The 140,353-nt window shown below is 57.2% G+C and overlaps 2 protein-coding genes across 2 annotated transcripts; both read right to left on the bottom strand.

Annotated features, from left to right (window-relative positions):
• Positions 1–14,377: 14,377 nt before the first annotated feature.
• ZBP1 (Z-DNA binding protein 1) lies at positions 14,378–22,938 on the bottom strand. Its single transcript, XM_028145069.2, has 7 exons — positions 22,905–22,938; positions 20,994–21,215; positions 19,727–19,909; positions 18,451–18,615; positions 17,214–17,405; positions 15,597–15,836; positions 14,378–14,523 (listed from the first exon to the last, which is right to left on the bottom strand). Exons 1-7 carry the CDS (start codon positions 22,936–22,938, stop codon positions 14,378–14,380), a joined length of 1,182 nt encoding a protein of 393 aa, XP_028000870.2.
• Positions 22,939–37,750: 14,812 nt separating this feature from the next.
• Positions 37,751–89,967, bottom strand: PMEPA1 (prostate transmembrane protein, androgen induced 1). The gene is made up of 4 exons (XM_054724356.1): positions 89,415–89,967; positions 44,296–44,450; positions 40,378–40,431; positions 37,751–39,951 (listed from the first exon to the last, which is right to left on the bottom strand). The coding sequence occupies exons 1-4, from the start codon at positions 89,524–89,526 to the stop codon at positions 39,406–39,408; spliced, it is 867 nt and encodes a 288-aa protein (XP_054580331.1). The 5' UTR covers positions 89,527–89,967; the 3' UTR covers positions 37,751–39,405.
• Positions 89,968–140,353: the final 50,386 nt, after the last annotated feature.

Below are 140,353 nucleotides of genomic sequence, written 5' to 3'. Positions count from 1 at the left end.
CGTGTGTGCTGCCCCATTCTTGTCTGTCTCCCCCCGCCCCTCACTGAGCGTGGACCCTGTCGGTTGTCCGGGGGGCCTCCTCCATCTTGTCCCTGTGGTGTCGCCAGCGCGTGGCGCCCAGCAGAGGAGCTAAGCAGTGACAGAGTTTCCAGCTGACCGCACCGTCCGTTCTGTCCTTACTCTCTAGCAACGAGGCCCCAATTCTTAGCTGCTGGGCACATGGATGTGGACCAAGCGCTGGCCACTGAGATGCAAGTGGGAGTCCTTTGTGTGGCATTACGGGGAGAGAGCAACCTCTTCCTTATCCCCAGTTCCTTTCTCACGCCTGGAATGGGGGCGTGATGGCTGGAGCACAGCAGCCACTTTGGACTGTGAAGTAGAAGCTCTGTGTTGAGGATGAGGGGCAACAAGGACTGGGCTCTGGTGACTCCTGGTCTCACCCTGTGTCTCTGTTCCAGGCACCACACTGACTTCTGACCACTGCTCCGGGCCTGGGGAGCCCCCAGCGTGGAGGAGGAAGCAGATGAGATGCATCCTGTGCAGGTGGTTCCCAGATTAACAGGTTTCAAGGGGTCCTTCAGCTAGACGGCGCTCGCCCCCCACTGCTGGGTTAACCGCTCCAGCTCCAGGCCAGGCGGTATCAGAGGCCCCAGGAGAGAGGTGAGGCTCGGAGTGTCAGAAGGAGAACACAGCCCTGGGCGGGCTTCAAGCTCAGGAACCCGGGCTCCTTAGATGGCATTGCTGCAGTCAAGTTCGTTTGTTCACTCATTCACTCATTCACTCATTCACTCATTCATTCATTCATTCATTCACTCAATGAGTGCCACTCTAGCTTGCTAGAGGCTGGGGACCAGATGATAGCACCACAGCTTCTGGAATCCTCCGGTGAAACAGACTAGTTGGGAGGACAGAGCATGAACCAGTAAACAGGGTTATGGAGCAGGCGGGCTTGGCTGGGAGTGAGAGGGGGCGAGGGTGGTTGAGTGTGGTGGCTGCAGAGGGGAGCCGGGACTGAGGCCGAGGTGGTGCGGGGGGGGGGGGGGGTGCGCTGCCTGGCTCTCTCACACCCTTGTCTCTGGCCTGCCCCTGGGAGAACCCAACCTGCAACGCAGCATTAGCTCCTCAGTCTTCTCAGCACCCGGAAGGGTACCCCATCCTCGCTCCCGGTTTACAGAGGAGAAAACCGAGCTGCAGCCCAGAGCAGTGAAGTCCTCAGATGAAGGACACACGGGAAGTGGCAGGCTGGTTCCGTCTGTGCTCGGGCCCTGCCCTGGCTCTGTCTGGTTCCGAGGCAGCACCGGGCTGGGTGTGGCCCAGAATCCCCCACCGGGGACCCTCCCAGCAGCTCCTGCACTTGGTACACAGGCTGGGTCTGGAACCCCACTGGACCTGCTGAAGCTGAAACTCAGGGTGGGGCCCAGGATCCCCCCGGGGACTCCAGTGAGAGCCGTGGTGGAGACCAGTGGTTCCCTCTGGCTGCCCGGCAGGGGCAGATGGCGGGGGGGGAGGAGGGGGCGTCGGCTCCAGGGAGAGAAGGGGGCTGTGGGGGTGGAAAGAAGGTATCAGATTCGGCCAAATGACAGCCCTGGATGGACAGGGTGCTGGCAGTGAGGCCAAGAACCAAAGATGACCCTGGGTTTGGACTTGAGCTTAAATCAGGGAGTGGGTACAGGTACTGAGTGGACAGTGGGGGGGAAGGAGGGGGTGGAATTGGGGTCCCCATGATGAGTGGCTGGGACACATCTAATGGGGCTGCCACCTTGCGACTGACGTGCAGCTCTCAAAAGCAAGACTCTCTGGGGACCTGCTGCCTCCGAGGAGGACAAAGCTAACTGGTGCCACCTCCTGGGGCCACAGGGGTCACGGCGGTGCTGACGGCACTCAGGCTCCCGCGCAGCCCGTGGCCTGTGAGGGGGCAGAGGCTCCGGCTGGCGGCTCTGCTCAGAGGAGCCGTTTCCACGCGATGGTCCGCCCAGCAGGGAGGGCCCGGCCCCCCGTGGGGGCATCTCGGTCCTGAGACGCTAACCACAAAGCACCCAGAGTTCAGGGGCAGCCGGCAGCTGAGGTCCAGGATCACATCTGTGGCTTTAAAGCAGTGGCTGTCCGCCGTTGTGCCCCGCCCCGGAGGCTGCTGGGAGGATGCAGGGCACCTGCCTGGCACACAGTAGGCCATGCCTGACCCTGCACCGCCCGCACCCAGGGCTGCGTGCTGATGTGGGCGTGGCTCTGGGGCCGGAGCTGCAGCTCAGAGCTCCGTCCAGGGCGGCCCAGCTGGGAGCTGCCTCCGACTCCCGGCCCACTCGGCTCCCGGCCCACTCGGCTCCCAGCCCGCGCACCAGCAGCGCCCGCCCCAGAAATGCCTCCAGCTTCCAAACCCGCCAAGAAGCACCGTCAGAGCGGCATGCACCCCGGTGCCTTTGAGAAAGACTGAGCCCACCTGGGGTGCACGCCCTTCCCACCTGGGGTGCCACCCAGCTTCGGGGGGTTGCTGTTCTGGCAGGTGTGAGGGGGGTCTGTCCAGGTCCCCTTCACGGCCCCTCCCTGCTCAGACTGGACTTTGCAGGCCTTGCTCTTGACCAAAATCCTGAGCAGCAGGGGCACAGCCAGAGGGGTGGGGCTGCCCCCAAACCATTGTCTCTGTGCTGGGAAGGTCCCAGCAGGGGCGCTGGCCTGAGCAGGTGGATTCATCACTGCCTGTGGGCAGACGCCACCTGGGTGGCTTTTCCCGGCCACTGGAGGGCGCCATCCAGCACGATGCGGGCCATGATCAGTCCAGCCCTGTGCTTTGTGACCTGCCCAGGCGGGAGGTTAGGGTCCCTGGGGCGGGCGTGAGCTCGCGGGGCTGGGCCACACCGCTTCCTCATGCTTCTTCTAGAGCCAAGATGGGGGGTGGGATGCGACAAGATTAGACAAGAAACAGGGACCAGTGTGGGAAGCTAAGGGACCCAGGGATCCCCGACCACCTAGAAAGAGGGGTCTCCTTGTGCCCTGGGTGCGGCTGCTGGTTCACGGAGCACCTGACCCTGGCAGTGTGAGCCTCTGTGCCGACGGGAGTGAGGAGGCAGAAGTGAGCTGGGCAGGCGGTTAACAAGTGCTCATGTTTATTGAGCATTTACTACACTCCAGGCACTGAGCGCTCATCTGCCTGTCTCCCGCCCCGTCTGGTCTGTCCCGGGACACCCGCAGCCTCTGTCACCCCAGGTTCACTTGGGCCCGGCACAGCTGTCTCCAACAGAAACCACTGGGCGGCTGAGGGCCAATACCAGGGCCGCACACAGGCCTGAGGCGGTGCCCGGGGTTGTGGGCCCTCGTGGGGAGAGCAGTGCGAGCCCCCTGCCTGAGCCGAGGCCTGCAGCCACATGAAGCGGGAAGGGCATCCACGAGAGGGAACAGCTTATGCAGGGGCTCAGAGGCCAGGGCAGGGCTGGGGGGTGCCCAGTCCCAAATGCAGCGGTCATGGCTGGTGCAGAGCTGGGACGGAGGCAGGGAGACAAGATGGGGGGATGGAGAGGCGGGGCCGGCAGGCCGAAAGCCAAGTTCAGGGGCAATGGGGAGCCACTGAGGTGGCAGCAGGGGAGTGTGGCAGGACTGGCATTGCATGTCCAAGTCGCCTGGATGCTGAATGGACAGAGTGGGCCGGAGGGGAGCTCCTGCAGCGTCTGGAGGAAGGTGGCGGTGGCCCGAGGGCTGGCTTGAAGGGGGCAGGGCGGGTGTGCGGGTACTAACAAGTGAGCATTGTCAGGAGACTCCTCCAGAGAGATCTTTCTGGTCCTGGGAGGACCCGCTGAGCAGGGGCGGGGAATACCCGAGCCCCCCAGCTGGGCCCTTCCGGTTCCTGGGACACTGGGAAGGGTCAGGACCCAGAAGGCCTGGCTCTAACTCAAGAGGGGGCGGGGCCACCTCAGAGCACCAGGCGGGGCAGGCTGGAGGGGGCCGGGGCAAGGGGACAGTGGGGTGCAGAGGCTGCGGGGCTGGGGTTGAAGTCCCAGCTGAAGGCAGAGCAGAGGTTTGGCCTGGGCCCTGAGTGTCAGCCCAGGAGAGGGCGAGGGGCCAGGAGGTGAGAGGGCGCCTCCCGCACCCCAGGCAGGAACCCCCTGGCTGTCCGTGACACGTCCAGTGCCTGGCAGGCCCCTTAGACGGCCCCTGCCCGAAGCCAGAGTCAGCAAGGAGAATCGGTGCTTTGCCGGTGCCTCCCGGGGAACACGCCGCCACCGCGTCAGCACCTGGACAGAGACCCGGGCCTTTGGCAGCGCCCAGTCTGAGTGAGGTCCCTGCCCAAAGTCCCCGCCGTCAGTGGGGTTCAAGTCCATGCGCTTGACTCCGTGTGGGGGCGCTTGGCAGCTGGGACCTAAGGGAAGTGGGTGAGGAGATGGAGGGGTTCGTAGGGTACCCCGAACTTCCTGGGACCCCAGGGCATCTGAGATGCAGCCCTGCTGTGATGGCTTCATGGGGGACCACAGTGGGGAGAGGAGACAGGGGCACAGGGACAGGAGGGAGGGACGATGAACTGGGCCCCGAAGGAGGGCGTGGAGGGGCGGGCACTGCGCTGCCCCAGGAGCCCTCGGGCCCTGAGCTCAGTGCCTCACTTCTGCCCAGAAACCAGGCACAGAGAGGGTGCGAACGTGCCCACGGTTGCACAGCCTGGGAGAGGGTTTGACCTGCGGAGGCAGCCCTGAGGCAGAGCCCCTGCGCGGGGCCAGGTGGACGAGGAGGCCGCGATGAACTGCGCAGCCTTGGTCGGCGAAGGGCCCAGGTGGGGCGCTGCTCCTTCCCGGTTCCGTGCCCCTGAAGGAGCAGAACTGTCACCAGCTCAGCCGGGGAGGCGGCTGCTGGATGCTGATTCCTGAGCCACACCCGCCCTGCAGGGCAGCACCCCTGGGCTGGGGGCCTTGGAGTCGGCATTCAATGGCGCTCACCTGGGGTGCTGCCCAGGGGAACACAGCAGGTGCCTCGGGCCGGACCCCGAGGGGCCGATAACGTGTGGGTGGAGCTAATAGGACAGGAAGACAGATGCTGACTCCGGGAGGGCCAGGAAGCCTTCGTGGTGGAGTGGGAGCACCCAGGTGGAGGGAGGGCACTGCCCAGCCGGGCCGAGGCTGGAAGGCGGTGCTGCTGGACGGACGGAGAATGGACGAGAGTAATCAGGTCTGGGGAGCCAGGGAGGCAGTGGAGACAGGTGGGTGGGGCCAAGTGTTAATAGCCCCTGAATGACAGGCTAACTGTCCAGGTTTCCAGCCCCAACTGGGCGTCAGTCACCTGCAGGAGCGAGTTCACTTGTCCATTCGTTCATTCATGAAATGCACATTTCTTCCTTACCTGTGGGCCACCCTTGCTCCTGCACTGAGGGGACAGTGCAGAAACCGCAGGCAGATCTCTGCCTGGCTTTGGAGAGTGTCATCAGAAGAGGCTGGAATTGCAAGAACAAGGAAGTAGAATGATGGCCGAGTCCCGGGGTGCTCAGGAGGAGATGGCGAGGAGGTGTGGCACAGAGCGCCTGGGTGAGGAGGGGACATGGGAAATGAGACCCTGCAGATGAGTCAGAGGAAGAAAGGAAGCCAGAGGAAGTGTGCATGCAAAGGTCCTGGGGCAGGAAGACTTGACTACATGCAAGGTTGGCGAGGCTGGGGCTAGTGAGGGAGACAGAAGGCCCAGGGGGCCGGCAGGGTAGGCCAGCCCTCCACACCAGGTCAGGATGACTTTGAGCTGTGAGCTACCCATGGAGGGTTTCAGCAGGGAAGAGTCTAATGAAATTCACACAAAATGCAGGTTCCTGGACCCCGCCCTATTAACCTGATGCTCTGAAGGGGTGGGGCCTGGGAATCTGCCTGAGCAGACACATTGGACAATAAGATGTGATCTTGTAGGAGGGGGTGGTGAAAGGGAGAGACAGACAGAGACATGGAGACAGAGAGAGAAAATCAGACACAGGCAGAGAGAGACAGGCGGCCAGGGCTCCAGGCGCTGACCAGGAGAGGGATGGGGGGGTGTAGCGGGCAGGAGCCCCTCGGGAATGAGGGTGTCAGAGACGGCTGGGAGGGGCCAGGACAGATGGACCCCAGAAGCCCCTGCAGGGACTGGATGAAAGGTCACTTGGAGAGCACACCTCTGAGTGGAGGGGGTGGATGTGCATGGAAATGAAGTAGAAGTGGAGTAGGGGAGGTCTTAGAATCCAAAGGTCCAGTTTTGGAAAGAACCCCAGCGAGTTGAGCTTGACGTGGAGGCAGAGAACTGACCCCCTGTCCCACTGCCCAGGTAACGCCAAGCGTGGGCTGTCTGCAAAAGAAGACCAGGGGCGCCACCTGGTGGTCGAAGCTATGGCTGCGGCCCAGGTCAGGGCCCACAGAGTCCAGGGCACAGGAGGCCTGTCCGTGCAGGCCACCCCTGCTCTGGTAGGTGTTTGTTGCCACCCAGTTAACACATGTGCCCTGCAGGTAAAGAAAAGGCCAGAGAGAGCTGAAGGAAACCGGCCCACCGGAATTTTCCTGAGCGAGCCTCCCTTCTGGATTTCTACCCCCACTCAGCCCCCCTATCTTTTAACCCTAAAAGAGAATCGGACCCCACAGAGTTCTGTGAGCTGCCAGGGCTCCCCCAGCACCTCTCAGTGTGGCCGTCTTGCTGTGTTGGTGGTTTTTTTACAACATAAGCTGAGCGGCTGTGCACACACCTGGTGTGGCCAGGGTTGACTCGGGGCGGGCTCAGCACCCAGATTGGGTTTTTAGGAGCCAAGTGCGTTCTCCAGTGTCTGTTCCTGCTTCCCCGGAGGGAGACAAACTTTAAAGCCCCCAGCGCCGTGATGGGAAGGGGTGCCGACAAGCCCGCGTTAGGAGACAAGCACCGTGGCGCTGGGTCCCCCAGGGTCTGCCTGGGAATGGCCCCTGACCCACCCAGACGTGGAGTTGGGGGTCCTGACTGCCCGTAAGGGACACACAGGGGTTGGTGCACGGCAAAGTGTTTGCATCTGGTGAGTGGCTGAGCCCTGATGGGGCCCAGGCCTGGCTGCCCTGGGGGCTGGGCTGGAAGAGGGCCTGGCAGCGTGGCCAAGGTGCCATGTGTGTGCGATGGTGGGAAGGGGTCACCCTGTCAGGAGGTCTGTTTACCTCTGCCCCAGGCACTGAGCCGTGTGTCCATTGGGAGGTTGGGGTGCTGAGGTCTGAGGTGGGGGGTCACTCAGGGCATGTCACAGCCCAAGGGGTGACTGTGTGTCACCCACTGGCCACCAGGCCTGGACCAGGGCGAGCTGGGGGTGCTGTGGCTTCTGATTCTGTCCTATCAAAGCCAATTTTCAGACTAAATGCTGGGACTATCCCACGAGTCAGGGGACGAAGAAGGGGCCCAAGAGGGCACAATGCAGAGGAGGGGTGCCTCTGAGGTGCGGGCAGCTCAGGCAGGTGTGCCAGGCGCACAGTCAGCCACGGTGCTGACACGGGACTCCTGGGAGCAGGCATGGACCTTGTTCATCCTGAAAGCCATCTTGAGGGGAGGAACAATGATCCCATTTTACACACGTGGAAACTGAGGCACAGGCAGACCAGGTGTCTGCCCAAGGTGGGCCAGTGTCAGGGCATGCGGGCTGACTGTGCTCAGATGGGGTTGTCCCCCTCAGGTCCTGCAGCGCTCACCAGGGGGACCCAGCCCCACCTCCTCACCTCCCGGCCCAGCGGCATTTCCCAAGCACGAGATGGGCCTGCCACACACGAAGGGTTCCTTTCACCCCCACTTTGCTTTTCCACCCACTTTGACCTCCGGGTTTTATCCTGGCTGTGTGACCTTGGGCAAGTAGCTTAACCTCTCTGTGCCTCCATATTCTCAGCCTGTAAAATAGGGTGAGAGTCCCTTTCCTCATAGACTGGAGGGAAGGTTTAAGTGCGTTAGTACAAGGAGCCCATGAGCATCAGCTCCTCGGGGGCTCAGGGCTGCGACACTGCAGTGGGGGCTGCAGTGAGGGCCCTGGGCTCCTGCAGGAGCTGGGCGGGGGTCCCAGCCCACAGAGGTGCTCCCCACCAGGGAAGAAAATCAGCCCTTGCCCAGCCAGCATTGCGTTTTCGACGTTGGGGTGCTAGTATCAGCGGGAAAGGCAGCCCCCTGGGAGGGCAGTGCAGGAACTTAACCTGAGGTCTGTGGACAGGCTTAGGGTGCTGTGCTCCACCCAAAACCACGGGAGAAAGGTCGTGAGTCTGGCTCTTTTTGGCGGGGACCCTGGAAGTTCACAAGCTCTGCCAGTGCCGCAGCCGATGGCCAGCAGAGGGCGCTCGGACCAAGGCTGTGAAAGGCTGGGCGCTCGTGCAGCTGGTGGCTGGGGGGGCTGGGCTCCTCTTCCCCCAGAGGCGCTCCTAGTACCGAGATCAGCCAGGTGGTGGTGCCAGGTCGGGGGCTGCTGGGGTCACGACTATGCGATGGTCCATTTAAAATGCCCCTGCCCAGGCCCCCCTCAGAGACTGTCCTCCGTCGGTCTGGGTGGGTCGGATCGATGTCCCAAGGGCAGAGAATCACTTGGCCCTCCGGTGGACTCCTGGCGAGCACTGTCCTAATTTGTACCCATTTTACAGAGGAGGAGCCGAGGCTCAGAGGTGATGGGACTTCCCCGGGGTCACACCAGGTCACACCCGGCTGCGACGTGGGGCCCTGGCATTCCTTTACCCCTGGTGTTGATAAGGACGGCATCGTCTCCTGTGGCCTCTCAACCTCGGCACTGCTGGGTGTGGGCGGGTGACTGTCTGTGACGGGGGCTGGATAATGCATGCCCCCTCCCCGCCCCAATCTCAGCAGCTGCATGTACGGCACCTTATTCGGAGAAATGGACTTTGCAGAGGTGATTCAGCGCCCTGAAATGGGCTATTACCGTGGATTGGGGGGGGGGGGGGGTAGTCAGGGTCCTTATAAGAGGCGGGAGCAGGGGGAGAGGAAGAGGGAGGGCGATGGGAAGGTGTGCGCTCCGGGTTGGAGGGAGGGGGAGGAAGGGCCAGCTGAGGGAGGCGGCAGCTCTGGGCGCTGCAGACCCTCCGAGCGCCCCCTTCCCCAGTGGCACCTCTGGCTCCAGTCTGGGCTTTTAGGCCTCGTCCCTGGTGGCAATTTGCTGCGGCAGCACGGGAAGGCACCCCTTCCTCTTCCGCACCCGCGGGTGACAGTCAGGCCGCCGCGGGTGACAGTCAGGCCGCCGCCGGCTCGTCACATGTCCCCTGGGTGAGCAGGATGTGGGGAATGCGGGCCCGGGAGGAGCCACTGAACAAAGTCACTCTTTACTGAGCTTTTCCCACGTGTGGCCTGGCCGGCGGCCGCCCGACCATCTCGTCTAACCCTCTTGGAAAGCTGCCCGGGGTGCTTGGTGGCCTCCTGGCCACCGCAGGAGAAGGCTCAGAGCCGCGTGGTGGGCGCTGGGGCTGGGGCTGGGGCACAGACAGGGAGGGCAGAACCGGGGTCACCTCCACAACCTCAGGCCCCCATTCCAGGCCCTCGTCGCCGCGCCCACGCCTCCCACCAGTGGCTGGGCTGCGTCTCCAGCATCGGGCGGAGACTGGGCTGGCAGTGGCCAAGGCCAAAGGTTCCTGGGTGTGGGTGGGGAAGGCCCTGAATGAGCAAGTCATAAAAGGTGGGGCCAGGTGGTGAGCCAGGCTGGCTTTGAGTCCATAACAGCTTCTCAGCATCCTGGTTAAGAGCACTGGCCTGGCCCTGGCTGGTTTGGCTCAGTGGATGGAGTGTTGGCCTGTGGACTGACGGGTCCCAGATTCGATTCCGGTCAGGGGCACATGCCTGGGTTGTGGGCTCAATCCCCAGTGCGGGGACAGGGGGCGTGCAGGAGGCAACCGATCAATAATTCTCTCTCATCATTGATGTTTCTATCTCTCTCTCCTCTCCCTTCCTCTCTGAAACCAATAAAAACATATTAAAGAAAAAAAAAAAAAAGACCCCTGGCCCAGAAGCCAGCAGCTGGGGTTCAAACCCTGTCTTTGTCCCTCGGGCAATTGCCTACCCTCCCTGAGCCTCAGTTTGCCTCTCTGGGCAATGGGCGGCTTGAGGACCACCCAGGGCTGATTTTTTGCCCAGGGAACCCTTAGTCCCTGGACCTCCTTTTCGCAGGAGGAGGGTTCTCACAGAATACAGAACGCTGGGCCTGCCGCCCCCTTCTCTGACGAGGTGGTGGCACTCCAGTTGCACCCGTCAGGTGGGAGGTGGGCGTGGCCTCTGGGTGGTGGTCTAAGATCAGGGCTGGGGAAATCTGGTTCAGAATCAGGAAGGCTCAGCCCCAGGCCTGGGCTTCCCTTATCGTCTTGGTCAAGTCATTCGCCCTCCCGGCCCTAATTCACTCATCTGCTTAAGTGGACAATGACGGGGCGCTCAGTGGGCCTTTCGGAGGCTAAGCTCCCCCAACATCAGGGATGGGCCTGGATTTGCTACAGAAAATGACTTATCACCGTGACCATCTGCAGACGGTGAATCCTGGGCCGGTTTAGAACAGCGGTCGCCCACCGCTGGTGGTCCGTGAGGTCCGAAAGGCTGGCGGCCGCTGGTTTAGAAGCTGCTTTTGTCCCCAGGGAGTCTGGGCCACAGCAGCCTCCTTGTCGCCATCAGAGCAGACCCCCTTGGGGCGGGAAGATCTCCGTTTGGTGTCTGAGTCTGTGGGAGGCCAAGCGGAGACACGGAGGGGCAGTCGGCCGCATTGGTTGGGGTGCTGGGAGAGGCCTTACCCGCAGTCTGTTTACAAAACCACCACCCAGAGGCACACGCCCACCTCCCACCTGACGGGTGCAACTAGAGTGCCCCCCCCCCACACACACACACACACAGTTTTCTTCAATGTAAAAGTTCCAACAGACAGATCTGCAATATGTCAATCAACACTTAACAAACTCATAAATACATGTGTTTTTTTTATCTCAATTTCATTTTTCCACTTGAGATTTCATCCCCACGTTCACCCAGCCTCTCCCTCCAGGCACGCCCGGCTGCTCTATCGATTTTCTGCCCGGCATCAGACTCCTCAGCCTCCCTGGTGCTGGGCTCCTCCCCGGGGCCTTCCTCGGCGCCCTGGCTTGAGGAGAGAGGTCGGAGTGGAAGGGAAGTCTCTGAGCCATTTCACCCACAGACCCTTTCTCCCAGAGGGAGTCCCACAGGGGACCGCACAGCCAGGGCGGAAGCATTCTCCCTGAGGGTCCCGGAGGCTCTCCTCCCCCTCCAGCCTGCCATGTGAAATGCAACATACTTTTTGGCACGCAATCCTATTTTGTTGAATCCCCAAAGGCTTTTAGCATCGTTTCTTTATCCCTCGTTTTCCAAAATGTCATTATAACAAGTCCCTCGGTTGAGGCCTGTGCCAAGTATCAGGAGGGTTTTCCCACCTAAAAATTCAGTCTGTCATTTGGGGACTCTTGGTTTTTGATCATTCGTGCCTCCTATTTTATCCATACTCTCCACTTAGGAGCAATAGGGCTTATTCAATTAAGCCTGTCAATTTCTCACCTTTGTTATTGTCCATTTTATAAACAAATATTTATTTACTATCTGGAGAAAATTTTCTTGCCGTCTTCTAATTCTTCTATGACTTTTTTTCTTCAAATTTCAGCTTTCATACTTATAATGTCGAGGAGTTTCTCCTCATTTCCTAAACTTCCTCTTTTTTTTTTCTTTTTTTTTTTTTTAGCAAACCATTCTTGTTTCCTGGTTGTGATATACTTTCCTCTTTGGAGGATGTTAATGACAGAGCTTTGGTGTTTTCTATTGTTCGCTGCATTTTTTCCCCCATTTTTAAAATTGATTTTAGAGAGAGAGGAAAGTAGGCGGGGAGAGAGAGAGGGAGGGAGGGAGAGAGAGAGAAACATTGATTTGTTGTTCCACTTGTTCATGCATTCATTGGCTGATTCCTGTATGTGCCTGGCCCAGGATGGAACTATAACCTTGGCGTCTCGGGACGATGCTCTAACCACTGAGTGCCCAGCCAGGGCCACATTTTCTCTAGTTCCTCATAATTCCTCTCTTACGTTTGTTTGCTTTTTGTCTGACCTTCAAGTTGGAAGCTTATCTCAAATGTCTTGTGAAATATCTTTTAAAATAAAATCTGAGTAGGGTTTTTTAAAAAATATTTTATTGATTTTTTACAGAGAGGAAGGGAGAGGGATAGAGAGTTAGAAACATCAATGAGAGAGACACATCGATCAGCTGCCTCCTGCACACGCCCTACTGGGGATGTGCCCGAAACCAAGGTACAGTTAGGGCCTGAGTAGGTGTTTTTTTTTCTGTAATTTACAGGCCACTTAAAGACCCCAGACCTGCCCACCATGCACACTCCCCAATTTAAAGCTGCATATGCTCACCGATTGCACCTTGTCCCCCCAAAATTCTGTGAAAGAGGCATTCTTGATGTTGTGCCAAGTAGGAACAGACACACAGTGAGGGTTAAATGACTGGGCATCCACACAAATCCATGGAGTGACTCCACTCCATGATTGCCCCTCAAATGAAGTGCTTCCTCTTTCCTTCAATAAAGAAAGCCTTGCCATGCTTAGGGGACCCTGGGAAGAAGCTCCCACACCCCCTTCCTGAAGTGGACACCTGATTTCTGCCAGCTCAGCACCCTTCCTTCCCCTTCCTGAGGACTAGGTCCACATGGATGACCTCACTTCCCCCATCACATCAGTCAATCAGATACTCCATTCTCCCTGATTGGTTCAAGAATCAGCATGTGACCCATGCTCAACCAATCAGAATCTTCCCTGGGACATTCTACCAGCAGTATTTGGCTTGAAGAATTCTCTTTCTAAGTTGGCAGGCCATAAGCCTTGGGTGACTGGTGGCCACATAGAAAGAGTCAGAGAGATGGAAAGAAAGGGGCCTAACAATAATGCTTGAGCCCCTGGATCCAGTCATTCCTGAATTGAGGTATCCCTTGATTTCCCAATTGCATGAGAGAATAGATTCCCTTTTTTAAAAAAACAATTATTTTAAAAAATATATTTTTATTGATTTCAGAGAAGGAAGGGAGAGGGAAAGAGAGAGATAGAAACATCAGTGATGAGAGAGAATCATTGATTGGCTGCCTCCTGCACACCCCCTACTGGGGATCCAGCCCACAACCCAGGCATGTACCCTTGACTGGAGTTGAACCTGGGACCCTTCAGTCTGCAGGCTGACACTCTATCCACTGAGCCAACCCGGCCAGGGCCAGATTCCCTTTTCAAAGCCCAGGTGAGCTAAGTTTCTGTCACTTGCAGCCCAGATGCTCTGGAATTACCGCCAGACTCTGTTTCTTGGCCTAAGCCTCTCCTGGGCCCGCCAGCGATGAGTAGGGAAGCTGGGGTGAGAAATTAGAATTGCCTTTGTGAGCAGGTCATGGTGCTTTTGGAAAAGCACTTCTAACTCATGGGGTAAATTCCCCCCCCCCTTCCCCTCCCGCCGTCCAACTTCGGGGGCTGCAAGCTCTGTGCACATGAAGGGTGAGGGAGGGCGGGAGAGCCAGGGACAGCGGGGGTGGGGACGGACAGGCTTAACCGTTCTCCGCTGCTAACGGTAGCCAGCTCATTTTCTTCCAGAAGAGACCGGAGCTGACCTTCACCTCCAGTCCCCACTAACTGCTGCATGCTTTGTCAGCATGTTTATGACAAATTAATTACAGAGAGAAGTCTCGCCGGAGCAGCTCTGGTGTGGGGGCCGAGGCTGAGCTCTGAGGTGCTTCCTGATCGCGCTGACAAGGACCTGGTTAACCACAGACCTCGGGCAAACGTGGCGGCAAGCTGTGGGTTTTCCGCTCGCCACGGAGGGCCGACAGAGCCAGGAGCAATGAGCCAAAGCCCATGTCAAGCCCCATGTACCTGGCGGCCTGTTTGCAAACCGGGTAGCCAATTCGAGAGTGATTTGGGGGCCCAGGCCACCGTGGTGGCCAAGATAACTTTGTCCCCAGAAGGCTGGGCAACTCCAGCCCATGGGAAAGACCCCCCAGCCCCTAGCGAATCCAGGACCTGCCCCGTCTGCCTGGAATCCGTGTGCAGGCGGGCTGGGCTCCTTCAGAGCGCAGTGTCCCGCCCAAGTCCCCGGCTCACGTGGTCCGGCTCATTTCCCTCCCCCCACCCCCGAACCCCCACCCCCGCCGAGAAGGTCAGGCCTTAGTGAGGAGAGAGTGGGGCCCGATGCGAAGTGGCCCCGCAGGCTGCCGGAGCTCCCTCCCATCAGCCCACTGCTCTCTGCACCCGAGGTCCTGGGGGCACCGCAGACCCAGCCTTGACCCAGCCCCCGTGCTCACTCATGCTGGCCACGGCCCGGAGGCAGGAAGTCAGCAGTGACAGGTTATGGGACACGACTGTGCAGGGCTGGCTCCCTCCCGGCCTTGTCCGCCTTCGGCTGTTGGTGCTGAACCCCAGTTTCTCCCGGACCCTGCGCCGGGGCCATCCACTCAGGGGCTGTCCTCTGGGGCCTCTGAATCCCGGTTTTCAAGAGTCATCGCTTCCAGGTGGGAGGTGAAGGTGGACATGTCGGGGTCAGCGGGACCAGCGCCCTCCGGGAACTTGCCTCTGGGCTCCGCAGCTCCGGGCCGGGGCGCTGGGAGAGAGGGCACCAGAGGCGTGTGAGCCGCTCGCCTCAGTGGCCAGGCGATGGGTTCCCTGGGGACCACGACAGTAGCTCCCTGCTTCCCACCCCCTTGCTCTGTCCCGCCCTGTATCCATGGAGACTAAAGTCGAGCAGCTGATCGAGGTGCCCCTCCAGGGACCAGCTCACTTCAGCTAAGTCCTGACCTTTCCTCGGGCTTCCCGGCTCATCAGGACCCTCCCTCTTGCTCCCTGGACAGGTCCCCCTTGTTCGCACCTCAGGGCCTTTGCACTGGCTGTTCCCTCCCCCTGCAAGACCGCCCTCAGGTCTGTGCGTGGCTGGCTCAGGGGCCCCTCCTCCCGGAGCCTCTCTGCCTGGCGCAGGCAGCCCTCCCATCACGCCGCCGCGCGCCCCCCCCCCCCTGCCCCCCAACCCGCCGTGTGCCCGGTCGGCCTGGCTGTCTGCACAGCGCCGTCTCTGTGAAAGCGGGTTGCTTTGGGAGTTGTCCGCTCCCCGGCCCTGAGCCCCGAGCGGAACCATTTATCTGTTTGGCCCGGTGCTGTGCCTCAGGAGATGGGGCTCCCCGTGAGCGCAGGAATGGCTGCTGCCCTCCCGTCTGAAAGGTGGACGAGGTGGCTGCACCCGTTTCTTGAGAAGAATCTGGGGACTGAGTGACTGAGGCTGGGCGGTGAGAACAGAGGGGCCATTCTCTGGGAGGGTCCCACCTCTCACGGCCTCGTCACCATGACGCCCTACCCCCAGCCTCCGGAAACGGGAGGCACGACTGCTGAAGAAATGAATGAGAGCGAGAGAGCGAGAGCGAGAGAGAGAGAGAGAGAGAGAGAGAGACGAGAGCGAGAGAGAGAGAGAGAGCACGAGAGAGAGAGAGAGAGAGCACGAGAGCGTGAGAGAGAGAGAAGGAGAGTGAGAGAACGAGAGAGCGAGAGAGAGAGAGAGAGAGAGAGAGAGAGAGAGCATGAGAGCGAGAGAGAGAGAGAGAGAGAGTGAGAGAACGAAAGAGAGAGAGAGAGAGAGAGAGAGAGAACGAGAGGGGACTTTCAGGGCCCACCAGGGCCCAGGCTCACCCGCGTCCTCGGCCGGCTCCCCTGGGTCCCCGCGGCCGGCCTCTGGCCCTGCCCCTGCTCCGAGGCCAGCTGCCCGCGGGCGGACACTCAGGCTGTTGTTGTTGCCGATGGCGGCGTCCTCCAAGAAGCAGGACTTGATGAGGACTCTCTGGGCCGCGTCGCCCTCCCCCTCGGGGTGGGGTCCTGGTGTGGGCATTCGAATTTCGAACACAGCTTCTGGGCCAGCAGTGGCAGCAGAGACTGTGGGTCAGCACGAGAGAGATGGGAGGGGGTGGTGAGCAGCTGGGCAGGCCAGAGCCTGACCCCCAACCTGGTTCTCAAGCCCTCCCCGCACTGGCGCCCTGGCCCCCACACCCGGGGCGCCTCTGCGGCCTGTCTGGGCTGTAGGCTCTGTCCTCTGCCCCCAGGTGGGCAGTGTGGGTCCCACCTCCTCCTGCTGCCTAGCTGACCTGATCCTCCATGCTGTGCCTGGGACTCAACCACCAGCTCCTCCTCCCCACTTTCTGCCACTCCTCCCTGCCTCCTGCCCTCCTCCCCGCCTCCTGCCCTCCTCCCTGCCTCCTGCCCCTCCTCTCTGCCTCCTGCCCCTCCTCCCTGCCTCCTGCCCCTCTTCCCTGCCTCCTGCCCCTCCTCCCTGCCTCCTGCCCCTCCTCCCTGCCTCCTGCCCCTCTTCCCTGCCTCCTGCCCCTCCTCCCTGCCTCCTGCCCCTCCTCTCTGCCTCCTGTCCCTCCTCCCTGCCTCCTGCCCCTCCTCTCTGCCTCCTGCCCCTCCTCCCTGCCTCCTGCCCCTCTCCCTGCCACCTGCCCCTCCTCCCCGCCACCTGCCCCTCCTCCCTGCCTCCTGCCCCTCCTCTCTGCCTCCTGCCCCTCCTCCCTGCCTCCTGCCCCTCTTCCCTGCCTCCTGCCCCTCCTCCCTGCCTCCTGTCCCTCCTCCCCTGCCCAGAAGCTCTAGAACAGTATCTCCAGCTTTGGTTAAAATGTTCTCGAGGCCCCAGCCCGGTCCAGCCCCTGCTGTCCTGCTCCTGCCGGTCCCACCCAAACTTCGGAAAAGACTGTCCACACTCAGCCGGCCTCCTCTCACTCCCCAAACTCCTCTGTCCCCTCAGGTCACCGCTGCCCCTGGTGGCTGGACCCCATGGAGCTCCTCAGGCCTCACTGGGCTCCCCCTTCTGGAAACCGCATCCCTGGCTTCCCCTCCCTCTCAGGCCTCTCTGCTGGCTTTCTCCCCAGCCTGCCTCTGATTCCCGTGACCGGGAGGACACAGCCTCAGCCCTCTGTCACCATCGACAGTGCTTAGTAGGCACCAGGTACTTCGGTGGCTCCTGTCCTCCACCTCCCTAGATGCCATCCCCGTCGGCCATCTCTTCTGTCCCCCCTCCAGCTGCCCAGCCTCTTGTGCTGCACGCCCATTGTACAGATGAAAACACTGAGGGTTCCTGAGGGGCGTAGTAGGGCTGGGAGCCTGAGTACTAGCTCTAAAAGCCCCACCTGCTCCACTCTGGTGGGTGGAAAGGAATTTCCCATCATGCCTCTCTCCCTGCAAAGACTGGCTTAGGTTCCATCCATTGAGGAGCCGAGTCGGGTGGGGTGGGCGGATGGCTGCATGACCCCCAGTTACCTGGGGGGCTGTGGCCAGGGCCCGTGGCCAGGGTGCCATGCAGGTTCATCTCGTTGCCGTGTCCCAGCTGCACCCGTCTGAGCACAGAATTGTCTATATGGATGTCCTGCGGCCCCCAGGGTCCAGCCGGGGGATCCTGAGCGCGGGGACCCGCTGCTGGTGGTGGAGGGAGGCAGAGGGGAGCCATGGAACCTGGCAGGAAACACAGCAACATGACCTCTGGCCCTCCCAACACCCCCACACACAGTGCTGGCTGGGCAGGGAGACAGGCCTCGGACTCTTCCTGGCACCGTCGGAAAGGCCGGCCCAGCAGAACAGTCAGCACGGGGTCCCCGGGTTTTGGAGAGTCACTGGGGCACTCGAAACCCAGACAGTGAGCCCACCCGCTGCCTCCTCGGAGCCCTCGGGAGAAAGTCCCTCTGGTGTGAGCGCATCTCTAACCGGCTCCGAGCCCCCACGCTTCTCTGTGCTTCTTTATGGTGACCTTCCTGGTTTCCCACATGGTTCACGCTGCACAAATTTACTTGTAAGTACATTTGAGCAGAATGAAAGGGAAACCGTTTCACATGGAGTCAACAATCAGACACGGGCACGGCTGGAATCGGGGGCGGAGGGCGGGGAGCTCGGAGGATTGACGCTGGGCAAACATTGATCTAGATTTTCAGACAAAGTTCTCCATCTCACAGTTGGGGAAACTGAGGCCCAGCAGGGGGAAGGGTTCTCTAGAAGTCACAGGGAGTGTTCCCACTTTGGGGCTGACGCTCTCACTGTTGTCCCGCGCTGGGCTGAGGGGTGGCCCTGCCCCCCTTCACCACAGGGCCTGCAGGGCCGTGTTTCATCGTAACGAGGGCACCACTGGTGAGACGCATCCCAGGGTTAGAGATGTTAAAACGCGGAGAACACCGTGTGTCTCGGAATAAACAAATGCTGCCGTGACCCCTGTGCCTCCTACTGAGGAGAGTGACCTGAACTGCTTCTCATGGGGAGCGCTGGGGTCCCCTGGGACATGAGGCTAACGGTACTGGAATGGACGGGAATCAGGAAGGGTTTGATCCAGGCACGAGAAAGACGACCCTGTTCTCAGGAGACCATGAAGGAGGACCGTGGTGATCTGAAAGCCGCCCTTTCTCCGCGGAGGGTGGATTGCCCCCGTTCCCCCCCCCTCCCCCCGTGCCCTGACCCACCCAGACAGAGCAGCTGCCCCCGGTCCTCCCACGGCGTCTCCCAGAGGACTCACCGCTCTCCGCAGGGGCCAGGTGTTTCATGATGCTGTTCCCGTGACCAATCTGGACGGCTTCGGAGTTCCTGATGGAGATTTGGCCGTGTGGTCCATTCTGACAGATCGTGATGGAGTTTTGCTGGTAAATGACAGGGGTGGACTGACTTCTTCCCCTGGGATTCCCTGTGGAATGACATGCCACTCAACCCCTCTACATCTCCCGACGAAGCAGGGGCCCCACCTGCCGCCTGGAGCACGGCTCCTGGCCAGCCTGGACAGAGAGTCCCAGTGTCCACCGGGCGCTGAGTCCGGAGCCCCTAGTCAGGAACTGGCATGTCTGACAAATGCCACCGGCATCTCGGATGACCCTCCCCTGGACATCGTCACGGCAGGTCACCCTACCAGAGTCCTCTGCTCCCTGAGAGGACGGGGGGAGCGTCCACAGGCTGGCGGGCTGGCCACAGGCTGTTTGTGGCCACCAGATAAGCTTTGCTTGCCTCCCAAGGCATTTTCAAGAATTTGCCTTTGTGACGAGTGTTTAAAATCTGGCTGCTGTCACAGGTCATCCCTCCTAGGATGTGAGAACCCTTGGAGTAGGGGTGTCCGCCCACGCGGGCCAGCTGGGCACCTGCCCGGGGCTTCGCCGCTGCACACACGGGCCACATCCCACCTCCGTGGGCCCCGGGCTCTTGTGCCTTTGTGGGCCCCTTTCTCCATTAAAAATATTTTTTTAAATTACATGTTATGTCTGCATTGGGACAAAGACATATAATCTAGGCGAGAGTCGTTATTATGATTATAACGTTCACTTTTTTCTTCTGGTTTTAAGAGAAATGAGGACGTTGCTGTGGGCCTGTAAAAGGACCGTGGGCTCTAGGCCCTGCGACTGCTGCACCTGGTGGATAAGGCACCCTGGGACTCCGCCCCCGGCTATCTGAGCCCAGCCTGGTCTCCCTCAGCAATGCCAACTCCAAGCTGGGCCAAGTGCCCACAGAAAACTGCCAGCAACCTCAGGCTGAGCCCTGCGCCCAGGCCAGTACAGTCAGGAGTGGGCCGCCCCTCCCAGCCCCTTGCCTTCTGCAGCTACAGCCTCAGGCCCCGCCTCCAGGAAGCCCTCCCTGGTTACTCCCCCGTCATGCCCCTCCCTCCTGGAACCGCTTCCAGTGACTGGTCAGCAAGACAAGTGCAAGCTTCTGGGAGGTTCTGAAGGTGGAGCAGGCAAGGAACACATGTTGGGCATCGGAGTGTCTCTTTCCCTGCCCTGCCCAGGTGTGGGAAGCATGTCAGGGCCTACCTGGTTGGTAAATTTCCCATGTATTTGACTTCTTGTCCAAGTACAGAAGGTGCTCTTTCTGCATGGCATACAGGTATGGGTTAACATCCCTTGACGTCTTCATCCCCAGGGACTGGGCGATGCTCAAGGCCCTCAGGGGCCCGCTGGCGGCCAGTAGCCTGAGGATCTGTTCCTGCACCGGCTCTGTGGGAGGCAGGGCGGTGGGTGGTTAAGGAGGACTCGGGAGTGTGAGTCTGCTCCACTGCTGACTAGCTGTGCGACCCTGGGCAGCCGCGGCCCCTCTGAGCCCGTCCCTCGTCCATCGGACGCGCATGATCACCGTGCCCAGCGAGGCTGTCCTGGGGCCGGGGATGGGCACCGAGCCTCCGGGCGCGCCTGGCACACGGGGCTGCACAGTGATGTCAGCTCTCCACCGGAGACATCGCTTCTCAGGCGGTTAGCTTCTTCCACCGCAGAGCCGGGCGCTGTGTGGGACCCTCTCAGTGGGGTGGGAGGGCCTCGGGCCCCGAACTCTCACAGCATCGCCTGTGGCTAAGGAGAGCTGGGGGTCAGAGGAAATGGGCCCCTGTCCCAGGAGCTGCAAGGAAGCCGGGTGCTTCCGCCGGTCACCCAGCAGAGAGCCAGGTTTCTGGGAATTGCACTGCGTCTTGCAGGGGCCCCTCTGCCGGGAGAAGGAAGACGTCCAGGGGCGGCAGAGCAGGAAGAGGACGGGACTCTACCAGGCGAAGGCGCTGGGTCGTGAGCTCTGATCCTGCCCTGCCTCTTTCCAGCTGTGCGGTGCCCTGCTACCTACCTTCTCTGGGAAAGGGGGGTGAGTACCGTCTCTTAGCACCGCGGGAACCCCGGGGGCGCCGGGGCCCATTGTAAGTACTTGACAAGTGTCAGCTCTTTCGGTCTGTGGGCTACAGAACTGGCCAAGAGGATCTCGTGTGATGTGAACTTGGTTCTATGATCATCACCATCGTCGTCATCATTACTTCCTGTTGTTATTGTACTTTGCTGAGCACCTACTATGTGCTGGCACTAGGCTGAACCCTTTGCATCTAATCCTCTGGAAACCCCACGAAGCAGCCCTGCTCCTGTCTCCATTGGCCAGAAGAGGAAGTGAGGCACGATGAGGGGACACTATGCACCCCCGAGGGGCAGAGCCTGTATTCTCACCCAGGCCCAAATCCAGGCTTGTCCGTTGCCAGGACTGCTGGTGCTGGGTCCCCCCCCCCCCCCGCCCCCGCCCGCCCCGCCCCAAGGTTGGCGGTTGGCAGGTTACCATGGCTGGGCTGGGCCGGCGCTGTGGGAACCATTTCTCCAGTCCCACCCTCTCTCAAGCACCATGTCGCAGAGCCAGCGTCATCCACTAGCAACTTATCCTTCATCCGGTAGAGAACCCGGTTGATGTTCTTCTTGGGCTCTTGGCATTCCTTTGCCAGCTGGGCAGCCTTCACAGGGGAGTCAGCTTTCTTCAACACCTGCAGGATCCTCTGCTCAAGGTCTGGGAGAGGAGAGAGGGGCGGGGAGAGAACTGAGTGCCAGGTTGGAGCCTGGGCTAGAGGCTCTGGGGGAGGGGAGGCCCACGGGGGAGGGCCCGGGGCAGAGCCCGAGCAGACATCCACCAACGACACCTCTGTTCAGTGAGGGGCTCGTGGGCTGATCAGAAATGGCCTTGGCTGGACAGCCTGGGGGGCGGGGGGGGCGGCGCCGGGCAGTGGCCCAGTTGCCCGAGGGAGGCGTGCCACTCTGTTCCCAGACCCCAGCCGCCTCCTCCCTTCAAAATCTGCCCTCCTGGGGCCCACCGTCACTGCCTGTGTGGTTGGCCCTGGAAACGCTGTTCCTGGCTCCCTTGAGGCCCCTCATCGCCTCTTCTCTGCTTCCCCCTCCTCGGGGCAGGACCCCCCAAACCAAGGGGATATGAGTTCAGGATGCAGAGGGCGCTGTGGGCGGCAGCCCCACCCATCAGCAGGAAACCTGGACCCCAGGAAGCCCGAGGGAAATGCAAAGCAGGGCCCTGCTTGGGAAGTCGGGTCCCCTTCCAGGGAGGTGGCCCTAGGCCTAGCGGGTCCTCTGCCAGCTGGTCTGTCCGGCTCTGCGGTGGCAGTTCTAGTGGGGGATGGACCATCCGGAGCCGGCTGCAGCTCGCCTTCGTCACGTTTTCACCTGCCGGCAGGTGAAGTGCAGCTAGAACACCTGGGGTGCCCACTCCCTCACCCCACTTCTACCCCAAGCGGTCATCAGCCGCCAGAAATCCTCGTCCAGCCAACCACACACGGGCTCTGCCTTGTCCTGAAAAGAGTTTTGATTCTTGAAAAGCCGGCCCCTGGTCAGCCTCCTCCGCCCCTTCCACCCTGACTGCAAAGGCCAGTGAGGGAGCGAGCCCCCAGCCACTGGGCGGCTGTGAAATGGACGGGGTACCAGCGGCGCGTGATGAGGAGGGGGACGCCGCCAGAGAAGCAGCAGCACGCGGTCACCGAGTGCCCTCGACTGGTACCTGCGTGTCCCCTTGGGGAGCTGACAGGAACTGGAGCTGAGCCAGTCCACCTGGGCCACACCCTGCCCTCCCCTCCCTGCACCCCCTTTGCCTCTTTTTTGTCCTCTGAGGCTGGTTCCCCAGGTGCGAGCCCCAGCTCTGCCACCTACTGGCTGTGTGACTCTGCCTCAGTTTCGCCACCTGTGAAGTGGGGTAATAGCAGCTACTTCCAAGATTGTGGTGAGGATGAAATGAGCTAATGAGAACAAAAACAGCAACTAAAAGCCAAAACCCCACCCGCAGCTCGCAGCCCCCAGGGGCACCCTAAGCCCGGCGATTGCTCAGGGCTGGCCCCTCCACTGGGCCTCGGGGTGAAGCTCTCAGAGGGAGGGGCAGCGGGGAAATGTGTCTCCTCACAGCGGCTTGTGCTGCTTCTCAAAATGAGTGCGGAGACGCGCTCAGCCCCCAGCACCAGCCGACACCCTGAGGTTTGGCCTCTGAGGGCCCTGGTGGTCTCATGTGTGAAATGGGAACGTGGCAGGGCTCACCCCTGCGGTTCCTGGTTCCGGTGAAACCAGCATGGGGCGTGGGCCAGGCGCCGCGGGCAGAGCCAGCCTCCCAGCCCAGCCCGCACTCTCTCCCTGGGCGCCGTGGCGCTGTCATTGCTATCATCAGCCCCCCAGGTCCCCACCGTCCCTCGGGAGGGCGTACTGGTACCTGTCCCATCGGTGTCTGCGGAAGCCTGGGCCATGCTGACAGCAGCGGCTAGGAGCCCGGGGAGGCTTGGGGGCCTGGAGGAGGTGGGCTGGCCGAGGCTGGTGTCCCTGCGTGGCCGAGGCCGGGGCTCCTGGCAGCTGTGGCGGGAGGCTGGCTTCACAGGCAGGCACCAGCTGTTTTATACCCGGAAACAGGCCTAGAGAGCCGGAACTGATCAGCATTGCGGAGAAAAAGAAAATGAAACTTCTGTGTGTGGCTTTCGAAAGAAACTATATGCAAAGCAGAATTGATGAGTAAGAGGAAGTGGACTAGGTGTTGGAGGGAAGAGCTGAGTAACTTCCAGGTGCCCACTGATGCCCACCCTGACCCTCCCCCACACAGAGGCTACGAAACTGGGTGCCCACGATCGTGTACACTTCAAAATGACAACTCCCTCTAGTGAGCACCTCCTGTGTGCTTTCAACTCTCACGGGCCCCTCTAACTCACCTACAGGGCAGGGACTAGTACTGGCCTCTTCTCTCAGAGGGAAACTGGGGCTCTGGTCAGTGCGGCCACTTGTTCAAGGCCACAGACATGCTTGGGTCCTAATGCAGCGCCTCCCCACACGTTTACCGGCTCTGTGACCGTGGGCAAGTTATTAACCTTTCTGTGCCTCCATTTACTTCCAGTTTCATTCACAGTCATGAGCACACTTGGGTATCCGCATGTTTCAGGCGAAACACCCCATCACTTTCATAAGTGATCCCCACGCAGTCCAGAGCCATTGTTCTCTTTCAGGTAATAGAGGGGAAACTGAGGCCTACAGAAATGAGGGGCGTTGTGTGAGGCAGCCAAGAGGACCAAGAACTCAGCCCAGGAAGTCCCTGGGCCCGAGGTTCCAGCGCAGAGGCCTGGGCGGACCAGCGGACATGCCCGCTCCCTCGGGCACCCCCCCCCCCCGGCAGCCTTTCTGCAAACGCAGGGGTGGAGAACAGCGGTAGAGCGAGGAGATGGGTCCGGGGGCTCGCCCAGAGGCTGCCTTCGCAGAGCAAGCACAAGTCCTGATGCCCAGTCCACAGCAGATCCACCAACTCCAACCTCTGCGGGCGGGGCCGGGCGTCCCAGGTGGTGTCGTTGGCAGGGTGCGGGGTGGAGAGTGAGACCACTCAATAAAAACAGGAACCACAAGGGTGCTTTTGTTCCTCTTTTATGTAAAACCGAAGAAACCTGTATCTCTATATGAACTGACGACATGCACTTTAAATGCAGGGTGGTTACGGGTGTTGAGGAAGATTGTGGAAAGGGCTATGGGTGAGCCCCGGTGGATGCTGGGAGGCTCCGTGCCGGGACCGGCCACCAGGTGGCGCCCGCTCACCAACCCGGGCGCTGGCCCACCTCCGCCTGGTCCCTCTGATTGAGGGGGGACCTCCCACCCATCATCTCCCCAGAGAAACCCTAGTCCATCTGGCCCGACCTCGGCTTCTCCCCGCCCTCTCCTCCTCAGGCTCCTTAACTCCTCCCAGGGTGGAAGCAGCAAGCCCAGGCCTTGACCCAGGTGCCTGGCCTCTTGGGCTTGCAGGCCAGGCTGAGGGCGGGCTTCATCCTGAGGGTCCAGTTGGCTTCTGGAAGGACCACTTGTGTTTCGGTGGTGACGGCTGGCCATCAGGCAGTGTTTGGAGGGCCCTTCCTGCCTCCACTGTCCCGTCCTGAAGCCACGCGTGGCCTCCGCCCTGCTCTCTGAGTGGTCCCCGGAACCTGCGGCAGGAGCCACCATGCGGGAAAGGCTAGGCGCCTGGGAGGTGCCGCCTGGGCGGGGATTCTGTCTTGCCTTCTTCTCCAGGGCAGGCCCTGCCTCTCGCGGTGGGTCAGGACCGCTCTGAGTCAGTTTCTTCAACTGTAAAACAGAGATAACAAAGAAGAGGAAGCATGTCTGTATGATACTCAGTAGCTTCTCACAAGTTAGAAAATGTGCTGGATGCCTCTCTCCCATGTAACCATGGGCACTAGGCAAAAGAAAAAAGAGTGAGAGAGAAAGAGAAAGAAAAACAATTGAACATGGGTGGGTTCCAACTTCCCTCGCGTGGCACAGCACGTCCAGAATTCAGGGGAGCCATGAGCCGCTGTGAGCGTCTCTCCACACTGAGGGGGATTCTCACTGTTAAATAATCCAAATGATTATCTTTTATTTCTCTTCTCAGTTTAAGGGGTTTTCAAGGTAATTTTGACTTTAAAGATTGTCTTTAACCCAAATATCAATGGCTTCTGCCATCCAGATGCTTCTTTCTTTTTTTCTCCTCAGTCTGGCAGGTGGTCCAGGTTTGGTGTGGCACATCATGAGGTTAGGACCCAGGCCCCTTCTATCTTGTTGCTCTGCCATTTGTGGCCTCCATTCCAAGATTGGCCTTGAGTTCTAGAATGGCTGCTTCAGCTCCAGCCATCACATCTGCATTCCTTCCAGAAGGAAGAAGGAAGGGGGAGAAGGGCATGTATCTCCCTTTTAAGAACACTTTCAAGTTGCAAACACATTCCACTGACATCCCACTCATCTCATGTCCCGGAAAGGGAGGCTGGGGGGCAACGGTCTTTATTCTGGGCCGCAGTGCACCCAGCTAAAATTGGGGCTTCTGGTACTTAACAATATGGGACAACAGGTATTGGAGGGTACCTAGCTGTCCCTGCCATTGAGAGGCTCAGGCGTTCCTCCGTGGAAGGAGCCAAGGCACCTCCTCTGTGCCTTTAGGTGTGGCCGTATTTATTGATAGGTCCGAGTGCCAGGGCAGTTTCCACGCTCGCAGAGCCTGCCGCCCAGGGTGGAAGGCAAAAGGGGAGAGGAAGGGAGACAGGGACACCGGTGTCCCCTGGCCCAGCTGGGAGGGGCCTCAAAGGCCACAGGCAATCCCAGATGGCACCACTGACTGCTGGATCCCAAACCTCCTTTTGCCCCGAAAAGCAGACTCATTTTCTATGGCTTGTTTTTTCTAGAAACTGTTAAGAACTCTCCGCCCAAACCAGATGATAATGACACGTTACTGATCTCGAGTCTTTAGATTTCTCCCTCGCGCTCTTTGTGAAGAGAGATATTTTTACCGCACATTGTGTTGTCGAAACCCAGTCTCCTTTCTCCCAGGCAGCCTGGTTGTTATCTTCGCATCTCCCCGTGCATTCATCTCCGGGATCAGAAGGCACCAATGTGGAAGTGACAAGTCTTTGGTCAAGGGCAAAGGTCAGAGAACCGGAGGTGGCCAGAGAGGATTGCACAAGGTCCCAGGAGGTAGAGGAGGAGGGAGAGAAACCTAGACCGAGCAAAGCGGCTGCGTCGAAGGCTCTGTTCGCGGCCCTTCAAGACAGAGCTTGGTCACCCATGTCCCCAGAGGCAGGCAAACCCGGGGCTCTGGTCCTGGCACCCCCACCTTTTAGCTCTGTGTCTGGAGCAAGCCACTGCTCATCTGAGCCTCAGTTGTGGGGTTGTTGTTCAATGTGGTCATGGCTGAAGGTGCTAGCAGAGCACTGAGCACGTAGCATGTGCTCATTAAACAGGAGCTGGTTACATCATCATCATAGGATCTCCAGCTGGCCCTCTCTCTGGTGACAGAGCAGTCCCATTTATTCAGCCGGTCATTCACCAAATGGCTTCTTGTGCCTTCTTAACCCCAGGCCACACGTTGGGGCCTGCCCAGGGAACGGGGAGCAGGGGAAAGGCCCCCTCACTGGTCCCCGGTTCCGCTTCCCACTCTGGCTGCAGAGGAGGCCACATTGCCCAGTCCAGGGACTGACAGGTGGTTCAGGTTGAGTCCCGGGTCCTCCCATCCCCAGCTCTCAGCAGCGATGGATAGGCAGGTGGACAGGCAGGTGGTACTGAGTTAGGGAGCTGGGCAGGGCCGGGAATTAGCTGTGGTAGTAACCTGAGATTTTTCCCAAGGGCCAAGGAAGGGGGACTGGAGGGTTTTCACCCAAGGGGAGACGGGGATTTGGAAAGGTGTCCTGGGGCTGGAGGTGGGTGAGGGAGAGGGGTGTGGCCAGCCCTGGGCGGCTCCGGCCCCTCCTCTCCCACCAACTCTTTTCAGAAAGCCCAACAAATACACTGGACTGATTCACATCTAACTTCTATTGTTATAATCAATGATTTCTAAAAATAATTTCACTTCCAGAATTATTTGCCTACAAGAAATTCATTTAATTACAATTGGCCACCAATTCTTCATCGAGTGTCCAGGAGTCTTGGGAATTTTCTCAAAGTGTGATGCAATTTTTAATGATGATTAAATGGAACAATTAGTGAACTTGACATGTTAGGTTTTCTAGGCTTTTAGTTAAATACGTATGAATTCCGAATTTGCGATGCTCCCCCGCCCCTGTATTTTGCAGCTCAAACATTTTCAAAGGCATCTGGAAGACAGAGGTGCTAAGACTGCCATGCCCAGAAGGGAAAACGAAGGAAATGGGGAGACACATCATAAGAGGAGGAGCCCCCGGGGCTGTGGCCGGGGTGAGTGCGGGAGGCGGTTTCAGAGGGGCAGGATTTGACTCTGGATCAGACAGCCACAGCGCCAGCCAAATGGCTCCCATGCTTGGTGGCTCCGCTGGCCACCCCTGTGAAGAGCAGGCAGGAGAAGCCGAGCACCATGGATCTAAAACAATCCGGTTTTGAACTTGTTCACTCAATCAAGTTAGATGCTTTTAAAGACAAATTTAATTATTCCGAGCTCAGTGAAAGCCTTTTAATAAGCTGAACACCATGATTTCAGCCTCAGCCCGCAGGGCTACCAGTCAAGGCAAGGAGGGAGCACAGAGAGGAGGGAGGGGAGCTGGTGGAGGGGTTGTGGGAGGAAATGTAGGGGAGGGGCACAGGGTCCCAGCAGGCACGTGTGCACACTCACACACGCACACAGACACGCTCACAGACACGCACACAGACACACATGTGCACACACAGATGGGCATTTGTTTTCGAAATGTATTTGCACATTTAAACCCATCATTTGTTCCAAAGCGTCTGATGGTGAAGCTTTTTATAATATTTTGTTTTATTTTTAGAAGCAGCGCTTTTTCTTTGGGACAACTGTACAGAGTGCGAGAGGAAACGCGAGCCGCTTGGCAGACGCCCTGTGTGTTCTGCCTCCCTTGCTGGCTCGCACATTCTCCTCGCTCCGAACGTGCCGTCGGTGCCCGCGACAGGAAGCCAGACACACATGCTGAAATAATTTCAACAAATATCAACTCAGAACCAACTCGCAGGGCTGGTGCAGGCGCTGCTGCCTCCCCCGCCCCTGGTGCAAAGGAGACAGCTCGGTCGCGCAGTGCGAGAGTTGCCGTGTTTATAAACAGCTTCTTTTTCAGCATTAACGCATTCACTTGTCCAGTGTAATGGCCTCTGCTGCTTTTATTTTTAAGATCTATTTTTATTGATTTCAGAGAGGAAGAGAGGAAGAGAGAGGTAGAAACATCAATGATGAGAATCATCGATCAGCTGCCTCCTGCATGCCCCCTATTAGGGATTGAGCCCACAACCCAGGCATGAGCCCTGACCAGGAATCGAACCGGAACCTGGGTCATAGGTCAACACTCAACCACTGACCATGCCAGCTGGGTGGCATCTGCTGTTTTTAGCTACCTAGCACCCGACCTCCTTCTTCTGGTAAAATCACCCCAATTTTCCTTTTTTATTAATTGATTTTAGAGGTCAGAGGAAGGGAGAGGGGGAGCGGCGGAGGGGTGAGGGAAACATTGGTTTGTTATTCCACTCATCCATGCATTCATTGGTTGATTTTGTATGTGCCCTGACCAGGGATTGAACCCACAACCTTGGCATATGAAGATGACACTCTAACCAACTGAGCTACCCCACAAGGATTCCCAATTTTCCTTTTGAGAATCACCTCTCTCCCTTCTCAATCCACGTGGATGGAAGGGAGATGACCCCACTTCCAGGACAGGGCATGTGACCCAAACCTGGCCAATCAGAGCACTGGCTTCTTGTGGCTCAGTTCAGGGATGGGCACGTGATCTAAGCCAAGCCAATGGGATTTAATTCTGGGACTTTTGGTGGAAGAACTGGAAACCAATTTCTTCTCGTTTGATTTAGAGCGATCAGAAACAAACCGGGGAGAAGACGCCACCAGGACAGGGGAATCTGCTTGAAAGGAGAACCAGTGGACACAAGAGAAGCTTGATGGTGGGGACAGACACCTTCCTAACGCTGCGTGTGCACATCTATCTGTACCTGGTGGTGTGTGATCTAGCCCAGCTCTGGCCTGTTGCTTTTCAGTTACAAAAGTCAACAATTCAGACCTAGTAAACATGTTCATCAGGGTTGCAGGATACAAATTCCTAATATATAAAAACCCTGGGTTCGCAACGACCGGGAGGCTGGACCAACTGGAAGTCAGTCCTGCAGTCAGGACCGGGTTGCCGTGGCATGGTGACTGCAGGCATGGTGACCCAGCACTGACTGCTGAGGGTACTGCGAATCAGGCCCAGAGAGAGGCCTGAAGAGAGAAGCAGGGTCTGATCTGTTGATCAGCACTTGCCTCTTTCTTTAGCTCCAGGCCTGGTCAGCATCGGTGCCTCCATTTCTCTCCAGGCCTCCACTGGGGCTGCTGATCAGCCCCGCCTTTCTGATCAGGCCCCGTTGATAGGCCCAGAGACGCTGACTGGCATAGAAACCAACCAATTAGAACCAAACCTGGGTCAACTGTTAGGAGTCAATGGCTCCCTAGGAGGTGAAGCTTTTGACGCTGACTGGCATAGAAACCGACCAATCAGAACCAAATTGGCCGGCAGAGGAGGGAAGTTGGGGGCAAGAACAGGCCTGCAGGGGAGGGCAGTTGGGAGTGAGATCAGGCCAGCAGGGGAGGGCAGTTAGGGGTGATCAGGCAGGCAGAGGCAGTTAGGAGTGATTAGGCTAACAGGGAAGGGCAGTTGGGGACAAGGTGAGGCTAGCAGAAGAGGGCAGTTGGGGGCAATCAGGCTGGCAGGGGAGGGCAGTTGGGGGGACCAGGCTTGCAAGGGAGGACAGTCGGGAGCCATCAGGCCAGCAGAGGAGGACAGTTGGGGGAGAGATAAGGCTGGCAGGGGAGGGCAGTTGGGGTGACCAGGCAAGCAGGGGAGGACAGTTGGGGGAGACCAGGCCTGCAGGGGAGGGCAATTGGGGGCCATCAGGCCAGCAGGGGAGGGCAGTTGGGAGCGATCGGGCTGGCAGGGGAGCAGTTAGGTGTTAATCAGGCTGGCAGGGGAGTGGTTAGGGGCAATCAGGCAGGCAGGCAGGCGAGTAGTTAGGAGCCAGCAGTCCCAGATTGTGAGAGGGATGTCCGACAAACGGGCAGTCAGACATCCCCGAGGGGTCCCAGATTGGAGAGGGTGCAGGCTGGGCTGAGGGACCCCCCCACCCCCCCACGAATTTCGTGCACTGGGCCTCTAGTCATTATATAAAAATCAACTGCATTCTTACAGACTAGTAGTGAAAGATTCAAAGTAAAAGTTGGAAAAAAAATTCCATTTACCAAATGTAGAGGGCCACCTGGGAAGGCACATGGGCATTTCTTTAAATTGTCAGCTGAGTCCGAGACGACTGGCAGAGCCGTGTCTCGGATACACATTTCCCCAAGATGGCGGACAGTGTTGTCAGCTTGGCCTTCATATCAGCCCAGGTGTCGGCAGGGGCGGGTCTAGATATGTAAATCCAGTCAAGCACTAGGAATGCTCGGGCCTACTTAAGAATGCAAATAAGCTCCTCTGATCCTAAGTTTTGGTGATACCTCCTGGTATAAAAATAAACGCGCTGCATGGGGTCGTCGTCGTTGCTGCCTCTCCATCAGAGAGGATGGCGTCCCACCTGGCTCCCAGCTTTATAAATCTATTTCTGCATCTTGCTCTCTTTCTTTCTATTATTTCTCAATCCCTGGCCGCCTCCACTTAGAACCGGTTTGTTCATCTCTCTTTCCGTGCTGGACGCGGAAAAGGGAGATCCCTGCCATATCTGGCCCCTGCCGCATCTGGCCCCCGCAACCAAAGAATCAAAAAGAACAAATTACTTAGAAATAAATTTAGCAAAAAAACCCACCACCAAGCGTTCAAGACCATCACCAAAAGGAAGTTGAATAAATTCTGCATAAGTGGAAAGGCCTCCTGCACTCATGAGTTGGAAGACTTAATCTCCTGAAGGCAGCCATAGTCCCCAAACTGACCTCTACAGATCCAAGGTCATCCTTATTGATACCCCGGCTGGCTGTTGTGCAAAACCTGAAAAGCCAATCCTCAAATTCATAAGAATCCTGAGATATGAAAAACGATCTTGAAATATGAGAACAGAATTGGAGGATTCGTGAAAGTTCCTGCAAAGTTACTATAACAAGGACTGGGTAGAGCTGACGTAAGGCGAGACACAGCTCAGTGAAATCGAATTGAGAGCCCAGAAATAAACCCATACCGTTGTGGTGGGTTGATTTTTGACAAGGATGCTGAGACAACTGAACAGAGCAAAGAAGAGTCTTCAACAGATGATGCAAGGAAAACTGGACACCCATGTGCAAAAGAAAGGATCTGCACTCCTACCTTATGCCAAGTGCAAGAATGAACTCAAAATAGATCGAAGACCTAAATAGAAGAGCTAACCCTAGAAACCTCTTAGAGGAAACAGGTGTAAATCTGCATAAAAATCAGGGTTTGGGCAATGGTTTCTTCGATATAACACCAAGAAACCAATAAATAAATAAGTAATTCATGAAAATTAAGAACTTTCGTGCAAAAGAAAACACAAAGAATGGGAGCGTTTTCTATATCTAGTAGGGATCTAGTATCCAGAATACAGACATATTACAATTCAACAATAAAAGACAAGTCACCCAAATAGAAAATGGGCAAAGGGCCCTGCTGTGGCTCAGTTGGTTGGAGCGTCATCCCTGTTGGGGCACATAGGGTACACGAGGCAACTGATCAATGTTTCTCTCTCATCTCTCTCTCTCTCTCTCTCTCTCTCTCTCTCTCTCTCTCTCTCTCTCTCCCTCTTCCTCTCTCTAGGATCAATTTAAAAAATGGGCAAAGAGTTTGAATGGACGTTTCCCCGAAGAAGAAATGCAAACATTCAATATGTAGGTGAAAACATGCCCGCCATCATTCATCCTCAGGGAAATGCAAGTGAAAACCACAATGAGATGCCACCTCACACCCACCAGGATGGCCTTAAACAGAATCCTATCTAATAATAGACAAATATGCAAATTGACCATACCTCCGACACACCCACAAGCCACGCCCACCATCCAATCAGAGTGAGTATGCAAATTAACCCAAACCAAGATGGCTAAAGCCACAGAGAGCAAGGTTTCCTAGGTAACAGAGGAAGCCAAGCTTTCTGCCTGCCCTTGCCAGGCCTAAGCCTCCACTCAAGCTACAAAGTTTCAATTATAGAAGGGAAACAAATTCAAACAAATGGCGGCAGAATGGAGCTTGAGAGAGCAGGCCAGGGTTGCCGCCGGCAACAGGGGAAGCAAAGCTTTCCGCACACCCTGGCCGGGCCCACCCGCTTAAGGCAACAAAGTTTCAATTATAACCCCAACAGAAATGGCTGCCGGCCTCGGAGGGAGCCCCAGGCTTGGCTCCGCTCCAGGCTACAAAGTTTCAATTGTAGAAGGAAAATAAATCCCAGGTACTAGGGCCTCCGCTTAGGTTGCCAGGGGGCATGGCCGGCCTGCAAACCACCACAGGCCCCTCGCTCAGGCCGCCCCACACCCCAAGGGAACCACCACCTGATCCGGGACGCCCTTCAGGGCAAACCAGCTGGCCCCCACCCCTGTACCAGGCCTCTATCCTATCTAATAAAAGAGTAATATGCAGATTGATCATCACTGCAACACACAATATAGCTGCCCCCATGTGGACACAAGATGGCCACCACAAGATGGCCAGCAGGAGAGGGCAGTTGGGAGGCACCCGGCCTGCAAGGGAGGGCAGTTGAGAGGGACCAAGACTGCAAGGGAGGGCAGTTGGAGGTGATCAACCCTGCAGGAGAGGGCAGTTAGGAGTGACCAGGCTGGCAGAGGAGGGAAGTTGGGGGCAAACAGGCTGGCAGCAGAGTGGTTAGGGGGTGATAGGCTGGCAGGCAGAAGCGGTTAGGGGCAATCAGGAAGGCAGGCAGGCAAGCAGTTGGGAGCCAGCAGTCCTGGATTGTGAGAGGGATGTCTGACTGCCCGTTTAGGCCCGATCCACTGGGATCGGGCCTAAACGGTCAGTCGGACATCCCTCAAGGGGTCCCAGATTGGAGAGGGTACAGGCTGGGCTGAGGGACAACCCCCCTCCGTGCATGAATTTCGTGCACCGGGCCTCTAGTAATTTTAAGAAAGGGAAAGAACAAGTGCTGGTGAGGATGTGGGGATTGGGGCCTCATACATGCTGGTAGGATGTGCATTGGTGCCGCTGATGAGGAAAAAGTTTGGCAGACCTTCGAAAAGTTAAATATAAAACTACCATGTGACCCAACCGGCTAGTTCCTCTCCGAGGATGAGAAGTGGAAACATATGTCTGCACAGAAACTTGTACATGAGTCTTCAGGGCAGCATTACTCAGTCAGCCCGCCGTGGAGACTACCCCGATGTTCATCAACTGAGCAACGGATAAACAACTGTGATAATCACCCCCACAGCGGAACGGCACCCAACCGGGAAGTGTACTGGTGCCCGCGACAACGTGAACGAGCCTTGGAAAACACGAGGCTGAGGGAAAGCAGCCAGACGCACAGTATAAGAAAAAGATCACACACTGCATGACTCTGCTGGTACACAATGTCTGACGTAGGCACACCCACGGGAACAGGAAGTAGACGGTGGCTGCCCGGTGCGGGGGAAGGACTGGAATGGAGCGGGGTTTCACTGGGGATGATGCGGACGTCCTGGAATTCGATCCTGGGGATGGAGGCACAACTTTGTGCCTATACTAAGCCCACTGGGTGTTAACGGTGAATTTCATAGGATGTAAATCCAGCTCACCTTCTAAAAAAAAGAGAACTTTTATTTTTACAGGGAACTGCTGTTTCCAGGGGGAGGTGCAAACAGCCTCGGTCATCACTCTTATTCTCACAAGAAGAAACAAGTGGACATACTAAAAACCAACAACTTTTCTTCACCACCAGAGAATGGAGGCCACGGGACAGCCTCCACCGGGAATCTGCCGACAATGGAATCCAGACGGTCACCGCTGAGCCGCGTCCCGGCGCTGGCGTGGGGACCAGCTCGTTGGACCGGCTCTGAGGGCAGGCTTCGGCCGTTTTCCCGGCCGCGTTCCGATGGCCTGTGGACGTTCCTAACCATGTTCTCGGTGCCCCCTCCATACAGGCCTCACCCACCGCCCTCCCTGGTCGCTGTGCAGTCAGCGCGGCCCTGCCGAGCCCCCGGCATCCTGTGCTCACGCAGCCGCCTGGCTCAGCCCCTCCCTCCTTTTCTTCCTCATGCCTCTGGGCGCAATAATGCCGCCTTCGGCAACCTCCCTCTCACTTCTGACAGCCCCCTCTTGCCCTCTCGGGGTTGTGCTGTGGTCCCAGGTGAGTTCTTTGAGGTCTGGGGTTGGGCCTGATGCACTGGTACTCCCAGGAGCCTCCTCAGCGCCCCAACGAGCAGCCACCTTCTGCCATGACTTAGCATCATGCTTGCAATCTAATAGAAACTCCCAAAACATCAGCTGTTCCGAGTTCAGCCATTATTCTGGACCAGTGGTCGGCAAACTCTTAGTCAACAGAGCCAAATATCAACAGTACAATGATTGAAATTTCTTTTGAGAGCCAACTTTTTTACACTTAAACTTCTTCTAACGCCACTTCTTCAAAATAGACTCGCCCAGGCCGTGGTATTTTGTGTTAGAGCCACACTCAAGGGGCCAAAGAGCCACACGTGGCTTGCAAGCCGCAGTTTGCCGACCACTGTTCTGGACGGACACGGCTATACTGCTTGGGCTGTTCTCAAAAGTGTGTGTGTGGGGTCTCCTTCCCATTGGAACCCAAGGCTCCCCTCCCGATGGGAAAGGCTCTTCTGTCCTGACTCCCCGGGGAGGTGCTGCCTGGGAGCTCAGCCCAGGACCTACACACCGGCCCAGAAGCTCCAGGGGCACTGGGTTCCCGGAAACCCATCCCGGGAGCCCGTTATTAATAAAAGCGGCTCACATTTGCATGCGGCAGGCACCCTTTCAGACACCAGAGCAACCAGCTCACAGGTACCGCCATCAGCCCATTCTACAGATGAGGTGGCTGAGGGTCAGCAAGGGAGGCACTGGGGCTCCAGGCCCCGCTGGGGCACAGCGCTGCGATGCCTGCCCTGCTCCTAGCACTGAAGCATAAATGAGCTCTTTAGGTCCCCCCCAAGTGTTTGCGATCTGAGGTTTTCATACACCAGAGGCAGCAGGTAGCACAGACGCGTGCTGAGTTCCGTCCCCACGCAGTGGGCAGCTTTGTAAGCCTGTGGCCCAGAAGCTTAGGAAGCCTTGGGGCTGAGACCAAACTGGTCATCGCTCGGGTTATGGACGCTGTTTAGGCTGATTGAAAAACAACACTTCGACATGAGAGAAATAAACAAGTTTCTGTCGTGGGCCCTGTGGGTGCCCCACTCAGACCCGAGATCCCTTTTGGGGTTCTGTGATCCACTTCCCGACTCCCTGGTCTCCCTGGGAGACAACCGTGACACATCCCTTCAGACAGGGGCACGCCTCAGAGTGTACTTCTAGAAGAACCCTACTCAGACAGTTTTTCTCGCAGACCTTATCAGAGCTTTTGTCATGCCTTGGTGATTTAAAAATTTTCCAAGGAGGAAAGGTAGGTAATGTTTTGGAAATTCCTTTAACCCAAACACCACCTCTCTGGTTAAAACCACCCACCCGAGCTCGAGTTTGCACGGGGCTCCCTGCCCTAACGCAGGGGAGGAAGGAATTGGCCAAGGTCTCCCGGCAGCTCCGTGGGGCCCGGGGGTGGTTGCCGAGGGCGGTGGGGGCAGGGGAGCGACCAAAGAAATAAACCAGCCTCATTCCAAAGATTGTAAAATTTATTGTGTAAGTATTGCAGCTCTTCAGAATGTCATCCTCGCCACTAACGATTATTGGTAACAACAAGCAATTTCATCGGGCCCGTGGACGGGCATCGAGTACACAGGCTACCACCGCAGCAGCGGCGCGAGCCCGGTCCAGTCCGAGCGACACGGACAGTTTGCAGTTTAACGAAGTCGGGACACAGGGCGGCAAAGGCGAGCAGTTCCGGGGCCCAGGACACCAGTGGGCGCCGCCATCCGCACACCACCGCGGCCTCAGGCGGCAAGGGGAGCGCGGCCTTCGCAGCCCCCCAGTTACAGCAACACCTGAAGCACAGGTTCCGGAGGATGACAATTCTTCCCTTGTCATTGGGATGCTCTACGGACCTGGAAGCTTTGCGTTACATGTAGAAAAGAGGAATCTCTGAAACGCAGAATTCACAGACAAGACAGACAAGGACAGGGACGGATTCGGAGCTCACTGCACGGGGAAGAGGTCACTCTCAGCTCTGTGCGCAGACACTGGGCTTTGAGGGAACATGGACGGCTCACGGTGGACTTTGCTAAGTCCGTGTGCCTGGACCGGGCTTTGTGGGAACGGGGTGCGGGGGATGTGATGACTGACCAGCAGGAAAACAATGAGCATTACAGACAGCTGAGCTCCACCGCCTTTTCTGAGCCCAACCTGGTCCCCCTCCAACCAGCCACTTCTAAAGACCCCCCACTCTCTACTGGCGACAGGGGGCCTCCTGAGGGGTGCGCAAAGGCTTTTCAAAGGTAACAGCCTGACAGCCGACACCTAGAGGAAATCGTGCCCCCCGCACCCCAGCTCTGGGGTCCAGAGAAACCCAGAGCTTAGCTACGGCGCCACTTTCTGGGAACACACACCACTGTTGTTGAGATGCACGCCCCAGTGTCACCGGCCCGGCAGGAGCCCAGGTCAGGCCGCACGGGGACCTGGCCTGCAGCACCGACTGGGGCTGATCAGAGGAGCCAGCTCTGCCCTCCAACCGGCTGAGGTCGGCCGCCCGGCTTCCTCCTAACTCCTCCGAACTCCGCAAGTACAGCAGATCGGACCGCGCCACCGGCACCGAGGTTCAGAGGACCTGGGGGCGCTGCGCACGGGCTTTTGTCAGGCCCACTTCCAGGTTTCCACCCAGGGGGGCGGTAAGCACAGTACTCGGCCAGGGAGGCTGGGGCAGGAGGGGTCGCCTGGCCCAGGGAGGAGTGCAGGGTGGAGGGCAGGGGGGCTGGGACGAGGGAGGGCAAAGGGGGGTTTGAGAAGCAGCAGCCCTTTGTGGGCCAGGAGCGGGAGGCGGGTCCGGGGGAGCCAGGCACCCCCGGAACGCCGCCGGGCGACCGGAGCCCAGTGTTTCCTCAGTAAGGCACTAGGGACACTCCCCGGAAACGGACCTTTAAAACCGTTCCCTACAAATCGTCCCTGTCCTGTCAGCACAGATGGCAGGGGCGTCTCTGCTCGGCCTTTGAAAAGAACCCTCTTTGAGGGCAGCAAGCTTCAGGCTGAAGACCCACGGAGGGGCAGGCGCTGTGAGGCGGACACCTCTGCCAGGCTGGCCGAGGACGCGGCGGCCGTGCCTGGTGCTCGCCTGTTTGTAAAATTTGTATATAAACAGAGTTCAAATGGTCAGAACTTCAAAACTGTTCCCAGGTTTTCATTTTTCAAGTAATAAAATAGTTGCTTAAAAACAATAGTTATTGCCTCATATCTTTCTCTTACGTCAGTCGGCTAGTTGGCATTCTGCCAAAAATGAGGACACCTCCGTGGGGTGGGGGACGGGGGGCTGCTCTTCGGTTGAGGGTTGGGGGGGGGGGGTCCACCCCTCATGGAGATTAGCGAGTCCTCACCGGGAGAAAGGGCTCCAGCTCCAGCCACCGTCCTCGGCATATGCCAAGGGACCCCACTCTACTTCCTGCCATTCATCTCTACTCGCACGCACGTGTGCCCACGCACACCCACGAGGGGTCTCCCCACACCCAAATCTGCTCGGTAAAACACCGGTAAACAGGAGTCGTGTCCGAGGAAGATGCTGATGGGAACACAGGGAAAGACACACACGGAACAGGACTGTTCCCAGGAGGAATGGGGATGGAGAGAAGGCAGAGGACCCGCTTCCAAGCAGGGGTGGGGAAGCTTTTTTCACTCGCGGGCCATCCAAAATTACCACCTTAGAACCAGCCTGCTGTGTGCGGTCAGACATGCAACTCCCTCACCCTAATGCCTTGGCAGGGCCAGACCCTACGATTTCCCGGGTCTTACAGGACGCCCCCAGCCCCGGCCTAAAGCCTCGAGCGCGGGGTGCAGAGGCTGACGGTCCTTCTGCACGTCTGGCAGTGTCGCTTCTTCATCTCTGGTCTTCCGTGCTTGGCCCAGTAAGGGGGAATCCTACGTAGAGAGCGAGACAGGGACGAGGCACAGCCCTAGACGCTGGGCCTTTCCTGTAGCCAGTGGACTGCACTGACCGTAACCGACCAGCTCTGGAGCCACCGTCGAATTCTGCACAACATGCCGTCTACACCCCTTGACGTGTCAATAGCAGCACCTTCGCCCCTGCCTTTGGGGACCTTCATGATTAAAAAAAAAAATAGGAGGGAAAACTTAAATTCCTTCAGTAACAGTTTATTTCATTTGGGGAAGCAAAGCCACCGCCTGGAACTCGGTGCCTCTATTTCATGCGATTCAAAGGCTGCTCTGACCCCGAGGAGAAAGCGTGTCCCCTTCGGGCGGGAATGTGTAAGGAGGGAAGAGCCTACCCCAGCACAGCGCCCGCTGCGGACGCGCCGTCCCAGCCTCTCCGCTCAGGCGGAGCCCGTCTGCCCGCCGCCGAGCTCGGCATCTCTCCCTTAAGAGTCTCGACAAACGTGATAAAAGTTTCCGTCAAACAAGCACTGACATATTTATATTAAAAAATAGTGCAAAAGCTCAACATTTATATAAATAACTCTAAACCCCTGCTTTGTCATTGCTTCTTTACAAGGTAAGACACACGTTCCGAGCTGGCACTCCGAGTGGCCCCTTCCCCTTCTCGCTCAGAGAACAGCCTGTGTGTGTTTTAATAGGACTCTTCTAATACAAAAATACTCCTGCCCTCATACATACAGTTTCTCTTACTTTATATATATTTTTATATATAATATTGCAGATCTTTAAACAAAGGTTTTGTGCAAATATGTTTTTAAAGTTAAGTGAAATCGTCATAAACAAACGAAAGGAAGGAAGGAAGCCTTCACGAAGCTCGACTAGCAACAGAAAAAACTAGGGTAGAATTGTTTCTTCTCTTTTGCCTTCAAGACAGGGCTCAACAAAGAAACATCGTTTCTGTGTGTGTGTTTGTTGTTTTGCAAGCTTTCTTAGCTTGTGCATCCGGACCAGACAGACATGTGACTATTTATACACAGGGAGGGGGAGGGGACGGCGGCGCGTGTCCGCCCGGCCTCCTCTCTCCTCTTCGAAGTGCGGAGTGTTTGCCTTTTCACCCACCACTGCCCTGGCCGCGGCCGCACCCTAGAGAGGGTGTCCCTTCTGTTTCTCCTCTTGGCTCCAGGCGGCAGCGCTCTCCAGGGCCGCGAGGTGCGCGGGGTGGAGCCGGGCCCCCTCCAGCAGGGAGGCCGGCCCGCTGCTCTGCTGATGCTGGAAGGCGGCGGACCCGGGGTAGTGCCCGATGACCTCGCTGTAGGTGGGGGGCGGCCCCTCCATGCGCCCGCCGCCCCCGTAGCACGTGGCGCTGATGCCCGAGTTGCTGCTGGGGGGACAGGGGCCGCCCAGCATGGCGCTGTCCATCAGGTCGCTGTCGAAGATGGTCCTGTTTGGGGGTGCGCGCACCGACTCGCGGTTGAGCTCCAGCTGCTGCTCGGGGTCCCGCAGCTGGAGGGTGCAGGGGCCCTGGTAGGGCGGCGGCTCCTCCCCGTCCGACAGCGAGATGGTGGGCGGCAGGTCGATCTCATGCTGCAGGTAGGGGTAGGTGGGCTGGAAGCGGTGGACGCGGTCCCGCTGGGCGAAGGGGGGCACGGCCAGGCGGTCCGTGGGCCTCGGTGGGGCGTAGACCTGAGGCTGGAGGGAGCAGAGCAGAGTGAGGGTCCCCAGAAGCAGGGCCCGAAGCAAGGATGGCTGCGTGCGACCCTGCTCTCTGGGGAAAGGGAGGGCGGGGCGAGGCGAGCCTGGGGCCTGGCCTCCACCTGAGTACCGCCCCCTCCTGCAGCACTGGCCTGGGGCCATCAGAGCTGAAGGGGGCCGCCCTGGCTGGCCTGGGGCAGACACGGGGCTGCTCCCTGGGGTGGGTGCATCCTGTCCGGGCAGGGAGGACCAGCCACCGCGCGTTTCTTCAGAGAAGGGCAGAGAGTGAGCCTGTAGCAGCCAGCTGTTCAGCCCGGGAAGGGCACCGCTGGGCTGGGGGCCTCTGGGTCCACTGAAGCACTTTGGAGGGCAGGTATGGAGGGCAGGAGGGGAAGGGGGGGAAGCAGGCACACTGGGGCTCACCTCTGGGATTCCACTGCCGGACACGGTGCTCTCTGAGGGCCAGAGGCATCCTTCCTGTGTGGGAGGAGAGGCAGGTCAGGGGATGAAGGACAGCTGAGAGCCAGGGGTCCACCCGGTTCTGACCTGGGACCTTCCATTTGGAACGAGACCTCGCACTATCCACCTCTCTCCATCCCCACCGGGCCCTGGACACCTCTCAGACACCCATTTCTGGGCTCCGCCCCCCGTCCCTGAAAATGCACGCTCCACACTTTCTAAAACATGCAGCTGAATCTCCTTTCTCTGAACCCTCCAGCACCTCCTGTGCCTTAGAATAAACCCAAAGTAGCCATGGACTAGCTGCTAAGAAAGCCTGGCCGGATCCAGCCCTCCTGGCCTTGCCCACCCCCACCTTCCTGGCTGTGCCACCTTGGCGAGTGGCTGAATTCCAGCACTGAAGGAGTGGAGCGTACAAACCGCTCGGAGTGCACGGCGCCCTCTGCGAGCATATGAAAACACTGGACGCCATCACCACGCTGTCTCCAGCCCTGCTGACTGCTATCTAGTGCATCGAGATGCTAAGTGTGCACCTCAGGGCCTTTGCACTGGCCACCCCACTGCACGGCCAACTCCTTGTTTTTTTCTTTTTATCCTCACACGAGGATATGTGTATTGCTTTTCGAGACAGGCAGGGAGGGAGAGATGGAGGGAGGAGAGAGAGGGAGATGTGTGAGAGAGAAACATCCATCTGTTGCTTCCAGGATGTGCCCTGACCGGGCATCAAATCTAAGACCCTTCTTGGACGGGACGATGCTCCGACCGAGCCGCCCAGCAGGGCTCTTGCTTTCTAATCGCAGTGTCCCCTGCAGACGCCTGTGACACACACCTGGAGGGCCCGCACCCATTGCAATCCTGTCCTCTAATGATTTCCTTCACAAGACAGCTTGTCTCCTTGTTTATTTAGCTCTTGACTGTCTCGGCCTCCCCACTGTGAGCCCAGGTTACAGGTGAAGAAATACAAGCGTTAATCAGGGAAGCCCCACCTCGCTGCTTTGCCACGACATGATTCAGTGAGTCAACAGATGTGGATGTGGCCCCACTTCTGTGCCAAGCTCCGGGCCAGGTGCCAGGCATGTCGCTGCCACCTCATGAGGCTTATGCCCTCTGCCCTGAAACTCTGGGTGGGGCCTGCAGCTCCCCTGGGGAATGGAGAGGGCTGGCTCTGGACTCCCGTCTGCGCACAGGCAGCCAGGCTGCCCCGGCTCTGTATGAGTTCCAGCCACACTGCTGGCTCCCTCGTACCTACTACCCGCTGCGGGCAGCGTCTGTCCTGCTCAGGCCACCCTGACCTTGGCCCGTCAGAGGTTAGACAGTGAGCCCACCACAGAGGGGCCCGGGGACAGGAAACAGCATGCTCTGCAGACATCGGGGCCTCAGCTCCCACCGAGCCGGAAACCCTGCCCGAGGTTCCCGGGACCTCTATCATCTGACGAAAGACCCCTCCCTCTGTACTGACATTCCTGTTTCATGCGGAGACCTGAGGGCCAGGAAAGTGGGACCCCCACACCAGGATCAGTTCATCTGAGGGGCAAAAAAAATTTTTAAATTAAAGCTAGCTTTATTGAGATATACCTGACATATAATAAACTGTACATATTCCAAGTATATAACTTGGTTAAGTTTTGGCGTATGTATATACCAGGAACCCATCACCACAATCAGAGTAACAAACACATCCATCATCCCATTAATTCATTGGGGGCACTTTTTCTGGAGGGGTTCCCAGTTGAGGATTCCCTGGAGGGCTGCAATTTCTGTTATGGCCACTAGGGGGCCCTGTGTCTCTCAAAACTGTCCCAACAGGAATGCACTGACTAAACCATGAAGACGCATTGGGGCCTAGTATGTTCCAGGTGTGGGGATGCAGAGCAGACATACACGGTTACTGTTAATATGGTCGTCAGTGGCCATTTTGGTACTAATATTAATTAATAATGCCATATCAATTGCTGCCTTGGTGTCAGGCACTGTGATAAACTCTTTTAAGCTTCATTTCAATTCTCCCACTAAACCAACCACCTGCTCCCAAGTGGAGTCGGGAGCCCTGGGGAGGGGTGCAAGCAGCCACGGGGCCTTGGATGAAATGTGACCCATACAAGCCCCTCTAAAAGCCTCCTGTGAGGCCCTCCAGCCAAGCCCCGGCAGGACATGGCTGCCAACACCTCTTCCCCCACTTCCACCCCGCACTAGCGGAGCCCTAGCCCAGAGGTTCTCCACCTGGTTGCAAAGTAGCACCGCCCAGGGAGGTTGCGAAAACACCCATCAGCGCCTGGGTGCCCCACGGCAGACCCAGAACCACCCACCATCCTTGCCACTGACTACCTCCACTCGTGCACCTGGAGGTCACCTCCTCCTTCAGAGTTCCGGGAACCACCCACCAAGCCAGACGCCTGGCTGGAGGCTCCCACAGCACCCCAGCTCCCCGCCAGCCTGGCCCTGCGTACAGAAACCCACCGCCAGGACGGCACTGCGCTCAAGTAGAACCCCTGCCACGCAGCCGGTCTTCCTCGCCTTGCTCCCCAATTCCCTGAATGGCCCCAACATCTTTCCAGATGCAAATGCCAGACCCCCAGGGAAGATTCCATGGGAATGGGCTTGACTGCATGCCAGTGAGGAAACAAATACCCAGAAAGTCACCCCGAAAAGGGGCCACGGCAGGGCAGCCAGGCCGGGCTGGGCCCAGCCCCACGCAGACTGTGGCAGGGTTTGGGTCTCTCTGGGAGGCTGCTGGACCCAGAGATTCCTCAGACACGCCCTGTCTGGCAGGGGGTCCCCAGGGTGCTGCCACCCTTTCTCAGGCCTAACAAGGCTGTGCTTACCCACCCAGGCGTCCCCGGGGACCTGTGCAGGTGGCTGGGTAGATGGCAGGGGGGAGGGGCGCCTTTCTTTTAGCCCCGGGCATCCTGAATCCTAACCTCCACCTGGGCAGGAAGGCCCAGGTGCTGCCACAGAGCTGCCTCCCTCCGTGGAAGCAGGCACGCCGCCCCTGGGAGCCTCTGCACCTCCAGTCGCCAACTTCATCCTCCAGGACTACAGGCTGGGCCACCCGGCGGGAGAAAGGCTGGCTCCACCTATTCCACAGGGGCTCGCTGGGGCTTGGAGGGAAGGGGACCCACCTGCAGCATGTCTACAGGGCTGGCCTGTAGGGCTGGCGTATTGTCCTTTGTGCAAAAGGCCCTCACGGGCTCCAGCCCCGAGGGAGAAGAAACGGGGAGGAGAACAAACGGGCTGTGGCTCTTCAAACCTCTCAAACCGCCACTTAAAAGCTGTGAGGCCTCAGAGCGGCCGCTCCTTGCCCTGGCAACCTGGTGGCACACTGAGGCTGCGGCCTGATGCAAGCAGAGATGCCAGAACCTGCCGGGACAGGCCTGCCTGCGGACTTGGCTCAGCCGGAGACCCGGGATCCGGGAGGCCACACCCAGCACCGCCTCCTGTCCTGTCGCTGTCCTCCAGGTGCCCAAAGAACACCGCTCAGCCCAGTCTCGGGGCTGCCTGGAGCCACCTTCCTCGGTTCCCAGCTGCCCTCGGACCCCAGCGTCTGCCCCAGGCTTTCACACGAGTGGGACTGAAGCCCGTTTCATGAAGGAGGGCCTGGTCCGAGGGCACACGGCCAGGACCGGGGGAGCTGGGATTACACTCGGCCCCGGGAAGGGCCCTTCCCCGGGTGACCTGCTGCCTCCAAGGCGCTGAGTCCCTGCCCGATGCCCGGAGGCGCTGGCTGAGAGGAAGGGCTCTCCCGTGTCTGGGTCACCAGCAGGGCTCGGCACCTGAGCCACCGCCCTGTCTGCCCGGCCTCTGCCTGAACCCGGAGCTCTGTCTCCTGCAGGTCCTGGGACCCCGGCGTGGGGCACCCTGGCGCGTCCCGAGGGCGGCACTCACTGAGGACAGGGCGTCTTCTCTCCTCCTGCCCTGGCTGTGCCGGCCGATGAAGGAGCGCGCGGACAGCTTGTAGTGGCTGAGCAGGCACGTGATCACCACCACCATCACCATCACCACCACCACGATGATGGTGATCTCCACGAACTCCAGCTCCGCTGCAAGAGCAAGGGGACTCGTGAGTCCTGGGAACCCCACACGGACCCCCACACACCCAGCCCATAAACGCCCACGGCTCCTGCAGACGCCCCCACTCACAGAGACACAATCAATCACACCACACACGCCACCCTCCACGGACAGGAGTGTGAGGACCCCCCTCTGGCCAAGAGGCTCAGAACAACCAGTCCCCGTGGCTGCAGATACTGCAATTCTTATTTCTGGTTTTGTTTCGTTTCTCCTCGAAGGCAGAAAACCTCTCAAGTGCTGGGGAAGGAAGGGTATTTTGATCTTGCTGGAGGTTTCTGCTGACTCAGCAGGTCCCTGTTGAGGGGCTTGGCAGGTGGCCATGGCTGGTGCCAGCAGAGCCCCCCCTCTCCCCCCCCAGGATGCGACACTGGTGCCAGTCCTGCTGGGACTGGGGCTGACATGCAGAGGGGCCACCAGCCAGCAGGTGTTAGCCTCCCTGGCCTGCTGGGCAGAACACCCTGTCCAACAAGCAGAGGATGGTGCCTCCTGACCCAGACGGACAAGGAGACTCCACAATGCCACCAGGCACTCCAGAGCCACTCGCTGAGGGGCCCCCAGGGCAGGTTCAAGCTCACAGCCACTTGGCTCAGCTTTTTCTCCTCCAAGACAGAAGAGTGGAGTGGGCGGGGTGGGACGGGCGGCAGGTGAGGCATGGCTGTGGCTACAGGTGAGGTGTAGCTACATGGTTGCGGCTACAGGTGAGGTGTGGCTGCGGTTGAAGTGAGGAGTGTCAGTGGTTGCAGGTGAGGTGTGGCTGCAGTGAGGCGTGGCTGTGGCTGCAGTGAGGCATGGCTGTGGCTGCAGGTGAGGTGTGGCTGCAGTGAGGCGTGGCTGTGGCTGCAGTGAGGCGTGGCTGTGGCTGCAGTGAGGCATGGCTGTGGCTGCAGGTGAGGTGTGGCTGCAGCGAGGCGTGGCTGTGGCTGCAGTGAGGCATGGCTGCGGCTGCAGGTGAGGTGTGGCTGCAGCGAGGCGTGGCTGTGGCTGCAGTGAGGCGTGGCTGTGGCTGCAGTGAGGCATGGCTGTGGCTGCAGGTGAGGTGTGGCTGCAGCGAGGCGTGGCTGTGGCTGCAGTGAGGCGTGGCTGTGGCTGCAGTGAGGCATGGCTGTGGCTGCAGGTGAGGTGTGGCTGCAGCGAGGCGTGGCTGTGGCTGCAGTGAGGCATGGCTGTGGCTGCAGGTGAGGTGTGGCTGCAGTGAGGCATGGCTGTGGCCGCAGTGAGGTGTGGCTGTGGCTGCAGGTGAGGTGTGGCTGCAGGTGAGGCGTGGCTGCGGCTGCAGTGAGGTGTGGCTGTGGCTGCAGGTGAGGTGTGGCTGCAGTGAGGCGTGGCTGTGGCTGCAGTGAGGCATGGCTGTGGCTGCAGGTGAGGTGTGGCTGCAGTGAGGCGTGGCTGTGGCTGCAGGTGAGGTGTGGCTGCAGTGAGGCATGGCTGTGGCCGCAGTGAGGTGTGGCTGTGGCTGCAGTGAGGCAATGGCTGTGGCTGCAGGTGAGGTGTGGCTGCAGTGAGGTATGGCTGCGGCTTCAGGTGAGGCGTGGCTGCGGCTGCAGTGAGGCGTGGCTGTGGCTGCAGTGAGGCATGGCTGTGTTAGCACTCTGCCTCCAACGGGGCCCACCCAAACTCCAAGCCCTGCAGGGCCTGCCCCTCTCGACTCTGGTCTGTTTTCTGGAGGGTTCCAGCGGTGAACGTTGCTGTCGGTCCAACCACGGAAGCCTCTCCACACAGAGCCACACCCTCCGGGAGCCTGGCCCCTCATCCCGCGGGTCTCCAGGATGCCCACCTCTCCTTACATATCTGCCCACTGGCACCATTAGTAAGTAAGTCAGGCAAGTCTGCCCCCAGGGCACATGTGGCAATATCTGGGGACAGGAGTGACGGTCACAACAAGGGGTGCTCCTGGCGCGTGGTGGGCAGGGGCCAGCAGTGCTGTGCAACCTCCTGCGTGCACAGAATGCCCAGCGACGGGAGGGTCCAGAACAGTGACACGGGCATCCCTGTGTGGGGCCGAGTGCAGCCCAGGCCACGTCCATCAGCCACCTCAGAGGTCAGGTGACAGACTCCTCACCCAAGGCTCCTCCCACGGTCATTGCACCCAGGAATTTAATCTGGAGTTTGGGCCTGGGCTCTGGCCCGTGGGTGGGACTGTGTCTCCTTTTCCCTCTGGAGGGGCCAGGTGGGAGGATGGCCAGGGGCTTTGGTGCGACACAGAGACCTGAGAAGGCTGGGGCCCTGCCAGGCAGAGACTCGGCAGCCGCCGCCACCCTCTGGACACCCTGAGTTCTTGCCAGAAGGGCGGGCCTGGGTTGGGCAAAGGCCAGGCGTCTGGCCTCAGATCAGTAACTATGGCCACACCTCCTGCCTCCCCAGACAGGCTGGTCCCGGGCCCGGCAGCCTGGCTTGGTTCCACAGGGCCAGGTCCTGGCGGTTAGGACCCAGGATAAAGCCACCCATTCAGGGACACACAGGCCGGCTGTGTGCAACACCATGGCCTCCCCCGAGGGGCCTGTGACTCCCCGCCCCCCGCCTGGCCCACTCTGCCCCCAGCCAGACAGCAGCAGTGGGCACCCGTCTCCCCTCCCCCGCTGTCTCAGGGGCCCTGACCATGCTGGGCCTGGAAGGGGTGTGGGCTGCCTCTGTCCCTGCCCAGGCGGCCCGCAGGGCCCAGGCCAGGCTCTGCCCTCCTGCTGGTGTCGCCAGGTCTGGATGGCGACAGCGGCTGTAGCACAGGGCCATGGATGGGCCCCCGCAGACCGAGTGCGTGTGAAGAACGCCCACAGCTCCACGGATGGCCAGCAGGGGCCCAGAGGACCTGGTTTCTGGAGTCCGGTGTCCAGAGAGGATCGCCCCCAGAAATGAGCAGAGGGGGCTCCTGACAGCACTGCTGTACCCACCCCGGTGCCGGCCACAACCCACGAAGGCACGGGCCACAAACCCCGTGGCGGGAGAGAGAGAAACTCTCAGAAAAAGAAAGTACGGCTGGTTTGGGGTCATATTCTGGAAGCCAAGGCATGGAGCCTGGGCCCAGAGCAGGGAGGAGACTGGCCAGGGTCCCCGAGCCTCTCTGTGGCCCAGGCCGGCACAGCCGCTGTGCCCTGACCTGGCTCGAGTCCATCCCTGCTGCCCAAGCTGAGGGGAGGACGGAGGGCAGCTGCCGGGAAGCCTGTGGATGGTGATGTGTCCGCACTCAGGGAGGTGCCCTTAAGGTGACCGTGATTACTGGGGGGGCTCACTAGTACCCCAGCGACAGCAAAACAAGGGCAGCCCAAACCTATTAGCCCGAGGAGAAAGGGGTCACCTGGATGCCGCAGACCACGCCCGGCACAAAGGCTCGGGGCGGGCACCGAGTGTGCAGGAGCCCCAGCAGCGGACTCCCCGGGACAGGAGAGAACGCCCAGGGCGGGGTTTGGCCTTGGCTGTGGGGTGAGGGGACTCTGGTCCCGCTGACAGCACCCCCGTGTACTTTTACAAGCAGAGGACATGAACCCCTTCTCTGGGATGTGCACCCCGAAAGCACCTGCTGGGAAAGGTGGCACACTGGAGGCCCGAGGACATCGGCACCCACAGTCCCCTAACCGGGGTGGCGGCCACCCTCTATACAGGCTGTGCCATCGCTGGCCCAAGCCCCTCCCGGGTCAGTCACCGGCCTGGCCCCTGGGGTAGCTTGGGCCTCAGCGTCGTGTGACCCTCACTCTGGCTCCCACAGGGGGTGGGGGTGCGGGGGGAGAGCACTCACAGCATGAGCCCCTCTCCCCAGTCCACACAGCCCTCTGGAAGGCGCTGCTGCTGGAACCCCATGGGCCAAAGGGGACAGTGCCCAGGCGGCTCCCCAGTGGGCCCACCTCCCCACCTCCCCAGAACCTAGGGACCCTCCGGGAGGCTGCCCCGCCTCTAGTGCCAGTGACTCGTCCAAGAGCTTTAAAGGCACTGCGAGGCCAAGCACAGGGTGGGCGGCTTCGGGACCTCCAGCCAAAGCGGAGTCCCAGGTCACTCAGCTGCCAATGGTTAGATGCAGGGCCCTGCCTCAGTTTCCCCAAACTGACAGACCTCCCTTTACCCGGACAGGAGGCCAAGTGGCCTGGATGGTACATGCAGAGGTGGGACCTAACACTGACCTCCAACTTGAGTCCCCAAATCTCCTGTGACCACAGGACCCAATGCCAGAGCCTGGTCACAAAGGGGACAGAGCGAGAGGGGGCGGGCGGGCTGGTCCACAGCCCCACTCGCGGTACTCATGGTAACTACTCGCTGTAACCATGGTGACGGTGCTAACAGCTGCAGCATGTGCAGGCCGGCGCTGAGCTCTGTTCCCCCGGGTGATGAGGTGGATGCCATCCCCATCCCCAATTTGCAGACCAGCAAACTGAGGCTCAGGGAGCAGTGGCCTCTGGCCATACCTAGAAAAAGCAGGGCCAGGGCCTGAACCCAGAGCCTCCCTGAGAGCTAAAGTGGGAAAGGGCCTCATTCTGCTCAATTCTCCTGGCTCTCCCACACCCCAAGCGCCTCTGAGGACACCTGCGTCTGCCAGCTGCGAGGTGTGACCACACCTTGGGCACACGCACCTCTGTGAGCCCCAGTTACAACCTGGAGAGAGCTCAGAGAGGACAGGACGCAGCAGGTGCTCCGTGGTCACTGTTACCATGATTCCCGACACCCCTGTGGGGACAATGGCACCCCTCCCCAAGACTGGTGCCCAGGAAATGCTGGCTCTGTCCCAGGGTTCAGGGTTTGGGGCAAGGTCATCCAAAAGGCCACCCAGGCTGGCAGCTGGGTCAGAGGCCACTAGGGACTATGGGCCCTTGTCCCTGCTCCGGGGACCCGGCTGTGAGACGGAGCCCTCGGGAAAGACAGCACTTTTCCTCACTGTGTTGGGGCATCAGGTCTGCGGGGTGGGCGGGCGAGAGTAGCTGTTCTTTCGCTCTGTATGCCCCCCTGGGGTGGGTGACGGGTGTGGCAGGCTCCGGGGTGACCGGGCCCTTCTTCCGCGTGCAGAGTGAGGCCGCTCTAGTTTAATTAGCATCCTCTTTCCTTGTGAACAATTTCAAACACACAGGTCCCTCTGCGGCCCCGGAGGGGTCAGGCCTCCCGGCTTTTGTCTTCTCTGCCACAGACAGACGCAGTGGCTGAGATAGTCACACACACCTCGGATCCCCTGGGTGTCCGGCACGGCCCGAATCCCACGGACATCGCTTTATCGAATCCTCACTGTCATTCTGTGACCTCCCCCCGTTACACGGAGGCTGAGAGAGGTGAGGGGCTGGCTGAAGGCCCTACAGCCCACGGGCCCCGATGAGGCCGCCTGCCCACACCCAGGCCTAAGTCCCATGGTTCCAGTGTCGCCAACAGCGGGGTTCAGGCAAAGGCCTCGTGTTAACGGGACTGGCCGCCTGGCCCTGGCTGGAGCGTCACCCACCACGTGGTCCTGGAAGCCAGTGGCTGTGGCCAGTGGTACCCATCTCTCTCCGCCAACATGGAGGAAAGCGAGGACAAAGAGGAAAGAACTGCTTGCCAGGCACAGGGAGCTGTGGGCACCACCCTGGGCATTTCATAAAGACACTAGCAGCTGCCCACTCCTCTGCACCGTCTGGGTGCCAAGCACCTCGCCAGGACAGGACTTCCCGCTTTAACTCCCATGACCACCTGGGTGCACGCCAGCCCCTCACAGCCAGGGGCCGAGGGGGGAGCATCCCGAAGCCACGGCTGCCAGGATGCTCTCTCAGAACCTGGTTTTAAGATTACATTAAAATCGTGGCTTAAAATCAATTATTTCAAAATAGTTATGAAACACTCGACCAGCTCTGTGACACAGGAAGAATACGCAGGGATACATTTTTGACACGACCGCATTAAATTGGGCCTGGCAGGTTTCAATGGGGATCGGACCCGTGCTTCCCACTGACCACTGCGCGGGTGCAGCTGGCGCCGCTGTGGTCTGGAGCACGTGTTCCTGAGGGGTGAGTGAAGGGAAAGATGGGATTCGCTTGAGTCCAAGTTTATGGCCCCCTGTTCTTGGTGACAGAGTTGTCACCTGAATTACGGGCAGGAACCTGGGCCACTTCCCAGCTGTAAATGGAGAGGGGCTGGTGTAGGATTTGCTAATTTGTGCCAAGAGCAGGCCTGGCTATGCAAGTATTATCCTACTTAATAAAAGCCTAATATGCAAATCGACCAAATGGCGGAACGACTGGTTGCTATGATGTGCACTGACCACCAAGGGGCAGACACTCAACACAGGAGCTGCCCCAGCCTGCAGGCCCCAGGCCAGCCAAGGCAGGTGCCAGCAGGGGGCTCCCCCGATTGCCCCACTGGTCACCCGCAGATAGGCCCTGATCGCTGGCCAGGCCTAGGGACCCTGCCCATGCACAAATTTTGTGCACCAGGTCTCTAGTCCTATCTAATAAAAGATTAATATGCATATTAACCATCACTCCGCTACACCCACAAGCCATGCCCACCAGCCAATCAGGAGCGAGTATGCAAATTAACCCAAGATGGCTGCAGTCACAGAGAGAGCAGGAGGGAGGCTTGGGTTTCTGCAGTGATGGAGGAAGCCAAGCTTTCTGCACACCTGGCCAGCCCAGGCCTCCGCTTAAGGCTACAAAGTTTCAATTATAGAAGGTAAATCAATCCCAACAGAAATGGCCGCCAAGCAGAAGGCTTGGCTCCGCTCCAGGCTACAAAGTTTCAATTGTAGAAGACAAATAAATCCCAGATACCAGGGCCTTTGCTTGGGTCGCCGGGGGGCATGGCCGGCCTGCAAACCACCACAGGACCCTCGCCCAGGCCACCTCACGCCCCAAGGGAACCCCCACCCTGATCTGGGACACCCTTCAGGGCAAACCAGCTGGCCCCCACCCGTGCAACAGGCCTCTATCCTATCTAATAAAAGAGTAATATGCAAATTGACCATCACTCCAACACACAAGATGGGTGCCCCCATGTGGTCAAAGATCCTGCCCCCATGTGGACACAAGATGGCCACCACAAGATGGCCAGCAGGGGAGGGCAGTTGGGAGGGACCAGGCCTGCAAGGGAGGGCAGTTGTGGGCGATCAGGCCAGCAGGGGAGGGCAGTTAGGAGGGACCAGGACTGCAAGGGAGGGCAATTGGGAGCGATCAAGCCTGCAGGGGAGAGCAGTTGGGGGGGACCAGGCCTGCAGGGGAGGGCAGTTAGGGATGACCAGGCCTGAAAGGGAGGGCAGTTAGGGGCAAACAGGCTGGCAGGGGAGCAGTTAGGCATCAATCAGGCTGGCAGGGGAGTGGTTAGGGGGTGATCAGGCTGGCAGGCGAGCAGTTGGGAGCCAGCAGTCCTGGATTGTGAGAAGGATGTCCGACTGAGATCGGGCCTAATTGGGCAGTTGGACATCCTTCGAGGGGGCCCAGATTGGAGAGGGTGCAGGCTGGGCTGAGGGACACCCCCACACACACACACACCCCGTGCACGAATTTCATGCACTGGGCCTCTATATATATATATAAATGGGTGTGATGGCCACTGAGATTTTTGGACAATCATTTGAGTGGAAGTGGGGTGCTGGGGCTCATTTCTCTCTCCTCAGCTGGGGAGCCGGGCCAGAGTTCACTGGCTCTTGCCAGCCCACGGGAGCTTCCAGACCAGACGACCCCCCACCACCCGTGTCTGCTCCGGGCGGAGGGGCAGCCCGTGCAGGCTGCCCGTGTCTGGCCTCCCGGCCGCACACCGAGGAATCAGGAACTGACGCTGTCTGAAACTTATGAAAATCTAATCTTGTTAGGCCTGCCCGGGTGAGACCCACCAGGGAAGGCCTCATTGTCATTCCACGGCACCCCAGCCTGCCTGGGCTCCAGCCACTTCATTTACTGTCCCTCCTCCCTCTCCACCCCCCTGCATTTGAATGAGAACCCAGCCCCCCCCCCCCCTGCAAATTTCAAATAAAATCGAACCAGACATCAAAGGAATAACTTTCTGATCACTCCCGGCACCTTCCCTTCTTCCCTTCCCTTCCCTCTCCCCCTTCCCCTTCCTTCCCTTTTCTTTCTTCCTTTCTTTTTCTTTATTGAATTTATTGGGGTGACATTCGTTAAGAGAATTATGTAAGTTTCAGGTGTACGATTCTCTAACACATCATCTGTATACTCCTGGTGCCATTCATTTCAGACACCTCCACGGCATGATAATTTCTTGGGTAAGGTCATTTATAGGTCACAAAAAATGGATAGCGTCCTCTTGAGGTTTGGGGGTGAACAACAAACCTGGACCAATTTTCTCTTTTTTTTAAAACAAAATGTACCGGCCCTGGCTGGTGTTTCTGTGATTAGAGTGGATTAGACTGGCCCACACACCGAAGGGTCTTGGTTCAATTCCCAGGCCTAGTTGGGGCGCGTTAGAGAGGCAACTAATCCATGTCTCTCTCTCATGCTGATGTTTCTCTCTCTCTCTCCTTCCTCCTCCCTTTCTCTCTTCTACTCTCTAAAAAAAAGCAATGGAAAAAATATCCTTGACTGAGGATTAAAAAAGAAATCCTATATAATAAAAGGATAATATGCAAATTGACCCTAATGGCGGAATGACCAGAATGACCGCTCGACCAGTCACTATGAGGCACACTGACCACCTCTTGGTCCCTTTTCCCGGCCGGCAGGCTCCCATCGCCTCATGGCGAATGGGGAACCGGGGGTGGGTGGCAGGGGACATGGGTGGCACCAGGCGAAGGCCCCCGTCCTACCAGTCACCCCACACACAGAGGGCAACCTGTGGCGGGGCGGGGCCGGCGAGCAGGCGGGAACAACTGATCTCTCGGTCCCTTCCTGCGGCCAGCAGGCTCCAATCACCCGATGGTGAAAAGCGAACCGGGGGTGGGTGGCAATGGGGGTTGGGGCCAGGGGCCGGCTGCGGGCAGCTGGGGAAGATGGCCCTGATCGCAGGCCAGGCCTAGGGACCGTACTGGCACATGAAATTCGTGCACCGGGCATCTAGTAATAATCATAAAAAACAGACTGTTCTGCGTATCAAGTGCTCACTGTGTGCCAAGCACGCAGCTGAGCGTCTGGCCCCATTTACCTGAACGCGCAGCCTGAGACGCTGCCTGGTGTGCCCGTGTCCAGGAGGGAACAAGTCACGTGCCTGCTGGACCGTGCCTGGCACCAGGCCCGAGGCTCCCTGCCCGGCTGCTCACGGCAGAATTGAGGGTGCAGGTTCAGAGCATGAGGTTTGCCCCCAAGGTCCATGAGTCTGAATCCCAGCCTTGCCACTTACTGTGACTTCAGGCAAATGGCGCCTGGGGGGGAACGGAGGGCTGACCGGTCCCCACTTCCCACCGCTGTGCAAGAAATACGCACGCGCCTTTGGAGTCAGGTATCTCCAGGAAGGAGCCCCGGATGCCCGAATCCACCCACCGAGGCTGGAGAGGCCCGCGGAGTGGTCCCTCTGCCAGGGCCGGGGCTAGTGGACAGCGTAAGCTGGGGCTCGTGCCCCTGCAGAGCAAAAACTCTCCTGGAACCTTTCAAGTGTGAGCCTTGACCAGGGAAAGCAACTTCTGGGCTTCACCCCCACATGGATTCCTCCTGGAATTCTCTCCCTTCGCTCCGCACTCTCTGTGACAGGACCTCGCCCAGGCAGACCTCGGGGCCTTGGCACGGGCCCTTCCTGCTCCCCGGAAGGATCTTTCCCCACATCCAAGTGCTCGCTGCCTCCTCCCCTCGGCCTCTGTCCCAATGTCACCTCCCCAGGATGTGTCCCTGAGCACCCTGTCTGACTGTCCCAACCCCAGGACCCACGTCCTGTGCCTGCCCCACTGTTGTCTGCGGCACTAATCTGAAATGCCATCTGTGACCCGTCTAACCACTTATTTCCTGCCACCCCTCCTAGGACAGTGGTCGGCAAACAGCAGCTTGCGAGCCACATGCGGCTCGCAAGCCGCGGTTTGCCACTCTGTTGACTAATGAGTTTGCCGACCACTGACCTATACTCTCGATTCCAATTATTACAGGCTGTTGTTGTTCCTTGTGATTAAGCCCCTATCCCAGTGGTCGGCAAACTCATTAGTCAACAGAGCGGCAAACCACGGCTCTCGAGCCAGAGCCGCCGTTTGCCGACCACTGTCCTAGGACATCCGTGTCACCTGGAGCGACTCTTAGTCTCTGCAGCCCCAGCACCGAGGACAGCGCCTTCCCCGGAGCAGGTACACAGCACAATCTGAGTCAATGATCCGTTGTTCCCTCGCACGCACCTGAGTGTCCAGAGGCCCACGCAGGTCTGCATGGAAGGACAAAATCACCGGGAGCCCCGTCAACATCCCCCCAGGGGGCGGCACAGCCAGGGAGACTGCGCGCACCAACTCGAAAACCACCCGGCTATGAGCAAGAAGCCACCAAATAGGACGAGCCCATTTTTGTTTAAGGAAGTATGAATATATATATGTTAACATACATGTGAATGTTGCACACCCATGTCTGTGGGTATGTAGGGACTGGGGGCCAGCGGGCACCACCCCTCCATGTGACACGCCTGCTGCATGCGCACGTAATTCCACTCGAAGTGAAAGAGACAAGATGTGAGCAGCACCTGTCAGTATCCGGAACAGACAGAGGCCTCCCACGTGACACTTCCCAGCACTTTGGGGGGGGGGGTGGGGGGTGAAGGCCCTGAGTCTGGCAGCACTTTGGGGGGATGGGGCGAAGCCCAGACATCAGGTGGCCTCTGGCTGGCCCGGAGGTGACTGACCACCCCATCAGGTGTCCCTGGCTGGGGAGCCCGAGGCGCCATCCAGGTGCCAGGAGGTCCCCCTGGGCCTGCCCCCTGGCTGGAGGGGAGACGCATGTGGCCAGACTCTCCTCAACCTGGACTGACGGGCGGCTACGCAGAAGGCAGTGTCCTCCCACCTGCGTGTCCCTGGAGAGCCAATGTGATAACTGGAGACAGTCCAGCGCACCCCATGGCCCCTCCTAGGCTCTCCTCGCCTGGCCGGCCGTCTCTGCCCTCCCGCCTCCCTGGTCAAACACACGTGTGCGCACGTGCACACAATGTACTTCCCTGCTGGGCTTGGCCCCCACCCCCCTCTGGGCTCCAAGCACCTGGGTACCACGCTGAATTCCAACTCGTCTCCCCTCTGGTCTGGGCGTCTCGGGATGGGCACCCAGGACTCAGCTCTGTACTCCCGGGGCCACTAAGAGAGAAGGTGCCACGCGAGGCTGCCCCAGCTCAGGTGGAAGCATGCGGAGCCAAGGGTCCAGACACAGTCAAGGTGAGTGATGAGCCGACAACATGGGCCCGGGTCTAAAGGACTCTGAAGGTAAACCATTCCCTCCACCTGTCCTGCCTGCCGCGCGTCCTCCCTCCACCAGGTGGGACACCTTCCTCGGCGGGGAGGGACCACCCAGAACTGACTGCCGACGCCCAAGTGGCAGCTGTGCAGAGCCTCCCTCGTCGGGGCTTCGCCCCGCTCGGCCCAGGTCATCTTTCGGGCGGTGGCCTCGGAGGGGGCGGAGGGGCGGGTGTGGGTCCGAAAGCACTTGTGGGAACCGGCTGGTGGGCTCGAGGGACCGCAAAGGGCTATGTAATCATTTTAGAACCTCATGATTAAAAGCTCCTTCAACAGGAAAGACAAAGCAGTGCTTTTATCTTTCTTGCTATTATCCAAATGGAAAGAACTAATGGGATTTTTTTTTCTATTGTCACCGACATCGAACATCTTTAAACACCCACTGTCAGCAGGATATCACTCACCACGCGGGAGCTATCGGCAGAATGGAGTGAACTTGCAGAGAGACACCTGGTTCTGTCAATGGACCCGCTGGGGGTGCAATGGAAAGTCACTTAAAATGCATCAAACAGCCCAGCCCGTGTGGCTCAGTGGTTGAGCGTCGACCTATGAACCGGGAGGTCACAGTTCGATTCCCGGTCAGGGCATATGCCCGGTTGCAGCTCCATCCTCAATGTGGGGTGTGCAGGAGGCAGCCAATCAATGATTCTCTCTCATCATTAATGTTTCTATCTCTCTCTCCCTTCCTCTTTGAAATCAATTAAAAAACATTTTTAAAAATAATAAAAATAAAAATAAAATATATCAAATGCATTTTAATTCAGGAGAGTAGGTAACAAATGGGAGGGGTGGGCATGGGTGGGGGAGTTATCTGCCGTTGGTAGTGTTGGCCATAATAATCTTCTTTGGCGGTACCTACCAAAATTGCCCTGGCCAGGTGGCTCAGTGGGTTGGAGCATCGTCTGGTGCACCAAAAGGCTGCGGGGTTGATTCCTGGTCAGGGCACATACCTAGATTGCAAGTTCAATCCCCAGCTGGGGCACATGTGGGATGTTTCTCTCTCCCTCTTCTCTCTCTAAAATCAATAAGAACCTATCTTTGGGTGGGGATTAACTTTTTTTTTAAATGCATGCTACCTTTCTAACCCAATGAATGTCACTTCCACGACTGTATCTAACAAAAAATTCACAGATGGGCCGGGAAGCATGGGTACATGAGGTGACCACTGCAGCATTCCTTAAGTGAACAACCAGCGGCACCTCCATCCCACTAAACACTCAGTAAGCCACATGACGGATATGACGGGGCCACTAAGAACATACAAACCTACAGCAGGGCTCCGCAGCCTGGGCGCTGCTGACATTGGGGCTGGGCCACGCTCCACGGGGGAGCCGCCCTGTGCATCACAGGGTGCTTAGCAACACCCTGCTCTCTGCCCCCCGGGGCCAGGAGCACATCACCCCAAGGTGTGACAACCCACAATGTCTCCAGACGTCGCCCAGTGTCCCTGGCTGAGAATCGGCCGGCTGAGGCCCACGGGTCCATAGGTTGGTGGTGGATGTGCTAGAGATCACTGTTGGGCAGAAGTGAAGAGACTGGAACAGTGTATGTCATACAGACCCATTTCTACAGCAAACATGACGATCTCAGCAAATGGTTAACAATGGCTACTTCTGGAAGAGGGGGACTATACTTGTTACTCTCTGTATTTCTATAGTTTGCATATGTTTGGTCACTTTGGTTTAAAAAAAAATCTTAATTAGCATACCAGAAAGACCCAGGGGTACGCGTGCCTGTGTGTGAGCTCGAGTGCGGCCAACAGTGCGAGGCACGCTCCCTGCACACCAGCAGATGTTCCTCTCTCTCAACGACCCCTTTCCAAGAGCTGGTGTTTCCCAACATGAGCCAGGAGGGGCGGTGGGCCGGCTCCGGCTCCAAGCCTCTTGACACAAAGCAAGCACCACTCTGAGTCGGGCGGCACAATGCGGTCCCTATTTAGTCACTTTTCAATAGCTCCTCAATCAACCGGCCACGTGCTGGGGCGCCGCCGGGGTCGGCCGGGCGGCCACCATCTGCAGGGGCCTCCCCACTGACCCGGGGCTGCCCTTCCCTTTCAGGACTGAGTTATTTGGGTCTGAGCCAGGGCAGAAGCCGGGAGGTGGACTGATGGCCAAGGTCAAAGGTCAGAAGGCAGGAGAAGGTGGGGAACAGGCTCCCTGGGCCCCAGGAACTGAATTTAATTCTGTACACGCAGGGCAGGGGAGTGGGGCCCCGGAGCTGGCCTGCCGGGACCCAACCCCAGCTCTGCCAGTGGCTGAACATGTGACCCGAGGAAGTGATTTCATTCTGTGCCTCAGTTTCCCCAACTGGAGAAGGGGCACCACTAGCACACACCTCTCTGGCTTGTCTCCCACCTTCAGACCCTTGGCCATGCTAGGGGTCCGTTGTGAGAATCGGTGGGAAAATGCGTCTCGGTGCCAAGCGCACAGTAAACCCACTAGGGACGGCGGCTCAGGAGGCTGCTGCTCAGAGCCACCTGCAGGGCTGGCTGCTCTCACCCACCTCCCAGGTCCTCCGCCTGGGTCTCAGGAAGGGGACCTGTGTTGCAGACTCCATGTCCGTGTCCCCCCAGATCCATTTGTTGAAGCCTGGACCCCGAGGGTGGCTGTGTCTGGAGATGGGGCCGCTGAGAAAGTAATGAGGCCGTTGGGGTGAGCGCTGGTCCTACAGGGTGAGTGTCCCTAGAAGAGACGCCGGCGCGCACACATCGAGGGAGAGCCTCTGACCGTCGACAAGCAGGAAGAGAGGTCTCACCAGAAACTCAACGTGCTGGACCTTGACCTTGGACTTCCGGCCTCCGGGACAGGGAGACGGTCAAGTTCTGCTGCTTAACCCCGGGTGTGGTGTTTGGCTAGGGCAGCCCCCAGCAGACTAGTATTCCTGGGAGAGACAAAGGAGCTTCAGGCAGGGAGACCGCCTGCAAGTCCTGGGGGAAGAACCCGTGCCCGAGACGCACAAGCACCCACTGGGGACAGAAAAGGCCGACCTTAGTCTAATCTATCCTGGGGACGCTGCAGTCCCGCCGTCATTCAAGCAGCACACGGGCTGTGCACCTACTGTGTGCCCGGTGCGGGGCTCACAGCCGCCCTGGAAGCTGAGGTTTCAATCTTCCCATGACTGGTCTCCTCTGCGGCACGGGATTCGAACCCGTGCCCCTGCCTGGGTTTACTTCTGGGTGGACGCTGGATGCCCTGAAACCTCCCAGCGCCGTTCTAACAAGGAAGGCCCGCCAGGCACCTGTGCCCTCGCCCTGTGTCCTGCCCGGGGTCAGAGGTCTCCGTCATTCACCACACCTTCCCGACGACTCTCCAGAGAGTCCTCATCCCACTGTCCCCCTGCTTTAGGGACGAGGAACCTGAGGCTGCCTGAGCTCACACAGGTTAGGGGGCCCGGCCTGGGACACTGAAGCCCGGTGTCCTGACCTCCACGCTTGTCACCGAGCGACACGAACTCAACACAGAGCCACACCAGCGCCTGCCCCTCTGGCAGCCCCGTGAGGACAGCAGTGCCAGCGCCTTCCTCTGTCCGGCCCCCTCAGCCTGAGAAAGAGCAGCGGACAGAAAGGCCCGCGTCCCCCAGAAGCCAGACGGGCGGGAAGGCCTGTGACACAGAGCCCCTCATGGTCCCTGGGCCGCGCTCAGCTCCTCCTTCACTGGGACCCCGATCCCGCGGCCCGGCCCCGGCCCGGCCCGGGGAATCCTTCCTGCCAGTGTGTTTTGTGGGGAAGGTTCTAGGGAACAACGGTGGACGCAGTGGCACCGGCCCCTGCATGGCCACCTGGCCGGGCAGGAACAGGGAGGCTTGGGGGAGGCGCCCAGCGCTGCGGGGGCCCCAGCCGGGGGAAGAGAATGTCCCTCTGCCTGTCTGAGTCCGGGTCTGTCCCAGGGCACCTGTGTGTGTCTCCCATCTGCCTGTGAACGTGTCTCCTTCTCTCGGGGTCCGTTTTCCTGGTGTCCCCATGTATGACCAGCTGGGGTCTTCTCCTTACACCCTGTTCGAGCCTCTTCCTCTCTCTTTTCCAGGTGACAGGCAACGCGAAATACCCAGAGGGCAGTTATGAGCCTCCCGCCCTGGCGCCTCTCCTGGTCCCCTCTCCCCCCCAGGCTGAGGCTTCTAGCCTCGGAATCACTTCCTTTGGACACAGCATCGTCCAGAGGCAGGAAAGCACCTTCCAGCATTTCCCAGGCCAAGCGCTGGAAAGCCCCCGGCTCCGCCCGCCTCTTCCCGAAGAGAAACAGCAGCTCGCGGGGCCTCTGCTCCAAGCTCCGAGATCGGAACGCGGCAAAGCTGTGGGCCAGAGTGGCCCGGCTCCGGATTCAAATCCTGATGTGAGACGGTGGCGCCCCTGCCTTGGTTTCCCCATCGTAAAGCATGGATCCACCACAGCATAACCCCCAGGACTGCCGAGCAGCCACTGAGCTGGTGGGTGAACCCGCGCTGCCGACACCATACAGCAAGGGCAGAGCAGGCGGCGGCCTCCGCGCGCTAAGGGCAGGCACGGGCCACAGGGCACCAGCACTCTCATTCACGATCGATCGGAGCGGCTGATGCCACCCAGTGAGTTCCATTCCTGTGCCAACAACCGGTGTGGGCAGAGGGAGAAGAGCGACGTGGTAAGAACAGTCGAGAAACCAGGAAAATCCATCAGGAGACAGACCTACTTGGGAATACAAGGAGCAGAGGCCGATGACCAAGGTGGCGGGGGCCGGGGGCTCTCTCCTGCCCTGGCAGGGCAGGGCCTCGGATGGCAACGCAGGGGCCCCATCCACGGAGAGACCTCGTCCTGGACTCTACTCCAAAGGGACCGGGGGTGTCCCCAGGCTGAGGCTGGGCAGACGCAGCAGTCATCCTCAAGAGCAAAGGTTTTATGGACACAGACAATATGGTGGTGAAGGCCTGGGGGAGGGGAGGCCGGGCGGAGGAGGGCAATCGGGGAGGTAAGGGAGGACATCTGTAATACTCTCAGCAACAAAGATTAAAAAAAAAAAAAAAAGAGCAAAAGGTTTGCCTCCGTGTCCTCCCTCATCTTCCTGTTTCCTCCCTGCACACTGGCTCCCCTCCCCCATCTATTCTGCGCCTAGAATAGGTGGAGAACTTTTTGTTAAACATCTATTGAATTACTGACTCATGCTCAGATTAAAACTCTACAAGGCCCACTCAACCTCATTTTTGTACCTTCCACCTCCTTCCCCTGCTCACCACTCTCTGGTGATGCTTGCCTTTTTCCTATTCCTACCCCAGGACCTTTGCACATGCAGTTTTGTCCTGGTCTCTCTGCATGGCCCACCTCAGGGATGCCTCCTGGTCATCCATCTCAAATGTACTCGCCTCTCACCTCACTGCGTCTCCTGCTGGCCTGACTTGGCCACAGGGACAACACCTCTGCTTTTTTGGCTGCACCACGGTGGATGTGTTAGCCCAACTCAATGGCCTGTTTGAGGACTTAAAGCACCTAGAAAGTGCCTGGAGTATAGGAAAGCACTGTGCACCTGTTGGCTACTCTGAGAAACTACCTTCTTTATTAATGTGTTTGCCTGTTTATTACCGACTTCCCCGGTCCAGTGAGAAAACGCCCTGGGAGGGCCCTGGCTTCTCCTGTTCTCGCTGCATCTCGGGTGGTTAGCACCACACCTGGCACAACATGCCGCCCTCGGTTAAGATGTGAAGGCAGAAGAAATCCAAGGCCCGGGTCCACTCACCAGGACTCACGTCTCTACCCAGAGGTCAGAGGACACAGCGGTGTTGACAAGTGAAGGGTCTTTCACAAAACCAAACACCCAGAGGCTGTCTAACCCGGCCATGCACACCTGGGCTTCATCCCAGAGAAATGAGACTGCCGTCCCCAGACACCTGTGCGTGTGCTCACAGCAGCTTTGTCAGTGACAGCCCCGGCCGGCAGCAGCCTGAGGCTCTTCAACAGGTGAATGGACAAACGGACTGGCACGCCATATCACAGAGTGCTGCCCGCCCCGGGAGGAATGATAACCTGGTGGGATCGTCCGTTATGCTGAGCGAAAAAGCCCATCTGAAAAGCCTGCACAGTCTATGATTCCATGTATACAATGTTTTTGAAATGACAAAGTTATAGAGATGCCGGTCGCCAGGGGTTAGGGAGGGAGTGGGAAGGAGATGGGTGTGGACAGAAAGGAGGTATCCTTGTACTGGGGCTGTTGTGTGTCTGGACTGTGGCGGGATCACATAAATCTACATGTGATGGAACTGCACAGAACTAAACGTGTGCACACACACACGCACTTCCGTGAAGGGGAAACTGAGAGAGGTGGTGGAGTGCAGCAAATGTCAATTTGCTGTCTGTGTCCGGGTAACAGGTTACCACCGGGGAGGCTGAGTGATGTGCACAAAAACTCTCTTACAACTGCATGCAATGCTACAATAATCCGAAAATAAAGGTGTGTTTTGTGTTTTTTTTTTAAACAAAAGTAAAGCGTCTGGAGGGCCCTGTCCCTTGGGGCCCTCGAATCACGCTGGCAGAGGGCACCGCCAGCAGCTTCAAGTGATCCGCGGGGTGCAGCCCAGGCCTGGCACCGGGAGGATGGCTTACAGCAGGGGGAGGGAAGAGCCGGGACAGGAGCCGCTCCCCCCCGCCAGCCTCCCCCAGCTCCCGCTCCAGCAGCTGCCACCTGGCCACCGCAGCCAGCCAAATGAAACCATCTCTCGGCTGTCATCTCTCCACTTGCTGGTCTGGCTCCCAGGTTTGAAAATTAAACATGCCATTTAAAATTTAGAAACGAAGAAAGAAGATTTCAAGTGACCTCTAAACATTGCCTCCTATTGGCTCCCCTTTAGCAAAGAACCTACAGCTTCTTTCCCAAGGGGAGGAAGAGCAGCTGGGGTTCCCTAACATAAAGTATCATTATATCCCGAAACAATCAAATATCCAACACAATGATCAAAGTGTCCTATCCCTGATACAAACATCCCAATGTATCCAAGCGTCCTTGTGTCCCCAACACAATCAAATGCCCCACTGCAATGGACCCAAGTGTCCTTCTATCATTGTCAAGTATCAGTGTGCCGCCAATGACCAAGTGACCACACCTCCTGCGGCCAGCGGCCACCACAGGCCCAGCAGTAGGAGCTGCACGGGCAGCTGAAGACACCTGAGCATCCTCCGCTTACACACGCACTGCTCACCTGTCTTCTCAGGAAACCTGGGCTGAGCTGGATCTGGTCTGCGGTGAGTACTAGTCCCTCTGCATCTGGGGGCCCATGCCAGGGCCTGTGCTAGCTCGGGGGGCACTAACCCTAGAAAATACACAAATACGCACTAAGTACCAGTAGCCCTCACGCTAGAAAGGTGATGCCAGAGGTGCTAAGCGGATGCTGCGTGGGAGGGCCCCTCAGATGGGCTGTCGGGCTTGGCATGTCTGAGGAGGTGGCCTGGACACCAAGACCTGAAAGCTGGGGGAGATGGGGGAGGTCCACTCCTGGCCAAACGAATGGCCAGTGCAAATGTCCTGAGGTCGCAATGCCGGTCACATTCAAGGGCAAGAAAGACGACGGATGCCCTGGGATGAGGAATGAGGGTATGGTGAGGAGTTAGCTGCTTCTGGGCAAGTGTACATCCGACTCCTGGGTGCCTGTGTGCGTGTATGCCAGCAGAGGCTGGGCAGAAAAGGTGAGTTTGAAAACGATCCAGGTATCACTTTCCAGTGTGATTTCCAGACAAGGCCACTAACAGAATCGCTGTGGGAGCTCCTTAAACACAGCACACTGAGCCCCATGGCCTCTGCAGCCAACAGACTGACGACATCTTTCAGGGGCCGGTCCAGGGACCTGCTGGATTTGGTATTTTTTGCAAGCGGCCCGCTGTGGATTAAATGATCTCTGGCAGGCTTTCACTCCTTTAGTGGAGAAACCACCAGCTCAAATAAACTCTTATGTGCCCTAGCCAGTTTGGCTCAGTAGACAGAGCATCAGCCTGTGGACTAAAGAGTCCTGGGTTCGATTCTGGTCAAGGGCATGTACCTCGGTTGCAGACTAGATCTCCAGCTCTGTCAGGCATATATGGGAGGCAACCAATGGATGTGTCTCTCCCACATCGATGTTTCTCTCTATCTGTCTCTCCCCCTCCCTTCCATTTTCTCTAAAAATCAATGGAAAAATATCCTCCAGTAAGGATTAACAACAACAAAAAGAGACAGATAAACTCTTATGCTGCAGCCCCAGACATGAAAGCAAGTGCTGGCGTCTAACATTTAAACTCATTCGGTGGGTGCCGGGCACCTCGAGTGGCTCAGAGATCCCTGCAGCGCCTGAGCTCCTGAATGAACCTGGGCAAACAGCAAACCGACTGGGTTTGGGTGTCTGGGGGAAACAGCAACTTGGAAATCCCCTGACATGGGTCAGATGCAGAAGGGATGGGACCAGAGAGGGAAAGACAGCTGCGCAGAGTCACAGAGCCACCCGGCAAAGCTGGAGAGCCAGGGCCAGCCTCCAGTTTCCTGGGTAGTGGCCACCCACACGGGAGTACCTAGTCAGGTCCGGGCGAGAGTCTCTGCGAGGTGGGTCTGGCCCGTGGCGTGGAGCCTGGCTCGTGCTCACCTAAAGCCCCAGGAACCCTGGGTGGACCAGTGAATGGACTTCTGCCCCTCGACCTCAGCGGGGAGCGTTCCGGCCGCCGCGGCTCAGCCTCAGCCGGGCTGTGCTAAGAGCTCTGAGCGCATTCTATCATTCAAGGCTCCCGACCAGCCACGGTGGGAGTCCTGTCATCACGCACATTTGACAGATGAAGGGGCTGCCAGCCTGCCCACACGCACAGCTAAGTCAAGGGCAGGCCCGTGGGTTAGAGCAGTGTCCTCACTGGGGCGATTCTGCCCACCAGGGGACAGCTGGCAGAGTCTGGAGACACCTGTGGTTGTCCCACCTGGGCGAGGGCTTGACATCAGCTGCCTGCCCCCCCCCCCCAACCCCCCAGAGTCTGAGCTCGGCCCGGGCCTCTCCTTTACCACCATCCGTCTCAGCTCCTTGTGGCACAGAGCAGGAGCCTAACCATTTGATGGACAAACAGGTGATGGCCGAGTCCCCGAACGCCCGGCCCACCTCTTTCCCTGCACAACTGCAAGTCCCTCTGCACACGGCTGCGTGCGGCTGAGAGGGCAGCCAGGGGTGCAGCTGGGACTGAAGGCTTGGGCAGAACCTGGCGGTCCGGGTCCTTTCTGGGTCCTGCTTTCAAGACAAAACCAGCCCTGCCATCAAATCGTCACATGACCTTGGGGCAAGGTGTTTCTCTTTGAGCCTCGGTTTCTCATCCATAAAATGGGGCAATGACCCCCAGTTCCCTAGCAAACCAAAGCACAAACACCCCACTGACAAGGGGTCCAGGTCCTAGGTCTTCCTAGAGAGTCAGGGGTGCTACCTGCCTGCCCAGAGGGGTTCCCCCAAGTTCTCTCTCCAACTGCCCCTCCTGGCAAAGAGGTGTTACCACAATGGGAAAACAGGGGTCTCTAGCCAGCACCCCACACACTCGGAAGATGAGAAGACCCTCTGAGAGGTGAAGCCAGGAACCCCATTTCTCCATTAAAGACTTTTCAGCCCACTGCCCATCCAAAGTTCACGTTCCCATCACCACAGCGAGCAGCTCCTCCTGGACGGAGGGAAGTGCAATTGACGAGCTATAAATACTTCTGCTCGCTGCTGCGGGCTGGGCTTTCCGCATGAGCAGGCCCCGCGGAAGGCAAGGCGGCTCACCAGACTGGTTCCGTGTTATGGAAAGAGATGTTGTCTCCTGGCCACATCTGTTTTGTCTGACAAACGAGCAGCAATTTGCCTCCTAAAAAAGGCAGCACACCACGGCCGTCTTGCAAGTCTGGCTTCTCCAACTCTTCAGAAGAGCAGAGCAAGGAGTCCGGGCCTCCCAGATGGGAGCTTTAGAAAGGAGATGTTTCCCGGCCCCACTGCGAGGCCGCGGGGCCGCTGTGCTGTGCCCATCCTTCGCGGCTTCAAAGTCACATCTTCCCCGGGAACCCGAAGCCGCTGGATGAGAGGGAACGGGGACCCCACTGCTCTTTCGAAAGAAAAAGAAGCCCAGGAGATACACAATCAATTATTTTAAAAAGAAAAGTCTCCCAAACTCAAGCTGAGAGCACGTTTTTTATGTGCTGAGAAAGGCCAGCTTTCGGAAGGAAAAATCAATCCTGGTGCCACTCCTTTCTCTGTGCCGACTGGCCTGGTGACGGGTTCATGTCACCATTTCCTTTAATTACTCCACGGCAGACCAATTACAGCGCAGACAGTCCCTGGCCCGAGGCTCCACTACTCTGGGCCCATCGCTCCTGCCTGGAACTTGCTGAAGGGGCTGGGCCAGCATGTGCCCCATTCAAACTTGGCAATGCTGTTTTGGGCTCTCTTTAAAAAAAAAAAAATAATAATATCTATCTGTATATCTATATATATACATATATAATATATATATGTTTTCTTATTGATTTTAGAGAGAAGGTGAGGGAGAGATAGAGATAGAAACATCAGTGAGAGAGAAACATCGATCACCTGCCTCCTGCACGTCCCTTACTGGGGATCGAGCCCGCAGCCAAGCATGTGCCCTCACCAGGAATCAGACTGTGACCTTCTGGTTCGTAGGCCACAGCAGCTGGGCTCCCTCTCCCTCTTTTTAAAAAAGATCCCTACCTCCAAATGGTACATTCGGGACTTTTCTCCTTAAACATGGGGATTGCAGAAATGGGGGAGAGGGAGAAACCTTAATGACTGTGTAACTCAAAATGGTACAGACTCAGTCGCCGACCTCTCCCTTCGCGGGCCAGGAATTGCAGGTTTTCAGGCTAAAACGATGAAAAGGCTCAGCTCCGAGCCCCACAGAACCCAGCTCTCGCCTCAGCTCCGTGCTGAGCGGCCCGCACGAAGCCGGTCCTAAGCCCGGGCCGGTGCCTGCACACGGGAGGCGCAGGGTTCGGACGCTCTGCCGCTGGGTTTGGACTGTTTTGGGGGAGAAACCGAAGGATCAGGCCAAGAGAGCCAGGTTTGGAGACGAGCTTCCCTGCACCTACTTGTGCCGGCCCCTCCCGAGCCGGGCTTGCTTGGTCGGGCAGAACTGAGACGCAGTGTGGGGATCCCAGGAGACATCTGGGCCGCCTGCCCCCCCCCCCGCCCCCCCCCGGTTTTGTGCCCACTGCCACGTACAACCCTGGGGGGCAGATGGATGACTTGGGCGGGGGAGGATGGAAGTGTTCTGGTGTTCAAGCGGGAGAGGCGGTCTGGCTGGGGGGCAGCAGGCCCGGGTCACCTCTCCGGCCTGCAGCTCCTGCTCCGGAAGGGCGCGCCGGTGGGCCTGACACACAGCTGGACAGGAACAGGTCCGTTCCCTGCTCCCCGGGGGAGGCGGGGAGACTCCCCCACACTCTGCAGAGCCGGGAGAAGCCCAAAGCAGTCCCTTTCCTGGTCACCAGCAGGACTACCTGAGGCTCAGCTCCTGCAGGGATGGCGATGGGCGGACTGGGCCCGGCGGGGGCCCTCCACTCCCCCTGCTGGCCCCTTTTCACTGGGCAACCATCACCTGGCCACTCAGGCAGCAAGGTTAATTGATGCATCTACAATAGATCCTCGGGTCACGTCCTCGGAGATCCGTTCCTACGGCGCGATTTTCGCCGTAAGTCGGAACCCACCTACATAAGCACCTACGTCACTCACGTGGGGCACACACACAGCAGTCATGAAGTGAGACAGTAAAAAAATTTAAAAGGTAACCATGCCTGACCTCTACTTGTGTTAAATAAATAATAAAAAGCATAAAGCACATATGTACATACACTGAAATGACGGAACTTTTTAAAATCTATAAATAAGTGGGAGATGGCGACGCAACCACGAAACGACGTAGGTCGAGTCCGCCGTAACCCGAGGACTGCCTGTATTTGGAATAACTCGAACCTCAGACCCATTCAGGTGGCCCCAGTACGTTTATCTGCAAAAAGCCAACCTCTGGCGCTTTAGTAGTCTATGTGGGCCACTGAAGAAAAAGACTGCAGCGTGACAGAAACGGGGAAAGTCTGCGGAGGGCGCGAGGGGTCTCTGCGTGTCCTTCAGGGAGGGCCTGGCACGGCACGTGCTCTCTTTCTTGGTGGCGGTATAAGCCTCGCACAGTCAGGGCGATGTGTTACCAACACAAGGCGGCTGCCAGGCGGTGAAGCCACTTGACTGCAGGGCGGGACAGTCTGGGGAGGGGGAGGGCGGTCCACAGGCTGGAGGGGCGGCGTCTGCGCCTCCGCGCCGTGTCCCGTCAGAGGAGAGCCCCTGGGAACGCACATCTGCAGGGTGTCTGGACCGGCATAAAGAGGACAATTAGAGAAGAAAGCTGCAAGCCCCAGTCACCCCTCGTCTGCCCCTCGCAGGGCGCCCGGCTGAGCCGCCGGACCAGACGAGAAAGGCCAGGGTGGGCTGGGGGAGGCCAGGGCCGTCTGGGCCGAACAGTTTAGGAGCGAGTGTTTTGAAATTCTGCTTTAAATACGCCGGTAAATGAATTCAACCTTGTCAGATCTTTCTCCCTCGCGCAGACCAAATATCCCGCTGGCGTGCTGTCTAGACACAGATAACAAAGGACTTTTTACAGCGCCCAGAGACCGCTGACAAAGTAGCCATTTAAAGACGCAGTATTGCTCTCTCCGTCTAGAACGATTTGTCAGATGGACTTAAATGAAAATGCTAAGTTATCGGTCTGGTTTGGGGGCTGCCGGTGGAAGGGGCGGGTGGGGGTGTCGAGGGGCTGGCTGCTGGGGAGAAATAGAAAGCAGATCATCTTTGATTGGGCTGCACTCCAAGTTGCTCTTAAAATAGGGCTGTGTGTGGCTGACCTGCAGATATTTCTCGCTCTTCTTGTTGTAAGAGGTCGACTGTTAAAACGTTTCTAACACCTAGTGTAGCTCTGGGGGTTAAATTAAAATCCTTGGGGATGAGAATTGTCCCCACCTGTGTGTGGGGGGGAGTATTGGGGGGCACCGAGAAAAATAAATGGGAGAGCAGGAATTTTGTCCCATTTCCAACTATGCATTTGCAGGAGGGGCCCCTGCTTTCACAAAGGCACGCTGCGAAATGGCCGTTCTCCCTTCGGGGGTGGGTGGGGGCTGGCTTCAGGGGTGCACCCTGGGACACACTCACTGTGACCCCAAACATGCCCTGAAGCAGGGGATGTGCCTCTACTCAGCCAGGTCAGGCCAAACGGAGGAGGAAACACCCGTGAGCTCGTGGGCCACCCCTTGGCCAGGTCACAACTTGGAGAGGCTGACAGGGACGGGTCCCTCAAAGGGGGTCTCTGTTCTCTCCATTTGGGGTTGCCAAGGCCTGATAAGCGCCCCCAGGGTCATTCTTTCCACCCTTCACTGCTGCTCTGCCAGGGGGCGGGCTACACCGCCACCCCCTCTCCACGCCCGCCCCTCCCCCTACGCTGTGCAGTCAGACACAGTTCACACTCCAGCTCCATCCCTTCCAGGCACCCAAGCCAAGTCACCGCTCTGAGCCTCAGTTTCCCCAACTGTGAAGGGGGTCCCGGTCACTCGCCCTGACGCGCTGTGCTGAGGATTCAATGCCTGGGTGGGTCCCCCGCAGGCACGGCGTCCTGCAGGCCCCCTCCGGCCGCCCTGCCCTCCCTGTGAGTGGGCAGTGGTGACAGCTCACAGGGGCAGAGCTGCGCTCAGGGCAAGCACTGGTGGGCAGGACACACGCTGTCCGCGTCTCCTCCTCCGGGAGGCCATGGTGAGGACACGACCTGTCAGACCTCGTTACAATGACCCCAAACCACTCAAACAGGGGAGGCTACAGGCCACCTGTCAGGACCAAGGACCCGAGTGCTCCCCGTATTCCTTTCCGGTTTCTTGCTCTCGTTTTTAGTAGCTGTGGGGAAGAGGCCGCTCTTCCCGCGGCCACGGATGCAGTCGGGGCAGAGCCGCGGCACCAGGATTTAGAAGTGTTCCCCCACCAAGGTTTCAGCCGGGCGATGGGAACAGTCCCGCATGGTGCCCTGTGCCCGGGGCAGGGCCGGGAGTGGACTGAGATGCTAGCGCCCCTGAGGCCAGTTGGGCCAGCGCTGCCTCCTACCAGCCGACCCCCGGCCAGAGGGTGCCACTTGCCCAGGTGACCCAGCAGGAGTGGGAAGCACCCACTGGTGATGGCCTACGCACACCGGGGCCGCTCTCCCTGGCGGCCGGGCGGGCCCCTCACCCATGAGCGCGCTCCCTCTCGGCCCAGCGCGGACGCCCCCACCAGCCAGGGGACGACTGCCCATCAAACGAACCAACTTTTTCTTGCCAGCTCTTCCCCAACAGAGTCGAGGGGGCTCTGGCCTGCGAGGAAGGGAGAGGAGCCTGAGGAGGTACAGAGTCCTGCGGACACGGTCTGGGGCCCGGGTCGCAACAGAAGAGGCTGGCTCCGGGCCGTCCCGACCATCCACAACCACATCCAGCGCCCACACCCTTGCCCACACGGGACCCCACCCTGCCTGCCTTTCTGGGTCCTGTTCTGCTTTCCCAAACTCACCCAAACCCACAGGGCCTTCCAGACAGCTCTCTCCGCGTGGGCTCTCTGCCACTCCCTCCTCGGACTCCGAAGGCCTCTGGCCCTGGCCTTTCCCGGTTCTGTGTCTGTCTGTCTTCCTTCTCAGCTGTGAGCGCGGTGGGGTCAGGTCTGTTGGTCCAGTCCTGCTGCAGCCTGTCTTTACCACCTTGAACCCACCTTCCCTTCCGCCTGATCTAGCTCCATCAGCAGTGCCCTGGACCCTGGCAGGGGCACCCCTTGCTGCTCTCCCCGCCTCCAGCCCCATCCCCAGTGTCAATCAGGCCCTGATCCCCCTCCCCTGCTCTACACCCTCACAGGGCTCCCCAGTACCCCAGCACCAACTCCAAACGCCCCCACACCCGGCGGGCGGCTGTGTCTGCCGGCCACGCCTCACCCGTCAGCGGCAGCCGCTGGGCGCTTCGATGGTCCCGGAGGCACTGCCCGCTCCCTCTGCCTCTCCTTCCGCCAGGCTGGTAAGTGCCATGCAGCACCCCATTCTGGGGGCTTTCCCCAGGACAGAACTGGGAGGGGCCTTCTGGTAGAAACTGGCCATTCATAGAGGGCAAGTGACTGGCCACATCCACAGCAAGTCCTGGGCAGGGTCCCCACCCGGCTGCCCCCTGCACTAGCTTCGGCCCGTGCTCTCCACCGAACTCAGCGGAGGGGCGTCTGCCGATTCCTTCCCTGTCCCAGACCAAACAATGCCAGTTTTCCACATCGGGAGGGGGACACTTAACTGTGCCAGGCAGGATGGTGGCTCAGCTCAGGAAATCACCCCGTCACCCCCATGAGGATTTCCTGTGGCCATTAATGTCCCCATTTCACAGATGTGGCGACCGAGGCTCTGAAAGGCAACAGACCTGGAAGCAGAGCGTCCCGGTGCACAGTCTGCATCTCTCCTTGGTCAGTGCCAGCTCCCAGGCGTGACACCCACAGCCCGGGGACCAGGTGATTCTGGGATCCCCCGTAGGGACGTTCGTCTGCCCTGCCCTTTACAAAAGCACCGGGACGTGGCAAGGACCCCTGGGCGCTGAGGTGGGCGACGTGGCACAGCTGCACCCCTTCGCACGGGGTTTCCTGGGCTCCGGCCTGGCTGGGCGCTGCCTCTGGCCCAGACCCACTGGCACGGGCAGCGGGTTTTATTTAGACGTGTCAGCTGAGCAGCTCTGGGCACAGGCCTGCGTGGGCGTCAGCTGGGTTGGGTTTCACCGGCATTTCTGTCCGGGGCTGCCCGGTCATTACCATCAGCACATGCTTTGCTGGTCGGGCTGGTCACTGGCCGCCTCCTTTGAGACTGGTGTCCTTTCGCCCACCCCCACCCCTTTCTTCTCTCGGGAGATTTCTTCCTGCCGGGGCTCCACTCCCACTCTCTGGGGCCACTCCCCAACCCCTGACCCTCCAGCACAAAAGGGAGCGTGAGCGTCTAGACCGCCCGTCTGAACGTGAGAGGGGGCATTGTGTGTGGACCGAGGCCTGGCCTCCCGGGCGGAGAGGTCGGGCACAGGGGCGGGAGCTGGAGGCCCTGGGCTGGCCCACCGCCCGGTGCCCTGCACTTCCTGTCTCTCTTGGGACAGACATGGCCAACCCAGCACCCGGAATCCAGCCTGGGCCACAAAGCTGGGCACACTGTCCCCACTGAAACTCGGGGACTCCTGAGCCGCCACTACAGGAACGGACGCCCAGGAAGCCCTCAGAAAGTCCGGGAACCCAGGGCCCCGGCACATCCGTGAACTCGGTTGTTTCCTTGTAACGATCGGTTTGGAAGCTTCGCGTGTTTCCGGTTGACGTGTGTGTGTGTGTGTGCGCGCGCGCGTGTACAACGGGGTCTCCTGTTTCTGGAAGGCCCTGCTCAAGTGCGTGGCACATTCCCGGACACGTGACTGGCTGCTGGCTGTGTGGCCCAGGCCCTGCTCACCCTCTCTGGTTTTTCAGACCTGTTTCACCAGCAGCTTTCAATATATCAAGTGGATGACAGAGCAGCCCTGCCAGTGCTGATGCGGCCAGAGGTCGCGGCACGTGTGTGGGATGGGGCCAGGGAGGGGGGCCTGCACCCGTCTCCCTAACCACTGTGCAGCCTCTATCAGCCTTCAGCTCAGACGCCTGCAGACAGGCCTGTGGGAGTGATCAGCCGAATAACCGACCTCCCGGAAGGACGGCAGGCATTCTGACTTTTGTCTTTGCCATTTATCAAATTCTTTGAATTTTGGTTAAATAAGGAGCATCCATCACTTCTTTCAATCAGAAGAGTCACACCGTTTTCATTGTGACACAAGAGGCAAAAATGCTAATGGTCTCTTTAGGGGTGGTGTCCGGGGCCCTGGGCGTGCTGCAGGGCACCTGTTAGTCCTGGGGTCTCCGGACGGGGAACCCACTCTCAGAAGCAGAGGCCAGGCTTCCAGGGCACCCCCAGGACCATCGCACCGTGGGGGTCCCAGGCGACAGGACCCAGGAGCTGGAGCTCTGGAATCCATTTCTCCTACAAGAAAACTGCAAAAATGCAGACCCTACCCACCAGGTCCAGGGGTGAGCACCGCGGAGGAAGCCGAAGGGCCGCCCTGCAGGTGCGCATCCAGCTCAGAGCCGCGGCACCTGGTGGACTCCATGCAGCCACAGCCGGGACCCGGCTCGCTTACAAGGGCGTCCTGCCACCTCTCCCCACTGTGCGTCTGTCTTTCTCACGGCTGCACATTTCCAGAACCCGAGGCCCAACAGAGTAGGTGCTTCATAAATGTCATGAGTTCACGAGTGAAACAGGGAGGAAAACTGTCCATCAGTGAGGTCCCCAAATTAGCACCAACGTACACGACCCGCCCAGCCTTCCAGCCCCACGTCGGTACGGGACGGGGACCCCCTTCCCTGGCTCGTCTTCCTCTGCAGCAGGTGCCCAAGGGGCTGGGCTGGGGGCCCTGGGCAGGCGGGAGGGGAAGGGTGCTCAGGGGAGGGCAGGGGAGACCCAAGGGGATGGCAGCAGCTCCCACCCGCAGAACTCCTCTTCTGGTCACTCAGGGCGGGGTGGGGCGAACTTCTCCCCAAAAGAAACCACTGCCCTGCTGTGGGAATTAAGCAGGTTGAGTAGAGAGGGGCAGGAGCCTCCACTCAGCCTCCCGGAGCAGGGGAGGGACGCCGGGTCGCCTGGGCTGGAGCCCTGCTCACCGTCTCCTGGCCTCGATTTGGTCCACAGCACCTGTACCCATCTCCGGTGCCCACAGCCTGTTACCTGCCCCACCATCTGGGAATGGAGAACAGACTCTGCAGGTGATGGGGAGGGGCTGGTACTTGTAACCTCACTCAGCAACCTCTCCCTCCGGGGCAGAACTCCTGCTCCAGCCTCAAGGCCCAGCTCGCATTCCCCTGGGAGCTAGGGGCCCCAGCCCCCCCTCCCCGCCGTCTCCCAGGAGGTCCCGGGGCTTCCGGAGCTGTGGCTCCCTCCGTCGGACCACGTCTTTGTAGCAGAACAGGTGGCATTTCCTGAGCATGTCCGAGGCACCTGGCAGGGAGCCAGGCTCTATTCTCTCATTTGATCCTCACTCTGAGCTACGAAGCAGCTGATTCTCAGGACGTCCAGCTGACAGACGAGGCAGCGGGCTCAGAGGGGAAGCAGCCCCAAGGACACTCTCCCGGGGTGGGGGGCGGTCCAGGCTGCTCAGCTCATGCCCGCCCGCCTGCTGCCACCCCCTCTGGGTCCAGGTCCTCAGCGCCTGCTCACTCCTGCACACGGGGCTGCCTCTGGGAGGGTCCCACAGGCTGGGCTGGGTCCCCATCAGGGCACCCATGAAACCATGGGGTGGGGCAGGAAACCACCGACAGCCAGGAGAGGGGAGGGGGCCCCGGGCTCACCATCCTGGTGCCCGGCTGTCCCTGGGCCTGGTCCTCTTCCCCACACCCTCTGCTCAGCCCTGTTCCTCCCCAGGAGCCGGGTCTCTGGCTGCAGCCGCAGGGGACACACATTGCTCTTGGCCCCAGGAGGAATTCCTTGGGGGCAAAGGCTGCCAGATGGAGAAGAGGCAGAGCGGCCGGCGGCCCGCTGGCCTGCAGAAGCAGGAGTCAGTCTGCGGCCCGGGGCCCTCTGTCCACCCCACCTCACCAGGACACGCAGGGTGGGCATCCCCTCTCCCACGGACGGACGGCTGACTGGTAAGGTGGATCAGATCCGTAAGGGACCGTAACTGCCCCCACCAAGCCCACAGCCCACACTCGTACATCGGAGCCGGGCAGCCCTCCTGCCGGGGTGGGAGTCCGGGCTCTGCCACAACAGCCATGAGACCAAGGCAAGTGCCTTCTAAACCTCAGTGTGCACATCTGTGCAATGGGACCGACCATAGTAAGTACCCCCAGGGGTACCGAGGACTCCACAGTGTGGGGAGGTTAGGGACACAATGGGGCTGCCTAGGAGCTCTTACCCTCAGGACCACTTTCCTGGCTTTCACACCTCATCATATCAACTGTTGATTCAGTCCCTGCTGGGGGCCAAGGTCTCCGGGAAGTGGTCAAACCCAAATCTAACCAGAACCAACCAGGCAGAATTAAACACAAAAGCCCAGACAGTCCCAAAGCAGCAGAACCGCGGCCACCTGCTGGGCCAGGATCCTTCACATTCCAGCGGGGCTGCAAGGCCTCTGTGGGCTGCAATAAAAATTCCCAGACAGGTAGTCAGGCAGGAGGCAGGCCAGGAGCTGTGCTCCCTCACCCCACAGGGAAGGCCAGTGGGTGGAGGGAGGCACCTCCTGCCCTTTCCTCTCAGTTCCTGGGACCAGCCCCAGGCCAGGATGTGAGGCCCAGGAAGGTCTATGAGTCAGGAAGGCGGCTCTCTCCTGGGCCAGGCCGGCCTCACAGGCTGGGTCCCCCGAGGGAGCGCTGCCCCCTCTCAGAGGTTCCATTCCAGTCTCACCATGGGGTCTTCGAGCAGCTCTCCCACCCCCACCCCCACCCCCACCCCCATCTCGCACAAACCATTTTGAAAATAGTAGAAGCACGGTTCTGCCAACCCCCTGCCAGACAGGTGGCACGCACTGCCCCGGGCCACGCCGCCGCCACCGGGACATCCCAGCAGGACCACTGACGGTGGGAGCCACCAGGAGGCCCAGAGCCGGGACACACCTTTGCTCACTCGCTTCCCACCGTATCTCCTCTCCCCAGAGCCGAAAGGTACATTAGGAAGCCGGCTAATAAATCACAGATCTATTCTGTGAAATATCAAACCATGTCAGGCACTGAGGCAATTAAATAAAGGAGATTTTTTTTCCATTACAAAAAAAGAACGCAGAGATCTTGGTTAAAACACAGAGTCCAGCCCTCGCCGATTGGCTCAGTGGATAGAGTGTTGGCCTGCAGACGGAAGGGTCCCAGGTTTGATTCTGGTCAAGGGCACGTACCTCAGCTGCAGGCCCGATCGATCCCCGGCCCTGGTTGGGGCGTGTGGGAGGCAACCAATCAATGTGTCTTTAACACATCGAAGTTTCTCTCTCTGTGTCCCTCCCCCTCCTTTCCACTCTCTCTAAAAATCAATGGGAAAAGATCCTGCGAACACAGAAACCACACACAGAATCCAGACGGCACACAGCCGTGACCGAGCAGGTCACAGACACGCCGAGCCTCAGCGGAGAGAGTCCAGTGGGGCAAAGGGCTGATGTCTCCACCCTCAGCGCCATCCTGAGGACGAAGCTGGACCCACCACCTGCGGGAAGCTGCTCTGGGCTGAGTGACTGGAGGAAGCACGGGAGAACCTGCTCCACCCGTAACCGCCGTCCATGGACTCGCCCCTTGGGTTTCAGAGGGCGACAGGATCCCATGACCTTGATGTCATTAGAATCGAGTTGACCCTGACCTTCAAACGGCTGGGTGACCTACGAAGGCCGAAGAGTGAAGCGCTTCCATGCTGTGATTGCTCTCTAAGGCCCCCGAGGGCGCCGTGGATGCGCACTAGCCGTTGCTGCCGACCAGCCTTCCCCATGGCTGCCACTTCCAAACACCCGTGAAAGGAATTACAATTCCTCAATATGCTCATTTTACATTTTCAATAAATACTCAACCAACTCACTTTGACTACTGAGCTCTGTCTTAAACAGTAACATTCAGGAAATCAATGAGGTGCCTGTTCTGTTTTTTCCTAACGCACATTTAACACTCGAGTGCGTGACTATTAAATGTGAAAGGCCCATGCACGGGCCCTCCAGAACTTTCTCACGGGCTACAGTCTGCTTTGGGTCACTTGATGCCTCCAAACCTACAAGGTAGGGTAGTTATGATGCAGGTGCCAGCTCAGCCAATTACCACTCACATGCCCTTGGGCAAGTGACTTCTGTCCTCCGAGCCTCAGTTTGCCCATCTGAAAAATGGGCTTGATACAGTAGCTCCCGCAGGGCTGGTGCACAGCAGGCATTCAGCAAGAGCAGCGAACCCTGTGTTGTCTCATAACCTCCCAAAGAAGTCAGAACACATCCTGATATCTGTTTTATAGATGCAGACGTGAGGACTGGGGACCACAGAGCTGGGAAGCAAAGGAGCCAGGATTCCAGACTGCCACCTGGCTCCGCAGCCATCTGGCTATTGTGTGTTCTCCAGAGAATTCTAGAGTTGAGGGGATGGGGATCACAGCCTCCAGCTCCTCGTGTCCCAGAGGCAGGCCCCAACCCCCAGGTCACACGCTCCCTTCCGAGGTCCAAGCCGACCACCAGCCACAGGAACTCGGCCCCGAGCTCACCGCCTGTGAGTAACCACCTCCCCCAGACATGATTCATACCTGTCTGGAGTCACCCACATCCTCATTCCCCGAAAAGGAATGCAGGCCAGGTGAGGCGACCAGGCGGTGGGCATGAGCAGCTGGCGGGGCCCTGGCTGTGGGCTCTGCCCCCACCCTGAGACTCCCCGCGGGGGCTGGACAGATGTCCGGGTCTCGAGTACCTGTGTTTGGGCCCAGAGTCAGGTTACAAAACCTTTCCCCGCGGAAGCGCCTGGATTCCCACCGTGGGACAGTCGTTCCTCGGGGCCCCGCCTGGCCCTGTCGCACACAGTCCCTCAGCCCCTGTGAACACTCAGAGATGAAGGCCCACCGCTGGCACACGGCACGGGGGGGGGGGCCTGAGTCGGAGACTGCACGGCAGCGGCCAGACAGCAGGAGGGAGCACAGGGCGACCCCCCTTACCCAACATCTCCCCCAGGAAAATGGGATCTCTGGAGGGCGGCTCAGGCGCAGGTGCGGACGGAGAAGGCGGGGCACATCTGGGCAGCTGCCCCCCACACAGGCTTGCCACACCCCGTTACAGTACTCACGCCTGCGCAATGCGACTGTAAATTACACCTCAACACACCATCACCGCGAGGAAACGCAGGCCCGAGAGGACGGCTAACGTCCGAAGGGAAGAGAAGGGACAGTGCGAGGCCTTCCTCCTTCTCCCGGGAGCCCTGGGTTCAATGATGCCCATTTCCCAGAGAGGAAAGTTAGGAGGGGGGCGAGGTGAGGGAGACAGAGACGAGCATGGGCTCGTCGGGGACAAGAAAGCCTCGTGTCCTGACCATTCCGCCTCCCGCCAGCGCTGCCCCTGCCTCGGGAGCCCCCTCCGCCCCTGTGCCAGAAACCCTGCAGGCGGCGGCGAGCCTCCCGGCGGAGCAGAGAGCCGGCCAAGGCTGCCGAGCACCCAGAGGGCCAGGGCGGCGGCAGCTCCAACAAAGGGCCCGTTTCAGGGCCGGGCCCGGCCAGCCACTGGGAGCAGAGCAGGAGGCCGGCATCCAAGTCCGGGCCGGTGCTGGCGGAACCGGGTGCCCACCCAGGCTGTCCCTGCCGGTAACAGAACTAGAGACTGAAACCTACAGCCCAGGCTGCCACCTGCCCACCAGCCCCAGGTTGCAGGGCCACCCCGTTACAGCACCTGGTCCGGAACGGGAGAGCGGCCCGCCCCGCGCTGGCAGCCAGGCCGGGACGGCACGTGGGTCCCTGTCAAGCAGAGGCAGGGGAGTGGGACGGCGGCTACGCGGAGGCCCGCCAGTGCGGGTGGCCTCGTGGTGGTGGCGCTACAGCAGTCCTCCTCTGGTGAGGGCCAGGGCGCGGGCTGTGAATGGCCTGGGTCCCTCCTTCCCCTCGAGCCCCCCTTTGTCCGTGAGCCTCCCTCCGCCAAACCTTGGGATCACCAGCAGAGCTGTAATTAGTGCGGCTGCCCTGCCTCACGCCCAGGACTGGCCCAGGTGCAGCCCCAGGGTTAGGGTTCCTGGTCAGCCAGACTGAGGAGGGGCTGAGAGGGCCCTCCTGTCCTGATGTTCTCAGGGCTCCCCTCACCCCTCTCAGGAGGCACCTCTCGGGGAACCTGGCCCTCACAGGTCACAGTGACCCCTTCCTCCCCTCAGCTGCAACCCGATGCCGGACACATCCTTGCTCCTTGCTCTCTGCAGCGTAAGCCTCAGGACCGCGGCCAGGTGACCCTCCCAAGAAGGGAGTGTGGAGGAGGGACTGGATGGACACGGGCCCAGCTGGAAAAGGCAGAGGGCAGAGGCGCAGAGGCCTGGCAGCGGCCACAGCCTCACCTGGGGGGTCGGTGCTTCTGAGGCCCAGGGGACAGTGGGCAAAGCACAGGCCTCGGGGCCCCGCGGCCCCAGTTCGAATCCTGCTCTGCTCCTGGCGGGGTGGTCTCCGCAGCCACGTGCGGTGCCTCAGCTCTGCTCCCCGTGTGCCCGAGGCTGCCACGAGACTGACAGGAGGATCCGCTGGGATTCGAAAAGCCTCGCTGCCACCAGCAAACACCCAGAAAGCGGCGAGTCAGCAAAAGTGCTGGGTGCTGGGTGCTCGTGCCTCTCAGGGCCTCCCTTTCTCCTTCTTCTTCCCGAACCCCACCCCCACTTGCCTGAGTCTATTCTGGGGAAAGTGTCCAGAGCTCAATCTCACTAGGGTGTAAAGGACTGCTACACTGGGCTTAGGTCGGGTTCAAGACATCCGGGAAAGCGACTGCAAGGTGGAATGGGGGCTTCTGTGGCATTCCAGTTGGTGGCCGTGAGTCTAAAGACCAATGAAGTACCTCGGGGGCTGACTGCAGTAGGTGGGGTCTCATTCCCCATCTCCCCACGCGCAAGCCCCGAGGTCCGAGAGGGGCCCAGGCCTGCCAGCTAACGGCAGGGGCTGGGTCCCTCCAAGGTGCTGGCACAGGTGCGGACCCAGGAGGAGCTGTCCCTGGCCTGTTAGGCCGCCGCCGTGTGACAGGAGGAGTGGCAGCCAGGGAGCGCTGGTGGCTGCAAGCAGGAGCCGCTTCTCTCCCCCCAGGAGTCCCGCAGCCCGCCCTCCCGGAGACTGTTCGGCAGACAATGCCCAGTGTTCCCGGTGAGGACCACCTACACGGTGATTTCACTGCTGGAGCCCACCCTGACCCGGGCTGGGAGTGGGCATGGGCGCACCACGGCGGAGGGAACGGGAGCCCAGCAGGGGTGGGCGCGGGATGGATTGGCAATGTCTGTCTCAGGCAGGAAGGGATGTGCTGGGCCGAACGCCAAGCATTCATTCCCGATCCACACCTTAGAGTCACAAAGCAGCTGGAGAAATCTTGGCTAGATGTCCCCCCGACTAACGGTTTACAGGAGCTGAGGCCGCACACGAACAGAGCCAGACCTCTGTTCAGTGAGGCCGAGGGCAGGACACCTCGGAGCACATGCTACAGACGGAGAACCACCCAGAGGGACGGCAGGGAGAAGTGGCCGCAGGAGGAAACGTTCTTCAACTAAACACAAGCAGCTCTGGCCCGTGATTTGCGAGTCGGGCCTCGATTCATATGGGGTTGGAAGTTGGACTCATAATTACACCTCGGCCATGCAGCAAGCACTACTAATTACCTCTAGATGGGAGGACGGTGACAATTTTATTTAGAGCCCAAAGTAACTAATAAAATTAGGTAAAACCAGCAGCTCCACGTGTAAGCAAATGAGAGGGGCGTGAGGAGTGGCCCCTGACCCCGAAGCAGAGACATTTAAACTGTTACAAGGTGGGCCCAGTTAGTAGACTTTTTAAAAGGCAACATCCCTGCATCAGTAGCTCCCAGCTGGAAACTCTGCTCCAGGTTAGACGGGGCATCCCTGTACGTAGCCTGCTCAGAGATCGGGATCCGTCAGCACGGCGAGATGCAGCCGATAGGGGCGTGTTCAGCTGTGGTCTATCTTAATGATCTACAGCAGTAAATGGAGTGGTGTTTAAAGGGCTGGTTGGTGTTATTTAATCGGTTATATTCACTAATGTAATTGACACCCTCTCCATCATCTCAATACACCCACCTCTTTCTCCCATACCATAAATAGATTAGAAAAAAACCGCTTCCTCCGATGGTCATGACCCCACGGGCTGCTAAGCCCAGCCCGGGATGAATCACGCCTGGCTCACCGCGACGGCATCCTGAAATGACTGAATGATGGCGGGGCGGCGCAGACACCAATAAATGAATCATGCCTTCTGCAAGCCCAAACCTTTGGCTTTTACAGACACCAATTACCAAGTAGGAAAAAAAAAAAAAAAAAGGAACAAAGAAATTACTCAGGGTGTTTGCGCAAAGTTGATTCATAGGTTTACAGAATTAGCACCGGCTACATTGTTTTTAGGAAGGCAGTTAGAGTTAGACCCGTGAGCGGCCACTGCGCATCAGCCGGACGGTTTGGGAATTTGCAAGCTGGGGCGGGGCAGCCACCAAATTCCTGCAGGGCTCCCGGCACTGAATGGGCCCTCCCACGACCTTCACTTTCTACTGTGCTCCAGACGGTTAAGACCTTCAGGAAGTCCTTCTAACGTGCAGCCACGTGAGCAGCGTAAAGGGAGTAAGCACGGATATACATAGTTCTGGTGACAGTCTTGGCATTAACTTCTTTTAAAAATTCCTTCAGTGGAGGGGCCACAATAGAACAGAGATTCTCCCTTCTGTGACGAGGCTGTTCAAACACATCTTCGACAAGAACCAAACTCTCACATCACCTTTCCCCGGACATCGACTGCACTTACCCCTCAGATCAAAGCTATTTCACCTGCTTTAACTTCGGCTGATGAAGGAGTGTGTGCAGCGGCCACAGGCAATTCTGAGCCTCCCTCGTGGCAGTGTGGCTGCTGGGATGAATCACCCCACGGGGCAGGGGTTGAGCCTTGCCGGACAGTACTAGCAAAGTCTGGGAGCGTCCCTGTCAGGGATGTCCAACCCGCGTGGGCATGCGCAATAGGCGAGCCTACACCTGGCTTACGCTCCTGGGCAGCGGGCCCATGGCCACTCACTGCCTGCACAGCCTCGGGCAACGCAAGGCAGGTGGGGTGCCCGGCAGTCAGGGTGTCGAGAGAGGGAGCAGTGGGCGACCAGACTACTGGGGGTAAACACTTCTTTGGGGAAAGGGCAGTGGGCTTGCCCCAAACTTTGTTGAAACTGACTCAGCTCCTCACTTATCTTGCCTCTGAGGACAGAGCCTGGGAACCCTGGGGTCACCTTCCTCCGGGAGCCCAGGGCAAAGCCCGGAGAATGGGGGTGGGGAGGTGGGGGCGTGGTTCCCGCTTAGTCCCATCACATCAGCAGGGATGCCAGCCTCGGGGAGTGGAATGCACACATTTAAAAATAGTCTACACACTGCACAATAAAACACATCTTTATGTTTTATAGACACAGAGGTATGTGGTTTTATATATAAAAGCACACGTTTCTATATTCATCATCACTGGCCATGATCAGACTTGCTGCTTTTCACCCTCACCTCCCAGGCCAGGATGGAAACCTCGCCCCTGGACAGCCTCAGGACCAACAGAGACGCTCCCACCCGTGATGCCCCGTGACCCACACACAGGAATCGGTGACGCCCCAGCAGAGAAGATAAAGGGTGGCAGCCCCCCCCCCCGCCCCCCCGCCAGACCCCATCACGTGCCAGCAGTTCGCAGAACATCACGGCAAGCTCCGCTTTTTACCCTCACCTCCCAAGCCACGGGGGAAACCAAGGCACATCATAAACCCGCTTTCACAACTGTGTCGATGTTTACTGAGCATCTACTCTGGGCCAAGATCACGCAAAAGCTCTCCGGACCCCAACGCTGCCCCTCCCCCATCACCACCAAAGCCCATATTAGGGACAATGGACGAGCAACAATGTCTCCAACTCAGATTCGGCTGAATCTGCCTAGCCTAGGGGGTGCGGGCAGCACTGAGCCCTGGAGCCCCCTGCGGCGTTTCTAGGATTGGCTGGTAGAGGCCAGAGGTAAACGTTCTCCAGCATTCAGATCCCAGAGCCACTTAGATACTTGTCACCAAATAATTAAAACTCTCTTTCCTGCCAGTACAGCCATTTCCCAGACCCACGGGTACATGTGTGAAGGGGAGGAACGTAAGGTTTCCCAATGACCTGGCCTCCCGGCAAGCTTGTTGCAGGCGAGGATTCTAAGCCAAGCCAACCACCCTTCTCCACCCCCTACCCCGATGGAAAACAGGCATCGAGATCCCATCGCCGCCCGATACCTCCAAAGGTGAGTCACGTGGCTGCCTAACCCCTTTCAGCGCGTGGCTTCTCACCATCACATCACATCAGAGCAAATGCAGCTCCACCCCGGGGTGCCAACGGGCAGGAGAGTGAGCGCACGACGCTCCAAGTCCGGGGCAAGCGTGTGCGGAACAGAATCACCAGGAACTCTCCCTGTGGGGCGAGGACGGCCTGGCGGTGCCTTTCCGTTACTCTGATGCCCTGACCAACACGGCACGACCCTGAGAAGCTGGACCTCTTCCCGCCGAGGGGGCTGTGGGCATCTCGGTGCCGCCCCTCAGAGCACCTCCCATGGGTGCAGAGGCTCGGGCACAGCTTCCTGCCGGAGTGGAGCGCCCACATTACTCCTCTGTGCCCGGTGCTCTCAGTGCTCAGGCTCCTGTCCCGCAACCTGTGAGGACCATTGCACAGAGGGGCAGTGGAGGCCTGCAGGGGATTCCGCCCGAGGGACCCTCGTCCAAACCCAAAACAGGACGGTTTTCAGAGTCTGTATCTTGACTACCTCCTCTCCTATCTGGAATCTTCTATGAGCCCATCAGCCTGCCCTGCCCACTTTCTCCCCTCCTCCTACACATACGAGTTATCTGCCAGGCTGGGGGCATCTCATGCTGGGTGACCAGAGGGAACGGGCATGGCACACTGATCACATGGTGCTCAATACTGTGCGCCAGGTCCCACAGAGACTCCCGGGGGCTTCGGGGCCCAAACAGGATGGCCAGTCTGGGAGCTGGGGGTCTCAGCCCCTCCCCCCTGAAACGAGCTCATGTCTTCTGTGTCCTCACCGAACGTCAGCCCTGGGACTGCAGGGCTTTGCTGCCGATGTCCCCGGATGTCCCGGATGTCCCGGAGCACCTGGAACAGCACCTGGAACAGCCAGTGTGGCATCAGAGGCAACCTCAAGCTCTGAGGTCTGTTAGCGTTCCTCCCTGAAGGCAGGTCCGACACGGGTTTTGGTCTTAGGCCAAAATCGAAAACACCACTGCAATGTCAGGTCTGACAAAGACAACGCTGGAGCTCGGGGAGGCAGTGTGGCCTCATGGGAAAGACGTCCTGGGAGTAGGGAGCTTAGGTGTGAATCACAACCGAGCATCAGTTCCTGGCTGTGTGACCTGCAGCCAGTGTCTTACCCTCTCGGATCCTGTTTTTGCATCTGCAAATCGGTGCTAGCAATAGCTCACTCACGGTGGTGTTTTGAAGACGGAGAGAAATGCATCACTAGTACCTGGCACATAATAAGCTCTCTGTATCCAACTAGGAAAGGGAGTGGAAGCAAAAACCCATCAGTCACCCTGGAAACAGAAGAGAGAAGCCGTTCTGTGGCTCTCCGAAAGCTTGGCAATGCCCCAAACAGTTTGAGGCACAAGCCAGGGTCTGAAGCCCCCGCTCCGGTGGGCAGGCCATTCCAGAACTTTCCCGGCTCGGTGACCGGCACTTCTTGCCAGAGGCTGACAAGGCCCTGGTGAGACCCCGGGATGTCAGGGTTTAGCAAGGTGAGGCTGACTGTCAACGCTCAGCTAGCAGGACTTCGCAGAGGGGGTGGCCCGCCCCGAGGGGGACGGGCAGCAGCGCAGACAGGGGCGCCCTGAGGCCTGCTTATTCACAGCACCCCAGCACCCGGGCTGCTGTTATCCCACTTTACAGACCGGACAAGCGACAGCGAAAAGAGACGCAGCCAGTGAGTTTTGGAACTGCGTTGGGCCTTGGTCCCTCTGGCCCCGGGTCCCACTCTTCATCGACTAGCACAGGGGCTTCACCGGGCGTGCGGACAGGTGTGGGCCCTCGTAGTGAGAAAAGTAGGCTATTGCCAGTACCTAAAACCCCAGTTTTACATCAAAATCTAGCGGTCCAGGTCCCTGGAACAGAGAGATCTGGCCACATGGGGTCCAGGTGGCAATGGCGAGCCCAGCAGCCGGGCCCCTGGGGGCAGACCCCGTCCTCTGCAGCCGCCCCAGAGAAAACGGCTCCCACGGGAACCATGCTCCTGGCTCGGGGAGCCCCCGGCGCACAGGCTGTGCCCCACTGCTCCACAGGCACACCCAGGGCAGTGGGCACACCAGCACGGCCCAACGTGTGTCCCTCAATATGTGTGCACACACACACACGTGCGTACACATGACGTCTTTTTAAAAGCACAAAATGGGCCCTCAGCTTTGCTCTCCTTCCATCCGCACGTGCACACAGCTCCCAAATCCAACGTGAAGCAGCGGCCTCTCTTTGGGCAGGCTCCCCGCTGCCAAGCTGCCTGCAAACTTGTCTCTGGGAGACGATACCTGAAACAAAAAGCCGCCCGGACCCTCTGGTTTGGGCCCCACCACCAGGACTCTCCTCTCAAACCCTTTCTTACGTCTGAACAAACCGTAACGTTTAAAACCCCGGGGCGGGGCAGCCACCCGGGTGCACCGAGCGGCAGCTCTCGGCACTGGGGCACGTGCATGCTCCTGCGCTGAAGGCCAGCAGCCACGCAGGACCCTCCCAGCAGCCTCCTCTCCGGACGGCTCCTCATGTCACTCCATCCCCCTTCTCTCGAAGGGAGAGTGCATACAATGGCACAGCTCTTAGGGGGAGATGTGTGTGCACTCTCTCCCCATTTCTTTTCCTACGTGCCCAGGAGAAGTAACCATCCACACCCAAAAAGAAGCTGGCAGGAAAGGCCGAGAGTGTGAGTGTGTGCATGTATGTGTGCGTGTGTATGGGTGCAGGCATATGGGAGTGTGCACACACGGGTATGCATGTATATGTGGGCAGGCACGTGGGGGCACTTGTGCAGCAGGAGCAATTAGATCTTCTGTCTTGATAAGACTAAGCCCTCCCTGACCCCGGGCCTCGGGGGCGGTGTAGCTGGCTTAACCTAGACCTCCTGCCCAACCTGAGGTCCCACCGAAACTCAACCCCTAATCGCACCTCAAGCTAAGATCAGCCGTAAAATGCTGTGGGTTGAAAAGCCCTGCTGAGAGGGCCCACAGAGGGCACAGCGGGCCCTCGGCACCAAGATTAACCCAAATCCTGAAATACCCACTTTCCACAGATGCCGGAGCCTCTCCTCCCAAGAAACGCAAACCCAGGATGGAAACTGGACCTTCATCCAGAGGGAGCCCCAGCCCTTCCCGCACAATAGGCGCCAAACTGGAGAGCGAGGCAGTCTTCACAGGGACTGACTATGAGGGGACAGGGGATCTGGCAACTCAGATCTGCCCTCCTGCCCTCCCCCGCCCCCCGCCCGGCAGAAACCAAGACCGATTAGAGCCTGGGTCTCAGCCAGGGGCCCTGTCGGGGGCCCTGGGCAAAGTCTGCAGGTAGTTTGGGTTGTTACACTCAGTGGGGGGAGTAGAAGCTACTCTTACTGGCATCAGTGAGGACCGGCCAGGGATGCTGCCGAACCTCAGCACACAGGACCACCTCCCCGCCTCCCAACGGGAATCATCTGGCCCAGGGCGTCCTAGTGCCGAGGCTGAGATACGGGGACTTCAGTGTTCAACGGTACACGCGTGTCAGGAGAACCGTCAGAACACTGGGCGCCCTGCGTTCTGAAAGCTGTGTCGGACTACTGGTTTGGAACCAGCTGGAGAAGAGGAATCAGAGGCTCAAAGACTCCGGTGGTGTTAAACACCCAAACTGCCAAGCAGATCTGCCCGCAGGGGTGCCGGGGGCGCCTCCCAGGGCCCTCAAGAAATGTTGTCACAAGAGCCGGCAGCTGTTCGGCAGACAATTCAGTCTGCCCAGAGAGCAGTCAGCTTCTACCTGCCCCTAAGAGCAGAAGCGGGTGGAGAAAGACGGGGTCATTTCTCAGAGACACAGAAAAGAGGTCAACAAGAACGCCAAGAAAAAATCGTACCAGGAGAAATCCTTCTCAAAGGAAGCGGAGCGAACCCCCTCCCTGGCTGCCATCTTGGTGGGTTGTCACTTGAGCCTGCGGCTTTTAATCTCAAGACCCCTGCCTTTTAAAGAGCGGCGCGTTTTTCTGTGGACTGTGTTTTGGGAACAGCGAACTGCCATCAGACGCTCGACTCTCAGAAAAGATGGAGCATCTTGTTAAAGTCAAGTCAAGCCCATTCCAGATGTCTGGCCTCAGAGACCCCCTCCCATCCCCCTCCTTCCATGCTGCAAAAGGGATGCCACAGATTCCTTCCAGCCCCCCAAGTTCAAGGTGGGCCTACTCTGGAGCCCAAGTTCCAAATTCCAGGGACAGTGTGTGCACTCCACGAGAAATAAGCCGGTCGGGGTCTAGCGTGGGTGGGGGACCTGGGGCGAAGCTTTCCATCGCCACCTCCCCTCATCTAGGATGATGGCATGGATCCTGAGCCCACGGAGGACCCAGGACCACTGGAGCAGACCACCTCTGACACGGAGGCCTCCAGCCAGAGCTCGGAGGGCAGAGCCCCCATCTTGAAAGATGGTAGAATTTCAACCTCATGGTCACTTTTATCAGGTGAGGAACCTGAGGCCCAGGTGGCTTAAAGGCCCCAACAAGGGCAATCCCCTCTCATAGAAGAGCCACCTGAATGCTGCCCGGCAGGCCCCCTCCAGACGCAGCTGTAATGTTCCCATCGCTGTTGTGTGAACTACCCTACCCAGTGGCCACTGCTCAGCTTCTTTCCTCTCTTCAATCTTTCCTTCCTTCCTCCCTCCCTTCCTTCCATCTCTTTGTATAAAGAGACTCCAGGCCCTCGGGCTTCCTCAGCAGACCCTTGACTGAAATCTGATTAGCACTTGCAACAAACTGTTACATTATACCTGGCTTTAAAGCTGCTTCCTCTGCCCTGGGCTTTCTTCCCGAAAGCAGGGGGCCCTGTGTAAAAAGTACAGGCGAGTAATGGGCCGCCCTGCGCCAGCTCAGCGCCACAGGCCAGGGTTCTGGATGCTACCCTCAAGGGTCCCTGCAGGCCATGGGTTTACTGACACCTTAGTGTCAATCAAAATATTAGCCAAAGAAGGGGCAGAAATAAGAACGAGTGCCCTTTAAGTCCTGTACCCAAAGGATGGACAAGAGCAGTGTTAGACAGAGCCCAGCCCTCAAGGTGACAAGTTCAACACAACGTGGATCCCTTGGGCGGGAGGTCCCCCAAGCAGCTTTACAGAAGGAGGGGGTAAAAACAAGGCACGGAGGGGACTTAAGCAGCAATCCATTTAGCACTGGGAGACTCCAAACATGTGCAAACATATTTTAATAATATCCTCGTGCATTTCATTAGCCTCCTGAGTTCACAAAGGGCCTTTGGGAAGCAATCTGGTTTAAATGCAACTCAATTCCGAAAACGCTGGCTCCGGGCAGGTCCTCCTGGCACCTAGCTGGCCTGGCGCAGGGCGGCTGGGGGAGGGGGAGCAAGGCTTTCAATTGACTGGAGGGAGTGGGGCGAGGTGAATGGAAGGACCCACCACCCAAGCCCGCCAGCCTGCCCCAGCAGGGCGGGTCATGGGTTATTTTTACCTCTTGAGCCTCACTGTACAGGCTCAGGGGCCGAAAGCTGTGGCAGCCGCCTTTGGAAACTGGCTTATGAGTCACCTAGTGACTGCCCTGGCTCGGTGGCAGCTGCCTCTTGGCTCCTGGTCCCAGCTGGAAGGCTGGCCATGCAGAGGGCTGTGTGCCCCCTCGCCTGAGGTGTCCAGGGGCGAAGATGGGGAAATGAAGTTCGGAGAGGCAAGAGGTCCTAAAAAGGGTGGCTGGGGGAGGGGTGTTGGCTAGAAAACAGGCCCCAGGGGGTGGCAGTCAATTCCCCATCCAACTATACCTCCACCTGGGTGGGCTATAGGAGGAAAGTACAGGGCAAATCAGGCTGAGCTTCAAACACCCCCCTCCCTACCCTCCTCTACCTCCCCCTGTCAGGGCAAGGCAGTCCCAAACACAAACAGCCCCAAACTTTGACTCATTTGTAACCATCGTCCCAGTCTGACTGAGCCAAGCTGTCCAGACAGGATATTTATAGGTACGTCGGGGACAGACACTCACACAATGACACACATACTCGGGATCCACCGCGGGGCCAGACCCACCAGCGCGAGCCCTGGATCCAGACACCTGGACACAAACGGCCCCCAGACCCCCAAGAGAGGCACCCAGCCCGACACAGACCTAAGAAGACTCGCAAACACGTACTCCTGGGACAGACCGCGACTCAGACACACAGACATACACAGAGACGCACACTCCATAAACGCACAGAAGCCCACTTACAGAGACCGAGACACACAGTGCCACGCACACTCCAGACAGCCGCTCGGAGCCCCAGACACCTCGCAGGCCAGACAGTGTCTCACATGCCCGCCACCCCCCTCCCAGCCAAAGTTGATATAGAGCCGGCCTAATTGCTCCAACGCGACTGCCCCTTAGGGAAATAAAATGGAAACTTCACGCATCCACCCCAGCTATCTCTCGCCGGGCCCCCCGCCGCCCTCTACCACTCGGTCCCGGGTCCGAGTCCCTGCGGGCAGGGCGCGGGCAGCGGGGGCCGTGCCAGGCTCGCAGCGCCGCGGGACAAAGCCGGGCCGGCCGCCAGCTGCCGCGAGCCGGGAGGGCGCGCCCGGGGCGCGGCGGGCGCAGCCGGGGCGCAGGGCTCACGGCCCGAGGGGGCGCGCACAGCCCGGGTCCCCGCCCGCAGCTGCGCCTTGACTCGGGGTCTGAGCCCGATGGGGCCTCCGGGGAGGGGGGCGCGGGGTCACTCACTGATCTCCATGCTCTGGAACAAAGAGCGTTTGCAGTTGCACGTGCAGGAGACATTGGGCTGCCCAGCGGCGGCGGCGGTGGCGGTGCTGTTGACCCCCATCAAGCGGTGCATGGACGGCGTGGCGGCGCGGCGCGGGGTGCGAGGTGCGCGGGGGCGGCCGGGGGGGGCTCCGGCCGACGCCCGGTGCTCGGGCCCCGCATGCAGGAGGCGTGCGGCGGGGAAGGCGCGCCCCGGCTCGCCGGGCTCGGGACGCCTCCAAGTTTCCGGGGCGCCGCGGGACTCAGTGCGCGGGGCCGCGGTCCCCTGCTACCCCCGGCCGCCCCTCCGCAGTCCCCGGAGCGTCGACAGTGCCCGCGGGTGGCGTCCGGGAAATGGGCTGGCAGCCGGGGCGCGCGCTGCCACCGGGGCTGAGCCTCCGCTGCTGGCTTCCCCCAGCCGAGCGCCTCCTTCGCCGCCGCCGCCTCCTCCTCATTCAAGTCCAAGGAGATCGGGTTTCGCTCCGAGACCGCGGTCGGAGGCAGGCAGACGGTCTGACGTCAGCGCTAGACGGGGCTGCCGGTTCCCACCGCGCGGGGGCCGGGGAGGGGGCGCGCGCTGCGCCAATCCCCGCCGAGGTTCCCCCGCATCCCCTCCCCGGGCCGCGGGGCGGGGTGACGGGGAAGGGGGCGGGTTCTTAAAGGGCCAGAGTGAGGCGGCCCGCAAAGAACCGGGACCCGCGCAGCTGAGTGGCGTTCGGTCCCCTTTCCAACGGGGTCAGTTTGGGACCCCTGCCCTGCACACCCCGGCCCGGGGAAAGGGAGACTCGGTTTAGCCGCACTGCCGGGTGCATTCCCCGCCCCCTCGGCCCGGCGGGTTCTTGACCTAGAGTTTGGGAGGAAGCCTGGGTCCCCCAAAGGAGCAGGAGGTTCCTGGGGCTCAGGGCAGGGGAATTAGAGAAGGGGGGGGGGGTACTCCAGATCACCCATTACCTGATTTCGCAGGAAACTCCCCACCTCCAGGTTGGCAGCCCCACGAGGCCCCCAGCCCACTTCGCCCCGGCGCACTTTAACCGGATCCCAAGGAGGTAGGCTGGGAAAACTGGAGGTCCCGTAGGCACGCCCCGGGCAGCTCCGATAAATGCCCGAGAGCCCTTGTCATGTAAATAGGAGTCCGGGACCGGTGTGAAGTCCCAGCCCGCAGGGCCCCGGGCGAATCCACACCCATTGTCTGCTGCCCCGGGGGCCGCCGGCTGTGGGAGGCGCGGCTCGCGAGTACGAAGAAGAGGTACTTTAGTTTCATTAAGTTTTAATTACTCAAATGCCAAGAACCCCTCCTGGTGTACAAAGATGTTGAAATATTATGTAAGAGCCCCCCCCCCCCCCCGCCCTTTGGCGATTTGGGGTGTCCCCTCCCAGACGTTTCCCTAAGTCTGTGTTTTACATGGAGCGCTACCCCGTGCCAGAAACTTATCCAATAGGAACTCAACCTGGCACTTTCTGGGGGGGCAGGGTTGTTATTATCCCATTTCACGGACCCGAAACTGGCCTGGAGTCGTTGACTTAATTTAAGCTCACCCAAAGGGCGCGACCCAGGCCCTGGGGCACCTGCCCCCTCACCTGCCTGGAGTTTCAGTGATGAGCAGGGATTATTTTTGTGTTGGGGGGGGGGGGGGCGGAAGGGGCAAGGGGTTCTAAAGTTATTATTTCCTTTCAATAGACTGGAACCTGCAGGGTGTCGCAGAACGCGGAGAGAGAGGCCTGGGAAGTGGGTGAGTTCTCCCCCTGCACTGCTCGCCAGGATGCCTCTTGCTCTCCTACCAGGGTGGGCAGGAAACTTTGTCTGGAGGGGTGATGGACTGGTGGGAGCTTTATGGGGCACTGACCATCATTTGTTTGGAGAAGTCCAAGCCCAAGGCCTGGGTGGGGAGAGTGCTGAGGGCAGACTCAGCCCCCACCTTGAGGAGGGGTCAACTTCACCTGCTGGTCCACAGAGCGGGAGGGGATAGGTTTTGCTGCAATTTGGCCTCTGCAGCTTGGAGAGAGGCTGAAGGAGTTCCTTGGGGGACCCTGACAATGTTGGCTGGGCCTGGGGCTGACCTTGGGCCCCGTTCCTATCTGAGGCCAAGGAGACCACCACCACTGCCCCTCTTTTCAGCCATTCTTCCATTCATTCAACCAACAGACTTTCACTGGGCTCAGCTCTGAGTGCTGGGAATTCAGCCATGCCCGGCAAAACCACTGCCCTCCTCCAAGTCCCTCGCAGACATCTGGTAAGCGGAAACACACACACATTGATTGTTTGGGAAATGAGGCAATCCAGGTTAAACCGCCAGCAGGCAAAAATAACCAGTTAATTCAGTAGATTAAAACACACACTCACACACACAAACCAAAAAAACCCCTACCCACATTGAGCTCTGGTCGATGGGTCTGGGGAAAGAGCGCTGGCCATATTTATTGAGTACCCACAATGTGACACCACTGTTCTGATGATGGTGGCACCTGGAACTGGTTAGTGGTCTCAGCCCTGGTTCCAAAGTTGGTTCTGCCCGGAGGCCTAACACAGGGTGTCAGGCACGGTGGTCACAACTGTATCTCCAAAGACCTGTGCCAGGCACCGCCCTGTGTGGTGCTAGGGATCAGCGATGCAGGGGCACACCCACCATCAGGCCAGGCTCACGAGGAGGAGGTGTTACTGGCCCCGATGGGAGAGCCTCACTCTAAGGGTGTTGGGGTGTTGGGGAGGTACGGGTGTTGGCCCACCTCTGCTGAGCCAGCCTGAGCCCATGGGAGGGAGGCCACAAATCAGGAAAAGAAATTTCCTGCATTCTGTCAGTAAGTATTATGCTCCCCATTCAGGGCCAGACTCTGTGCAGGGCACTGGGCACCCTGTCCTCGTGTGGGGGGCAGGAGAGACTATAAGCCCCCATGCAAACGGGTAGCTAGGTCACTTCACATATGGCGACCATGAGCTAGCGGCCTGGAGGGGGGTCAGGAAATACCTGAAGAGGTGTTTGATTCCACTCGTATTTACTGAGCATCTGCCTGGGGCAGTACAATTCCCTGCCCTCCTGGGACTCATTCTTGTGGGTCTGTACACACCTAAGTCCAAGTGATGGCTTCAGAGGGACAAGAGCTGGGAAGAATACAAAGAGCCCTGGCTGGACCCAGCTGGAGCCCAAGGGGTCAGGGAGGCCTCTCTGGGGAGGTGGGACAGCTGAGAGGGAGTCTCATGCCAGGGGGCACAGGTGCCAGGCCAAAGCCCTTGGTGGAAGAGGAACGAAGGGATCCTCATTGTCCCAGGAAGTCTGGGGTTGGGGACACATTGCCCAACCAGGTTGGTTACGGGTCATGGGATTGTGAAAAGCACATGTGTCCCCAGACGACTGCTGGGGACACGCCTTTCTGGGCCTCCAGACAGCACGTGCCCTGTCTGCCCTGAGTGTGGGTTGGATCTGCCACAGGGGGACCTTAGAGAGAGAAAGTCCAGTCTAAGCCAGTCAGGAGGCCTTGCTGGGCTCGGAGGCAAGGCCAGCCGGTGCAGGTACCGTGCCCCGTGCTCTGTTTAATGTTCTACTGTCACCATCTTGAAATTCTTAATAATTAATCATTTTTGAACAAGGGGACTTGCAGATCCTGTAGTCGGTCCTACTGGGATGCCGGTTCTCGTTGGCAGCCTGGCAGCAGGCCGGGAAGCTGGGAAAGCCAGCATGGGTTTTGGCCCCCACTGGGGGTGGCTGGCCATGTCCAGACTGCGCCTGCTGGGCATTGTGGAAAGTGCTGGACTGAGTCAACAAAGGGCGGCAGTGGTACAAAGCAGATCTCGGCCTCCTCAGAGCCAGCCATGTCCCCTCACCGCCCGCCGCCCCAGGCCTGAGGACAGAGCTGCCTTTTCAGAAGCAATGCCAGACGTAGGGTTTAGGGACCTCTCCTGCTGACTTCCCAGCGCTGGAAATCCAGCCAGCTGACTCATTTTTCCCCCAAGTCCTGCCTGTGGTTTAATCGGCCTGTCAACTTTCCCAGATTTGCATCTTTGGACTTCATGTTTTATTTTTTTGTCTTGTATTACTTTTAATCAGTAACAAGAGCTAATGTTCATTGGATACTGCCTGGGTGGCAGGCCCTGCATATTCGCATATTCATCAGCTTCATCATTGAACATATAAGCCTCGGGTCCTATAGCCAGCCCGCAGTGCTTCAGTGCATCCCCACCACAGCCCTGTGAGGTCCCAGCTACTACTATTCCCATGTGACAGATGGGAACACTGAGGCATGAGTGAGATGGAGTGGCATGTGACTGCTGGTACTTTTTCTGCCCTCCTCGCCTCTGCCGGGGTCTCCTGGCCTTCCTGCTGGCCTCGGGCAACACTGGCCCTGGGCTTCCTGGAGGCTCCCAGCTGACCTCTGCAGGGAGGGGTCAGGTGGAAGTGGGCTCAGGTGGAAAGAAGGTGGAGACCAACTCAGAGAGGCAACTCTGATATCAGAACCTTGTGTGGGAGTGACTTTAGCAGGTCATTTTGCCTGGATAATCCTGAATCTCCTCCATGCCAAATGGGGGTGGAAACAGAATTGCACAGTGTGTGTGTGTGTGTGTGTGTGTGTGTGTGTGTGTGTGTGCGCGCGCACACGCCCGTGTGGGCGCGCAGTAAGGCCTCAGCGCAGTGGCCAACAGCACTGACAATGTGTGTTTGAGTGTTCACTGTCTGTCTGCCCTTGGTTGGCAACCCCAAGGGCCAAGACAGTCTGGCTTGTCCCAGTGCATCCCAGTGGGTGGGATGATCGGGGGCTGCCGTACTATAGGTGCTTGGCAAACCTCAGGGGAGTGCATGAGCAGCACCCACTCACATGAGCATTTGGGGCTACCTTAATTGCTGATAATTCTGTCTTCCTTTCTTGCTTACTCCCTCCACCCCCATACATCTCCTTTTGTCCTGTCCCTTGAATACCCACCTAATGACAAGCTTCTAAGAAAGTATTGGCAAGCCAGGCACCTGGGCCAGCACCTACCAAGAACAGGTACTTACCTGGTACTGGAGCAGAGCCAGACAGTCTTAACCATGAAGTTGATTCGTGTGTGTGTGTGTGTGTGTGTGTGTGTGTGTGTGTGTGTGTGTGTGTACTCTGTGTGTTGTGGGTCCATGGGCGCCCATATGTGTGTTGCATATATATGTGGGGTGTATATGTACTCGTGCTGTGGGAGGTATATGTGCATTGTGTGTTTTGTTGGTTGTCTCTGCGTGTTTAGGTGTTGACACAGGAGCTTAGCGCTTGGACAAACGCCACATGGTTGAGCTCTCCAGCAGCGAGCCAAACAAGCTCTGCCACACGGTCACAGGTCCCTACCCCCACCCTCCCACGGGAGCCATCTCCTTCTCTCCCTCCAGCTTCTCATTCCAGCAGGGAACTGGTTTCCACAGAGAACACAGGGCTTTGGGACCAAGGCAGGGAGATGAGGGGTAGGCAGAGGGAGAGGACAGTGGAAACATTAGAGCCAAATCCTGTCTTCTGACAGATGGGTAGACTGAGGCTCAGTCAGGGACAAGGCTTAGCCAAGGTCAAGCTGCTGGTGAAGGCAGAGTTGAGTTAGAAGACTGTCCCTGACTCTCAGCCCAGGCCCCGCAGGGCACCACGATGCCCCATCAGTCCCTACAAGGGAGTGGCACACAGAAAACACCCTTGCCATCATGTTCAGTCCCCAGCCAGAGTTAGAGATATGGCCCCCTCCCCTCTGCACAGGGAGCCTGTGCCCTTAGGGAGCTTGGGAACACATGTCCAGGAGCCAACCTCAAAGGTGATGAAATGTCACTGCCCTGTTGAAAGGGCCCTGGGGACCCACAGCTGGGAGCATCAGCGGCTCAATGCACATCTGCTGAAGGAATGCAGGACCATTTTGCAGTGGGAATGAGGCCCTTAAAGTGTGAGCGTCCTCATGCTCTAGTTCCCTTTCTACAACACATTTTCAGGAAATAATGAGAACTGAGTATTAAGGACAAAATATTGATCCTATCTTCATTTTTGAAAGCAAAAAGGCAATAAAATTAATGAAGGGGGGGGGGCTGGTTAAACAAAGAAGGTCAAAGATAATCCAACTGTTAACAAGGATGTTTTCAAAGATTATTTGGTGGAAGAGAGAAAAATCCTTTATAAAGTAAAGTTTAAAATAGGCTGCAGAACTGATCCCAATTTTGTACCAATAAAATTATATTAAAAAAGACTGAAATGATATATGCCAAAATGTTAACAGCAGTTCGTTTTGTGGAATGTACATTTCTCTTATACTGTTTGCTGTATTTTCTGCAATGAACGTTAATTTAAAATTTTTTAAAGGTTACTTAAAAGCGCCTCTGAAGCGACACCGCCCACGTCTTCCCTGTGGTTCCTTTAACTCCAGTCAAGACACAGAAGAGGCGGGGGTGCCAGACACTTCTGACATCACGGGCAGCCCGAAATGACACAGCGGGCCGGCCAATCCCAAGTTCGGATTCCGGGAGCAGCTATTTGATTGGACACAAGTGCGGGCGGCTTCGCCCAATGACGGAAGAGGGGCAGGAGCCCGGGGGCAGCGTGGGTTTTAAATCCACGTGGTGGCGAGAGGGCGTGGCCGCGGCGGCTCCGCTGCTGGGGCTGGTGTCCGCTCCCCGCTTAGATGTGCGGGGTGCCGTCCTCCACGCCTCCTGCCGTCCGGGGCCTGTTTGTATCGGCAGGTATCTTACAGGATCTTCAGAGGTCCAGTGGCATCCGTCCATTCGCCGGACGTTTACTGAGCATCTACTCTGTGCCAGGCAGGGTCCGGTGGGATAACAATCCATGAGAGACGCTGTGAATCCCACCTTTCTATCTGAGTAACCAAGGGCAAATTTTACTCTCTCCTCCCCCTCCTCCTCCCCCCCCCCCCCAACACACCTCTGCTCTACCTTAGTTCCTACTCTGTCTCCCCTACCTGAGCTCCGCAGGGGAAGAGGTGATGAGGGCGGGGGGGGGGGGGGGTACCTTGTGCCTTGTGAAGCATCCGCCCCATGGTTCATGCTCCATATATACTTGTTGCATAATTATCTCAAAGACCAAGTCTTAGCACAGTACTAATACAGAATGACATCTTATAAAACTTAATACTCAAAAAATTACGCCCTTCTTCTCTAATTCGATATTCACACAAAGATATTCAGTTAGGTGCTGTCATTATCCCCGTTTTACAAACGTGGAAACGGAGGCAGAGGGAGGCCAGGTAACTTTTCTAAGGTCCTGTGGCTGGAAGGTGGTGGGGCTAGAGTCAAACCAGGTCTGTTTCCAGAGCCCTTGATCTGAACCACCACTGCACTTCTCCAGCACTCACCAGAAACGCTCTCCCACCAGGCCTGTGCTACTGGGAAGCAAGAGAGGAGGGAAGCGTAGGAATCATGTGGGTAGGGCACAGCCAGGTGAGCTGGGGTCCTGCCACCCCCCTCATTGCCCAGCCCTCTGGGCTGGCAGAGGTCAGAGTGGTGAATAGACTGGCTGCCACTGGGGCTTACCAGGCCCCTGCTAGGCTAGGATGGGGGTACTCTGGTGGGCACGACAGGCCCATTCTTGCCTCATGGAGCCGGCCGTCTAAACCAGCAACCACTAAGGTGGCTGCGGCATCTACACGGTGTTTCCAGTGTCACTGACAGGAAGTTGTGGGGGTTTTCGTTGGGTTTTTGTTTGTTTACATCAAGCTGCGGTCCACCTGCTTCATAGAGTCCATAGCTTCATGCTCCTGGCAGCATAACTGCTTCAGAAATTGAGGAGCAAGCTAAACATCACGCTTTCCATTCAAGACAAGCCACGTCATTTGTGGAGCCCGGTGCAAACTAAAAATGTAGTTTAAAACCATTGCGTGTCAAGGTGACAGCAGCAGGGGCAGAGTCCCATATGACTGCACACATCCCACCCCATGAAGCAGGCCCTGCTCCCCTCCAGGGGTCCCTGATCTTGCTACGTCCTCCGGAACCTCCCTGGCTGGAGGGGGTCTGCCGGGAGCCCACTGAGAGGGGAGTTTCCGGCTGGGCCAGGGAAAGGCACCTGCGGGGGCGTGGTCTGTGTCCCTGCAGCTCCCTCGGGGGTCCAGGTTCACAGGTCCACCCTGCCGCCTGCCACACAGCTGCCGGCTCTCCCCTGGACTTTCTGCTGCACTCACTGCTAAGCCGGAGGCTCATCCTCGCTGCGGGCATAGTGCTTTGTTCCTTTCGCTCTGCAGCACGGGTGACCACCTCGACGCACCGTTCACCTGATGATTACCTGATTGATCTGGGTTGTTTCCAGCTGTTGATTTTTTTCAGACAGGGCTGCCAGGGGGACTCGGGTGCTCACTGCCCTCAGATTCTGGTGTCCTGGGAGGCAGCTCCCACGTATTGGGCCTCACAGTGGGAGCGTCTTCCCTGGTGCTGGACGAGGAGGCGCTTCCCCGAGGCGTGGGGAGGAAGTTATAACGCACTTAAACCTGCCCGGTTACTATAGGGCCTGGATTTGAATTCAGACCCTTCTGGCCCTGGGGTCCACCTTGTCAGCCCCTGCACCGTCCTGTGACAGGAGGAAGAGAGAGCTAAGCCCTTGTCTGTCCCGGAGCCCGGAGTGTCTGATTTTTAAAAGCAGCAGCAATGTCCTATGACTTCTTTCTTGAAAATCTTTTATTTTTGGCCTGAGACAGCTAATGCGTGGCCAGGGTATCCAAGGAAACCAGGATGCTTTGAGCAAGCTGTACCAAATCTCCATGCTGAAACCATCAGACGGCTAATCTGGGCCTCTCTGGTTATTTATTTACTTTCCATCCCTCTGTATCATTTTACACTCACCTGACCAGTGAGACCATCAGATACACGCTTTCAGGGCGTGCGGGGATGGGCCTGCCCTTTCGGAACGGGAGTGGGGGTGTGCTCGCTGTCCCTACTTGTGAGCTCCCCAGGTGAGGCATGACACCCCAGGTCTGCCTGTCACCCCATAGGGGCAGATCCCGAGTTTCACCCCAAGTCTTGCTCTAGGTCAGGATCTCTCAATGGTGTCACTATTGACATTTGGGGCCAGATAACTCTGTCTTGGGGGCTGTCCTCATGCTCAGCAGCGTCCGTGGTCCCTAGTCTCTACTAGATGCAAGTGGTGATGTCCCCTGCCTGTGACAACCCAAACTGGCCCCACACATCACCACACACCTGCTCGGAGTAGGGTTGCCTGATAAGTACAGGACACCCAGTTCCATGTGGATGTCAGATGAACAACGAATCCTTTTAGTATAATTATGTCCCAAATGGATGCATAAGTATGTCTCATGCAATATTTGAGACATATTTATAGTAAAAAAATGTTTCATTGTTTATTGACATTCAAATTTAACCTTGTGTCTTGTACTTTTATCTGCTAACTCTGCCAACCCTAACTAGGGGGCAAAATCACTCCAGGGTGGAAACCATGGCTCTCAAGCTCAGGTTCTTAACCATCATGCCTCAGTTTCCTCACCTGTGAAATGGATGTAATATTAGTACTGACCTGGCTAAGGTGTTGCAGACACGGATGGAGCCGAGGCTGGCAGCGGTAGCACGTGGGGCAAACGCCCACTGCTCTTCTTCTCTAGGGGGTATGTGGGGCCTTTGTGATGCCAGCCGGGCCTCTCTCTTTCCCCCGCTCTCTGCCCCAGAACTGGGGTGGGGACTGCTACACAGCAAACACACAGGAGCAGCTCCCCCGACCCCGCGGGGATGGGTGGTGGGCCAGGCCCTGCAGCCTACATCATCTTTAGAAGAGAGCCTTCTCCTGGGGCCAGCCCTCAGCTCACAGCCAGGTCCTTCTTGGTGCCCGGCCCTGTGCTGAGTACCAGGGGGACAACGGTGCCCAAATACAGACCCCGGCACTGCCTTCCAGGAGCTGGGGTGGCGTGGGCAGTAAATGACAACTGTGATGCAGGTTCTATCGCCCCACCCCAGTTCCTTGTTCCGCGAGGCTGGGGTTGCTCTGACACCTCCTTGATGTCCCTCACCCCCACATCCCGGCCAGTGGCCAATCCTGGGGTTCTGCCCTTACATTTAAAGACTAGAGGCCCCGGGGCACAGATTCGTGCATGTGTGGGGTTCCTCGACCTGGCCAGCGATCAGGGCCAATCGGAGCTGTCTCACCCAGCCTCCATCGGGGCCATCAGGGCTGGCCAGCTGTGGGGGGGGGGGGGGGCGGGGAGAGAAGGTTGGCTGTGGGAGGGCACTGACCCAGGGGGCAGCTCCTGTGTTGAGCATCTGCCCCCTGGTGGTCAGTGAGCATCACAGCGATCAGTCGTTCGGTCATTCAGTTGCTTAGGCTTTTATATATAGAGGTAGTGTTACTGAGGCGCTGTTGACACACATCCTTAGCGTGGGCAATGTGGTCAGGTGTGACTTATGTGAACACGGGTGAAGCCATCCTCACAGTCAAGAGACTGAACATCTCCGTCGCCCCAGAAGGGCCCTGTGCCCCCTGGTCATCTCCCTCCGCCCCCCTCAGAGCAACCATCGAACTGCTCTGTCACTGTAGATTGCTTTGCATTTTCTAGAGTTTTATGTAAGCATGGATTCGCACAGTCCATGCTTTTTTTTGGTCTGGCTTTCTTCACTCGATATGATGGCTGTGAGGTTTGTGCATGTTGTGTGTGGCTTTTATTTCTGGGTGGCATTCCCTGGCATGGACCCGCCCCAGCTTGCTCACCCAGTCACCTGTCGATAAACCTACCTCTTTTTTACGATGCGACTATTGATTGAAATATGGCAGGCACACAGAGAAGTGCACCGATCACACCGACCACAAGGCGAGCACACACACCTGTGTTGCCAGCAGCCAGGCGGAGAAGCGGCATGACCAGCGGAAGCCCCTGTGCCCTGCTGGCCGCGGCCTCCCCCTCAGAGGCCGCCCCCACCCTGTCTTCTAAGAAGAGGAAGAGGTGCTGGTTCGGGAACTTTGTACACGTGGGTCATACAATGTGTTCTTTGTCTGCATCTGGCTTCTTCGCTCACAGTCGCCCTTGTTCTCCCGTGTGTCGCAGCTTGTTCCTTTTAGGGCTCAGTGGTGCTCTGCGGTGTGGCCGTCCCCGGCCTGTTTACCCAGCCTCCTGCGGAGGCCGGTTGGGCTGTTGCCAGTGTCTGGCCATCATGAATGTTGCTGCTATGAACATTTTTGTACAAATGCCTCTCTCTCTCTCTCTCTCTCTCTCTCTCTCTCTCTCTCTCTCTCTCTCCTTCCCTCTCTCCTGTCTCCTACTGGTCCTAATCCCCTTGAGGAATAAGACTGTCTCTTACTTACCTTTGTAACTTGGTGCCATGAACTGCAGTCACAGGCCCCTGGCAGAGCTAAGTGGATGGATGACTTTATTTCATTGACCAGAAGAGCACTAAGTGTGAGAGCTCCAGCCCTCACTTCCTTGCCGTGTCTGGGTGTGTTCTGGCCCAGGCAAGCCAAATGCAGGGCGCTTCAACTGAGGGATGGTGACTTGGTGCTAGAAACTTGGTTACAAAAGGGGAATTTAGGATTTGGCTCCTGTCTTTCCTAAGCTGGCCTTGTAGGGCAGTTTTCAGGGCGTCGCCGGGTCTGCCACGCAGGCCTCTCAGCAGAAGACAAGGATTTGCCCAAGGTCTCTGCTCAGCACCTTTTCCATGAGGTCTAGCAGTGGAGCCGCCAGATGAAATAAAGGACACCCACTTAAATTTGAATTTCAATCCAAGAATGAAGAAATGAAGTATGACCTGAATGCGACTGAAATCCAAACCTGACTGGGGTTGTGTGTATTTATTTGCTAAACCCGCAGCTGGTGTAGCAGAGCTGAATTGGATGAATGAATAGATGAGCTTGTTATAGTTAGCTATCGCTGCGTAACAAATTATCATAAACAAGCAGCTTAAACAATAGACATTTTTTATCTCACAGTTTCTATGGGCCAGGAGTCTGGCATCTGCTTCAAGATCTCACCTGGCTGAGATCCAGGTGCTGATGGGCTTTGTGGTCTCACCTGGATTCAAGGTGTGGGGCTGGGAAAGAATCAGCAACAAGGTCCCTCAGGCTATTGGTAGAGTAGATTTCCTCGTGGCTCCTGTGGGGCTCGTGGCTGCTTCCTTCTTCAAAACAGTAGAAAGAGCAAAGTCTAGAGGAGTCTACTGGGAAGATGGGGGTCCTTCAACATAATGTGGTCACAGGAGTGACACCCGTCCCCTTCACTGTCACCAGGGGACCGGTTAAATAAACAGCGGTACCTCCACACTCCGGAGCAGGTGCAGGAATTACAACGGGGCCGTGATTTCTCTGGACCTAGAGAAAGCAAACTGCACAATTTTCAAAATGAAAAATAGCCAAATCGTTTTTTTTACATCTCCACCCGCCCCCAATTATAAAAACGATCCATGCTCACGGCAAAATAGAAAAAAACAGAGAATGTAGAATATTACCGCCCATAAACACTACTTTTAAGATTTGGATGCATTTTCTTCCAGTTTCATTTCTGTGCATATTTGCACACATGGGGGGATGTACATATATATTTAAATAGATATTGAAGCCAAAATAGAATCCCCGCGGGTGCCGCTCAGCGCCTGGCTCTGCCCTCTCGCCTCTCCCCGCCCCGTGCTGATGAGTGCGGATTTATCGTCTTCGAGGCGACGGAACACGAGTGACTGGATGCAATCCCCGATGGGTGGACATGCAGGTTGTGTCTGGTTTTCAGAGGACACCCCTGTGTACCGCCCTTTGTGTAACTGGGGGTTCTAGAATCAAGGGCATGAAGGTGAGTTTGGGCTCTTCCCCTCACCCACCGCTTCACCTGGGACACGTCCCTCAGCCTCTTGCTGCCTCAGTCTCCTCATCTCTAAAATGGGAACAATAACTGGACGTACCTCCTGGAGCTGCTGAGGAGCCAGTGATTGGAAAGTCTGAGGATTGCTCTCGCCAGCCCCGGAGGCACTGGGGGTCCAGTTTGGATTTGCTGTAGGGAAGGTGCTTTGGGGACTTGAGGACCCGCTGGAAAGTGGAGAATGGGGATAGCATGGTGATGGCTAACACTGTTCACCCTGCCTGGGGCTCTGTTCTAACCCTTACCCACCATCCAGTGCTCAGGGAAGCCTAAAATAAATTTAAAAAATAAATACAAATAAAGCACGGCTTGGTAACATTCAAGGGGCACCTCTCCTGTCCCCTAGCAATCCCAGCGGGAGGACTGCATCCCCTGGCTCAAGTGCCCAGAGACCTGGTGTGAGACCTGGAAGCTCTGCTTGAAAAGTCACACTGGGAGCCAACCTAAATGCCCTGTGATCAGGACCTGGGTAGTTCATAGTACAATCGCACGGGGGGCACCAGGGAGCTGCGTGGGGCTAGAGCTGGGCTGGGAAGTGCGGCCCACTGCTTGCCTCTGTAGGTAAAGTTTTATGGGAACAAGCCGTTTTGTTTACATTTTGTCTCTGGCTGCAAGGGCAGAGTTGAGTAGTTGCGGCAGAGACCAGATGGCCCACGAAGCCTAAGATAGTTACTGTTTGACCCTTTTCAGAAAAATCTCGCTACATCAGTACACACCGTGGTGGGAGGCTCTGCTGTTCACTGCTGCCTGGGAAAAACACTGACAGCAGGGGCGATGCAACAGCAACAACTGCGTGATTTCTGCTTTGTGAGGAACAATGCGCGACAACAAAGCCACGGAAACATGCGTGCAGATGGGTCTTACAGGTGCACAAATGTCTGAAAGGATACACCCGATCTGCTGGGAGTGTTTCTGCTGAAGTTTGAGGGGCAATATACTTTGGGGAGCATTAACTAGTTGCTGAGCACTATGCTGCATACACACATTCTCTCACTTTAAAAAATATATATTTATTAATTAAACTAGAGGCCCGGTGCATGAAACTCATGCATGGGGGTGGGGGGTGTCCCTCAGCCCAGCCTGCACTGTCTCCAATCTGGGACCCCTCGAGGGATGCCAGACTGCCCAGTGGGATCGGGCATAAACGGGCAGTCGGACATCCCTCTCACAATCCAGGACTGCTGGCTCCCAACTGCTCACCTGCCTGCCTGCCTGCCTGATTGCCCCTAACTGCTTCTGCCTGCCAGCCTGATCAGCCCCTAACCACTCCCCTGCCAGCCTGAGCGATGCCTAACTGCTCCCCTGCCGGCCCAATTGCCCCTAACTGCCCTCCCCTGCTGGCCTGGTTGCCCCCAACTGCCCTCAACTGCCCTCCCTTGCAGGCCTGGTTTCCCCCAACTGCCCTCCCCTGCAGGCCTGGATGCCCCCAACTGCCCTCCCCTGCAGGCCTGGTCCCCCCAACTGACCTCCCCTGTAGGCCTGGCTGCTCCCAACTGCCCTGCAGGCCTGGTAGCCCCTAACTGCCCTCCCCTGCTGGCCTGGTTACCCCTAACTGCTCTCCCCTGCTGGCCTGGTCCCCCGCAACTGCCCTCCCCTGCTGGCCTGGTCCCCCACAACTGCCCTCCCTTGCAGGCCTGGTCCCCCTCAACTGCCCTCTCCTGCCAGCCTGGTCACTCCTAACTGCCCTCCCTTGCAGGCCTGGTTTCCCCAACTGCCCTCCCCTGCAGGCCTGGTCCCCCCAACTGACCTCCCCTGTAGGCCTGGCTGCTCCCAACTGCCCTGCAGGCCTGGTAGCCTCTAACTGCCCTCCCCTGCTGGCCTGGTCACCCCCAATTGCCCTCCCCTGCTGGCACGGTCACCCCCAACTGCCCTCCCCTGCTGGCACGGTCACCCCTAACTGCCCTCCCCTGCAGGCCTAATTGCCCCCAACTGCCCTCCCTTGCAGGCCTGGTCTCTCCCAGATGCCCTCCCCTGCTGGCCTGATCGCCCACAACTGCCCTCCCCTGCTGGCCATCTTGTGTCCACATGGGGCTGGCCATCTTGTGTGTTGGAGTGACGGTCAATTGGCATATTACCCTTTTATTAGATAGGATTGATTGGGGTGACATTGATCAACATGAACATATAGGTTTCAGAGATGTATATTACACGGTATGCCCACCACCCAAAGTCAAATCTTCTGCCACCTTATATTAGGACCCCCTTCTCTCCCCTCCCCCCCCCTCCGCCCCCGCCAGATTCTCTCACTTTTACAAGAAGACTATGAGGTTGGTGCTAGAATGATGTTCTCTTTTACAGACAAGACAATAAAGGCACAGAGAGGTGAAGTCACTTGCCCAAGGTCACACAGCTTTCAAGTAGCAGAGCTGGGATCTGAGTGTGGAGGAGAAGGGCAAACACTTCTTATTTTACAAATGTCTCTATTGTTTGACAAACATGAAAAAGAATAAAACATGACTCAGTTGACACAGTTCCTGTCACTACCTACTTGATCGCAGGCCCCTCTGAGGCCTGCCACCCCGGGTGTTCGTCCAAGTGGGGCTCACAGCGATTTCTCAGGAAGGTCTCGGCAGGACCCTAGATCTGCGCCGCAGGTAGGAGGGACCCCCTTTAATTCAGGGCCTCCAAAACTGAGGGTGCATTTGCAGGGAAGCTGAGAGCTCCCCGGCTCTGCCCAGATTTTCCAAGGCATTGCGTTTCATGAGTGTTATCAAACGGTGACATTTCGGAGTGCAAGTGGGGTGGTTGTTAATATGGATTTGATGGTGCTAAAATGATTAAGCATGGCAGGCTTTTAAACAATGGGTTCATAAAAGGTGTTAATAACTCCTAAGTGCCTCGGTGATATCATAAACTGCTCCCAATTAGGTCTCTTCACTTCTCTTTACTCAAGGAATGAGCAAGGACTTGCTGGAAGGCTGCCTGAGCCTCTGGAGCCTTGGGGAACAGCGAGGAGCTGGGCCCAGTTTGGGAAACAATTAGCGAGGCCGGGAGTGTGCTTGAGCTTTCTAAAGGAGGACCCACTTCAGGCTTTTCAGAAAGAAATGTCCAGGAAACCCCAAGAATGCGGCGAAGGAGTGAGGGTGTGGCTCTGGGTCCTCGAGGCCGTTCCAGGTTGTGTCCTGCAGGCTGCCCTCCCCCCACAACCCAGGCAGCAGTGATGCGGGGGGCTTAGGCGGGGGCTGCATTTGAATCTGGCTCCACTACAGTCTCTGGGTCAGTGTGGGCAGCTTGCCTTCCTCCGTCTGTGCAAAATACAAATGCCCGGCCCCTCGTTCAAGGGCTAGTAAGACTTTCAAGGTGGGACAGCACAGCGTCAAAATAAGCATGGAGCCTTTCTGAGCCTGGGCCCTGTGACTGTACGGTGCATGCCCATGAGGCTGGTCCTCCTGTGCCCTTGATCTCCCCATCTGTGAAATGGGCTTAGACACAAAAGTCACTCAACATTTTCTAATAGTCACATTAAAAAAGTAAAAAGAGCCCTAACCGGTTTGGCTCAGTGGATAGAGCGTCGGCCTGCGGACTGAAGGGTCCCAGGTTTGATTCCGGTCAAGGGCATGTACCTTGGTTGCGGGCACATCCCCAGTAGGGTGTGCGCAGGAGGCAGCTGATCGATGTTTCTCTCTCATCGATGTTTCTAACTCTCTATCCCTCTCCCTTCCTCTCTGTAAAAAAATCAATAAAATATATATTTTTTAAAAAAGTAAAAAGAAACAGACATTACTTTTAACACTATATTTAAAAGTTATGTTTAACCTAATGTATCCAAAATGTTACCATCAGACATGTAATCAAATGAAACATGATCAATGAGATACTTCCCATTCTTCGTTTGTTCATCTCAGGCAGTGGAAATCCAGCAAGTATTTTACACTTACGGTTCACCTCATTTCAGACCAGCACGTTTCCAGGGCCACACGTCGCTGCCACACGGCACAACACAGATCAAAGGGAGGGTCCCCCGCGTGTTTGAAACAGCACACACTCAGGTAGCAGACCCACCCCTCTCCTTGGCCTAGAATGCAGAAGGCATCTGCCAACTGTACCACCTCATGGTGGGGGACAGGAGAGGATACAGCACGGGATACAGTTGGTGCTCAATAGAGCTCAGCTGTGTGCCCTTCCCTTCCTGGGAACATGCTGGATCCCCATTGAAAATGGGGTGATGACAGTGTCCTCCTGACATGGCAGTGCTAAGACTCCTGGGAAGTGTCATTCTCTGTCTTGTGTTTTCAGCTTCCAGAACAACTCCCAGAATGCAGTTTGAGAGGCAATGAGATACTTGCCTCTCAAACTGCAGGTGCTCGATAAGTGTCAGTTAAGCAACTGAATGAATGAATCACGGAAAACTGAATGCCCATTAGATGGAGGCATTTTGTTGTTTGGAGTTTGAAACTATAGTGGGAGCCCTGCTTGGGAGTGACCCAAGGGGACAAAGGTGGAGATATGGGACCCTGGGTGGGGACTCTGAGGCCTCTCACACCTTCTTCTGATGGGCTCATGGTCTCTGCTCCCGAAGCCCTGAGCCTCTCAGGGTCTATCCCAGCTCCACTGTAGGAGCCCCCACCCTGAGTCTGGGCTCTGGGTAGACCAGGAGGCCGGCTACTCCAGCTCTGAGCCTGCGGTCCTCTGGGTGGGGCTTGCAGCCGGCCTGGGAGTGACCTGTGAGGAGCCCTCCCCTGAGCCAGGCCTGCTGATCCTGATGCATTTGATTTCCAGATGGGAATCTTCTCAGCAATACTGCACTTCTACACCACTGAAGGAGAAAGATGCAAAGGCAAGGCCCTCTTTCCTGCCCTCCCTCCCAGGGTGGACAAGGATGACACCAGACCACGGACCTCTCCTGCTCCCCCACCCCCACCCCCACCCCAGGCAGCCTGTGGGAACCCCAGGTGCCAGCGTCTGCGCACCTCACTTATTTGCACCTCACTTTCATTGTTTCTGCCACATCTGAGTACCTATCACTTTAGACTATGATTTAACCTTTTTCTTAAAACAGATTTCTTTAAAAAATGTTTATATAGAAATAAAAGAAACCCTTTTCCAATGGGAAATTTCAAACATATACAAAAATAGCCTGAATAACCGAATATAAGTACTCATCATATGTAATATAAAATATATTGCAATAGAATATATTATGTACTAGAGGCCCAGTGCATGAAATTCGTGCACAGGGGGTGGGGGTGGGGGGGTATTCCTCAGCCCGGCCTGCAATGATGCCAGTGTCCCGCACCCCAGCCTCTGGCCAGAGGCCCCTCCCTACCTCTGCACGGCTGGGGTGCAGGATGCTGGGCTCAAGTCACCACCAGAGGCCCCGCCCTCCCTCCCTCCCTCCACATGGCCGGGGTGTGGGACGCTGGGCTCACATTGCTGGGGCGCCACCGCCAGCATCCCACCCCAGCCGCTATGGGCGCCACCATCTTTGTGATGGAGTGATGGTTAATTTGCATATTACTCTTGTATTAGATAGGATAAGTATTTATTATAATATATTAAAACATATATTTACACAGTTATATATAATCTATATATATAAAAGCCAAGAGACTGGAACGGTGGAACTACTGGAACAACTGGTCATGCTATGATGCGTACTGCAGTGGCCAACTGGCCCGTTGGGGGCCCCAATCGCCCCCCACCCCGATAACCTCCTGCAGCCACTCCACCCCCGCTGGCCTGGCCCCGATCGGCCCCCATTGGGGCCAGCCAGCTGGACCCCACCCGTGCACGAATTCGTGCACAGGCCTCTAGTTTATAATATAATATATAAAATCTATTAAAATTGTATGTAAAATCATACAAATAATTATGTATATAATTATATATATATAATATAATATATAATATATATATTTATATATATATAAAACCCATCAGCTAGCTTCAAAAAATGTCAACTCACAGCCAATTCTGTTTTTTTCTACATTTCTACTCCCTGTCCCCCCACTCCAGATTATTTTGAAGCAAATCTTAGACATCATGTCATTTCAGCCATAAATATTTCAGTGTCTGTCTCAAAAGACTGACTTTTAAAACCAAGTTTACCTTAAAAGTGAACTCTGTATCACTGCCTTAAAAGGAACACCGGGTCACTTTCCGTAGAGATGGAAGAGTAAACAGAGGGGGCAAAGCAGCGCCCTTGGCTCAGGGGAGCCAGCAAGTGCGAGGGGTGTGAAGGGTGCGCTGCGCCAGCAACACTTGCTCCTTGGAGGTCTCCTTGCAAGGGCTGAGGAAGATGGAAAGGGAGGAACCTTCCCTGTGCAGTTTGCTGTGATTTGATGCTGGGTCCAAGGACCCCGAATAGCCTCAGCCCTGGCCGCACTCCTGCCCTGAGGGAGGCAGGCCATGCCTAGGCGGCTCTGCAGGGGCTGCGGCTGAGGGAGGCAGGGCCCGGGCCGCGCAGTGGCCCCCTGAGCTCCCATCCTGGGGTACCCCTTCCTGAGTGTGTGACCTTCGGCCTCAGTTTCCTCAGCCGTAGGACGGGGGCAAGAAGAACTTGTACCACCAGGTTGTCAGGAGGCTCAGTGAGATGTGCCAAGCAAAGGATGTAGAGCAGGGATGGGCAGTGTGAAGTCGCAGCGAATGGTAGCTGTTATTCTTTCTGTTGTTACTGATTTTGTTAGTATTAACTAGGTATGCCACCCCATCGATTTCTGTGTCGCCCTGGGGAGTGGGGTTCAGCTTTCCTCTTCTCTCTCACTTTCCCGGTGGAGGTAGGGGCATCCCTGATGGTAGAATCCCCCCAGCCCCGCAAGGCCTTTGGCGCCTGAATTCCTGAAACCTTGGGCCACATCTGGGCTCTCACGAGCCCCTGAGCCCAGCTTGAAAGCCCAGGAGTCCCGTCTGCTGCCTGGGGGAACCGACCAGCCCGGAAAAGGATCCAGACTCCCATGGGCGACCGCAGCTGCCAGCTCCTCGGGCAGCGCCACCCCACCCCCTTCCCTGCCAGACAGTCCGGCACGCTGCCAGGTCTGCGATTCACACCCTGGACGCAGCAGACAGCCCCGCGGCTGGCGGGCAGTGCGCGGCGTGTGGCTTTCCCCCTCTCCGAGGCTGGCTCGTTGTGCTCTGGGCTGCACATTCATTTTTAGATCCCAGCCTCCTCCCTCGCCATCTCCCGCTTCTGTTCTCAGAGAGCAAACTGGGATGTGCTCGGGCTTCGTGGGGAAGTCAGACAGAAGCGTGCCGCGTGCTCTGGCCGCCTGAGATATGGAGTTAATTAAAAAGGAGGCTCTGCGCGGCAGGCTCACTGGCCGGAAACACAGCTGGCTGGGACCGGCTGCAGGGGCGATGGCCACTCTGCTCACCCTGGCCCGCAAGGCCGGGCGGTGTGGTGCTCCTGGGATGGGGCTGCCCTCCCGATCGGCTGGGTTGGCCGTGTGTTGGTTAAATATGAACTCTTCCAGCATGTTGAGCTGCTGAGAGTTTTAATTAGGTAAATAAATTTTAAAGGGCTTGGAAGGAGGGCTCCTTCAGGAGCCTGAGCCGCTGAAATGTGCTTTGTCTGCGGAAGGACGGAAACTGACATCCCTCAGGGCCAGCCCCCGCGGTGCCGCAGTGCGAGGGCAGGAGGTGGGGAGAGAGGAGAGGAAAGAGGGAGAAATGTTGGGGAGGAGAGGGCCGTGGTGGGGGGACTGCTGGCGAGAGGGAACGCCTGTAAGGAAAGCAGTCCGTTGAGACAGTGAGGTCTGGATAGAGGAGCCAGCCTGCAGGGGCCCAAATCTGGGCTGTGCCCCTTTCCAGCTGTGTGACCTTGGGCAGTCACTTACCCACTCTGTGCCTCCAGATGTGTACTACGCACATGTTATCTGTAAAGTCAGAACGTCGCCCTTAATAATACTCCTCCCTAAGTGAAGACAAGTGCTCCAGCAACACCTGCACGGGGTGGTGATTGTTAACCCGAGTTTATTGTTGTTATAAAGGAGATGGATGCCCAAGACAGGAAAGGAGAAGCAGGGACTCCGGTGTTTGTGGGTAACGGCTCCCCATTCTGCCTTGGCCCAGCAAATCCTAATGGCACTGGAGGAGGGAGAGGCAGGTCCTACCAGGACTCCTCTTGCTACAGAAGCAGGTGAGACCAAGCAGAGGGGCCCTCTTTAGGGCCGCTCCTCAGTTGACTCAAGGAGAGGAACATTCTCTGAGAGCTCAGATGCCTCCTCCTCCAGGAAGCCTTCCCTGATGCCAGTTCTTTAGCTGCCTTCCTCTAGCTTCCTAATGGCCTGGGCTCCCCTGAGCTCACATCACACTGTCTGATGATTCCTCTTGTTTAAATGTATGTTTCCTTACCTAAAAATCTTCATAAATATTTTGCAAACATTCTTATTATAAACAAATTAAAAATTCCAGATGTATGGGGAGTAAAATGAGGTCTTATTACCCCCTAACCTTACACCCCTCCCTACAGCATGTCCCTCCTCACCTTTGGGAGAACGATTGTGAGTGTGTGTATGTGTATCACTTTGCTTGTGGTTGCATTATGCATATTAAGCAAAACAAGTAAGCATCAAAACAACATCTTGGCATCTTCCCGTGACAACGCTTATTGAACTTATTCTTTTACTAAGGGTCCAGTGCATGAATTCGTGCACCTTGAAAGGAACTGTGGACCACGAGGCTACAGTAGGCACAGGGGCTAGTCTCGGCCCATCCTCTGCACCCCCGCCCGGCCCCTCCTGCTGCGGTCCCCGGTCCCCTGGCTGCTGGCAGCCCCGCTCCCGCCATTGCCGCTCCCGTGTGCTGATGGTGCCAGCCCTGCTCACACCCATTGATGGTGCCAAGTGATCGGGACCGGTGCCGGGCACTGGCAGCGGGTGTGAGCAGTGGCTGCCAGCCCTGATCGCCCCTTAGGAGCAAGGGGAGGTGGAGAAGCCCTGAGGGGCGATCAGGCGCTGGTGGCTCTGGCGCTGGCAGCAGGTGCGAGCGGGGTCAGCGTCGGCAGCAGGTATAAGTGCTGGGTGGGACCACAGCACATGGGAGCAAAGAATTTTCAGTAACCACCAGAGGGTCACCCTGATGACAGCAACCGGTGCCCTGCCTTGGTCTGGAGCCCCCACTCACCTGCTCCACCATCCCGCTGTGGCCAATGCCCACTAGGTTCCATGCTCTGCTGCCTGCTGCCAATGCCCGCCATGTTCCACGCACCACCGCCCCCCCCACCCTCCAGTGGTCAGCATACGTCAAAGCGACCAGTTGTTCGGTTGCTCTGCCGTTCCGTCTATTTGCATATTAGGGTTTTATATGTCGAGATTTTTAATTTTAATAAATCTTTTCCTTGAACCTGAGATATAGACACATGCTAAAAACAATTGTGCAAAAGAGTAGAAAGTGACAATAAGGTATCTCTCCTTTTCCTGAACTAAGACGGCTGGGGAAGAAGGAAGGGACAATGGTTACATGAAGTCAGCCAGGAGTGTCCGCGGTATTATTTTTCATGCTAAGTTTCTCATTAACACGTGAGAATAAAACCAACACCCATTCATCCATTCAATTAATCAATTGACATATTAGTCCCCGGTCCCCTGGCTGCTATGTAACTGGTGCTATGTAACAAATTATCTCAAACTGATGGCTTAAAGCACTGGACATTTATTATCTCAGAGTTTCTGTGGCTTGCCTTTGGCTGGTGGCTCTGGCTCAGGGTCCCTCATGAGGCTGCATCAGCGTGTTAGCGGGAGCTGCACCATCTGAAGGCTGGACCGGGGCCGGAGGGTCCACTTTCTACATGGCTCACTTGATGGAGGTGGGCATGAGGCCTCAGTTTCTTGCCATGTGGGCCCCTCCATAGGACTATCCGAGTGTCCTTACGGCAGGGCAGCATCTTATCCTAGACCAAGGGAAGAACAGGAGGCGGCTGTGTGCCTCCTGTGCCCTAGTTACTTCTGCTCTATTCCGTCTGCTAGAAGCAAGTCACAAACCCCAGCTGTCACTCAAGGGAGAGGAATGCAGCCCCACCCTCGAAGGGAGCAGGATTTGCGAACAGATTTTAAAGCCACCACAAGGCTCGCCACCTCTCACCTCTTTCCCTGCGGAGGTCTACAGAGCAGACCTGCAGGCACAGGCTCTGTGCACTCGGGGCTGGAACCAGTCTTCACACAGCTTCATACTTTCTCCGGGCGGAGGGCTTCCTGCCACAGGCCACCCTGCTGAGCTGGAGAGGAAAGCCCAGAGCCTCATGGGGTCTCCCTGGAGCCTTCCTCATGCAAGTCTGCAGGAGCCCAGCTCCCCAGCAGACAACTCCTTAATCCAGCACCTCCCTCTGCCCGTGGTCTGCACATCCATCCTCACCCTCCCTGCGGGGCATTGTCACTGCCCCTGAAGAAACTGGGACACACAGGTGAGAGGGCCACCCAGGTCGCCTGGTCCGTGTAATAAACACCACCCTTGTCCTCTCTCCTGTGTGGTTTCTGTTAGGGAGCATCTTCTAGAGGTTTGATCTTTTTGTTGCTGTTGCTAATCCTCACCTGAGGCTATTGTTCCCATTGCTTTTCAGAGAGAGAGGAAGGGAGAGAAGGAGAGAGGGAGGGAAGGTGGGAGAGAGTGAAGGAGAGAGAGAGTGGCCCATTGATGTGAGAGACTGGCTGCCTCCCGCACATGCCTGGACAAGAGGCAGGGAGCGAACCTGAAACCCAGGTATGTGCCCTTGACTGGGAATCGAACCTGAGACCCTTAGGTGCGAGGCCAATGCTCTAACCACTGAGCCCGCCGGCCAGGGTTAGAGGGTTTGATCTATATTCCGGACTTCAGGAGTCCCCTCAGGCCACACGTGAACTACCCTCCTCGTTTAAACAATGCCCACACACTGTTTACAAGGACTTGCATTGCTCTGGGTGCTGTGTGGCAGTCTTCGCTGCATCTCATCTGGGCCCCACGGCAGTGGCCGCGAGGTGGGTTTAAAGACATTGAGCAAAATGCCCAGGGGTCCCTGCTGCTGAGAGCCGGGCTGGGTCTCTATCCGGGGCCTTGAGCTCAGTTCCCTTGTCCTAACTGCTGCCCAATAGACAGATCGGCAAAGGCAGGGGCTCCAGCGCAGCCGGTCCCTCATCCCCAGGCGGCCTCATCACCTCAGCTGGAGCCGCCCACAGCCCCAGGTGGGGGCGACCGGGAGCCTTGCTTGTCAGTTTGGGGGTCTGTCCTCAAGCAGCTCGCAGGCAGGAGGAAAGGCTGCCTTCCCGCGCCACATCTCTATTAACGATGTGACTGACAGGCCAAAGGGGGATGAGGCTTCCTGCCTCCCGGCTTTCCATTTGTCGCCCAGTGATCTATTCTGTCTTGGCAAAGGCAGCGGCTCCCAGCGCGGAGAGCAACAGGCGTGCTGGGGCTGGGCCGGGCGCTCGGACCTCTCCTGCTCTCTGAATGGCCAGAGACGACCAGAGCTGGGATGTGCACATCTGGGGGGCGGTCGTCTTCATTCTCCAGCTGCAGACCCTGACGACCACCCCTCCATGCGCCCAGCCTGCTCCAGAGCAACGCTGCCCAATAGAACCCTCTGGTAACCAGCACGTCCCTCTTCTCCATTGCTATAGCCACCAGCCACGTGAGGCTGTACAACTGAGTTTTCATTTCATATAATATTAAGTAATCTGTAACTAATAAAAGAGTAATATGCTAATTAGACCCGGTCGACCGACCATCTTCCGGACAAAGCCATGCTGGTGGGGGCTGAGGCAGAGGCAGTTAGGGGTGATCAGGCCAGCAGGGGAGAGCAGTTAGGGGTGAGATCAGGCTGGTAGGGGGTTAGTGGAGATCAGGCCAGCAGGGGAGGGCAGTTGGGGGTGACCAGGCTGGCAGGGGAGGGCAGTTGGGGGCATTAGGCAGGCAGGCATGTGAGTGGTTAGGAGCCAGCGAGAGGGATGTCTGACTGCTGGTTTAGGCCTGATCCCACAGCAGTTGGACATCACCCAAGGGGTCCCGGATTGGAGAGGGTGCAGGCTGGGCTGAGGGACACCCCACCCCATGCATGAATTTCGTGCACCGGGCCTCTAGTTTAAATATAAGTGTAAGCAGCTGCCTGTGGCTAATGGTGAGACCTTTTCACAGCAAAGCACCCCCCCTGCCCGCCCCCTCGCCCAGCCAGGTGAGTTGGTGCCCCTGGACCTTTGGGGACGGAGGGCCAGCCCTGAGCAGCACGCGTAACAGGAGCCAACACCGCTCTTTACTCTTTTTTCTATTTATTTACTCCAATCCATCCATGCCCCTAGTCCCAGCAGTCATTCAGTGTTTGCTGTGCCTCCTTTTGCTGGGTGTGTCCCTGCAAAATACATCGTACTATCTGGTGTGTGCATTTTATGCTTTGGAAATGATACATGCCTTAGAGATCTCACTGTTTCTTTTGTTTTTTATTCAACATCATGTTTTGAAGCTCATCCATGTACACATACATGTACATCTGGTCCATTGCTCTCAATGCTTCCTGTCTGTCCGTGGGATTCAGAGGACAGCCAGGTGGTCTCCAGGACCCACACGTGGTGGGTCTGTGATGAACATTCTCAAATGTGTCCCCTATGGACCTTGGTGAGCAACGTCCACAGGATTCAGAACTGCTGAAAGTTTACTGGATGGAACCCGCCCCCCCCCCCCCCGCAGGGGGGCAGGGCACGAGGGCCCCTGCACCCCATGTAGCCCTCAAACCCTCTGTACTAACTGCCTTTTAAATGAATGTCAGTCGATGTTTTCATTGGCATATCTCTAGTTACTAATGGATTTCAACATCTCTTCCTTTGTTCACCAGCTTCATGAGTTTCCTTGTCTGTAAATTGCATTTTCATATCTTTTGTCCGTGTTTCCATTGGGGTTTTTCTCTTTTTTTGTTGATTTGCCAGAGTTCCTTGTATTGTTCCTTGTTTGTTCCTCGTTTGTTCCCTGTTGGAGACTGAACGCTCACTAGGCGGACTCGGTTCTGCTCTGTTCACCGCTGTGTTCTGGGCACTGAGTGGGCAGCCCGGGTGCACAATCGGTGCTTAATGAATGCTTGGCAGGCAGGTGAGTGACTGGGGAGGTGAAGGAGTGAAGGGGAAATGGCAAGTCGCCATGCCGCACATGGAGACCTGTAAATGCTAACTGCTTCCATCTGAGCCCCAAGGCCCCGCACGTGTAGTTTGCAAGAAGCAAGCCTTCTCTCTCCTTCCCTGGGCTGTGGTGACATCCGCTGAGACAGTGGGGTGGGATTTGTGAAGTGAAATTACTGCGCACACTCACCACGCTGCTCTTGGGCTCGGGTCCTTTCCTGGAGGCCACTGGCTCTCACCTGCCGGCACCTAAGGGCTCCCCTGCAGATCCCTTCCTCAGAGGCTAACACCACGGAGAAGGGAGCATGTCCACCCCGCCTCCCCACTGCTTTGCAGCCCATGTGAGCTCGGAAAAAGTTGACAGGGCACATGAGATCAGCCGCGTAAAGTACTGAAGTCAAGGTTTCATTTGCTTTGTAATGGGAAGAGAAACAATGTCAATATTTGTGTGGAGATTGGGAACAAAACCTAGGAAAGCCATGAGCACTTGGGCACAACTCAGTTGACAAGAAGGCTTCCAGCATATGGTCCCATGGGAGACCCCCTGCAGACCCCAGGCACGGCACTGCTTCTGCCCACCCCAACGCTCCCCTCTCAGTTTTGGTTGCTTGCAGGACGGGAAAGCCATCTCCAGGCTTCTGTCTGACAGAAGTGAGAACAAATAATCTGGGTGATGCCCCGATTTGCCTAGAAGTGCCTGGTCCAGCCAGAGGAAGCTCCTGGGGAAGCAACCGTTCACTCAGCCAAGTCTCCTGCGGGAAATACTGACATCCAGTCACAGCAAGAAAACAATGAGGGACAAGTGTGTCCTGGCAGGAGAAGGCCACAGTGCAGCCGGGAGGGAAGAGTGTGCTGGGCTGAGGGCCCAGGAGTCCAGCCAGTGAGGGGGAGCCAAGGATTGTCCCTGGGCTGGGTGTGACCATTTCCATCCACGGAAACCAATCAGGGCACTTGTAGCTGGTCTGCACTCATTCGTTCATCCCTGTATCTATCCATCTACTTATCGATCCATCCTGCCATCCTTCCATCCATCCTGCCATTCTGCCATCATCCATCCATCCATCCATCCATCCTGCCATCCATCCATCCATCCATCCATCCATCCATCCATCCATCCATCCATCCTGCCATCCATCCTGCCATCCATCCATCCATCCATCCATCCATCCATCCATCCATCCATCCTGCCATCCATCCATCCATCCATCCATCCATCCATCCATCCATCCATCCATCCTGCCATCCATCCTGCCATCCATCCTGCCATCCATCCTGCCATCCATCCTGCCATCCATCCATCCATCCATCCATCCATCCATCCATCCATCCTGCCATCCTGCCATCTATCCATGTATCCACCATCCAGCTATCTGACCATACTCTGGGAAGGAGAGCGTGAGGATGTTTGCTGGGGAAGCAGATGAAGCTGGTACTCGGTCTAGTCACTGGCTCAAAGCAGGTGAGGCCAGGGGACACTGAGATCCAAAAGGGACCACATTCTTTCCTTGCTTCCTTTCTTCCTTTCCCAAATACTGAGCCCATTCACCCATTCAACCTCTGTTCATTCATTGGGCACCTGATACCTCCTCGCCACCCCCTCCAAAAAACACAACAACTGTGCCAGGCATAAGTGACATGGAGTAAAGCTGACATCCTGCCCTGACCTCGTGAACTTACATTATAACAGGTGAGACAAATAAACAGGCTAAACATGTACAATTGCAGGTTGAGGTAAGAGATTTGCACAAAACAAATAAGCAAGCATGTGTGATAATCCATCTTTAGAGAGCAGAGTCCAGGAAGCCGTCCCTGGGAAGACGAGGATGAGCTGCTCTGAGGTCATATGGGGACAGAGTGTTCTATCTGTGGGAATAGCACGTGCAAAGGCCCTGAGGTGGGAAGGTGCTTGCGCCCACAAGTTGCTGTGAGAGGGTCTGGCAGAGGATATATGCTCAGCCAGCATCAGGATGTGTAGACCGGTCATCTTGGGCTCCCACCAGGGAACCTCCAGCCATCATTCCCAGATAGCCCCTCTCCCATCTCCCCACCACAAGGAGTCACTTTGGATTTGGGAGTCCAGTTCAAAGGCTGCCCAAAACATCATTAACGTTCAACAAAAGGAAACCATCAGGCAGTCGAGTCGATGCAGGAAGATCACAGACAGCTTGCCAGTTATCAACTGGAGATAATTAAATCTTGAGTTTGCAATCGTCCCCTCAGGACCAGGCATGCTTCTTTTCTTCCCTCCTGCTTTGTTGCCTGCAGTGTGGACAGGGAAGTGGGCTTGCTCCCAGGAGACAGAGGGAAAGCAACACGTTCTACCTGGGAGGAAAGTGAAAATCCTGAAGATTCCACTCCTTGTCTGATTTCCTTATCAGCAGGATAGTGCTGTCAGTCACCAGGGGTGGGCGTGTCATTGCGGCGCGTCCTGCTCTGAGGAGCCTCGAACTTGTGTTTGTAAGTGAAGTCCACAGGCCATTGTGTGCGAGCAAAGGAGACAGTATGAGTGTCCCTTTTCCCTGCTGTCCCCTTCACAACACCCACCGGCACAGAATCCCGGGAGGCTCCTGGGAGCTCAGCGAGACTCAAGCAAGTACTAGGTCAGGGCATTCCATCTGCGACTAAAGCAGAGAGCCCACAGCCCCTGTGAGCCAGAGCTTGCTTCTAACACGGAAAGAAGGCAACCTTGTTCTAAGAAACAACAATGACCAAAGGAACCCTATCGTATGCTTTCTTATGTCACTTCCCTGTCCCAACCAGCCCTTCTGTTAAAAACAATGCCATAGAGGAAAGGGGAAGAGAGAGCAACCTTGAAGTCCTTCCTGAGTCACCAGTGAGCCCACGGGAGGGTGTGTGCAGAGTGTGTGCTATCGAGAGAGAACTCAAACAGCTGAGTCAGTTTTGTGTGGTGTTTCTACAATTCCAGAAAGAACAAAATACATATGCATGTATGAGCAATGAAATACAAATAGTGTAATTTCGGTGACTCCGCATATGAGTCAAATGCTCTCATATTTGCATTTAAAATTGACATTGCATAATAAAAAGATGAATGATCCAATTCATGCGAATAATTAAACCTGCATTCTTAGGACAACTTTGAATGGCAAATAAAAAATAGGCGACAAGTCAAGAGTCTGCAGAAGGAAGGGAAGAAGGCTGTAGTTGAGATGACAGCGGCACTTCCCCTTGCTTCTGAACAAGGGGCCCATGTCTTTGTTTTGCACTGGCTCCGCAACCTGCAGAGCGGCCTTGCTCCCAGGTGAAAAGGAGGGGCCTGGCTCTTTAGTGCTTGTGAGGGCCTCTGCCCTGTGGCTGGAAACTAAGCAACGTGCTTTGCAAGAATCACTTCCGTGTCATCCTCCCAACAACCCTAAACAGGTTACTGCTCGGATCTGCAACTTACAGATGAGGAAGCCAAGGCTCAAGAAGTGGACTGACACGTGCAAGCTGGCATGTGATCAAGCTGATCTTGGGATACGATCTTTCTGTCTCTTAACCCCAAGCTCGCCCGACCTCTGGCATTCCTTTCTGCAGATGTGCAAGCAGCATTCACTTGGGCTCTTTGCTTTGCCAGATGTGCTTCCTCCGTCAGTCCTTCAATCTACAAGTCCCTGGAACTCTGTCTCCTCTCACTCTTTCCAACCCCTCTCAGAGACGTTTCCACACAGAAGTTCAGAGAGAGACAGGATTGGGAGGAGAAACTGGAAAAAGGCAGCAGATTCTTCATGTTCTGTTTATCCCTCTATGTTTCCTTGGGTTCTGGCCTGGGTCCTGTTTGCTTGGCTATGCAGATCAGAGCCCAGACACCCATCTCCCAGGACGGAGCGGCATTGAAGTGTTAATTATATTTCTATCTGCCTCTAAACTCCTGTTTGGGAGAGCCTGGGCGTTCTTAAAATAAATGGCAGTATAAAATTGAAAACAGCTAGCGTTCCTGAATCAATTTTCACGTCTTATGGCTTTGAAGCATAATTCATTTCTCCCTCCTGCGCTTCGTGGGGACAGGGATGGCTTCCTGCTTGCCGTGAAATTCCATGAGGACAAATCAGTTCGTAATCTGCAGCGTCTCCGTGTCTCCCACCCCTCGGAGCCCTTAACTAAAAGCAAGAATTGCCCAGTCTCCCCCACTGTATTCAAACACGTGGGCGAAGAGGGTACAGGGAAGATGTAGAATTTATTTTGTGAACTGAAGAGACAACTGCAAAGAATTCAACCTGTAATTGTGTGGGTAATGGCTCCCATTGCCTGAGCGGCGGTTGTCGGCTGCGTGGGGTGGGATGCGGGCGCCGAGCTTGCACGTGTCACAAGTGTGGCACCAGGCAGTGCCGCGGTGCACACCTTAGCTGCCACGTTACTTAGAAGAGGGTTTTCTTTAAATATGCATATACTTAAATTGAAGTATAACCAACATCCAGGTGCATGCACAGGTCTTGTAACACGTCCACTCCATGTGGCTTTGCACGTTAAACACGCACATTTTGCATTTTGCACAAATGCACGCTTCTCTAACTCCTGTTGTGATCAAGATGCAGAGCATGTCAGCCCCTATCTGTACCTCCTGACAAGGTAAGGCTGTTCTGCCTTCTATCACTGCAGCTTCGTTTCTCTTGTTCTTGAATGTGGTGTGGGTGGAGCCATCCAGTATGCGTGTAACCTTTGGTGCCATCATTTTCACTCATCATTCCTCTGCATTTTGTCCGTGTTCTTGTGCATAGCAAGAGCTTGTCCTTTTTCATTGCTGCATACTATTCCATGGCATGACTATGTCACAGTTCATTCATTCCTTCTTTTATGGATGGGCATTTGAGTGATTTCCATTTTGGGGGCTATTCTGAACCAAACGTGCTGTTCTGAGTACCGGGGGGATCTGTTTGCTGTTATTAAAAGCTGGTTCTTCCCCCCCTGGAGTCATACGTCATGTACCCTGTGTGCACACTTGAGTCCTTACCACGTTCCCACTTGTTTTTAGTCCTTAGTTTTGACAGAAGCAGGAGCCAGGGGCGCACTCTCAGCGCCTGGCTGGAGGCTCCGGCCTGATTCTCGCAGGAAGCGCACTCATCATTTCTGAGCCACTGGCTTCTTTCTCTGAAGTCGCTGAGTCCCCGGGAGGTCCCGCTTCCCTTCCGGGTCCTGGCCGCGTGTGGCCTGGATTCTGAGTTAGCTACTACACTAATTAAGCAGCACCGGCTCCTGCGAGTGGCGGATTTCCTTCCCGTCTGAATACAAATGAAAGTCCCGTGCCGTTAACATTCAGGTCAGTTCATCACAATCGGCGGCTTTCAAACTCAAAGGCCAAAGTGGTTTCAAAGGCGGTCACCCACGTCTGCTGGGAGGCCCGCGTGACCACGCACAGCTGATCCCGCCGGAGGAGCCTGTGCGGGAGGAGCTTGCTCAGACCGAGGTGGCGGGCCAGCGGCTTCCGAGGGCCCACGGTGACCGGGGCCCGGGTGTGGTCTAGTCAGTCTGATATCACACCCATCCATGCTTAGCTGAGATTCAAAATCCTCTTTATTTCATTTATGGAGTCACTTCATGGAGCAAAAGTGGACCCAGCACCTTCCACCGGCCAGGCACCGTGCTGGGCCCGTGGGGCTGAAGCTCACAGGACACACGTGTGCGGGGGAGAGGGGAAGCGATCAGCACCCACAGGTGAGTGCAGCTGCCGATGGCGTGGAGGCCGAGGAAGGACAGGGCTGTGAGCAGTAGGGCAGCGTCCCAGTGCAGGTGGAGGCTGGCGTGTAGTAGGCAGACACTCAGCTAGACCCTGCTCCCTCTGTGGAATGTCACCGCCGGCCACAGGATCCTTCTGGCGGTAAACTCCGCTGCTGGAAGGTCCAGCTTGTCCAACCTCGGGACAGTGTGTCCCTCCTCCTCGGGCAGGTGGCGCATGGCAACGCCCATGTCGCTGGAAGAGCAGGGTGAGATGCTCCAAGAAGGGGAGGCATCACTGGGCTCCGGGACCTGCCCATTCCCGGTGACGACTCCTGCCCCCTCTCAGACGTGGCCATGCTTGCTAACTCTCAGGGCACAGCGTGTATTCCTCTCTCGACTGTCTGCCTTCAGCTCCAGGCGCGATAAGTAATACAGATGGACAGCCCAGGCTGGCCTCTGCTGGTCTGATGGAGGGCAGACCTTGTAGGCTCAGGTTGAGAGCGATTAATTAGAACACAATAAGGGGGTGCCCAGGGGCCCAGGGGCCCAGGGACATGTGTGCCTCCTGGATGCATTTATGCACATGCAAAGCCAGCTGGCCTCACTGGGGAGGGTCTGTTGTGTTGCCATCATTTGGGGCACAGGAACAAGCCCCCCCCTGTCCTTGAATGTCTCCCCAAAACCTTGATGGCCGGGCCAGGCCTGCTGTCAATCATGCCAGGCAGGGGTCAAGCTCCCTGCACCCACTTGGCCTCTGTGGCCTCAGTTTCCCCATCTGTGAATTGAAGGGTACGGCAGCCGTGGTTGCCTGCTCTCAGCAGCCTGACTTTGTGCAGGGACCACCCCTCAAGTGGCCTGAGCTTCAGCCCGTGCGGCCCAGGGCCTGAGCAGCCCGCCCTCCCGTCCTGAGGGAGATCCTGGACTTTCTGAGGGTTTGGATTGGGGTCTTTGATTAGAACTGGGATATTTCAGTTCACTGTCTTCTAACGAAGCTAATATTTAGCATTTACGGAGCGCCTTAGGGGCCAGGCTCTAAAACCAAGCTTTCTACTTGGATACTCTCAGGGAAGTCCTCCAAGAGGGTCAGGAAGATTTGCTTCCCATTGTCCCCATTCAGTGCCCGAGGAGGAGGAAGTGCAGGTCACAGCCTTAAAGTGACTTTCTCAAGGTCACTCCATGTAAGTGTAAGTGACAGGCTGGGTTTTCACTCCGTTGTTGTTGTTGTTATAAAAGTTGTCAAATATGCAGAAGAGTTGGAAGAATAGTACTAACCTCCTACACTTAACCAAGGTTACCTTTGGGCCACTCTGCAGCATCTATGTCAGTGTGGTGTGTGTGTTTGTGTGTGTCCATGTGTCTCTGTGTGTGAACTATTTCAAAGGGAGTTGCAGGCATCAACACAGCTCCATTTCCAAAGGAAAAGGCCATTTTTCTTGATATCCACACCACTGTTTTCTTACCTAAGAACATTAACCTTAAATCTTTACTATTATCTACTGCCCAGCCCACAAGAAACTTCTCAAATTTCCCCCAAACTTCTTTTTAGTTGTTTTTCTTTTGAACAATGAGCCAATAACTTTCTCACATTGCACTTAAATTCTCACATCTCCTGAGTCTTTAGAGATCTAGAATATTCTCTCCACCTTTCCTCCATGACCTCGACTTTTTGAAGTGAACATCCAGCTACCCTGTAGGCTGCCCCCCGTTCTGGATTTTCTTGTTCTTCTCTCTCCTCTGTTTCCCATAAAAACATAATGTCAGGTGGCTCCACTCTTGGAGATGCCAAGTGTGATCACTGGGAGATGGTGGCCACTGACTTTTCCTCTGGGAAGTTTTATTTTCCCTTTGAAATTATCCTGTAGGGAGAGATTTTGGCCTTCGCAAAGAATCTGTTCTCCCAACACCCTTTCAACTCATGGTTTGTGCCCATTAATGATTCTTTCCTGAATTAATATTTTACTGGCAGTTGCAAATGGTGAGTTTGTTAATGTTCTCCTTCCTCCCATATTGATAAGCTGGCATTCAGCTCCAGACCGTTCCTGGACGGTTCCTCCTGGAAAGGCGGACGCAATGCAACCACAGTCCAGCTTGGTGACAGAGTGGCTGCCAGAACCCCAGGGTTTCCTCTTACTCACATAGTGGTTTAAGAGATAAGAGATAAGAGAGTGTCTCTATCTTTTTGGCTCCAGCAGAAGTTCCGGAGAAGTCTCTCATTGGCCTTTTGTGTGTCATGGGCACATCCCTGAACCAATCACGGTGGCTGGAGGGAAGCAGTGTTCTTATTGGCCAGGTTTGGGTCTGACAACACCCTTAGACTCAGATGTGGGTCAGCTATATTCTCCAAAGGAAAATCGGGTACTGTTTCCAGAGGAGAGGGGATGGATGCTGGACAGAAGAAACCATACTGACCACTGTCCTTGGGTTATGGGTGGACTGGATAATGCGGATGGATGGGGGAGCACCCACAGGTCCGACCAGCACGAGGCAGAAGAGCAGAGTCACCCCACAATGCGAGGGGCGAAGACCACCAACTCGCACTGAATTCTCAGCTTAAAGCATGATTTATATTTAGTACCAGGAAAGCTGTTGAGCTCTTAAATATGCATGGGGCTGGAAGAGCCGGGAGGGAGAGAAAGTGCAGATTCTGCATGTGCCAGCGAGGAATTAATTAGAAATAAACCCCAGACGAGAAGCTGCCGGAGTTCAATTCTGCTTTTGATCTGCCTGCCAACCCGTGACTTTGGGAATTCTCTGCCAAGCAGCCAGCTCCTGGGGGTCTCGAGAGGCCACTCTGGCACACACGCCCTGATGGGGGGAAGGCCTTCCTCCTGCCCCACCCCTTGTCACCTCTCGGCTTGTGGGTGACTCCCTTCAGTGAGGCGTGTTGATTGAGGGCCCCCCTGGGAAGGTGGGGTTGTTCACGGAGGAGCCAGGGGCTGGGGACAGGCAGGACCTGGGTGCTCCTGTGCAGGCCACCAGCAGCCCTTGCTTTGCTGCTCTAGTGGCCCAGGACGCCGACCCTCTGCTAGGACCTGTGGTGGGGCCCTGGCTCTCACTGTCCCTTCACACTGACCCTCACTGGTGTCCGGTTTCACCACCCAGATGTCAGATTTGGTCTCTCCTGGATCTGACAGCACCTTGCCCTGGGCTGCGTGCACAGTAGGCACTTTATGAATTCCACTTAGTATCAGAGACTCTGAGCTGGAAGGGACAGGGAGCCAGATGGAGCTCATGTCCTGGCTCTGCCCAAAACACTTTGGAGTGTTTTGTTATTATACACACACACACACACACACACACACACACACACACACACACGAGGCCTGGTGCACAGAATTCCTGCACGGGGGTGGGGGGTGGGGGAGGGAGGAGGGCTCAGCCAGACTTGCACCCTCTTGCAATCCAGGACTGCCGGCTCCTAACTGCTTGCCTGCCTGCCTGCCTGATTGCCCCTAATTACTCACCTGCCTGCCTGATCGCCCCTAACCACTCTGCCTGCCTGCTGGATCACCCCTAATTTCTCGCCTTCCTGCCTGATCACCCCTAATCACCTCTGCTTCATCTAGAAGGATGTCGGGAATGACGTCTGGAAGGTGGTTTGGCTGTCTGGTCTAATTAGCATATTATGCTTTTATTATTATAGACTAGAGGCCCAGTGCATGAAATTTGTGCATGGAGGCGGGGAGGGGAGTGTCTCTCAGCCAAGCTTGCACCCTCTCCAATCTGGGACCCCTCAAGGGATGTCTGACTGCCCGTTTAGGCCCTATCCCACCAGACATCCCTCTGACAATCCAGGACTGCTGGCTCCCAACTGCCAGCCTGTTTGCCCCCAACTTCCCTCCTCTGCCGGCCTGGTCACCCCTAACTGCTCTCCTCTGCAGGGTTGATCACCTCCAACTGCCCTCCCTTGTAGGCCTGGTCCCTCCCAACTGCCCTCTCCTACTGGCCATCTTGTGGGGCAGGACCACATAGGGGCAGCTATCTTGATCTTGTGTGTTGGAGTGATGGTCAATCTGCATATTACTCTTTTATTAGATAGGATAGAGGCCTGGTGCATGGGTGGGGACCAGCTGATTTGCCCTGAAGGGTGTCCTGGATTAGGGTGGGGTTCCCTTGGGGTGTGGAGAGGCCTGGGCAAGGGGCCTGTGGTGGTTTGCAGGCCAGCCACGTCCCTGGCAACCCAAGCAGAGGCCCTGGTATCTGGAATTTATTTACCTTCTAAAATTGAAACTTTGTAGCCTGGAGTGGAGCCAAGCCTCCTGCTCAATCCGTGGCTACCGCCATTTCTGTTGGGATTGATTTACCTTCTATAATTGAAACTTTGTATCCTTGAGTGGAAGCCTGGGCCCACCAGAGTGTGTGGAAAGCTTGGCTTCCTCTCTTGCCGGGGAAACCCAAGCCTCCCTTCTGGTAGCCATCTTGGTTGGGGTTAATTTGCATACTTGCCCTGATTGGTTGGTGGGTGTGGCTTGGCTGGTGGGCATGGCTTATGTAGCAGAGTGATGGTTAATTTGCATATTACTCTTTTATTAGAGAGGATGGGCTTAATGTATATTTTTGAATAAAAATAGTTTGATTGAATCCTTGGAATAAGTTAATAAATAAATAAAAGCATTCAAAGGTCATCAAGTTCATCCTACTTTTTAATTGTAATTTATAATTAAACTAGAGGTCCGGTGCATGAAATTCATGCACCAGGGTGTGTGTCCCTCAGCCCAGCCTGCACCCTTTCCAATCTGGGGCCCCTCTCACAATCCAGGACTGCTGGCTCCCAACTGCTCGCCTGCCTGCCTTCCTGATTGCACCTAACTGCTTCTGCCTGCCAGTCTGATCACCCTTTAACCACTCCCCTGCCAGCCTGATTATGCCTAACTGCTCCCCTGCCAGCCTGATTATGCCTAACTGCTCCCCTGCCAGCCTGATTGCCCCTAACTGCCCTCCCCTGCAGGCATGGTCCCCCCCAACTGCCCTCCCCTGCAGGCCTGGTTGCCCCCAACTTCCTTCCTCTGCAGGCCTGGTCACCCCTAACTGCCCTCCCCTGCAGGCTTGATTGCCCCCAACTGCCCTCCTGTGCAGGCCTGATCCCTCTCAACTGCCCTCCCCTGCTGGCCATCTTGTGGCGGCCATCTTGTGTCCACATGGGGACAGCCATCTTTGACCACATGGGGGCAGCCATCTTGTGTGTTGGAGTGATGGCCAATTTGCATATTAATCTTTCATTAGATAGGAATATATATACATATATATTTTTTAACTGAGATTATAGATTCAAATACAAGTGCAAGAAATCACACAGAGACCCTTTGTGTGTTGCCTGGTGGCTTGATCCCACAGTGCCTGCTCCTATAGCCTCGTCTTTTCCTCCCAATCTGAGTTCTGGGGTCCCTCTGGGACAGAAGCCGGTGGCTGTCCTCTGGAACATCTCTGCCAGCAGGTTCGCACATGCCCTCCGCAGAGCCCAGCCCGTCTCCACCTTCCCACAGTGAGGTGGTTTATTCACACCCCCTCGTGGGGTCTGCCCTGCTGGAGTTCCGAGAAACCTGCTCAAGATTCTGACTTCATCCCTTCTTAATTTTTTCCCCTGTGAAGCCTGGAATTCAGGGATACTTATCTCGCTGGGTGTGTGAAAGCTTAAATAAAATAAGCTTTATCTGTTGGAAGCTGTCAACTGATAAAAAAGAAAAGAATTAAGCGTGTTCCTGTTGGAGGAACTCTCGGCAGAGGCAGCTTTCTGCCCTGGGCTCAGCGCTTTCTGCAGACACAGCCTGTGCCGTCTGAGACCGCCCTGGGATGCCTCTCTCTGCCCCAAACCCGTCTAGACAGAGAAATTGCAGGCGGCAGCAGCGGCAGCAGCGTGGAGGAGGAGGTGTTTGTCATGTTGGGGGCTGAGTGAAGATTCACGGCAGAGTGGCCTGGGGACCAGCAGGTCCCGCCCCTCCTGGAGCTCTTCCCCGCATGGGGCTCAGGTGGCAGGGCCTCAGGGACCTCCTCACCTTTCCAGGGCTGCCTCCCTGGGTGCGGGGCCACGGGCCTGGCAGCCAGGGAGCTGCGGTGCTCGGTGTTCCGTGGGGACTTCCTGGGAAATGCTCCTGCTGAGAAGACCTCTCCCAGACAGGACATCCAGTCAACTCAGCTTCCGGAACCTACGCAGGTCACACCACACCTGCCCGATTCCACCAGGGCCAAGGCAGTGCCCCACTCCCAGTCTCGCCGCCGCTGTGCCCACCCCACTAAGCTCCCAGTCATAGGGCAGGGCCTGTCAAGTCTCTTCAAAACCCTGTAACGTTTGCATTTTTTGTTTCGGTCTCTGATCCATTTGGAGTTAGTTTTTGTGAAATGTGTCAGGTCTGTGTTTAGGTTGAGGTTTTGGCAAAGGAGAAAGATGATGATGACGATGATGACAATGTTGATGACAATGATGGTGACAACTGCAGCAGATGCTGGCAGGGGAACCTCATTGCTGTCAGCTTCCTGCTCTCCTCTGCCTCAGGGTTTCTCTCACCACAGGAGGGTTACTCTGGGGGAACGCGGGCCGGAGAACAGGTGTGGCCAAGGTCACAAAGCAAATCAGAGCCCAGCCAGGACCAGAGCAGCCTGCCCAGTCCTGCTGGGACAGGGCTGCAGACACCTGTGGAATGAGGAGAGTGCAATTGGTGACTGTCTCATTCACTCACCCACCCTTCATTCACAGTGTGTGTGTACATGTGTGCGTGTGTGTCCGTGTGTGTGTGTGTGTGTGTGTGTGTGTGTGATCCTGCTTCACAGGTGAGGCACACGAGCACCCACCACAGTCCTTGCCGTCGTGGGGTTTGTGTCATGGGAGACAAACAAGGCTCCAGGCAGGAACACTACGGGGTCAGTGATGTGATGAGGGAAGTTCAGGACGCTGGGGGCTGGGACAGGGGCTCTGTCACCTGCCTGCACAGTCAGGAAGGGCGCTACCAGGTCCTGCAAGCTGAGAGTCTGGGCAGTGTTAGGGGGAGACCCCGGGCACCTGCGGTGGGCTTGTGCGGGCAGAGGGTGGGGGAGGGCTCCCTCTTCTCTTCTCGGCTCTGCTCTGACTTGCCTTCTGACCTTGACCACATTCCTCTTTCCCTTGACCTCAGTGTCCCCAGCAGTGAAGTGCAAGTAGGACCCGAGGTGCCTCCTGGCATCTGTCCCTGGTGGGGAGGGGGCAATTCTTGTCCCGGGAATAGCATTCTGCCGGCCGGCTGTACTCAGCATCTTGGGGGCGGGCCTTGACCAAAGGGTTGACCCAGGATGGGGCTGAGGCTGCGGGGCAGATGGACTAGCGTCTGGCCTAGTCCCCAGACCCTCTGTGATGGGTTCACAGCTGGCGACAACCTTTTGAGGGGCCGCCTTGGTGCTTTGTCAGGTGGCTAGTAGGCTTTCAGATCCTGGTCCCACAGCCCGTGGAAAGACGCGGTCCTCAGGCAGGGAGGCCCCACCGCCCACTGCAGAGACACGGCGCGTTTGAATGTAGGAATGAGGTTGAGGGGCGGCGTGTAAATGCAGTCTCTGTTTGCCGCTGGGCCAGCCGGCTCCTGCCCCAGGCGGAGACACAGAACACAGAGTTGCCGTTGGCTCTGAGGGTGCTGCAGCCCTGAGCTGATGTCTGGCAGAGCCGGGCCGAGTGCTCCCTGGAGCACCTAGCCCAGGGACTTGTCTGAAATCGGGGGACGATAAAAAGGAAACATACCTCTAATCTTTGTGATCTGCTGACAGGAGGAAATGTCCGCTTGTGGGAGGCCGCTGGCTGTCCTTTCTCCCCAACGTGTGCCCACCAGGGTGGGGCTGGTCACATGGTGAATTTAGAGCGAATCGGGGACCAGCGCGGGCAGAGGGAAATGGACTGGCCCAGCTCGCTAGCTTGCCCATCACACATCTCAACCAACCTCTTACGTCGAGCAGAACACCACCAAATTGTTTGTAATAATAATAAAAAAAAATCCCTAAAAATGGGATATATCTGTAATACTATCAACAATAAAAAATATATTAAAAAACAAAAACAAACAAACAAAATCCCTATTGTGGGGAATGAGTGACCAGCCCATTTCTCCTCGTAGGCCGACCCCACACTGGAAGATAAAACCAGAACCATGACAAGGGAAGTGTCTTCTTAGTGGACGGGAATACTTCCCAGCATTGGCTGAGGACATCCTAATAACGTTCCATTCAATACGTACTGGCCAGCGAGTCTTAAATGTTTACACACTTTATCATATTTAATCATTTCAACCACAGGACCTTTGCTTGTTGACAAGGTCAAACCCTCCTATCACAGGCCCTTGTCTTTGTAGAATTTATCACAATCATCCTATCTAATAAAAGGGCAATATGCAAATTAACCATCACTCTGTCACAAAGATGGCAGCGCCCATAGCCACAAGATGACGGCGCCCAGTCCCCTCAGCCTCGCCGGAGTCCCCCAGTCCTGGGGGGGCATCTGCTGAGAGCAGGCAGCATGAGCGTTCTGCCCCGGCCCCACGGAGGGCCTCTGGGCAGTGGTCATGGAGCAGCTGGGGCCTCTGGGGCACAGGGGGGCCGGCCCACAGCCTCTGTGGGCGAGCGCAGGCTGGGAGAGGGTACAGCGGGCCCGCCTCCCGCAGAATCGGCGCAGGTCCCTCCCAGATCCCGCGGAAGCCGCGTGGCTCCTGTGGAAGTAGCGTGGCTCCCGGCAGCGTGCTGCGGTTCCCGCCTGCTCCCGCAGAAGTGGTGGTCGACCTACTACGCGCAATATTGCGCAATGGGCTACTAGTCCTATATAATAAAAGGGTAATGTGCAAATAGACCAAACGGCAGAACAACTGAACAACCAATCAAAGTGTAATATGCTAATGATACACTAAGACTGCTCAACTGCTCACTATGATGTGCACTGACCACTAGGGGACAGATGCTCCGACTGATAGGTTAGCTTGCTGTTGGGGTCCAGCTGATCACGACTAAGCGAGATGGCCCGGACATGCCCTGGAGCCCTCCCATGGTCCCTCCCCGGCCCGATCGTGCACCCATAGGGTCCCTCAGCCTGGCCTGTGCCCTCTCGCAATCTGGGATCCCTTGGGGAATGTTGGAGAGCCAGTTTCAGCCCAATCTCACAGGCCACACCCCTTGGGAGGGCGCCAGATGCAGGGCTCATGGCTGGCGAACGCTGCTGCTGCAGCAGCGCGACCCTCTCCCGATCAGGACTGATTGGGCACGAGCCCGCGCAGGCACAGTGGGGCTGGGATGAGCGGGAGCGGCAGGTAGGAGCTGCAGGTGGCGTTGGACTGTGGGTTTCGGCCCTATCCCTGCAGGCCACTCAGAGGGACCCCACCCGTGCACGAATTCGGGGACTGGGAGTGTAACAGCCGCTCCTGACTCTCACTGCCCCTGAGCATGCCATGGCAGGGTGTCCTACTGCCAGAGAAGGTTTGCTCGGGCTCTCGCAGGGCGAGCTGGAAGTGCCCCGAGGGCAGGCAGCCTTCAGTGTGAACAGGAGTTGGTGGGGTAACTGGGAGAGGCGTGTTCTGTGTGAATGAGTTGGTGGGGTACTCGGAGAGGCGTGTTCTGTGTGAATGAGAGTTGGTGGGGTACTCGGAGAGGCGTGTTCTGTGTGAATGAGACTTGGTGGGGTACTCGGAGAGGCGTGTTCCGTACCATCTCCCCCAGGTCCCAGCAGGATTGAGCTCATGTTGCCCACAGTCTAACCTGTTCGTCAATGTGCTCTGTGCTGGCTTCCTTTCTTTCTCAGACTCACCTTCCCACGGCACGACCTTGATAAAATCCATTTGCACTTGAGTCCTTGAGTTGGGGTTGGCTTGTGAGGAAACCCAGTCAAAGAGAGGGAGGGGATCCAAAGGGGCACCCGGCTGTCCACCCGCCTCTGAAGGAGCCCCCTCCACAGTTCCACACTCATCTCAGTGCCCAGCTGCAAGGACAGCTGGGAAATGCCGCCCCTTAGCCAGGGTCCCTTGTCAGGAAGGCGACAGGAGCAGGGCTGTGGGAAGCAGCCAGCACTGCCGCTGTGAACGGAGGAATAATTAGAGTTTCCGCCTTCAGCTGGGACCAGATCTGACAAGGAAGTGCCAGGTCCCTTGGCCCCTTGCAGCTTCCTGGGAAATGTGTTCATTTATTCCACTCCCGGTGCTGACTGAGCGCCCACCGAGCGCTCAGCTCTGGGATGCCTCGAGAACAAGACCTGCTTCTCACTCTCGCGGCTCCTGTTGGCAGCCTAGAGGAGGCCGCGGTGGCTGGAGGCCGGAACGGGCCAATGGTGGGAGACGAGGCTGGCAGGGCCTTCCCTGGGCGGGACATAGCCTGTCTGTCAGGGGAGGTTGGGTTATTCTGCAGCAACGAAGAATTCAGCTCTCAAGAGCTCAGAGCCACGTGTAGGTTGGCAGGGAGCTGTCTCCTGGAACGTGGTGGTCATTGTGCCCGCCCCACCTCATCAATGTGCAGCCTCAGGACACTGCTGCTCACAGCTCACTGTGCTGTGGTCACAGCCCCCCCCCCCCCCAATGCAGGTGGCCTGGAAGTAGAGTCGAGGCCACCGCACACCGGGATCATTCCGTGCATTTCCTTCCGGGTGTCTTTCTCTGAGTTTGCACGCGCACATAGGTGCCCTGGAAACATACACTGCATCCTACTCTGAAGATCGTTCTGCAACTCTTCTCGTTGTCCCTGAAAAAGTCTCACAGAGCTTCTGTGTCGGGTGTGTAACTGTTTCATGCTCCTAAGGCCCCATAGTTTATTCTGCCAGGCCCCATGGGGGGCCCTTTAAGCTGTGAGTTTTTGCACTAACAGCCCCCACAATGGATGTTCTCACTTGTGCTCATCCCTCAGAAAAATGGAAGTGCTGTGTGCTGGTTGTCATTGAAGACTTTCAGACACTGACAATCCACCCTCCAAAGTGACTGGGTCCAGAGACGCTCCCACCGGTGGTGTATGGCGATTCCCCACATATCGGCCAACAAGCGATATCACACAGGTTGTATGTGTTGTCACTGTGATGGGAGATCCCCTTTTGATTTTTTAAATTGTAAAAATTTACCTGCGAAACATTGAAGCAGTGGAGAAATATGCATGGAGCACAAATCATTTCTCCTTTCACACCCCATTCCAGAGGGAACACAGAAAAGCGAATCCTTCCAGATTTCCTTTATGCATTTACATAATAGGCATTCATATATATGTATATATATCGACGCATAAATGCTATCACTATTTTACTGTGCTCTGAAACTTGCTTTGCCGCCTTCCTCCCCCTGCCCCCCCCTACATGCTTACCATCTCTTCTCACGCTCGTTTGTATGAAATAAGAAAACCCTTTACTGGCGCTCGGGCTTCCTTTCCCTTGTGTCTCCGTCTTCTCGCACATGTGGGGTGAGGAGGGGAAGCAGGGGAAGTGGATTCCGGGGTTGTGTTTTCTCTTCCCTTCCTGAGCCCGGAGTTGCGTGGGGTGAGGGGCCCACTGTGGAGAGGGAAGGAAGGCAGCGCTGCAGAGTCCCCGGGGAGAGAATGGGGGGGGGGGGCCTGCGGAGGAGGGGGTGTAGGGCAGACAAGAGCCCTTCCAGATTCCGGTGGGGACACAAAGCTCTCCGGTGGCAGAATTCAGCAAAATGCTATTAAGGATAAATTTTTTATTGTTCTGTCCTGCAGGCAACTTGGGAAAATACCGTCATCTCAGCATAAACGAGCTCCTCTGTCTTATTTATTTTTAAGTGACGCTTTCAGCACTAGTTCTGACTCTGGAACATGGAGACATCCCTGCGGCCCCACAGCAGTGGCGCTGGGAGCAGAGGTGGGAGCCTGGCCTCCGGGTGGGCAGGGACACGTGGCTGGCGGACCTGTCCTCCCCTCCCCGCCTCCACGCCCCGCCCCACCTAGGGCTGGAGGAGGGAATTGGAGCAGTCGTCTGTGTAACTGCCCAAGGAAAATCAAATAAACCGGATGACAAACCAGCTGGTCTGGATTTATTTACTTATTGACAAACTCCTATGTGGTGCTTCTTATATGCCAAGCACTGATCCTAGTGCCTTAGAAACAGTCACGTATTTACTTTTACAACCACATGGTGTGATGCTTGGCTACCTGGCTTGGTGTAGGGATGGTGCGTGGGTATCCATGAAGCTGGTACATGGTGTGAGCGCCCAGCCCAGCTTCTGTCATCCCAGGACCCACATGCCTCACTTACTCCCTGGGCCTGAGGCTTTCCCTAGCGAGGGAGCATTCTGTCCTCAAGGCCGTAGACCATCAGCTGCCTGTGTTGTTGTCACATTTTTGTACCCCCTCCCCACCCCCCACCCCATGATGGTCCAGTTTTAGCACAGCCACATCTTGCCCTTAGTGTTGGGGTCACAGCTGCTTCGGGCCCCATGCATACCTGGAGTGGACTCTTAGATGCTCTGGTTTCTCCAGTAGCCACCCCAAAGGGCAGAGCAATGTACCCTAAGAGGATGGGGAGCAGGCAGCACCCAGCAGGGCAGAAGTTGGGTCAAGGCGGGGAAGGAGCCAGGAGGTAGGACACCGGCCGCCTTTCTCAGCAGACTGTCCAGGAGCCAAAGACCCTTCTGGCCTCGCTGGGACATCCTGCCTGACCCCGCGGCCAGCTGTGTCTTCCGGGCCAGCTGTGGCCTCCCCCCTGCTGCCCTGGGACTACACTCCTCAGGTGAGCGGTGTGCGGAGCTCGGCCTCCAGCCCTGCTTTCAGCTCAGCCGGGGAGAAGGAACCTGCATGCAGGAGCCGCCATGCCCGTGGCACGCTCGCGCCAGGTCCTGCCAAGCTGCAGGCATATCAGCTCCTCCTGTCCTCTCGGCAGCACGTCCTCTGTGTGGATGAAGAGGCTGTGGCCCCACCCAGCTGTGGAGGAACCCGGCTGTGAGCTCTACAACTGGCCCCATTTAGTGACTCCTCCTGTTGGTTCCATTGTTCAAATGCCAAAGGATTCCAGGAATGAGAACACCTTCCCTGCCCCCAGCCTCCTGGCCCGTCGTCTGAACCAATAAAGCACATTTCCTCTTGTCCCCCACTTCTGAGGGCTTATGGGTCTCGGAGATGTGTTTCTGATGCTCTGTCCCAAAGCCCGGGTCCCAGACTGCAGGCAGGTGGGCGATTCTTCCGGAAGATTAACCACGAGGCGGAGTGGAGAGCGAGCTTGGACAGGGCTCCTGGCTTGAGCGGGGTCTTCCGTGTTCCCAAGTACAGCTCTCCAAGGGCAGCTAAGCCCAAAGGAGAAAGGTCAGACCCAGGAGGCCTGGTTGCTGGAAAAGCCTGTGGGTTCCCGGGACTGAGTGATTTTAATTCTGGGGACTCACCTTTGTTGCTAAGGCCGGGGTTCACTCAGCGCCTCGTGAGCTTGGTGGCTTGGGTTGGCTGACGTAGAAAACTCAACCCAAACTGACTTTAGTGACTGAGGGGAGTCCGGGGGACCTGCTGTGACTGGGCAGTATGGCCAGGCTGCGCCTCCTCGCCCTCTGCGCCCACGGCTGGGCTTCTTCCTCAGACCACCCACCTCTTGTTTAAGACGACAGTCAGCGTGTCTTGCTGCTGTCGGCTCCAGGTTTAAAATCAGTAGGAAAGAGAAAGTTCATTTCCTGAGAGCTCAAGCCAAGGTCCCAGGACTGAGACCTGCTGGCACCAGGGGGCCTGTCTGAGGCTGGGGCCCATCTGGGGGGCAGTGCCTGTGGTCAGACCGGACCTGCTGGCCACTTGGCTAACTGGTCAGGGCTCGTCCTGACAGAGGACATGGGCCATGTTCATCTAGAGTGGCCTGGGTCAGCAAATTAAAATGCAGGGTCCTGCCCTGGCCCGTGTGGCTCAGTGGAATGAAGGGTCTCGGGTTTGATTCCGGTCAAGGGCATGTGCCTCAGTTGCAGTCTCAGTGTGTTTCTCTCTCTCTGTCTCTCCCTCTCCCTTCAACCCTCTCCAAAAATCAATGGAAAAATATCCTTGGGTGAGGATTAACAAACATAAATACAGAAAGAAAGAAAGAAAGAAAGGAAGAAAGAAAGAAAGAAAGAAAGAAAGACAGAAAGAAAGAAAGAAAGAAAGAAAGAAAAAGAAAGAAAGAAAGGTCTTCAGTTTGACTTGAATTTTGGATAAATAATTAAAAGTTTTTCAGTATAAGACTTTTAGTATGCCCCCATAAATTAAAAAATATGTAATACAGATTATGCTATACATGTAATACTGTGTATCATCCTATATAATAAAAAGGTAATATGCAAATTGACCCTCATGCCCTCGCACAAGATGTCCGCCCCCATGTGGTCAAATATGGCTGCCTCCATGTGGTCAAAGATGACCGCCACAAGATGGCTGTCAGGGAGGGCAGTTAAGGGTGACCAGGCCAGCAGGGGAGGGCAGTTGGGGGCGACCAGGCCAGCAGGGGAGGGCAGTTGTGGGGGACCAGGCCTGTAAGGGAGGGCAGTTAGTGGTGACCGGGCTGGCAGGAAAGGGCAGTAAGCAGCGACTGAGCCAGCAGGGGAGGGCAGTAAGCAGCGACTGAGCTGACAGGGGAGGGCAGTTGGGGGCAATTGGGCTGGCAGGGGAGCAGTTAGGCCTCGATCAGGCTGGCAGGAGAGTGGTTAGGGGGTGATCAGGCTGGCAGGCAGAAGCAGTTAGGGGCAATCAGGCAGGCAGGCAGGCAGGCGAGCAGTTGGGAGCCAGCAGTCCTGGATTGTGAGAGGGATGTCCAACTGCCAGTTCAGGCCCAAATGTGCCTAAACCAGCAATCGGACATCCCCCAAGGGGTCCCATATTGGAGAGGGTGCAGGCTGGGCTGAGGGACACCCCCTCCCCCCCAGTGCACGAATTTCGTGCACCGGGCCTCTAGTAATATATATATTTACCTGTGTATTGAGGGTATATATAAATGTAAATATACATGTAAGTGTATTTAAATTATTGCTTATCTGAAATTCATATGTGGATATCCGTATTTTGTTGGGCAGCCTGGGGACTTTGAGGTCCAGAGAGGCTGGGGCTCAGGGATGCAGGGTGGCAGCTGTCCACTGTCATGCATGAAGGACTTTCTCCCTGCACATGGCGAGATTTACAGCAGGAGGCGGGCACAGGGGTGCTCGTCCACACAGGGTGAGACGCCACTCATCTGTGGATTGATTGTTCTAACTGCAGATGACAGGGAGCTTTGATGGCAAGAGCCTCAGCTGCTGGGGTCGCCATGACTAAGCAGAGCTTCCTGGAGGGGCGATGGTCCCCACGCCACCCCATCTGAGGAGCAGCTGGCCTGGTCACAGGCTCTCCATCTGCGGCTCCTGCTCTTGGGGTCATCTGGACTGCCCCATGGGCACCTGAGCTAGTTTTCCAGGCAGGTGGCTGGATGGCGGGAGCCCCATGGCTCCCCTGGGCCCAGAAGTCTTCCAGCTGGACTCATCGGAGAAGGTCAGCCCCTGGGCACTGGAGGGCCCAGCCCTGCCCTGGAACTAGTCACCTGTGATGAGGTGGGACCTGAGGCAGCTCCGGAATGTCACCACTAAGTTTTAGCTTGACAACTGGCCTGCAGACCAGGTGTCAGCACAGGGACTATTCATAGCAGCCCCATCCCTGGCTGCTCTGCCATGTGGGTGGGACTCAATTTTGATTAATGACCAGATGGATTGAGACAAGCAGATTTTTAGACTGAACTATGCCAAACAGCCCTAGAGACGATATTCACTCTTCAATCATTCATTTAGTTGTTTGATGGATATTTTTTGAGCAGTGACAATGCACCAGGCAGTGTTGTAGACACTGTAGAGACATGACACAGATGCAGTCCCAGTTCTCACACAACTTACATGGCATGTAGAAGAATAATTGAACATTGCTAATGCACCTACTAGGTGCAGGCAGTGTTCCAGACATTGGAGAGAAAGCTGGGGAAAAGGTAGACCCATTTCTATTCCTGACAGAGCTTATAGTCTACTAGAGGCCCGGTGCACGAAATTCGTGCACGGGGGTCCCTCAGCCCAACCTGCACCCTCTACAATCCAGGAGCTCTCAGAGGATATCCTACTGATGGCTTAGGCCCACTCTCCATGGTTCTCTGCTTTCTGCGGGGCCTGGAGGTTTCCCTGCAGCCATGGAGATGAAGCCCCCTTGCCCTGCTGTCGCTCTCTGCCTGCTGCCGCCATGTGCCATGTGAAGGAAGCCCCAATGCCCTGCAGTGTGCTCTGTCTGCCAGGCTTGGGGGCTTCCCAGACACGGACACACTAAGGAAGCCCCCATGCCCTGTTGTCCAGGCTCTGTCTGCAGGGCCTGGGGTGTTCCCACCACCACTGCCCACTAAGGAAGCCCCCAAGCCCTGCTGTCTGGTCTGTCTGCCATGTCTGGGGACTTCCCTGCCACTGCCCCACTAAGGAAGCCGCCATGCCTGGCTTTGCAGGGCCTGGCGTCTTCCCAATCGCCGCCACGACCATTGGGAAGACACCATGCCCTGCTCTACCACCGGCTCCATGTGTGCAGGGCCTGGTGTCTTCCCGATCGCCGCGACGACAGGCCCTGCTCCTCCGCCAGCTCCGTGTGTGCAGGGCCTGGCGTCTTCCTGATCGCCGTGGCGACCATTGGGAAGACTCCATGCCCTGCTCCTCCACCGGCTCCGTGTGCGCAGGGCCTGGCGTCTTCCCGATCGCCGCGGTGACCATCGGGAAGACTCCATGCCCTGCTCCTCCGCTGGCTCCGTGTGTGCAGGGCCTGGTGGCTTCCCGCTGCCACAGCACTAAGGAAGCAACCATGCCCTGCTCTCAGTGCTCTGTTTGCTGGTGGGACAGGCCAGACACTCCAGCAGTGGGGCTGAGGGGACTGGATGCTGCCATCTTGTGGACTGGGCGCCGCCATTTTGTCGTGGAGTGATGCCTAATTTGCATATTACTCTATTATTAGCTAGGACTAGAGTCCTGGTGCATGAAATTTGTGCACAGGGGTGTGTGTGTCCCTCAGCCCAGCCTGCACCCTCTCCAATAGGGGACCCCTCCGGGATCAGGCCTAAATAAACAGTCGGTCATCCCTCTCACAATCCAGGACTGCTGGCTCCCAACCACGCGCCTGCCTGCCTACCTAATTGCCCTTAACCGCTTCTGCCTGCCAGCCTGGTCACCCCCAACTGCCCTACCCTGCTGGCCTGGTTGCCCCTAACTGACTTCCCCTGCTGGCCTGGTCTCCCCTAACTGCTCTTCCCTGCTGGCCTGGTCACCCCCAACTGCCCTTCCCTGCTGACCTGGTCACCCCCAACTGCCCTTCCCTGCTGGCCTGGTCACCCCTAACTGTCCTCCCCTGCCGGCCTGGTCACCCTTAACTGCCCTCCCCTGCAGGCATGATCACCCCTAACTGTCCTCCCCTGTAGGCCTGGTCACCTCCAACTGCCCTCCCCTGCCAGTCCGGTCACCCCTAACTGCCCTCCCTTGCCAGCCTGGTCTCTCCCAACTGCCCTCCCCTGTAGGCCTGGTCGCCCCTAATTGCCCTCCCCTGTAGACCTGGTCCCCCCCAACTGCCCTCCCCTGCAGGCCTGATCGCCCACAACTGCCCTCCCATTCTGGCCATCTTGTGGCAGCCATCTTGTGTCCACATGGGGGCGGCCATCTTGTGTGTTTGAGTGATGGTCAATTTGCATATTACATCTTTATTATATAGGATGCAGTTGTTTGAACAAAGGGTCTTTGATAAAGAGCCTACTGTGTGTCAGGCGGCATTCTATGCCCTGGGAGAAAGCTGGGAACAAGACAGAACTCACCAAGCTCACAATCTATTCAGCCATTCACATGAATACTCTTTGATAAAGCACCTACTGAGAGCCTCTGAGGAAGGAACTGGGCCCCAGCTGCGGAGGGAAGACCCATGGAGCCCTGGCCGGGGGAGCACAGACACAGACACCTGATTGTGGTGGGTAGGGGTGGGGAGGGGTCAGGGCAAGGAGCATCTTTGCGTGCCTGCCTAGCATTCTCTCTGAACTCTGGGCAAGGGCAGGCACCAGGGGTGGAGGAAATGCTTGCACGTGAGGTTGGCAAGTCACTTAGGTGCCTGGAGGCTCAGTTTCCCCATCTGCGAAATGGGTAATTGCCACCTTTAGATTTCAAAGTTCTGTTGTGGGCATGTGCTCGCCTGTGCCAAGTATTTTACAAAGCATTGTTATTTTTACCCAGGTGTATTAGTTTCACAGGGTTGTTGTAACAAAATAGCACAGTTGAATGGCTTAACACTGGAAGTTTATTCTCTCCTTGGTCTGAAGCTGGAAGTCTGGAATGAGGGCCCTTCCTGCCTCCTGTGTTTGCTGGCATTCTGCCCATGTTGGCTTTTAGGCACCTCCTGCCAACTCTGTCTCTGTCATCTTGTGGCGTCTTCCCTCTGTGTGTTTCTCCTCTTTGTCTTTATGGGCTGAATGTGTCCCCTCAGTTCATGTGCTGAAAGCCTAACCCCCATATGATGGCATTTGGAGGTGAGACTCTGGGAGGTGATTAGGTTAGGAGCTCATGAGGGCAGAGCCCCGTGACGGGATTAAGGCAGCTGTCTGTCTACTAGCCAGGAAGTGAGCTCCCATCAGAACCCGCCGTGTTAGCGCCCTGATCTCGGGCTTCCAGCCTCCAGAACTGGGAGGGACAAATGTCTGTGCCTTAAACCGCCCCAACTTCAGTCTTTGTTCTGCAGCCTGAGCTGATGGTAAACATCAATGTCTGTCTCTCCTCTTCTTCTGAGGACACCAGTCACACAGGGATGGGGCAGTCCCACTCCAGTGTGCCCTCACCTGAACTCCATATTCTAGTTCCAAACAAGATCACGTTTTGAGGCTCCAGGTGGACATGAATTTTTTGGGGGACACTATTCAACCCAGTACACTGGCTGTCTTGCTTATTGCTTCATCTAGTCCTATAATAACGCGGTGAGGTCAGCCCATTTCTCAGATGAGGAAACTGAGGCTCAGAGGGCCCAAACAGCTGCCAAGTGACAAACACAGGACGTGCACCCAGACCCTTAGACACCAGGACACGATGGAGAAGGCAGGGAGTGTGCGGGTCCCGAAATTCACGTCGCCTTTCCAGCTCTGCAACCAACATAATCAGCAAAAAACCAAAAAATAAAAAAAACCCCAAAAACAAAAGAGGAAAACAGAAAGAAAACTCAACTTGGCTCTGTTTACAACCCCGGGGTCTCTCCTGGGAGTCGAGGAGGAAACGTTAATGTCTTAGACAGGCAGGCCATGCTTCTCGTCTAGACACGGAGAAGCGCTCAGAGGCAGACTTCTTCCGACGCTCAGCTGAGACCACGCCGTGCTGCGTCCCCAGGGGAGGGTGTCGTGTACTTTGCCGTTGGAAACAGACATCGCAGAGGCCCCAGCGCCGCGGAGGCCCTGGCAGCAGCGTTTTGTCACGTTGCAGGGGGACCCGAGAGAGGCTGGCTGGCGTGCGTCTTCTCGCAGGCAACTGAGCTGCTTACAAATCAGTGGGAGCGGGTGATTGCACGAGGGCTTTATCATCCTGGAGGCTGGCACCGCTGTGCGAACGAGGCGGCTGTGC

This window comes from Eptesicus fuscus, chromosome 12 (assembly GCF_027574615.1).
Source record: "Eptesicus fuscus isolate TK198812 chromosome 12, DD_ASM_mEF_20220401, whole genome shotgun sequence".
Classification (NCBI taxonomy): Eukaryota; Metazoa; Chordata; class Mammalia; order Chiroptera; family Vespertilionidae; genus Eptesicus; species Eptesicus fuscus.
The sequence above is the reverse complement of the archived record's forward strand: the minus strand, read 5'-3'. Positions and strand labels throughout refer to the sequence as shown.

Excerpts from the sequence above, each read along its gene's own strand:
- ZBP1 (XM_028145069.2), bottom strand. The coding sequence starts at position 22,938 with ATGGCCCAGGCTTCCGCAGACACCGATGGGACAG. Across the intron at positions 19,910-20,993 it reads GCCGGCCCAGCCCAGCCATG|AGCCGGTGCAGGAACAGATC; the intron begins GTAACCTGCCAA and ends TGCCTCCCACAG. Across the intron at positions 15,837-17,213 it reads CCCTGGCCACAGCCCCCCAG|TCTCTGCTGCCACTGCTGGC; the intron begins GTAACTGGGGGT and ends GCTGACCCACAG.
- PMEPA1 (XM_054724356.1), bottom strand. The coding sequence starts at position 89,526 with ATGCACCGCTTGATGGGGGTCAACAGCACCGCCACCGCCGCCGCCGCT. Across the intron at positions 44,451-89,414 it reads GTTCCAGAGCATGGAGATCA|CGGAGCTGGAGTTCGTGGAG; the intron begins GTGAGTGACCCC and ends TTGCTCTTGCAG. Across the intron at positions 39,952-40,377 it reads CCGGCAGTGGAATCCCAGAG|CCTCAGGTCTACGCCCCACC; the intron begins GTGAGCCCCAGT and ends TGCTCCCTCCAG.